This window comes from Pelmatolapia mariae, linkage group LG5 (genome assembly GCF_036321145.2).
Source record: "Pelmatolapia mariae isolate MD_Pm_ZW linkage group LG5, Pm_UMD_F_2, whole genome shotgun sequence".
NCBI classification, from domain to species: domain Eukaryota; kingdom Metazoa; phylum Chordata; class Actinopteri; order Cichliformes; family Cichlidae; genus Pelmatolapia; species Pelmatolapia mariae.
The window spans coordinates 19378381-19520000 of record NC_086231.1 but is presented as its reverse complement, the minus strand read 5'-3'; the positions used below and the strand labels follow the sequence as shown (position 1 = coordinate 19520000).

The following is a 141620-nucleotide window of genomic DNA, read 5'->3' as shown; positions in this document are numbered from 1 at the left end:
ATTATTCAGATTCTTAAGCTGAAAAATAAAAGCTGAATATGTTTTACCCGCATCTAAATATTAAATAAATAAAATAAGAATCGCAATTCATCAGATTCCCCTATCTCCTAATCATAGAGCTGTTATACTAAGAAGTCTGTCCACTTACACAGTCAGCATTTTTGCCAGTTTTCTGTCCCGACTTTAAATAGACTAGACTTTTTTAATATAGTCTTTTACAGTCTTACTGACCAAAGCACTTAAAGTGCTCACACATTTATACAGAGCTTTTAATACCTTTATTCTAACGCACTGATATTCTTCAACCTCATTGGTGTCAGGCTGTATTATGTGTTTAATTGCTTCATATTGTTGTAATGTTGCAGTTTTACTTTTCTTCTAAAATGTTTGCCAACACCACCCCATTGGCTTCACAGTGCAGCGCTCGACAGGAGAGTCAAGACCGCTGAGGAGGAACACACAAACCACATCATCAAGACGAAGGCTAATAAGTCAGGAGTCAGGAACATAAGACTGGAATAAAAATATATCAAAAATAAATCAGGAATCACCACAAAGATGATGACATAAACCAGGGTTAAACTTTTTTCTTGCATTAAACTTTAAACCTCTAGATGTGTTGAAAATGGTCACAATTAGACTGAAAATATGTGCAGGTTCCTCTGACATAACATGTGCAGTGCACATTTAATTTCCTGTTTGCTCTGTTTTCATAAGTGCCTGATTGTCTCTACTGTATATGTACCTGTAGGAATATCTGAGTATGAGACAGCAAGCCCACAGATGGAAATCAGAGTATAAATATGCATGTTTGAGTCCATGTTTGAGTGTATGTCATATGTAGAACAATATAGGGTATACACACTCCGTCCAAATACAGACTCCACAGTTACCAGCTACGGGACAGTTTGAGAGCAGATATCTCTCGAATCTTAAAGAAACATTACAGTGTCATTACGGATCTGATTGTGCACTAACTGAGTAGACATACACTCTCACTCTCCCGCTATCGCCCTCCCCCACGCCCTCTACATCTCTCTTTCCTTCCCCTGTCTGTATAGATCAGTCAGTGCCATCCAGCCAAGCCAGGGGGGGTGAGGGCAGCCAATATTTAGTGCTTTTTCACCGCCTACTCCTGCAGGTTTTCACAGTAAATATCTGTGCTTGAGTGTGCAGTCTATATTGGGATGGCTGTTCAAGTGTTTATCAGGTACATCTTTTAATAAGACAGTAATCAGATTACCGGTTGGTCATATGTTTAGTAAACTGGAATATTTGTAATATGGTAATTATATACTTTTCTCAGATATTGTAGCGTTTACAGTAATTCTGAACTACTGATTACAAATGCAAGAATAACAAAAGCAGGGATGCAACAAATTGAAATCTGGCAACTACTCTAAGAAATACCATAATGCACTGCGCATCTGCCCTGTGCTCTCTTTTGTATCTGTTCATGTGTTTGTATGTACAGCACATAAATGTGTCTTTTTGTGTAGCTTATGTGTGCGTATCTGAAGTACTGTGGGGGCGGGCAGGAGTTGCGTGTGAGATGTGGATGTCACTCAGCCAAGGAAAACACTACTGTACAGGTCATCTTACCCACACTGCTAAAATGAATGTCTCAACAAAGAAAAAAAGGAAACATAATAATTAATATCTATATCTCTCTCTCTATCTATCTATCTATATATATATATTTTTTTTTTTTTTGCATAAGAGATAAGTGATAGCTTTTCCCTAAAGCTACACAGTCGACACACAGCTGAGCAGCGATGTAGCTGCTGAATAAAACTGTTGTCATTTCCTCATTTGAAAATGCTGCTGCTGTCAGAGATCAGGTAGTTTGTCTCGCCACAGTTACAGCTCAGTGGAGGGAGAAAAACAGGATTGAGTTTTTACACTACAGCGGTTATCTACAATACCACATGACCTGTACAGAGCAACAATGCTTCTGACAGGAAACAACACAAAACAACCTAGGAAAACATGGAGGATGCAAACATGGAGGATGTGCATATACAGTATATACACTGCCAGAACTATAGCACTGAATGAGACCCAGGTCAAAGTACAACAACAGGTGGACACAATCAGGGGAGGTCAGAGAGGAAGCAAAACACATTAGAGGAAGGAAAACTATCTTTCAAAATAAAACAGAAAAAATGCCAAAAGACATGGCATATAAACTACTGACACATAGCAAGTGAACACAGAGAAACCAAGACATGAACAAGGAAATAAGACAAAGGATAATGCAAATGGAAACCAGAACTAAGACTTACATTATACTATAGACAAGGCCCCAAAACAGGAATCCAACATTCACAAAAATCATCACCAAAATCTAAACTTCATATATGAGAACAACCAAACATAAAGAGTCCAAAACTGACAAACATACATGTAAAATTTTACGACAAAATCCAGGGACGACAACATATTTTATATGAAAATGTTGTGCATTTTTTAACTGAAATAAAACCACAAACACTCATTTTCAACAGAGAGGTCATGAAGGTTTTCTTGGATCTCATGAATCTTATGAAGGGTTGGTATAAAGTTTGGCAGTGTAACATGCAAATAGAAATTTAAATACATCACATTATATTTCTAATCATCATCTATCATCAACAGCAAATCAACAAACGCTTAGGACAGCAAACAAAAAATGGCAACTTCTCTTTTTCCTCGTGCAACGTTAATGAAAATATTTTTATAAGAAATGATTCTGCGTCTGTAGAAAAAAAAAGAATTTCATCCTAAAACAGTTTTCCCCTTTAAGAAGGCCTGTTTGATGCACAGCCTTTGCACATGCTCAGCTGTTGTACATTATCATGGCTGCACAATCACACAGCATTTGCACAAAGCTAGCATAGCTCTGCTTCTCTCCATCTCTACCTCAATTACACACACACGCACACAAAAACACACACAAACACACTCTCGCACTTAGGCACATGTGCAAAACTACACATTCAAGATAACAAGCAGGGACAGAGCTAGTGTGAGCCACAAATGAGCAGCTACGTTAAGTGACTAAACACATACTTCTACCATCATCTCTATGGGAGTCCACGGTCCAGGCGTTACTGCTTGTGCCAGCCATTACACACAAATACGCACACAAAGAGAGAGAGCCAACTGCTTCATTTACATTTACACTCTTCTATAACACAACATGCCACTAAAACACTGACATGTGAACCTTGGCAGCACTTCTTATGCAATACTTGTCATCTGCTCCCTCAGCTCCCTCCAAAAGCTTAGGGATAGTGGGACCTTTTACACCTCCAAGCCCACGTTGGCACTTTTTGTGTTAAATTATAATTGTGAACAGCATATGGTCTATAAAGACACATGGTGACCATAACTTTTTTAAATTGGCCACTTCATTCTTTTGCTGAAACATAGCATAAAGTCCACTGCGTATATAAAGCGGAAATAGGGTATATTATTCATATTTAGTTGTTTTTATTATCATGCTTGATGATAATATGATTTTAGTTACCTTGGTTTGTCCATCATTGGCTGTCTTTAAGAGTGCCTTTTTGCTGATAATAACAAAGGCAAGCTGTACACATCGAAAACAACCAGTACTATTGGAGTGGAGTGGAGTTTGAACCTAAGTGCAATGATTATGTTCAACACACTAATGAAAATGTTGGTGTAAAATATTCAAAACATTATCTCTAAAATCTCCAGCCATGTAAAAAGATTTTTTAAAATGAGACTGACAATAATCCAGACATGTTCAAATTATAATTAGTTTTCAAAACTTTGCTGTACTGTGCCTCAGATTTGACAGGAACCACTGAATGCCTCTCAGTGGCTCGTTGTCACTCTGAAAAACTTGATGATTGTGATCAGTCAGCAGGCATTTGGCTTTGGGTCACAAGTTTGGCGCCTTGATAGTTGTTGGTACGTATTTACATCAGAACTGATGATGACGCTGATAGTTGCTCATTTTCTAGTACACAGTAGGCACATTTCATGCCTAGGACAGAGTCCCATGCATGTTAACTTCACATGTAATAGCCTCTCTTCTTTTATTTCCTGGAAACATGTTGCTCATTGTGTGAGATATCCATGAGATTTTAGTAGAGTTGGCATTGCATTGTGCTGTAACTGACTGAATGTAAGCTTAGGGGGATACATGGTGGTGGATTTGCGTGATTAGTTATTCTGTAGTATATTTGAAGCCATATGTGGCATCAGTTTATACCATTACCATTATACCATATCAAACTTATACCATTATTTGTATTTTAAAAATTGTGGCACAGTAAATTGTAACAGCATCCAAAGGGAAACTGGTCAGAATTGATCATTCTCTGCTGGCATCCAAATGACCTCGTTGTTGGTTGAAGACTGACTCTTTACATGTTTGTGTCCTTTTGTCCCCAGTAAAATAAATAGCTCTGCAGCTCCAGAGTTACGCAATTACAGGGATATGGGCACAGACACTACCTGATACCAGACGCAATTCACTGCATGTTGCCTGACAAAGGATAAGATGTATGAATCATATTCACCGTGAAAAGGTCATTGTTTTGCTCAGCTACCTTCAGCAGGAGCTGCCTGTGGTGTTGAGACTCAGATAGATAAGTCAGAAATGACCTTAAAGCAAAGGCAGGAGGGTCACAGACTATTTGTCTGTCCCTTGGACAAGGTGGGTGTGGAGGAGACGCAGTCACGTGCAGGGTGGGTTACGTGTGCATTTCTTATTACTGAAGTGAAATGACTAAACAAAGAAGAGCAGTCAGAGAGCAAACTAAGCAAGAGATTAATGAAAATATGACTATAAGGTCCTGACAAGGGTTTGTGGTCTCATGGTGCATGTGTGTATTTGTGTGCTGGCTACATCCTGTTACTCACTTGTGCCTCCTGGTGGTAGCTAGACCCCAATCTTTTGCCCTCTGTTCCGCCTGAGGAGGAAATTGCTTTCTATTTATAATGAGCTGCTGCATTTAACCAAGCCTTACTAACAAGATGGGCAGACTCAGGCTATAAAGGCCTCTGTGACTTTGCAGCAATGTAATGTTCCAAGTCAAGCAGCTCTGCAGCACCTACATACTGTGCACACAGTGTAAAATGCACAGAATGAGTATTTTATCTTGTGATTTCAACAGAACATGCAGGAACTGTCCTGAATATAGTTTACACATCCACACATCTACACAGCAGCTTATTGCATGCTGGTTTTAGTGTCTCTGTGCTTTGTAAGTGAATTAAAACCTGCATGCTATCGCAGCTTTCGGATATCATTTGTTCCGTGCTTTACACATCAGCCTCTGAGCACAGCTACTCAGGTTTCATATCAGTCCACCTGTGAGGCTGCAGAGCAGAGTAGTGTGAAATGGCAATCTTCACTCCAGCCTTACCTGCTGGCTGCTACAACAAAACCAGCTCAGCGTTTTTCTCTCTAGTGCTCCTCCTGTGACTACAGCATGAGTTCTGTAGAACAACCAAGGCCAAGCTGGCAGACCTGCCCTATAAAGATTTCTATTGTTCGAGCGATGCTGAAAAGGAAAAGATTGCATTATTTGCCCTCTAGTATTTGATTATATGCTGCCTCTGCAGAATTAAACCAAAAGCCTGTGCAAGCAAGAGGAAGCTGTGTGTAGCACTGGGCAATAATTTAGTGTAACCGCTGTAAGCAAAAAAAAAAACCTATATAGTGTACTAAAAAAGCCTCTGTATAAATTCAATACAGAGTAGGTTAGAGTTATACGTCTAAAAAGCTAAAGCCCTAACTGTAAAAACTACTGAAAGCACACCAATACATGATAAATCTATTCATATCTACTCATCAGCCCATCGTCTCATCTCTGCTTAATGGCCTTGTTCATGAAGCATGAGAGCCACATAAATGTACTATTCAGTCCTGGATCCTGACAGGCACTGAGGTTTTTCGTTAATTCTTAATGGGTGCATTCATAAATCCAATTTGACACTCCTATCTAAACCACTAGAAGACGGTGACGAATATTACACAGCAGTGTATCGCAGGTTCAGACAACAAACATAAAGAAGTAAGACGCATACAGTACCTGCTATGTGGCAAGTAGTATCCCTCCTAATAAGTGAAGGTATTTGGTAACCAACATTTAAAACGTTCCCAGACTTTGCTGCCAAACTAATTCATATCTGAACACACATTTATGGAAATTCAGACACTTTCAACTGATTAAAATGCCACCATGATGCTCACAGTGCATTAAGGTGCATTTGTAAAAAGATCTAAGCTACAGAGACTATACAAAGTTACTGGTACGAAATAAGCAAGCAGCCACACAGTCCATTAACAGTTTGAAGCTAGACACATATTAGTAAGTGGCATCTGTCCCTGAAAGCTGTTTGGCTCAACAGACATCTAATGCACAATGAAGCTCTCATTCATTTGCATGTAGTTTATCTAAATGCTCAAATAAAACTCAAATGTATGGTCTGTCATTAAAGCATTTTCCTATTACAGATATTCTATGATATAAAGGCAGACAAACACACACAAATTAACTCACAAAAAGCCTTTTTGTATCATTATTCACGATGCAAAAAAATGACAATAGTTTTCAAATAAAATATATTTTAGATTCAAAGAAGAGGAGCTAAATGCTACTTATTTCTAGACTCTTTTTCTGTATTTTCTTTTACAGCAGTTTCTTCTAGTTGTCACCATTACGATTCTAATAGACCACTTTTGGATTTCACTCCAAGCTGAACTTGACAGCATATGGTAGATAATACTGTATCAGGCACTGTAACGTCCCAGATGGCCCACTTTTCTCTGATGTAGCAGTGCTGTGTAAACAAACACCCCGAGGTCACTCTCCAGGAGGTCAAACTGGGACGCAGCACACCTTTCTAAAGTAGACCAACTCACTTTTAACCAGAGCTGTAGCTTATCTTTCACAGCATGTTCAGCAACATAACAGTCAGAGGAACACTCTAGCCAGTCATTTAGCGCAAGCCAATAACCTTTCCCTCACATGTTTCTGCTCATAAATAGAGCTTTCAAATCCTTTCATGTCTTCATACTCACTCGACACGCTACTCAAAACACACTAAACACTATCAAATTCTGTTCATGCGAGCATCGCAGATTCTATGCATCTGTTTGGCCTTTGAAGAATCCACTTATCCTCAGCTGTGGAACAATGCTTACAACAACTACGCCCCCCATAATTCATCATACAGACATAAATGCACAAGGTGCAAAGAGTGGTGCAATGACGATAAAATCCTAAAAATAGAACGCTGAATAAAACCTGAAAACGATGACATGATAAAGCACCGTGAGAATGGGTGTCTAAGTGTTTCTCTCCTAAGCGCGGCAGATGCTAAATAATAAAGCTACTGTATACACAGAAAACACTGTCTGTATGCAGTGTCCTGCTATTACTGCAAAACCTCTGGTATCTTCATCTCAGAAGAGTGATATTATCAATCTATATACTTAAAGAGGATTATAAAGCAACAACACGTTTGATAATGTGTCGTGAAACAGCTTAATGATAATATAATCTGATGAAAGCTAACCAGACAAGAAGAGTACAACATACACTGCACTCGACAATCTTCCTTCAGTTTCATCACAAATACAGCAAAAATCGTATTTTTTATATTCCTTACTAATTATCCAATCATTAAGAAGACAGTAAGAAGTTGACATTATTAGTTGATATTGTTACTATGCGGAGCAATGTGTATGTAGCAGACACCAACAGACACCAAATACAAATACATAAACTGGTTACACAAACTACTCACCAGGTCATGGTTAGTGGAGTTCGAATCGTCTTCAGGGAAAGGGATATAAACAGCTAAGGCCATACAGTTGGCAAAAATAGCAATTAATATAAAGATATCAAATGGCCTGAGAGAGGAAGTTAAGGAAAATGATGACAGATAGATGAAGCAATAAATTATATGGATAAAAACTGCACATTTGAACTTCTGTATTTTTTTTAAAATTGTGTATCTAACAAAATACTTAATGAAATACTTCACTTATACAGTAGAATACAGAGCTTTGTTTCATGAATCTTAGCTGTCATTTATTTTTATTTGTTTTTATGTATTTGTCATTTAATGTTTTTATTTGGTTTTTATAATAATGCAAATTTTGCCCCCTTTTTCAAGTTTATATAATTTGCACTGATTAGGCCACACATGTGTACACATGCATGTAATGTGACTGAAAAAGGCAAAAAAGTTGAAAAAAACTGGTAAAAATAACTATGATGGAAAATAATGTAAAAGAAAGAAAAACTCTTGCATCTAAAAAACAACTGCCATCCCAACAGAGGGTTTATGACAAGCTAAACTGATTTAATGAAATGCTGAACTGTGGCAGATTTTTATGACTAAAATTTTTAAAACAGTGGGAAAAGCATTCACCTCCATTATGTCCTCCATTACAGTAAGCACTGACATATTTTACTCTAGCTTTCCATTTTCATTTTCAAATCCTGAAAGGTTAAATTTAAGCTTCTTGTCATTCAAAAATGTAATAAAAAAGAAAAAAACCCAGCCCTATTCCAACGACATTTGAGAAAGAAATGCCACTTGTGCCGTCCTGTTGCACGTAGTCCATGCAGAGCAATTTGGGACACCTGATATGGCTACAGCTGCATTTCCTAAAGTGTACTGGTAGTCAATCCCCAGAGACTTTTTTTTCAACAAACATGAAAAGAGGGCTTATGAATATATCTCTGTGATTCATGTTGAGCAATCTACTTTATAACATCTGACGGCTTTTGTGATAGAAGCATCTGTTCTAGCAAAAACACCACCACAGCTGTGCTGTGCCAGGGTTCAGTTGCTTCGTCTATAAAGCTCACCCGTAATGACATGGTAATGTTCACTCTGTCTTTATTGGAGAGACATGCTTCAAATAGCACATTAGCTACATTGTGCCTACCTAAAGTATATACATATATATTTATCAGCATTTAAGATAATATAAAAACTTCTTTTCCTGTGACTTTAAGTGTATTCACTTTCCATCAGAATCAATAAACTAGAAAAACTGAATTCAAAGCTTTACTAAACACAAAAATGCTCCAAAATAAGCAGACAATATGTAAACCATGAGAAATTTAATCTGTTTACCATTTAGTTAACCTAAGTCTACATTTAGTGGCAGTCATCAATAATCATTACTTAATTATCGGAGCTAAGATCCAAGAGTTGTAGACACCAAAAATGATCATTGTTTTCATTGATCAGGAAAAAGATCAGCAGGAATTTGTTTCCCTATCAAGGGTCATAAAAAATTTAAAGCTGCCTGTCACAGTTTCTCACACATACACACATATTTTCAAACATTTTTGTGTTTTTGTGTTACACTGACCCAAAATCCTGCACTATCCAGTTCACATGAATAGAAACAAAGACTTTGCTACTTTGCAGCCATACTGCTTCTGTCTGAGATGTTATTTTAAAATTTCAGTGATGGGGCGATCGTGGCTCAAGAGTTGGGAGTTCACCTTGTAATCGGAAGGTTGCCGGTTCGAGCCCCGGCTTGGACAGTCTCGGTTGTTGTGTCCTTGGGCAAGACACTTCACCCGTTGCCTACTGGTGGTGGTCAGAGGGACTGGTGGCGCCAGTGTCCGGCAGCTTCGCCTCTGTCAGTGCGCCCCAGGGTGGCTGTGGCTACAACGTAGCTTGCCATCACCAGTGTGTGAATGTGTGTGAGAATGGGTGGATGACTGGATATGTAAAGCGATTTGGGGTCCTTAGGGACTAGTAAAAGCGCTATATAAATACAGACCATTTACCATTTTACCATCAAATTACTTAGAGTTCTGAATGATACAGTCAATTATTAATGGCTATTAGATAACTCGATGTAATACATAATTACATGTGTCACGTAAAGCTCTAAACACCAAAATTTCACAGTTTCCTCCTTTGCCCATATCTACTCTTTTATCAGCCTTGATCTTTTGTCCAATCTAAACACAAACATGCACCATTTTAAAGGATACTTCCACTCCACCAGGCTGATGCAGGCCCTGCGTATAGGGTTGTTGAGGTTGAGACAGAACAGAGCCCTCGGTGGCCTACTGTTGGCATTACTGCCCTGTTTCTTGCTTTTGGCATACTGCTGCCGCTTCTTCTGTGCCAACGCACCTACCGGGATGGTAGAGGATGTTGGGGCAGGTGGAGCGGGGGGAGCAGGTGGTGCCGTGGGAGCCGGCGCTGGGGCTGAGGCCGGGGCCGGACCCGGAGCAGGGGCGGTCGTTGAGGTGGGAGGGGCTTCTGGGGCAGTAGGGGCTGGGTCTGGGGCAGGCCCGTTGGCGCTCATGGTGCGGGCGTGGCTCTGTGAGGAGCATCCAGCAGCATGGATCTGCCAGGGTAGACCGGGAGACTATAGGAGGGCAGAGTAGTCTGACCAATGAGGTGGCAAGTCACCAGGGCGTCCGACTCTGATGCTGCTGGCATAATTTGCCTCTGAAAAAAAGGTGAGAAAGACAGTTTGTTTTTTGTAACAACACAAAGCTCATTACACTGAACCTACCTCAATTGCTGCAAAGGCATCCAGTATGAACAAGTAAAGATTTTAAGGTTCTTTTTCTGGATACAAAACTGTGAATGGCTTTACTTCCTCATATCCATGTTACCCTGGGACCTGGAGTCCTGACAGTCTGTTCAACATACATTCAAAGCTCCTTTAGATTGGACCCTAGATGCTTGAATACACCCCGAACAAAGTGAATGATTTATTTCTGAATGTTGTGAATTTTTTTTTTTGTTGCTATTGTTTTAAAACATTATTGATCGATAGCATTTCCATTAATTCTACTATTTTTATGTTGTTCTCGTCTTCATTTCTCTAATTTTCCCTGCTGTGTAAATAAAGCTGGCTTTGCCATGCCTTAACTTTATTTATATTCAGTACTGACAGTTAGGAATAACCTCTAATTTTTCCGACTAATAATAGTACTAAATCAGCATATGGTTTTTTTTCCCTGTCATCTGCTGTGTACTAAACATATATACAACACAGGAGGTGCTCCCAATGGAATTGCAGACAATTGGAGTTTAATGATGTAAAAACAAAAGAGCATTAACTATATCGATACATGCCTATAATTAATGTTTGCAACATTATAAGGTCTTATAATTTATGATAGGAATGGTAATTAATCTAACACTACTATGAGATACCAAAGCACATTCTCAGTGAAACTAACCCATTTTTTATTTTCCTCTCTGATAAGCAATCCTGGTTCCACAGTCCTGTGAGTAACTCAAACAGAGAAATTACCTGATCACCTTCAACAAATATAGCAGGCTTTGATTGGCTTTGATGTAACGATCAAAGTCTGGGATTAGTAAATTACCCCAAATTGTCTAAAAATAACCATATTTCACAAGGGGGAAAAAATAAAAGCAACATGCCACAATTCAGAGCTGCCACTCTCAGGCATCACTTGGTCACATCAGCTGTGTAAGTCCTTGAACTGCGAGCAGGCCCGCAGAGGAAGAAACACAAAAAGGTCACACTGCAGTGATGCTCCAAGAAGAACTAATCTTCTTATTGCACACAAACACACAAAATGTGATATGTGTATTATTGTAATGCATGGCTCTACACCTCGCTGCAGCGAGACTGGCTGCTTTACATGTCTTTTTGCACTACGCTCCTGCCTTCATGTAGCGAAGGCTAGTGCAAGCTCAAAATGAGAACAATGCGTATTAAACGCATAATTTTTCTAGATATTAATTTCACTGCTGCATCGACGTCGTCGACCGTGCACCCGTGATGGAAACAGATACTGACATTTCCATGAGCAATTCGTGACAAAATAACCATCATCGAGCGTCCTCGTGTTTCTCCTTGGACACCACCAAGGTAAGACATGGTCACCCCCCCCCCAAAAAAAAAAACCACAGCGATGTGAAATGACAGGCTGGACTCCGGGCGCTCATAGTGAAAATTGAGCAGCGCACAGCCGTCAGATGGTCCCCGCTGCCCATCAGAAACAGCTGGCAACGTTATTACAACAAACCTCAATCAGCGGTGCTCTTACACTCGGGGCTAATACAGTGGACGGTCCACATGACCAGAAAAGGTATCAGCCTGGTATCAGTCCTGGAGAGCTCTATTCATGTCAATTTACCAGTGGCGGCTATTGTTTATGACAAGGCGACAGATCTGTGAATCTACAGAACAGGACAGCAACGAGAGGAAAGTGGCCTTTAATATCTGCTGTCCTCTGACAATAATAAAATATACATAAAAAAAAAAAAACCATCATTGCCTGCATGCAAGAAAACGCGGCTATGCTAAGAGGCTAACTTCAGTTTGTGGAGCAGAACCCGCACCACGCTGTGAGCTACCTTTTCTGAAGACTTTATAATTCAGTCGCGGTCCTCTCCGATGGATAGCCGAGTCCGGAGCTTCGGAGGGCGAAAAACGCAGGTCCCGTCTCTAACGGCGCTCTAAAAATCATCAGCTCCGGGAGTGGGAGAGACACGGAGAGGCTGTGCATTAATTAGGCTCTTCCATGGTGATTGTGGAGAGCTGGAGACAGGAAAGTGCGCACCAGACAACAGAGCATCCTCGTCTGCTGCCTGCTTATCGTCACGGAGCCAGTCAACAGTGAAACCAGTGTCCAACTGAGAGCGAGCTCTCCTCCTCCTGCCTCCGACTCATGGTTCTGCACACTTCAGATCGTTGCTGGGTCAAGCGGGCTATCCAGTGATAGCGCCTCTTCAATAAAAATAAATAAATAACAAAAGCGACACCTTTCAGTTTTCCTTCCGGATATTGTTGCAGCACATAAACTTATCTTTAAACGAATTACAACCTGTTAACTCCCTCGGCTGTCTGATGAGAATGTACCACCAAATATATCTGAAATCCATTTGAAACCCCGAAAATTAAAATAAATAAATAAATAGCAGGACATCAGTCATAAACTGGGTCAGTCATATAATTTACTCGATTAGAACTTGCTGGTGCTCAATAAACTCCCACCCCATGTATGTATACTCCCCTTTCAAGAGTTGAGACCCAATTGAAAAATGACTTGACTTCCGAATATTTAAGCGCTACGCTCATTTAAAAAAAGCAAATAAAACCTGAAACTTTAAAATGCTGTCCTTAAAATATATTATAATCAAAGTCAGCTTTGTATAGACAAGATTCTGCAGTGAAAAGCAGTGCATGGGCTCAGGAAATTTGAAAACCACTGCCAAAAACATAGCTTACTGTTCCATCAACAATGGAAGTTTAAACTCTACCATGCTAAAAATAAATAAATAAATAAATAAATAAAAAGTGGCAAATGTAAACAATATCCATAAATTCTACCACCTTTACATTTAAGATGGACTGAGGCGAGGCGGGAAAACTTTCCTCTGAGCTGACAAACCAAAAATGTGAAATTCCTTTTTGAAAACAAGTCTCACTGGAGTTTCTATAAGCCAGAATTTAAGCAGATACATGGCTGTGTTAGTGTACATGGCAGAGAAAACTTGCACGTCCTTAATGACTCTATCAATGCTGAACTACTTATACAAGTTTATGCTGCCATTTTTAGCAGGAAAGGTCTTGCCTATATCAGCAAAGCAATGCCGAACCAGATTCTGCACATACAGTGGCTTGCAAAAGTATTTGGCCCCCTTGAACTTTTCCACATTTTGTCACATTACAGCCACAAACATGAATCAATTTTATTGGAATTCCACGTGAAAGACCAATACAAAGTGGTGTACACGTGAGAAGTGGAACGAAAATCATACATGATTCGAAACATTTTTTACAAATAAATAACTGCAAAGTGGGGTGTGCGTAATTATTCAGCCCCCTGAGTCAATACTTTGTAGAACCACCTTTTGCTGCAATTACAGCTGCCAGTCTTTTAGGGTATGTCTCTACCAGCTTTGCACATCTACAGACTGAAATCCTTGCCCATTCTTCTTTGCAAAACAGCTCCAGCTCAGTCAGATTAGATGGACAGCGTTTGTGAACAGCAGTTTTCAGATCTTGCCACAGATTCGAGATTGGATTTAGATCTGGACTTTGACTGGTCCATTCTAACACATGGATATGTTTTGTTTTAAACCATTCCATTGTTGCCCTGGCTTTATGTTTAGGGTCGTTGTCCTGCTGGAAGGTGAACCTCCGCCCCAGTCTCAAGTCTTTTGCAGACTCCAAGAGGTTTTCTTCCAAGATTGCCCTGTATTTGGCTCCATCCATCTTCCCATCAATTCTGACCAGCTTCCCTGTCCCTGCTGAAGAGAAGCAGCCCCAGAGCATGATGCTGCCACCACCATATTTGACAGTGGGGATGGTGTGTTCAGAGTGATGTGCAGTGTTAGTTTTCCGCCACACATAACGTTTTGCATTTTGGCCAAAAAGTTCCATTTTGGTCTCATCTGACCAGAGCACCTTCTTCCACATGCTTGCTGTGTCCCCCACATGGCTTGTGGCAAACTGCAAACGGGACTTCTTATGGTTTTCTGTTAACAATGGCTTTCTTCTTGCCACTCTTCCATAAAGGCCAACTTTGTGCAGTGCACGACTAATAGTTGTCCTATGGACAGATTCCCCCACCTGAGCTGTAGATCTCTGCAGCTCGTCCAGAGTCACCATGGGCCTCTTGGCTGCATTTCTGATCAGCGCTCTCCTTGTTCGGCCTGTGAGTTTAGGTGGACGGCCTTGTCTTGGTAGGTTTACAGTTGTGCCATACTCCTTCCATTTCTGAATGATCGCTTGAACAGTGCTCCGTGGGATGTTCAAGGCTTGGGAAATCTTTTTGTAGCCTAAGCCTGCTTTAAATTTCTCAATAACTTTATCCCTGACCTGTCTGGTGTGTTCTTTGGACTTCATGGTGTTGTTGCTCCCAATATTCTCTTAGACAACCTCTGAGGCTGTCACAGAGCAGCTGTATTTGTACTGACATTAGATTACACACAGGTGCACTCTATTTAGTCATTAGCACTCATCAGGCAATGTCTATGTGCAACTGACTGCACTCAGACCAAAGGGGGCTGAATAATTACACACACCCCACTTTGCAGTTATTTATTTGTAAAAAATGTTTGGAATCATGCATGATTTTCGTTCCACTTCTCACGTGTACACCACTTTGTATTGGTCTTTCACGTGGAATTCCAATAAAATTAATTCATGTTTGTGGCTGTAATGTGACAAAATGTGGAAAAGTTCAAGGGGGCCAAATACTTTTGCAAGCCACTGTATTAGAACAGTGTGATTCCATACATAGGTTGAGAGTGAAATCTCTAGTCCATCGGTTCATTAAGATATGACAAAGGGGGGTCTGAAATGATAAGAAGCAAAAATCCTATATTAATCAAGAACAGCAAAACATTTTGCTTTTAAAACTAAAGCAGTTGTTCCAACAGCTCACAGTGTGAAAGAACAGCTAATGCAACACAACATCCCCTCTTTTTTGGGAAACAAGTTGCTGGCATCAGATTTTGGTTGTTTTAATTATGTGTGTTTGTTTCAGAATAAAAAAAATTAAACATATATATAAAAAATAACAGTTACTGGTGACTGAAGGTGATGCTTATAGCATCTTATTAAAAGAAGAAGTGAAGTAAAACAGTGGAATACAACTTTTTTGTATAATGTTGCAATAATTCATTTTTTCCATCATCACTTAAATTATAATAACTATTCATTATCATAAACATTCAGGTCTTTAACCATCCTCTGTGCTTTGTTTCCATAGTTATTTAAGCACAGAACTAATTAACCTGCTTGCTTTGTAACCATAAAGCACCCTATTGTGGTTTCTAACACAATCCAGCACTAAAAGCATAGCAGTGGGACATAAAGGTGGCCAGTTCTTGCTCAGAAGTGGGTGTTAAGCAGGATCTCAATGATTTACATTCTTTGATAAAATCTGTGATCCCTTCATCTCCCAACACCAAAAGGTTTGCATTTATCACTTCACAGATGTGATGAATGTGATATAGCTCACACGGAATAGCCTTATAACAAATGTACCTTAGTTGCATATATAAATACATACTGCACTGTTAACGTGCTGCTATATAATATCTCAAAGGGAATGTTTACTCTGGCAACCATAGGGGCTTTGTTATGGAGGGTGCCAATCAAATTTAATGAACTGCATCTACTTATATAAGGTAATCATTCAAAGTGATGCTCACTATTTGAGATTTAAAAATATAAATATAAATATAAATTATTGCTGTTATTTGTTTTCACAGACCTCCTGCCGAAGTCAGCGAGTGTGATTCCTTTTCACTGACAGTATGTTGCATGTTTTCATAATGAGAAAGTAAGTCAACACCACCTAGCCTGATCTAGTTGTAACACCTACCTCTCTCCCATTACAGCTGTTGAGCAAATAACCGAACGTTCCAGATGTATGCAAACATACAAAACACTTTCCTTTCAGCCATGCATGCTATGTAACAAGGGGATGAGTCATACCTTATTTTGCTTTGCTACAGATTTTTTCTCTGAGTGAGATTAAAAATTGTTATCAGAAACATTTGAGCAAATGCTTTACTTAAAAATATTGTTACTGACATTAGCAAGATTCTTACCATTATGCATTATGAGTCCAATTCACTACCTTCTGTTGTTTTGTAAAAGATATATACCTCCTATATAGGTGTCGTATCATCCTGTAAAATCATTAAGTAAAGACTCCATCTGGCATATACAACAGTATCACAAAACACTTGTATCCGTTATACATAGAAGACCATTTAACAACTTTTGTCTTAATTTTAATTTCAGAGACTATATACAGGTTCCTTTGCAGTAGCTATGAACAAGTAAAATGAGACATTGTAGTGGTAATGTAATATAAAAGTGTAGGTATCTCAGTTCAGCCACATTCACTGTTCACCAAATTTCCTTCAGTAATATCCCACAGACAACATGAAAATGGAGTCTGAAATAATTCCTACACATGGTATTACAAAGTCCTACCTGCTAACAGCTGAGGGAGGCCTCCGTTTCACCTACATGTTCCAGTGGACAACAAAGAACAGAAAAAGCCCCTCTTCGTCCCCGCTGGAGTAGTCAGTGAGTTAACTGCAGCAGCAGTTGGTGAGGGGGAAAATACACCTGGGTGAGGAGGCAGGGACGGGGTACTGTATCAGCTTACCTGCCTGCTAAGGATAATGGTTTCTTCTAGAATCATCTTGAATTATTTACATATAGAAGAGTAGTGTGTGTGTGTGTGTGTGTGTGTGTGTGTGTGTGTGTGTGTGTGTGTTCGTAATTAAATCCAAAACTGTTCTGAAGGACAAATGTTTGTTTAAAAGTCACTTTATTCATCATACATTGCTGATAATGTAATCATAGTATGGACAAATATGTGACACATTAAAGGAAAAAAGTTCCATAGAAAGGACAAAGGGGATGATACAGCTGGTATATTCCAATTTATAGACAAAAAGATCATTAACTTGTATTTAGGCATGTGAAAATTTGGAAAATATAATAATACTATCCGTTTTTTTTCTTCTTGCTATGAGTTAGATAATAATATTTATACCTTTCTCTTATCTATACTTTAAAAAAGAAGTTGGAAAGAACAGCTTACCTTAGCATAAAAAACAGAGACTGGTAGGGGAATTGCTTGGATAGAAGCCAACCTCTATTTGAAATGCTGACTAATCAACATTATATCTTGTTTGTTTATTACATACATGTATCACTGTGAAGTATAGTGAAAAGACTTCAAGGAATCGTTGCATCCAGCCAAGAAATAGCAATCTGTAAAACAATGTGTCATGTTTATATTCTGCTTTTTTGTACTGACTAAAAAAGTGGGGTTGTATTTGTTTCTCACAAGTTAAGCTTTTAATTTGTGAGAAATTAGTCTGTGTGCAAAGCTCACACAGACTAACTGCTTCCCATGTTTTAACAAAAATAACAATCAGTGGTTTACAATATTGTATGTTAACAGCTAGCAGTGGGGGCTTTATTTGACTTTACTTGTGCCTAATGATTTAGTACTAACCAAACTCTACCCATACAAAGCATTCTTCTTCTTTTTCGCCTCATGTCCAGAACCTGGCTTTGCTGTACTGATGAAATCCCTGCAGAGACGACCGTATGGTAGTGAAGATGGTGGAAATAATAGTTAAATGTTGTAGGGTTCACTCACCTGGAAAAGCACTGAGCATATAACAGCACGTCCATGTTTTTAGTGAGACTGTGTTCAAATTTGTCTCCTTCAAAATCACTGAAAATGGAATAAAAACACAAACGGAGGGTGTAGTGGCCCCCACGGACCACGGTTGCTATTTGGCTCAATCTGCCCCCCACCTTTAATTTCATCTGCTCCTCTGCAAAACCAAACTTTCTCAACCAATTTTTTCAAAATTGACCCTTTTAATACTTTCCATGCGTCACGAGAGAAAATTAGTTTAACTTCAACCATTTTTTTTTATTACACTGCCAGATAAAGGGACAGTGACGTTTTAATCTCCCTGTCAATATTTTTAGCCTTTTTAAAGGTCCCTGTTGAGATGTTTCATGCATGTACAGGAAAAGCAGCAAAATAAAATTACCTGCAGAACATGCCTCATGTTCTCATTGTTGCTGTACTGAATATGTAGTGTATGGGCGATCTCTGAAGGTAGTTTTTCAATTGCAATTCATGGTGTAAATTAAATTTTAATGCACTTAGCTTTTACTCTATGTCTTTTATGTCTCGCATTCAATTAGTTAAATTAGTTATACCATATATACCTTAAGGGGGCCTTTGCTAGTGCTCATAAGCTGCCTTACTTGTATTTCTTTCTATTCCAGTTTAATCTTGGCCGCAGTAAAAATTCCCAGTAAAAGAAAATTTGGGAATTTTGAAAGTATTTTAAATTTCACCACATACGTCTGAAAACCTGGCGATTGCTGCAGCACGTTCATGTGCACTGATGCAACAATCAGTGCTTTTGGATGTTTATGAGCGCTGTGTGTACATTTGTGTGTAAGAGAGGGAGTGTGTTGGTGGAGCTGCTTGAAGGAGAGCAGTAGTGATGGAGCCTGAAAGCCCTGCAGCGCAGCTGTTCTCCCAGTGCATCGTCAAATTCGCTGCTGAGCCCACAACACACGCTCAGCCTTAACCCCTGCTCACACACTCTCCTCTACGAATCTTCGTCCCTCTTTGTTGTTTTTCTTCATCCACTTTGTCTGCTTAGCTAAAGCTCTTCACTCAAACCTTTATATTGCTTTAAATTGCTCACTGAATACTATTTGCTTCAGCTATCTCAATAAACTATAGCACCCATGTGATATGGATATACTTTGACATCTCTTTGATTTCCACTTTTTTTTTTAGCTTATATCATCTCAACCCAGCTCAGACCTGCACTCACAGGGTGGTCACCAAATCCTAATTCAATCACAAATGCCATGCTTTTGTATCATGCACTGTCAATGGGTGGGACCTTTGAGTGACAGGCAGCATTCTGATAGAAGGGCAAGCACCATGTCATCATGGTGACTGCAGAACGTTTTAAGGAAACGGAGTGATAAGAGCAGAGTGGAAAAGGCTCAAGCCTGAAGGAACGACTGGTATTAAAGAGAAGCACCAACATTTTTGTGTGTGCAATATATGTACATATATATATGAATGTGAGAATAATTTGTGTGCAAGTGTACTCATGTGCATATGTCAGCATGCCTGAGTACATATGCGCATTACGTATGTCGGGCTGTATACGTGTGTACATCTGTATCTTCTATCTATGCCATTAAGCATTCAAAGCCAGCGATGATGAAACTCTTTTTTTTGCTTTGTGCTCGTGCAACCACACACATGTTGTGTGTTATTTAAAGGCATTGTTTCAAAAGTGGTGGCTTTGCTCCTCTTTTTCTGCCAGAGAGATTAAAAATAGAAACATTTATGATCTCTGAATGTACTTTCCCTCCAGGAAGTGTGCAACTGTGGGTGTCAGACATTGGCTGAACATCACCACGTGGTGTTGTCTTCCCATGCCACCATTGGCTGGCACCTGTGGGGCCCTGTGAAGCAAAGCTTTTCTGACAGGACCCAGGAGCCCAGAGGAGTTGCTGGAAACTGAGAGAAGGACAACGTCGGTGGAACCAGGATAGCAGTAGGAGGCTCAACTGATGGCAACAGCTTGGCTGTGAATGCACAGGTGCTGGGACCTGACTCCAAAGCTACAGAAGAGCGAAGGAATCCATAGAGATCATCTGATGGCTGTAAAGATTAAGTGAAAAATGAAACAGGGACAGTCGAGGGGCTGATCAATCGTAGTAGTTACACTCTCAGCTCACACTTCAGTTTGTTTGGATCCTGTTGTAGTTACTAAATACTTGTTTGGTTTCACTCTCTGTGAAGTGAACAAATAATTCATCTTTGAATAAATATGTTATTCTTCTAATGATTCCCCCACTACAACACCCCTGGCTGTTATAGTATAACAATAGTATAGAGGAACATTTTTTTTGGTTACATTCATACAACATTTATGGGGAGACAGTGTCCTCTGGTGTCTAATGTTTAGAATACTCTTGGCTGTGACGAAAGGATTTTCAAAATGGAGTACTGGAAAATAATGACTGTTCATATAGCATTTGCCACATTATGCCTTGCTGATGCCTAGACACACACACACACACACACACACACACACACACACACACACACACACACACACACACACACATTTTTTGGCATGTGTCAGCATTATTTTCATCTTTTCAACTAAAATAATATTGCTCAAGATACTGTGTTAATTATAAACTTACTTTCTGACATCTGCATATTGCATACTGTACACACGAAAACATTCAGAAATAACGATGGACAGTCTTTCCATATTTCTATCCTTTTTGTAATACTGCATGATCTAATATACAAACAGGGGTTCAAAGTGAAACTCAGTTAATGAGTAATGAAGTCTGATTGGCAGTTTAATACAAAATCCTGTCGAGTGATTTCAGCTTTTATGAGCTGCTGTCCGGTGGTTCTTTCAGCTGATGCCGCAGACACCGTTAAATGACCACATGATCCCGCCTGCATGCGTCATTTTCCCGTTTCACCCCTGTGATGCGTTCACGGTTCAACCGTGACGTTAGCTAGCGCTGCAGAGATGGGGTGAGCGTAATATGAGTAACTTTAGAAATTACTGTGTTGGCAGTTGCACTGTTTCTCTTTCGAAGTTACTCAGATGCTTTGGGAGTCATCATTTCAAAATCTGAGCTGTTTTTACAGATCAGCATATGACAAACTGTTTCTGTGTAGTATGACCCGCACTTCCTGTGATAGCTTAGGGTACAGTGATTGCATTTCCAAGGAATTTTTAAGGTAAAGACTGCTTAGTAAGTGTCATTTGATCAAAACAGAAATTGAAAGCTTACAAGGGCTGTTCGTTTTGCATTTGTTTATTATATCTGTATGTGTAATGTGTTGCTGAAGTTTTCTGCTTGATACATATTCTAAAACATTTTATGAAAGCAAATTTAATGATAATGATAAATGATAATACTGGGAGAGACATAACAGAGAGACGTGTCTTTCAATTCTGAAATGACATTTATGAGAGAACTTTAGATAGAAAGATGGTGAAAGTGTATCTACCAGGAGAGATGCTTTTTAATCTTAATTCTGTGCAAAGCGAGCAAACTTTGACTGAATATCCTGTACATTTTATGTCCGTTTGACGTTTGAAATGAAAGTTAATTTAGAAAACGCTTCAAATTAATTATACTTAATTATAAGTGCTGACATATGTTTTGATATGGCTGCTAAGTAAAATGATTTTCTTCTAGAAGGAGTCATCCTTTTGAATTTAAGCTTATCGTGTTCTTTAGTAATACCTAATAATAATAGTTGTACTAAGTTCCAGTGTTAATAGCAAATGTAACATGGGCTTATATGTTGTAAAATGTAGTTGGTCCCCTGCCCCCCTACACCTGAACTTCAGGTTCCCCCACCAAAATGTCGCAGACAAAAGAGTGCACCGAGTATTGATTTGTCTCCAAGACGCTATCGGTTCATACATCAGATACAGCACGTACCCATGTAGAAATAGACCAGTGTGATATCAAAGATTTTCCTCTAGATGGCAGGCCAACCCTCCCCATAATCATAGGTCTGTCAGATGCTGTTCGCAAAGACTGCTGGACACCAATATGACCAAAGATTTTAAAATATTTTCTGTCTTAGGAAATGGTTTTAATGTGAAATGCTATTGTCGAAAACTTTAATGTTAAATTTGGATCCTTTGTACAATTCTCATTCCAATTTTCAGTTAGATTTTCCCATTTCATTTAATATATTGTAATTCACATGAAATGAAAAATTTCACCAACTGGTCACTTTATTAGGTACACTTGTGAAACGTGTTAAACTGCTCAGGATAAATATCTAATCAGCCAATCAGAACAACTCAATGCATTTAGGCACATAGACGTGGGCAAGTTGACCTGCTTAAGTTCAAACCACGCATCAGAATGGGGAAAAGCTAATGATGACTGGGAAAGTACAGTTGTGGAAAACTTCCAAGTAAGTTTTACATCCTGTGGACAGGAGAACAAGGACTTGGTGGTGGAATGAGGAAGTACAGGAAAGTGTTCAAAGAAAGAGGCATAAGACCTGTTGAACAAGTCTAAGAAAGAGGACAGTGGACTTTTTGACCAGGTTTAACACAGTTTTGGGGAGTGAGAGGATTCCTGAGGAATAGAGAACAAGTATAGTGATTTTCAAGAACGAGGGTGATGTCCACAACTGTAGCAACTACAGGAGGATAGAGCTGATTAGGCATACCATAAAGTTGTGGGAAAGAGCTGTTGAAGCTAAGTTAAGAAGAGAGGTGACAATCAGCGAGCAGCAGAGTGGCTTTAAGAGCATTACATAGGTGATGTTTGCTTTGAGTGTTGATGGAGAAGTACAGAGAAGGTCTTTGTGGATCTAGAGAAAGTATTTGATAGAAGACCAAGAGAGGCACTGTGGTACTACCACCCTATCCCTAGCCTCCTCTTTTGTCACACCAACTCTATAACCCTTCTTCACCACATCCATGAATCTTCTCTTTGGTATTCCACTTTTCCCAAAATTAGCTTTTTGAACAACACGATAAGAGGGGTTGTTATAGTAATACAAATGATTTATGATTGGTTTAATGCTTCAAGAGTTTTGATCTTGTTTTTGTTTTGTTTTTTTTATCACCACATGCAGCTTTTATAAGTATCAAAACCTCCAGCAAATCCTCCAGCAGGATCTTCCTCTTCAAGAAGAAAAAGGGCTTTTTAGTTTTCACAATGGGTCACCACACCATGTAGCTCCACGAGAGTTTTTACACTGGATTCCCTTCTCACAACTCCAAATGAATTTGTGCCTCCTCCCAGGAACAAACTGTAAGAGAAATGTATAAATCACTACACTGTGGAGCTAAAGGGATCTTCCTCTTTTACCACAGTAAAATAAAAATGATGAAGTGGATGAGCTGGTAGATCTGTAAACAGAGGTGAGGAACCTTGACCTGAAGGTAGCTGAGAGTCCTCCATTGTATCATCAGAGTCTGGCAGAGGTGGAGAGGAATAACGGTAAGGTTAAAAACTGCTTTTGGGTGGATAGAGTTTGAGAATGAAGCTGTAGGGCTGGAGGGAGGTGTCAGAATTTGCAGATGAAAATTTGGCTGGCTCCCCGCAGATCCTCCAGAGGTCTATCAGAGTCTTCCTGCAGATGCTACAGTTAATCCCCATCATTCTTTTCAGCATCGTTAATGTCTGGATGGCTAGCTGGAAAGTGAAAAGGTGTAAGCTTCTGTCTTGATGCGGCCACCTTCAAAGATTTTTCCGTATTAATGCTTTAGCAGGTGTTGAAGATGTATGGTGGCAGATTCTGTAGGAAAAAATTGTTTTGTCACCATTACTGTCTCATTTGAATTGTGACAGCTTTAGAAGAGTGAAGTGATATTTCCACCAACTTCATCCACCTTCCCCACTCAAGCATCCACCAGCATGATTAACATGGTCTTGAACACCTTGCAGTCTGATGAAACACTCCAGAGCAAAGTACTCTGAGGCAGTCTCTTCGACAGACTCACATCTTTGACTTGGATGGAAGCCATCGGCCTGGGGAAGTGTTTTTGAATATAAAATAGGAAACATTTTTAGCACTATCAATGTAATGTATACTTTATTAATCCGCGTAGGGAAATTACTTCTCTGCATTTAACCAATTCACTCAGTGAAGCAGTGGGCAGCCACCAATCCAGCGCCCGGGGAGCAGTGCGTAGGGACGGTACCTTGCTCAGGGGTACCTCAGGGTAGCCGTTCAGTGGATTCTTCTGATCACTCTACCTACTGAGCTATCCCTGCCATCTTCTTTCCAAAGAGCTCTAAGTTGCTAGGGAAGGTGCACAATCTCGGATGTTAACAGACACAGGTATGTCCTCTTTTTCTTTATCCACAAATCGCTTAACCACTCCAAATGAGGTAAGTTTTAACCCAGAGTCTCACCCACCAGGTACAAACAGAATCCCCCTTGGACATGTTTCCCCATCTTCCACTCATTGGACAAGACTCTGAGCACCACTCATCTAGAAGAGACTCAGTTGGTAGCAACTAGATATGGCAGAGAAATATCACAGCCTTCCTGAGGTAAAGTTTCTCAGTACATCATCAGTCATGTCACAAACCAAGGATGACGAAGGCATCATTTTGATTTTTAGGCGCTCCTCTTCCTTGTTAATGTATTTATTCACACTCTAAGACGAGTTTTTTGTTTTGTTTTTCTTAACCTTATCACACTCATAGACTGCATGCACTCACCCATAACTAAATAGGCAGGACATGTGGTTAAACACAGTTCTATGATTTGTAGGAGGGATAGAATTGAACTGATGATGTAACACAGACACATTTTTTTAAAATTACCCTTTGTGACCTTTCACAACCTTTTGTGACCTTAGCTGTCAAAACATAGTCTGGTAAAAGGTATATAGTTTAGGTGTATGCCGTTATATTTTAGCAGTAACGCCCAGTGCACGTCACCAGGTTCCTCCTCCTTTGTGTCTGTCAGCATGTGTGTGTATGTGTGTGTGTCACTGTGCATCCATGTGTGTACATGCCTGGTAGGTTAAATCCAGTTTCTCCTCGTTTCTATCTCTCTTTCTGCCTGCCTCTATAACTCACACACTCACACTAGCTTTGCTCTTTGGCAACACACACAAACACACACACACACGCACACACACATATTAAAACCACACAAATTCAACAGAGGATTGTAGTTGGTCCATTTTTCTGGTGCTTTAAAACTCAATATATCGCCTTCATGGAGGATTACCACAAACCTGACCAGCAGACAGTGCAAGCACTGAGGAACATCGCCAACCGCCTCCGAATCAACTCGATCAAGGCAACAACTGGAGCGGGCAGCGGGTAAGTTGCATTCACTGATTCTTGCACACAAGCTTTGCTGTAAGATTGTAAATGCACTGCACATATAAACATAAGAAATGTGTGCATAAAATAATGCAAAACCTAGTTTTCCTTTGCATCGTGCACTGATCAACAGAAATAGTCACACCCAATGAACTATGCATGAACAGATCAGGATGTAAGGAACAATGTGTCCTGCTTTTGTTCTTCTCCTTTGACAAATTTAGATTTGGCTGAAATCATTTTAGCATTTTATTTCAGAAAATGTAAATATCTACATTGTGTTATTTCCGTGTAATTATACTTTATTCATAGCATATTAGATATACACAATTGTTTAAAAAAATGTTCAAAATCTTTTAAATTGATGTGCAAGCAGAAATGAGTGTTAAACATGAACAGATCAGGGTGACATCAACAGAATTTAGGTTATTTGATTTTTTTTTACATTTACTTTGGTTACAAGATAATAATTGTCTATAATCGTCTATTTTACTAGATATACCCCTATGAACAATTCGACAGAGCAGACTACCCTGTATAGTATAATGGTGGGTGAACTGTACGTAGCAATAGACTCGAGTACTGTGTGGCTGCTGCAATCAATGGAAATGGAAATTTCAATGAAAAGCTGCCTGTAATCTTTAATATAATTTCTCCTTAGAGCTCTTATTGATTATGAATGTCTAATTTTGAATAGCAAGCAAATTATTTTGTCGGAGCCTAACTCCACATTGCACAATTCTGCAGTGTTAAGCCTACAGTGATATGAAAAGAAAAACACTGAGCACCAAGAAATATTGCTTGACTTAAAATTTTCCAAGACTTATTAGAATTAATGACTTATTGATCTTGAATGCTTGGAAACATGGAAAGGATAGCAACGAGCTGAACACGCCAAAATACTTGCCTTCAGACTCCATGGAGCTGGAATTTGTGATTTCTTTGTGACAGAAGTTGGCGGTTTAATAAAATGCATTAATGCCAATTATTTATAGATGCAACATATTTTAATGCTACAATTAATTATGGGCAGCATATACTAACAGTTTATGGGTCTCTGTGTGATTGTCTTTGCAAAAGCAATTTGAAGTTGTGTTTTTGACTTTTTTGTCAGCATATGTTGCACTCTTTTGAATAGAATCTTCATTTGGCATCTCAAGCTGAAATGTTAGCTAATTAAGTCTGCTTTGTGATAGCTTTACCTACAGTGATACTGCAGCCTTTTGGGACAGTACCATAAATGTATAGCTATAGTGGATTTTATGCAAATACAGTAGGCTACTAATAATAAACATATTAAAGTTTAACCTGTATTTTTCTGTTTTTTTGAGTTTGCTGTTTATTTGGATCCATTTTAACAGCACCCTCTCATACACTGTACAGATATCCCACGTCATGCTGCAGTGTGGCAGAAATCATGTCTGTGCTTTTCTTCCACACTATGAAGTACCGCCCTGAAGACCCAAGAAACTTCAACAACGACCGCTTTATCCTGTCTAAGGTGAGAGTCAGTAAGCTCCGCTGGTCTGGATATGAGAGCGTCTGTTCCTTTTGTAATTGTAATGCCTTGCTTCTTTTCACATCTATCTCAGGGTCATGCTGCTCCTGCGTTGTACTCCATATGGGTTGAAACAGGTTTTCTCAAGGAGAGCGAATTGCTCAGTTTATGCCAGGTTGACTCTACCCTGGAGGGGCACCCAACCCCTGTAAGCTGCCACATACTGTACCTATAACACACCTCCGGACTCAAAGAGCACAAACTCAGAGTTTATTGATTTATTTGATTTGTGTGCATTTCAGAAACAACAATTTGTGGATGTCGCCACTGGATCGCTGGGGCAGGGTCTTGGTGTGGCCTGTGGAATGGCTTACACTGGGAAATATTTTGACAAATCCAGGTAATTCCTTGTCCACACACAATACACAAAAAAGCTATGGGGAAAAAAAGTTGTTTTTGCAGCTTTACATGAAAATATCAACTCAGTTGTTTAAATTATGGACACAGTGTTGCATTGTATTTTTTTTTTAGTGCTTTGAATTAGGATTTTCCACATTCTGTGGGTGTGTACTGCAGCTACATGATCTGCTCTAACAATTCTTCTGCTCTAATAATCACAGGCGCAGCAGTCACGCCTGAGATATTTTTACCACCCAAGCAGATTTCATTTTGGAATAAAATCCAGATATTATGCCTTAGACTGTTTATTTGTTTTAAGTTGCCACAAAAGTGGAATGCTGTCATATTTTAATATTCCTTTGTATAAGCAGCTACTTTGATGACATTTGATTCATCTGCTAATATTTCAGACCATGTGTGATTAATAGGTGAATAACAGTACAAGAAATGGTCTTAGTTAAACACTATTTGGCTCTTATGGCAAAGTAAGTTACAAAGGTAGGTGTGAAATTAAGCAGTCACATCTCAGCCCTCACGAAGCTTTAACATGTCACAGCTGATTACCCATCCAAGTGTCAGATAATGGTGATAAAACAAGCCTGGCTGGAAAGGCGTTTTCCTCAGATATGACTGTTTTTTTCTCACATCCACAACGCATCACCCTCATCTACACAAACATAAAGCACAAATACAGTATGCACAGCATAATCATGTAATCTTGGCTTGTTCTCCAGTTACCGTGTCTTCTGTCTGCTCGGGGATGGTGAGATGTCAGAGGGTGCTGTCTGGGAGGCCATGTCATTTGCCTCCTACTACCAGCTTGACAACCTGGTGGCCATTATGGACATCAACCGTCTTGGCCAGAGTGACCCTGCACCCTTGCAGCATCATGTAGAAAAATATCAGAAGCGTTGTGAAGCCTTTGGGTAAAATTGCATATGAGAAATCCATACTGATTTAGAGGCTGGTTAGCATCAGCTTATGGTATGGCTCTGATGGAAGACTGTATTTTCCTGTATTTTCTGTATTTCACATATTTACGTATTTCTTATTTCCTATATTTCACATAAATATGTGTGAAACATACCAAAAGCCTTTTAATGTGTGTGTGTAAATAGCTGGCATGCTATCATTGTCGATGGACACAGCGTAGAGGAGCTTTGCAAAGCTCTGAGCCAGCCATGCCACCAACCCACTGCCATCATAGCCAAAACCATTAAGGGCAAAGGCATTCCAGGTAAATATTGTCTTTCATCTGCGCACCCTTTGCCCTCATTTTAAAATAAATGATATTCAAAAGTACACTGCAGTTTTGCAGTCTGAATGGCACCTGCTGAGTAATGTGCATATGAATTAAATGAACATAAGAGCATTTTTTATGTTTTTTCAGCTGCAGAGGATAAGCTGGGTTGGCACGCCAAAACTCTGCCCAAAGACATGGCTGAGATGGTCATGAAGGATCTGCAGAGCCGTATCATGAGTAGCAGCAAGCACCTGTACCCACCTGCTCCTATTGAGGACTCCCCACCTGTCAGCCTAAGAAACATCAGGATGCCAAGCGCACCCAGCTACAAGGCTGGAGAAAAGGTCTGTGAAGTGTACATGAATGCAGTACTTTATTCTCCAGGTAGCAATGAATGAATCCCGAACAACTGTGTCTACAAAAAAGTTGGAATGTTGTATGAAATGTAAATAAGTTTGGATCAGACATTTGCAAATCATACAAACTCTGTGTTTAACTGAAAATATTACAAAGAAATGCACAGAAACTGTGAAGTTTGAGCCAAGTATGGGGTGGCTGTAGCTCGGGAAGTAGAGCAGGCCATCTACTCATCGGAAGATTGGTGGTTTGATCCCTGCCTGCTCCAGTCTGCATGCCAAATATCCTTGGGCAAGATACTAACCGATGCATCCATCAGAGTAGGAATGTTAGAAAGAAAGCACTTAAGCATAGAAAAAGGTGCTTGTATGATAAATAAATATTTGTAAGATGTGTATGATCAAGACAAGAATTCAAAAGCAATCATACTTGAACTTGTGCATCTATGAAGTAACAATTAAAACCAATTGGTATATAAATATATCATGTTTGATTGTAGTAAATGTTTTGAATTTGCATTTACTCGAAGCAAACACAATAGATTTTTCACAAAAGCAAAAGCCTGATTCATTAAAAATGAAAACATAGACAACGCTAACCAAACCAACTTTTGTTCATATAAGAACAGTAAAATGTGGTTTATGTTGATCATTGAGAGTCCTGGTTTTAAACCGTATTGCCTAAAGTCCAAATTATTCACACCCCCTTAAAAAGCTTGTGGTTTCAACTGCCGCCCAATACACAAAGCACTGGTTTTCTGCAACCACTTCTGCAGGTGGTTGGCCCACAGGAGGGTGGACCCATGTGGCTGATCCAGGCCCCATGGGCTAAGGCCTGGGAACCAGGTGCTCAGCAAGCCTGGCTTTTGGGGAACGGGGCTCATCTGTGTCTAGATTTTTCTACACAGAGGTGCTCTTGATCTGGTCCATCACCCAGAACTAAACTGCCTCGGAAGACCCAACCAGAGCAAAATGCCTCGAAAACATAGCTCCTGGGATCACTTAGGCATGCAAACCACTCCACAGAAGTAAAGAGCCAATTTGTGGAAGGATATATATTAAAATTAAAAAAAAAAAAAATGAATAAAACAGATTGTCACAAATTAACTTTCACAATTTGCACAGTTAATACATTAACATGAATTCAGTTATTAAAAATTGTTGATCGTAATATTTTTAATTTAATTCAGTACAGGGACAACAAAAGGGGAGGTTAGGCCTGATCACCACAGGCGTTTAAAGGATTTGTAAATCATTGTGTTCTGTTTTTCCTTTTGCAGCATCCAACCTTTTCAGGTTGTAAAAAGATTGATGATTGATGAATTTGGCCTCTGTTTCTCTGCAGATTGCCACGCGGAAGGCATACGGAATGGCACTGGCCAAGCTGGGACGCTACAATGAACGTGTTGTGGCCCTTGATGGAGATACCAATAACCTCACCTACTCAGAGATCTTTAAGAATGAGCATCCCAACCGTTTTGTTGAGTGCTACATTGCTCAGCAAAACATGGTATGATCTTTGGTGAAATTTATGCCTTTTTCTTGATAAAAAAAATATTTCTTCAAAAACAGATGTGAATCCTATCATTCTGTCATTTTTAGTTTAACGCTATCATTTCATTTTAAATTTAACAGAGTTGCTTTTTAATACCGATTCTTCTCAGTAAACTGCTCTTCGTTTGCTGTCTGCACAACCTAGCTTGCCACAGCTGCGAAACTGAGCTTATGTTATTAAATTATAGATGGCTTGTCTGTACCTGCCCTGTAATGTAAGGGTAGTCACATAAAAAACTCAAGTTCCTCCTTTTACATCAATGTGGCAGCTGCTGACACCAGTGGTTAGAAAACCCCTTTCTTTTGCTGCGGTCATCATTTTATCAGATCCTAATTTGAAGAGAGACAATCGAATGCTAATTTCTTGTCTTTTCATGTCCCCAGCAGCAGCCTGCTTCAATGTAGGTCAGGCATTTCCATGATGATAAGCAGTCATGACAAGTGTATTCAGAAGTAAAATATTAATCACTACAGAGGGTGGGACCATCTGGCTGAATGCATGAGAAAAGTCAAAAGTTCAAGGTTGCAATAAACTGTCGCTTATCGAGATGAAATTAAAAAATTATGCAAGACTCACCTACACTGAAAAAAAGGAAATTGGTTGGTTGTTGCATTTACAAAAGTCTAACTTGTAATTTGAACAAAATAATTTCATGTTTCTATGGTGAATGTAATTAAAACATGTAGGATCTGTTTGAAATTCAACAACTTAATTTGTTCTTGTTGAGATGACATGTCAAGGACAAACAGAAAATTCTGTTTCAAGCCTTGTAATCATAGTTTTCCTACTTTTGTTAATCCTGGAAGGACAGCTTTGTGGTGTGGTGGTTAGCACTGTTACCTCACAGCAAGAAGGACCTGGGTTCAAATCTACAATCCGGCTAGTTTGCAGTGGGTTTTCTTTTGGAACTCTGGTTTCCTCCACAGTTAAAGTCATGCAGGTATTGTAGTTAGGTTAGTTAGTGATTCTAAATTACCCGTGAATGTGAGCGCAAATGATTGTTCATCTCTATGTGAAAGACTGGCGACCTGTCCAGGGTGTACCCTGACTCTGGATTATTCCCCTAGCCCTCCTGCAACCCGAATAAAGATAGAGTGGAAGTTGTTGTAAATCCATTAACTTCTTATGTTTACCAGACTCTAGACTTTGTTGAACATTATGTAATATGAAGACAACATGTAATATTTAAGTGACCAAGTATTATTGGGGTAAAAGTTATTGAATAGATTTGGAATAAAGTGACAAAAATTGTGAAAGATTAAAATACTGAATTGTGTTAAGTTGTGTTGATTTAACTCAGTTGTTTAATTTTCTGCCAAAGCAAAACAGTTGTGTGCAACCAATGTCCACAATTGAATTAAGTAAATCCAACATGTTCCGTTTTTCAGTGTACAAAAACTTAATTAGTTATAAACAAAAACAAATGGAGTTTTGTTGAATTCATTTATGTAACGTCAGATGTTACTTTTGACAAAGAAGAGAAGATGTGGGACTGTGGAGAGGTTTGGAGACAGGGCAAAGGAAATTATTTGTAAGAGGAGGTATGCCACTGATCCTATCCATATGGTAAAATAAGCTTCAGAGATTTTTGCAAAACTTTCTGCTTACTGTGGTCTTTAGTTCAAAGAGGCCTTCAAATATGGTTTGCACTACAGATATTTTACCCTCTGGGTGATCTTTTTGTGGTGACGTTCTTGCAACCTGTGTCTCTTTAGTTTGGCACATGAAGGTTTCCTCGCTCGCAAAGGTACTAAGAAATAATGATTTCATTTCCCAGGTCAGCGTTGCGATGGGATGTGCTGCCCGAGAGAGGAATGTGGTATTTGCCAGCACTCTTGCTTCCTTTTTCACTCGCGCCTATGACCAGCTTCGTATGGCAGCGATCTCAGAAAGCAACATCAATCTGTGCGGCTCTCACTGCGGTCTGTCCACCGGTCAGTAGACTGCTGCCAATGAGCAATTCACATAAAAACCCTTCTCATACATGTCACCAAACTCACACCTTCACAAATTCACCCTCATTCCCTCTTACACTGAATCCAACCACTTCAGAGCACCCAGTTCCTCAGAATATATCCACAGCCTCCTTAATAAATGCATAAGTGTATACAAAGAAGTCTGTGTCAGTTTGTGAGTTGTTTCAATCCTTTCTATTTTTCCCCTCTAATGCTGTGTTTTCCTTGCCATTTACCCTCCTTGACCTTACAGCTATTACTCAAACTTCCCCCTTTTCTCCTTTCGTGTCTGCCCTGGAAGCTGTCAACAGGGAACCAAGTGTCCCTCTGTTAGTGCAGGTACACTGCATGCAGCCGAACTTTATGCTTGTGCACCTGCATGCTTCAGCTCACCTAACAAGTGGATAACTTTTGAAGATTTCCTCAGTGTTGAATGCATAAAATCAACTATAAATGTGTATGTTGCAGGAGAGGAGGGCCCTGCCCTGATGGGTCTGGAGGATGTAGCTATGTTCAGGGCCCTTCCCACAGCAACCATTTTCTATCCCTGTGATGGTGTGTCTACAGAGAAGGCTGTGGAACTGGCTGCAACCACAAAGGTACTTAAACAAAAATGGCAGCGTTACAGCTCCCCTACATGATCATCTATTGCGGTAATGATCCTTTCATTTTCCTTTTCATTTAGGGTGTTTGCTACATCCGAACCAGCCGCCAAGACTGTGCTATCATCTACAACAGCAATGAGGACTTCCATGTTGGACAGGCAAAGGTGAGACGCTATTTGTGCTTCTCTTAAGACAGTGAGAGATAAACACATGAGGCAGAAATGGCAGATTATTGTTCCAAAATAATCACTCGAAACACTATAGCTTATAGAGGGTACATTTCCTTCTCTTTGACAGGTGGTGTACCAAAGCAAGGACGACCAGGTCACTGTGGTGGCAGCTGGAGTGACTTTGCACGAGGCCCTTGCTGCAGCTGAACATCTAAAGAAAGGTCCGCAAGATATGTGCTGACACATCCAGAACAATTACAAGAAAAAACATTGTAATCCGCTGCTAGCTGGTCAGATTTGACCATTTATATCTCTATTTTTTTATTTAGAATGTATCTGTTAGACCATTGCTGTTCCTTAGAATAGGTTTTGAATGGTTCTGTGTTCAGTTTGTCATGTAAATGTTAGCCTGATCTTAGTTTTTGTGTTTCTTGCACAAACTATGCTTTCTTTATCAGGTTGGCAGAACTGCTATATTCTCCTATATTCAATCGCTGAGGTTCGGTTGACTGTATGATGTATCTTTATGTATTGTATTTTTCTACTAAAATTCATCTTCCAGAGAGGATCTCTGTCCGAGTGATTGACCCCTTCACAATCAAACCTTTGGATGTCAAAACGATCATCGACCACACACGTGCTACCAGGGGAAGGATCCTCACTGTCGAGGACCACTACTACGAAGGTAGGTTTATATAAAAGTTGCTCGGATTTTGCATATTGCATGCCTATTGCCAACCAAGCAGCAACAAGCTCAGTAGCATAATGCGGCTGCGCCTCGTCATTGGTGCATATCCTTGGAAGTGTTGTGGTGGCATGTTTCCATTGGTTCACTGATGTAGACGGGTTGTGCTGGCAATTGCTTATTGGCTGAGGGCTGAGACCGCCTGTCGTGTGCCTTCATTGCAGGCAAGGTATTGGTACTGTGGTGCATTTTGTAAGTGCGACAGCCATGGAGGCAGAGTGCTGTCAGATTTCCTTAGCTAAGCGGGTGCCCATGGGGCTGACTGTGACCTAGATAGCACAGACAGCTATGGCCTGTGCCTACTAAGAGAAAGGGGATGGGTGATGGCATGGACAAGGCTGGACAAAGGAAATTTAACAACTGTAATTTGTCTGATGTTGTGCATCTCATTCATTGTACATCTGGAACAGTTGTGGTGCAGCGTTCAAGGGGATCATTTTTACACTTAGCTGTAATGATTTTTTGTTATCCCTTTATGTAATGTGTGCACAGAGGCTCAGTGTTTTTGGATACTGTAATGGGAACCAAATATGCTTGAACTTCCCGCTCCATCTTTTTATTCTTAGACACAATTGGGCAGTACTTCAAAATTACAAATATAGTACTTGCTACATTATTACATCTACAGGAAATAATGTAAAACAATATCATTCAAGGGCATAATTTTTCTATATAGCTACCTTTATTTCATTTCATTTATTTACTTCTGAATTCAGGACTTTACACACACAGCCTGAGATGACCATGTTAGAAATGTCCCATCCTTATGACATCACATTGACCAGACAGTTAAAAATGCCTTTAAGTGGATTTGTCTTTCACATTTGTCTTTTATATATTCCTTTGTTGTTTTTTCACAGGTGGTCTTGGCGAAGCAGTGTCTTCAGCAATGGTCAATGAGTCTGGCTTCAGTCTGCACCGTCTCGCTGTGTCCCACATTCCTCGCAGTGGAAAACCCCACGAGCTGCTGAAGATCTACGGTATCGACCGTGATGCCATTTCCCAGGCCATTCGCAAGATGGTCAGCAGCTCTACCAATGCCAAGTAACTTTCTCCCTGCAACCACCTACCTATCCAGTTACACCCCTGAAGATAAGGCTAAGTAGTCAAGTATGTTTTCGATTCACATGGCACCCAACTCTTTGATTTTGTTCACAGTGAATACCCCTAAGTGTGTAGGCTACTAAAGTAATGTGATTTTGTGCTGTACACATTAAAGTAGAGTTCCATGTTTGCCTTCCTTTTTGTGTATTTATCACCAAAACTGAGACACACAAATCCATGCAACATGCATATCCTCACTGATAATACCAGCGTTGTTATAGACCCATTTCAATGATAGAAATGTGGACATAACTGACATTTTCATTGGTGGATGCTCACTATTAAAAAAAAAAAAGTGCGGTATTACATGTCTGCTGTGTGATGCTCTAATGTGTTCTTAATGCTCTTGGATTCATTCAACTGACAGTGGTTTTATATTGTTTTGCTATAGCTTGTAATACTGAATGGGGCATAGTTTTCAAGTCGGTGTTTATTATAGAGTGTGTGTGTCAGACAGAAACTAAGTGAGTTGTTGTTGTGAAAGACGGTAGGAAACAAAGTGAAAGAAATGTGTACACGTCATAAAGAGCAGTCATGCAGAGCCAGAATTTAAACATTCAGATGATTTCACTTTCATTTTTGTAGTTTTAAAATGTATTTCTATTCAGCATTGTCTTTCGTTATTGAAATTTCAGTTACCGTAAACCAACACACCTCAGTGTTCATTTGTGCTCTAGCACTGCTTTTGGACCTCAACAGCAGTGTAATCTTTACACAACATGGAGCAAAGACGAGCCACCCAGTGCTGATAGAGGATATAGTGGGCTGTGATGTTGAATAGCTAGTTACGTCCAGCGTGTCAGCCTAAGAACACTTTCTTTGTTACTTGAAATTTTGTATGTACCATACTTTCATGTAATAAAGCCCTCTGCATTTGACTTTGACCATTTACAATAGTTTCTGTTCGCCTTTGTGTTGACGTGTGTTATTTAAGCACTGCTCATAAACAGCACTCTGCAACTATAATGGGAAAGTATCTATGAAATTTATGAACAGCCATCAGTGTTAGCATGCATTGGTATGAGACAGGCCCATCTTATGAAAGTCAGATGAACTTCAGTGTATTGGTATAACATACATTCACAAGATTGCAGAGACATTTATAGTGGAAAAAAAGAGGAAACTACAGTGTTTGTTTCTACAGTGACATAAAACGTCACCATCTCATCATCTTAAATACCACTTAAATAGCTTCCTGTAAATCCCCCCACTGTAATTTTTAAATCACTACCACCAGGCTCTCGTTCTCTCTCTCAGCTCCCTGTTCAAAACAAACAAATGCATTTTTTTGGGTCATACAAATCCCAACTTTCAAAAACATTTAAAAACATTGAATGAATTCTGCAGAAGTGCTCCTAAAACTTGTACTAGCATGCCCCCTTCAGGAGCGAATAAAAAAAAAAAAAAAGACATCTACCACCACACAATTCATATCAGTCATAATCGATTAAAAAAATGAGTTTAAAGTTTAGTTAAATGAAGATCAGTGCCATAATATAAGAAAACCCGTGTTTGTTTGTAGATCAAGCATTCTGACTGAACATATTTCCTCTCCATATTTCCCACTGGCCTTCTACACTCTTCACCCTAAACTTTGATGAGCACTGCTCTTTACACAGACTGTGTTCTACAGGAGGAATGTGCAAAAATAGTTTTTAAAGAGGACAAACCTCAGAGAGCTGTATTTCCGTTTTGCTCCTCTAAGAGCAAATGTTATGATTCCACATCCATACGATAGTGTGTAAACTGAAAAACACAATATTTAACCACAGTTAAAACAGTATATCCCCTGAGTATCTGAATATTCCATGTATTCTATGAAGTCTTATATGTAAAGTATTGTGGTCTTACCATGATATGAGTGGAGGTGCAAGATAGCAACAAATAGTGCAACAGCAAATCCCCAGTAGGTATCTAAGGAGAGTTTGATGGTAATGTTTAGCTTTTATACAAAACCAATCTAAATATGGACTCTGATGTAAAATTAGGATTCTGTCTTTGATATAGCAGCAGGAAGCACCTTTGTTGTCGTAGGGAGCACCTTTACATCTTTTAGTATGGGCAGGCAGGTCTGAGCAGGGTAGAAAAGTCAACACACACATTGTGACAAGCAAAACCTGCAGTGCATTATGTAAAATTACATTTTTCTTTTTGGAAAAACATTTTGCTTTAAATTTTCGTGTGAGTTTTATAAAAACTTCTACTTACCAGTAAAAATGCCCAGAATCTCAAACGCTATGGTGCAAAATATACCAAGACATACTGGAACGCCGAGTGCTGAAAGTGAAAGCAAAAATAATAAATGGGTCGTTAATCAGTCTTGGCTCAGCCAGGGGTTAATTACTTTGAACAGTGGCTTAAAAAGTGTAACTTACTTCGAAATGGCCTATAGAAAGCCATTCCACATCCCAGTCCAAAGCAGATTGAATAGAAATGGTAATATTTATCTGAAATGTTCAGAATAATAGGTTTCAAATGAATATTCTACACAAAGGAACATTTCTGCCAAATCTGTTGATAATAAATAAACATAATAAATATACATACAGTGTTGATAAAAGTCAAAAATTAACTTCCTTTTGTACTCCTGAAAAAGAAATGATCAATAGCTTGATGGATAAAAAATACAACATGCCGCTGCTTGATAGGAAATAAGAAAAAAAGCATTTGAGAGAAAGTGAAAGCAGCAATATACACACTGTTTAGACAATTTGTTATAAATATAACAATGTGTCTACACAGAGCAAAAGCTACAATCGTAGATAGAAAACCTCAGCGAAAGGCAGAAACGCAGGTGTACACACCATTTCAGCTCAGCTGCTCCTGAAGTGCCCAGGCAGGTGTAGCAATACAAAACAATCAGCATTCAGTAGACAACTTCCTCAAACTGCTGCCAAGGACTGTCACTACCAAGAACGGAAGTCCCGCTGACACAGTTTTTCTTTCACATTCACGTGTATCAAAGGTTAAAAACAATAAGATAGTGCTCTGTTACCTTGTGAAGAACTAGATTTGAATCATGTCCTCAGTTGTTTGGCATTCAAATAAATTTTAAAAAAGCTTCTTTTTTTTAAATTTTTACTGTAATTTTTACACAGAAAAGCTGACACTCTTGCACTCTTTGATCATATTACCACAACCTGGTGTCAGTCCACATAGTTCCTTTTTAGTTACAGATGCAGATTTGTCAGCTGCACATCCATGACCCAAATCTCCCATTGTATCACATCCCAAGGGTGCTCTATTGGATTGATATCTTATGACTGTGGAGGTCATGTGAGTACAGTGAACATGTACAAGAAACCAGTTTGAGATCGTTTGAAGACGGTTATCCAGCTGGAAACAGTCAATAGAAGATAGCCACAGTGTGATCATAAACAGATGGGCATGGCAAACACCAGAATTCAGGTAGACTGTGGCATTTAAATGATGCTCAGTTAGTACTAAGAACCCCAAAGTCTTCCAAAGAAAATATCTCTCACACCATTGCGCCATCAGCATTAGCATGAGCAGCTGATACAAGGCAAGATGGATCCATGCTTTCATCTTATACCAAATTCTGTCCCTACCATCAGAATGTTTCAGCAGAAATTAAGACTTATCAGATCATGCAATGTTTTTTCCAATTGTCTATTGTCCAGTTTTCTGTTCCTAGCTGCCACTTGTGTGGAACCCGGTGTGGTCTTCTGCTACTGTAGCTCATCTTCTTCAACGTTGCACGAGTTGTGCATTTAGAGATGCTCTTCTGCACACCTTAGTTGTGGTGAATTGCCATTTGAGTTACCGTTGCCTTCCTATGAGCTTGAAGCAGACATCAACCATGCTCACTGGATATTTTTCTGTAAATTCTAAATATGGTTGTGTGCGATAATCTCAGTAGAGCAGCAGCCATCAATCATGAAACTTAAATGAAATTCACCTAACTCACCTTTCTTCCACATTCTGATGCTCAGTTTGAACTTCAGCAGATAATATTGGCCACGTCTACATGCCTGGATGTATTAAGTTGCTGCCATGTGATTGGCTGATTTGATATTTGCGTTTACGAACAGTTGAATAGGTGTACCTAATAAATAAAGTGACTGAAAACCATATTTCTATAATTAACTAATCTACTGTTCATTCGACAAGTGAGTATAACAAAAATACCAATAAACTCTAATAAAGATCCTAATAAATATGCAATGTAATTATAGTTGCAGTTTCACAGTTGATTCTCTAGATGGCGTTTCAGTAAACTGTGGGGTCCTGTCTCGGCAGACGCAATGCATTCTGGTACTTGAAGTCAATGCGGCTTCATAAGCAAGGAGTCCTTGAGGTAGCGCGCCTCACTTAAAACTACATTTCCCTTCATAGTCATGCTGATTTGAATGCCGTGTAGGGGGAGCTTTTTTCTAATCGATGATCTCAACTGAAGTTTCCTCTGTCAGCTTCAAGAAGGGACAGAAAAATATCGAGAATGAGCAAACTGTTGTCCAGTTTGAGCTCTGTCGAGGTCCGCAGTGAAAGAAAGCCCGGGAAACTAAACACAGTTTAAGCCCAACAATGCGCCCCAAACAAAGAAGGCAGTGATTTGCGGTCTTGGTGGTTTGCTCCGCTAGTCAGGGCTGGGTCCCGTTACAGTTGGGAGTCGGCGGCTCGCCAAGATGTCTATGGAAGAGCAGGAATATCCTGAGGCGGTACTGGTGACAGAAGCCGGGCCGCAGTGGCTCCAAGCCGAAGTGGAGCGTCTGACCCGGGAGCTTCGCGAAACGACCCAGGAGAAGATCCAGGCGGCTGAGTATGGGCTGGCGGTGCTGGAGGAGAAACAGCAGCTCAAGCAGCGATTTGATGAGTTGGAGACGGACTACGAGACGGTCCGACAGGAACTGGATCAGCTGAAGGAGGTAACCCGAGGTCACCGCCACGCAGCCAGATATAAGTCCTGGCATCAGTCAGTATGTGAAGGCGAGGAGAGCAACTTAGTGCATGTTATAATAGTAGCGCGGTGGGAATTTAGAGTGACATCGGGGATCAAACTAGAAGCAGTCGGTAGTGGGGTTTGCTTCCTCTGAGCCCCAGCCATGTCTATTTATATCCCTCCTGCCTCCTCAAATATTATATGAAGTTTGAAATATGCATAACCACCTCCAAGCAGAAATATTGCAGTGTTACCTAATGTTGCCTCGCCTTAAAGGATGAAAACTGTCATTAGTTTTGTTTACTTGCCTTTACTTGCTCCAAAGGCTGAGGCCTTGAAATCAGACTGTAGCTGCAGTGGCTTATGTCACATTTAAGCCTGTTTGGCCAATTTGCTGTTAACCTGTTTAAAAATAACATAGAAGTTTTTCCAGTGGTGAAATCATAAAAAAATTAAGTTAATAACACTGAATATCTGTGTTTCTTTTAATCTCCTAATAGCTTGTCTGTTGAGACATTTTTAACCCACAGTGTCAGCTAACCCCTAGGCCCTTCAGTTTCACAGTAGAGGAATAACCTCTACAGCTAAATATGACAGGTGACGGCATCTATCAATCTAGTAAACATTAAGCTAAACAAAGATAACTTGGCAACACTTTTTCACAGCAACTCATAAGATGCACCGCCAGCCACTGAGATCCTAACATGTGGGAAAATCTGTCTGTATTTCATTAGAGAATAAAGAAGTGTGTGTGTTGGGGGTGGTTGGGAACTTCCCTTCAGTTCAGTCTTAAGACTGTTGTCACATCCAGTCTATCAGTCAGTAGAGGAAGTGCATCCTAAAGCACTTCCACATTGCTGTCTGTCAGCTGTATGTCTAAATGTCCAATTTCTATTATTAGTGTCCTTCAGTGTTTGTGTTCACATGAAATGGCGATAGGATAGGTCATTGTGTGTAGGCTGGGCTTAAATGGGTCGCAGTCTTGTTAATACCTGTATACAGGAAATCTAGTCTAATATCATGAAATGTAAATTAAAAAGGAGGATGTGAGATTTTTGCCACTACCGTTAATTCTCTGGTTTATAGATTATAGTTGCATCACGAAGTGACTAATTGTTGTGGTCATTTACTTAGTATCTCATGATTGTGACAGTTTCCCGCTTACTACAGTACATCGCTGAGAGTGATGTAGGTAAAGGAATCGTCCATCCTCGTCCTTTATCAGCCTCCTATCTATTCACATCATCATGACTGACCATGACTGTGATCCTAGTTACACAGATCTGTTTGTCTGACTGAGAATTGGCCGGAAAAAGACATCTAGCTCTGCAGTGAGGTCCATTTGCTCTTACATCCCTACTTAGTAACTGTTGACTTAATGTGTGTTTGGCTGTTTAGTACGTAACTGTGCAGATATGGCATCAAATTATTCATCAATTTACTGCTATTCTGAAAATTAGTTCACATTGCACCTGCTTAGTAAAACTATTCAACTGACATTTCAAAGACTGTTCCTAGTAGCTGGTTAAAGATTGAAAGTAAAACACATGCTGCAGCTTTGGGAGTATTGCTAGCCATTTATCCAATCTGTTTTAAAGTAGATAAATATTTATTTTATAATATCAAAGCAATATCTATACAGATTTGTCTTTGATGATTATTTGAACAGTGTTTTTTAATTGCAGAAAAACACAGACCTGTCAAAATGTCAATAAAATTAAAATTTCTGACACATTTTGAAATTTACATTTGAGTACTTCTGTAATCCTCAAGTGACTGAACTGTTTTACCAAGTGGTGGTCATGTATGAAGCCAGAGTATTTTATTTTATACTGGATACTTTTTTTTAAGATTCTATATTTTAACATAATATTCTATCATTTATTTATGACAGATATGCTGCAGTGCTCTATTTTTATTAGTCATGGTTTCATGTATTACTGGGCTTCAAGCATTTACAAATACACTTGAAAGCAGTTAGTTTTTTGTTTATGGCCTATGTGCTTTAATTATCAAAAACCGTGAAAAGTCATCACATCCACTTTTTTTAGTCTATCTTTGTGATTATGCAGATTGTACTGTTCTGTATCCTATAGTAGAGCATGACTGCTGTAAGGCTGTCACTTCACTATTGTAGTTTCTCACAGACCATCTCTTATTCTGTTACAGTATAATTGTTGTCTCTGCTAGTTTCAGTATTTATCGGTATTTCATGTTTGATGTTTTTTGTGCTAATGAATGTCTACATCCATAAAGGCTCTGTCATCATCATCATTAAATCGAGAAACAAATTCATGTTAGGAAACATTTTATCATTAAAAAAAATCAGTTTGGCCAAAATTGTTGTATAAGTTTCAAATGTAATCCGTGTTTGCAGCAAAACTCTTCATAAAAACCAAAGAAATAAACGCAGTGAATGTAGCATGTAACCATGCATCACCAATTTAACTACAATTTTATTTAGAGTGATGAGTAAGAACTGATACTTATCGTGTTTATTTCCTTATCTGTGGTTTCATTTCCTCTCTTGAGATGGAGAATTTTACTTAGGTCATTGTTATTAGAAAGAGCTGTCCAGTACCCCATACACACACATTTGTGATATTTTCTGAAATGGTAGATCTTTATTTAACTGAAGTCTCTAACTAGTTATTTTGGCCATGCTCGTGGTTGTGTGCATGTGTCTTAAAGCAGGTTTGTAACAAATCCTTAATCAAACATGTTTGTTCTATTGCTTTTTCTGTCTGTCTTTAGGCCTTTGGACATGCTTACTCAACCCACAGAAAGGTGGCAGCAGATGGGGAGAGCAGAGAAGAGTCATTGATACTGGAGTCTGCCAGTAAGGAGGCTCTCTACCAGCAGAAGGTCCTGGAGTTACAGAATGAGCTTCGACAGTCCAAAGCTTCCCTTGCCAGTGCACAAGCTGAAAATGACCGCCTGTCATCCATTGCTCTGGAAATGAGAGAGGTAGGTATTGAGACTGCTGCAATATGAATTTCTTATCACGATTTACACTCAAATGCTCACTTTAACTCATGTTCAGCATTTTCTTATCATAGTATATGGTCAGCCAAAGTTTGAATCGGCATCTTTTATGTGTCATCATCGGAGATCTGCTATTTGCAGCACATTTGGGAAATCAGTGAAAGCTTGTAATGCTAACTGAAGTTGACTTGTAGACTACGAAAGGTTGCCAGTGTTGGTTGTGAGAGAGCTGCTTCTTATCATGGGGGAGGGCCAGTTTGCACTGAGCCCAGCAGGAAAGATGATGTAATGGTCCGCAGTGAGTGACACAAAGGATGTCCTCCACCGGGGCTCTCTGTAGAATGCATTGGTAAGTGGACCATGTCCTCCTTCCGCCATTGCACATGGCTGCCAAAGACTTGTGGCATGTGAAGCACTCTTGCCCTTATTTTAACTCATTTGCTGAACTATTGCAAGCGTGTAGTTTGTGGTTTACACTGCATTTGCTAATGGTGAACATAGGTTTAAATTAAAGGTCATCCAGTTGTCCCCGTTCTTGTGTGCAGAATTCAGAGCTGGCAGAGCTGCAGCGCAGTCAGCTGCGAGATGACATCAGAGAGTACAAGGTTCGGGAGGCTCGACTGCTGCAGGACTACAGCGAGTTGGAGGAGGAGAACATCTCACTTCAGAAACAAGTGTCTGTGTTGAAACAGAACCAGGTGAGACTGGCCATAAAACTCAAGTTTTGTAGTGGGTGGAAATCATTCAGAAATAGCTGTGTTGTTCATGTTTTTATGAGTCAGACTAACCATATTATCATTTTGGTTCTAATATCGCTACACAGTCATTATGTCATTTCCTTACAATTTAAAAATATGAGCACACACCAAATTTTACATTCAAAAAATGGGTCTGCGTATAATATTTTGGCCAACCACGATGCACTCATGCCTGTTTCACAAATTATAACAGATGCTGCTTACTTGTGTAAAAGTATTAGCTGCGTTATTTATATTTTTGGCTGTCTCTACAGGTGGAATTTGAAGGTCTAAAGCATGAGATCCGCCGCCTGGAGGAAGACACCCAGTGTCTGCACAGCCAGCTGGAGGAAGCAATGCGTCTGAGAGAAATTGCCGAGCGGCAGCTGACGGAAGCTTTAGAGACCATCAAGACAGAGCGTGAGCAGAAGGCCTCGCTGCGCAAAGAGCTTTCCCACTATATGACCATCGGCGGCTCCGTGTACAGTAGCTCTTTCAATATTTCCATCGATAACCCCAAACTCCACGAAGACCCTTCAGCCATCAATGAACCGGACAATGATGATCTAATAAGAGGCTTTGAGAACGGCTTGGTTAAATTGAGCGAAAGTGATGAAGACAATAGAACTGCAGTGAACAAGAGAGGAGAGGGCTTCAAACCAGTCCCTAGCTTGGTGGACGACCTGCTGAGTGAGCTCAACATATCAGAGATACAGAAGCTGAAACAACAGCTGGTGCAGGTATGAGATCCATCAGATGCACTTGGATCAAGAGCCATCATTATCTGACTGCAGCATACCTGATGCCATGATTTCTCATTCAGTAAAAAGCCGAAGTTCTACTGTAGATGTCTTAGAAAGGCTGCCATGCTATTTTCACTAGATGATTATCGTGGCCAAAAGAATTTAAGATCTTATCACAGGAGTTTTGAGAGAACAGGAAATGCTCTCAGTCTAATGCATCCCTAACTTTATTTGTCGCTGTGTATTCTGTGGATCTAGAGCGTAAAAAGGGCAACTGGGCTAAACCAGCATGGACAAATGTCACCCATGTGCGCAGTAACTCAGTTTGTATACAAAATATCATTTATACAAAATAAAACAGCGTGCCAAACTACAGTTACTAGATAAGAACACCACAAACTGTGTGGGGTTTATACAAATCTACTAGAAAAGTAGATAACAAACTAAGTAGCTGAACTAAATCTGTAATGTAGTGATACTAAATTACTAGTAATCATCAGGATTGGCAGGTCACACTGAGATAGGTATTATTGGGTACACCTTTAACTGAGTCACTCAAAAGTTCCTGAAAGGTTGTTAAGAAACTTTAATTGCACTCTGTCACCTGGCCAAAAAGGCTGTTCCTGTTTTGTTCCTTCTCTCTTTTTTTCTATAAAGTTCCCTAGCTGACTAATGAACTCTTTATCTGTATTTCTGTAGGTTGAGAGGGAGAAAGTTGCCCTGATCAACTCTCTGCAGGAGAGCCAGAAGCAGCTGGAACAGGCCTATGGGACTGTGTCCGAGCAAAAGGAAACGGTCAACAGGTTGACTGAAAATCTAAGTGCAATGAGAAAACTTCAGGCCAGTAAGGAGCGGCAGTCTGCCCTCGACAGTGAGAAAGACAGGGACAGTCATGACGACGGAGACTACTATGAACTGGACATTAACGGACCTGAGATTCTGCAGTGTAAATACACCGTTGCAGTGTCTGAAGCTGGAGAACTGAGGCAAGAGCTGAAAACACTAAGGGCGCAATATCAGGAGTGTCGAACCCAATATGAAGATGAGCGAGCGCGGCTGGAGAGCGACGTCCAGGACTTGAGGTCAAAGCTGTCGTCCTTGGAGAAAATTAGCCAAGCAGATAAAGCGGCGATGTCACGTCTGGAGAGGGAGCTCCGTCTGGCCAGCGAAGCTGCAGGAGAATCACTTGGCAGCCTTAATGTGGCGCAGGATGAGCTCGTAGCCTTCAGTGAGGAGCTGGCCAATCTCTACAACCACGTGTGCATGTGCAACAATGAAACCCCTAACCGCGTCATGCTCGACTATTACAAGGAAGGCAAGGCCATCGTAAGAAAGGGGCAAGAAGCAAAGGATCACCAGTCAGTACTTCTCACTAACGGGTTAATCAGTGAGACTGAATCTGGAAAGTCCGACTCCAGCAGCGCAGCAGTTACTGCAGCTCCAGCACATGAGCACCGGCCAGAACCCATGAACATCTATAACCTTGTCGCTATTATCAGGGACCAGATCCGCCACCTGCAGCAAGCGGTGGACCGCACCACAGAGCTGTCACGTCAGAGACTTGCCAACCTGGAGCTGAGCACAGTGGCTGACAAAGACAAAGAAGCGTGCATGGAGGAGATTCTCAAACTGAAATCCCTGCTTAGTACCAAAAGGGAGCAGATTGCCACTCTCAGAGCTGTTCTCAAGGCCAACAAACAGGTGGGAGGATGGTTTGTGTATGTGTCAGTGGAACGATGTTTATTAATGCACACATAGAATAGCGATGCAAAAACCACAGAATTTAAAAATTGCAGAACTTTGCATTAATCTTTTTATGTTGTTCCCCTCAGACAGCTGAGGTTGCTCTTGCCAACCTCAAGAGTAAGTATGACAGTGAGAAGACCATGGTGACTGAGACTATGATGAAGCTCCGTAATGAGCTCAAGGCTTTGAAAGAGGACGCAGCTACGTTCTCATCTCTCCGGGCCATGTTTGCTACAAGGTACGACACATACTTTGAATGTAAATCAGCCATTATGTACATAAATTGGGGAAATATAATTTAAAAATAAATACCGTAATTCCCGGACTACAGAGCGCACCTGATTAAAAGCCGCATGCTCTAATTTGAGAAAGAAAATCAATTTTGTACTTGTACAGGCCGCACCGGATTTTAAGCCGTATGCGTTTCACTCGTAATATGAGATATTTACACAGAAATATTACACGTGAGGATTTTTAACATTTAATTTAATCCGTAAAGTAACATAAACATGGTAACATAAACGTTAAGGTAACATACAAAAATACATACTGCAAATGCTTTTTTCCCTCGAACAGCGCCTGTAACACGGCTACCTTTAAGTATACTCACATATCAGTAACACACAAATTACCTTGCTTATGGTTTTTTTACGGAACAGTGCACAAACAACATTACAACGTCTCTTAACAACCGGTAAAAATATATACCGTATATATACTACTTATCAATTTTATTGGTCTACTGTTACCAGGCAAAATGTTTTTGGCCGCATGGAAAAAAAAAATGCATTAGCTGCACGTCAGTATAAGCCGCAGTGTTCACAGTGTGGGGGAAAAAAGTAGCGGCTTATTACCCAAAAACTACAGTAAATAAATAAATCAGGTGGCTCAGACCAAACAAATCCTTCTCTGTTACAGGAGACATTAAAAAGAACATTGATATAGATTTGTCATATTTCTGCTTCTTAACTCAAGAGAAAATATTTTGCATTTCTGTGTATTTCTCTGAGAAAGATGCAAAGCATTGTGGGAGCAGTCTGATGTAATACTTGTGCAGTCAGTTAGCGTGGTAATCATCCTCCCATCTGGAAAATGCAGTCTGGGGAATCATGACAGCCGCAGTAGTTTGAGGCAAATTGCTCCACCTGCTGGCAGTAAAGTTTACCCCCTCTTCTCTTTTCTTCTCTTCTCTTCTCTTTTCTTCTCTTCTCTTCTCTTCTCTTCTCTTCTCTTGCGTCTTTTTTCCTCTCAGGTGTGATGAGTATGTTACACAGCTGGATGACATGCAGAGGCAGCTGGCTGCTGCCGAGGATGAAAAGAAGACGCTGAACTCTTTGTTACGTATGGCCATTCAGCAAAAACTCGCATTAACTCAGCGTCTAGAGGATTTGGAGTTTGACCATGAACAAGCGCGCCGCAACAGCGCCACAACAGTGGGAGGCAAGGCCAAAACGAAGGGCAAGGGAGCCTCTTCCAGCCGCAGTGTAAGTCATGAGCTGTAATGCAGAACGACCTCTAAGGCACAAAATTTCAGCGAAGGCCAGCTCTTCTAGATGCTTTCAAAAAGTTAAAAAATAAATAAATAAATAATTAAAAAAAATATATATATATATAAAATTTGGGTCAGAATAACTCTTTCTTTTACTGGTAGGCTCGATATGCAGCATTGAGTTATTTGTTTAGGTTTTGTTTTTTGTTTTTTTGGCTTGATGAGCACATGACGTGCTAAGTATAAGCAGGTGTAATGTGGAAAGAGGAAGAACTTGTCCCCTGTGGTAGCCTAATAGGCTATTGTTGATTCATGATTGAACCCTGCATGCAAAGCACACTCAACACCCGTGTTGTGTATCTCACTTAATGCAGGAGAAATTGAAATTAATTTCATTTTTTTCTCTTTTGTCTTTGCAGTAAACTCATGAAGTCAAGTGTCCTTAACGAGGTCCGTCAGGTTATGCATGTCGGTGGCCAGTTGTCTGCTCTCCTGGTTTCTCCACTCTCAATCACGGTCCATATCATCATGTCACTACTAAGATGAGAATATATCAAACAGTATTAGCCAAGAGCCTTGTTTTAGAGTGCCAAAACAGCTATTTAAAATGGCATCAAATTCTATGAAAACTGCAGAAAATAACACACCAGCTACCCGGTGCAGTCCATCAGTCTTCCAAAATATGAACCACTATGATTACTCGACCGGTGGAATAGTCACAATGGGTGTTTTGTGGGTTACTGAATGCCTGTGTTACCCTGACTTAGCACTTTTTTATTTTACATATTTGCTCCAAGCTTATTCCACTTTCTAAAATGATGCTAACTGTTTCAAGTATTGTATAATGTTTGTACTCTGTGTGCATGCTTGTCTTCCAACATACCTTTAACCTTATTTATTTCATAGCAACAAAGTCACAGATTGCTTTAAAGGCAAAAGCAAGTCTCTGATTTTGATGTCCGTTGGCCTTAGATTTAGTATTTGACAAATACTGACAGCCAGAATTCTTGATAACCGTGTCTTCTGTCGTGCTGTATTGTCATAACTCTATGATCCTGCAAATATGAAGCTTCAAATATGGGATCTTAACTACATTGTGTATCACTATGTTCCTAACAGATAAGGCAGAGCGGTTACAAATTAAAAGTATGCTCGTTATGTCTGGAAAAAGAATAAAAATGCAAATCTTATTTAAGGATTTATAAGTTAAGGTCAGATGTATAGTATTCATAAACTCTATTCATGATAAAGAATTTTTAAAGTTACTGTTTTAATACAATTTTTTGTAAAGCTTTTCAAATAAGTCTGCAGTGCCATTGTGTGTTGTTTCTTTATACAAGTGCCACGTTCAGACATGACAACAAAAAAGAACCCTAAGTGTTTGTGCTATATAATAATATTTTACATCTTGTTGCTCACATTATTGGTCCTAATTGATTGCAGTTTTTACTATAACTGTAATTGTATTTATTTGTCTCAGTTCATTCAGACTACAGGATTTGAAATCCTTTTTATTTTGTAAGGGAGTGTGCATTTAGCTGGCAGGTTGAGACTTAAAAAAGTACTGAAATGGAGAAAAAAAAAAAAACACAAGCAAAAATCCTAATTGTAAGATCCTGTCACTGCTTCCTGTTACAGTATGTCTGGTGAAGAAATAAATCTAACTTTTACAATTCTGATGGTTTTTGTTTTTTTGTTTTTTTGTTTTTTTTACTCACCCCTCATGTCTTTATTTTTCTAGGAAACATCTGCAAACATACATGTAAATATAAGTATATAAGGCAAAATGAGCTCTCATGCAATTGAGGCTTGAGTGAACAGCAGAAGAATAAACTGAAGGGCCAGGTGCAGCTCTCAGGTCCTGTGTCAGGTCTCTGCTGGATTTTTCCCATTTCCTAAGGACATGACTTCAAGATACTGTTCATCTGCTGTAAATAGTTTTTTCTCACTTTGTCCAGCTTCCTCAGATTTATTCAGCTAATAGCTCTGTGGGAATCACATGTTGGTGCAAAATGGTATTTTGTGGTTGTCAAACTATGTTATCTTCTGCATTTTTCTTATATTTACCAAAAGAAATGGAAAAGAAATGTGTTTTTTCCAGCTACTAGCAAAGTGACTAAAAATACTATTTAAAATTGGTTATCTGGCATGTTACGTGTAAACACAATGCTGCTTCATCCCTTGAGTTCGGATACCCATTTTATGCTTGAATGACTCATTGGTCAGTGATGGACTATATCACATCTAACATTAGCAACATTATGCACGCTATTAACATTAAGTGAAACTAGGTGGTTTTACATAGAGCTCTCATTTTGCACTTATGTGTATAGACATATAAAGTATACATCAGTTATGATCCAAATAGATCCAAATAAAATTGTTACAGTTCTAATTAGTTACAGCAGTAGCTACATTGTATAAAGTTGGTTGTTAGGGGGTCTTTGCGCTGAAAAGGGTTCTTTTTCCTTAATGGGAGACGTTGACGTAAGGCCATCCCTGCCGGCGGCATGACGTCAGCGGGCGTGTCCAAAAACAGAGGGCACAGGGGACTCTGCAATGGGAGGTTTGTGTATTTCTTTACCTAAAATAACAAATAACGCTTATTCTACATTATCTAGCCCTCAGTTTTGCTATAATATGACCCGATTAGCTCGGAGTGACCAATATTACGACAGCAGTGGCAAGCTGAAGTTTGCGCTTTGCCAAAGATAATGTGACGTCTCATTCCAAGTCATGTTCGGGACTTTGAAAAGTTTCTTAACTTACACGTTTGACAAAAACGTGTGTACGGCCACATTCCATTTTCGCCACGCCTCATACTCCACTCTTGCTAAAGTTTCGAGAGAGAAAAAAAAAACTGGCTTTAAAGTTTCTTTTCTATGAGTAAACCACTGCCTACTTACGTACCCTTCCAATGAAAAATGCTAGCCTGTTGACAAACAACTGCAGATATACCGAATGGGTTTAACGCCTCCGTTTACACCGACAGACAGTTTTTGTGAGCAGCTCACAGAGGACAGCACCTCCCTCAAACATGACCCGAGACTGGACACAGAAGTCGTGGATAAACTCATCCTGCAGCTCAACAGAATCTACCCGCAGATCCTCACTGACAAGGAGGCAACCAAAGTGAGTCATCCTCAGCAGCCATTTACTGTCTCTGTGGCATACTGACAGTGGTGCGACGGAATAACATTCAAGTAAAACAATGTTAAAAAAAAAACATCGAAGTTGTACTGCTTTAGAAATACACTGTGGTGTTTATTAGTGAATTTACAAGTGCATAATAAAACCAGTCAAACAGCAACAGAATGGCCATGAGCTCACATGCTGTATAAACTATGCTGTTATTACTAGTTTGATCACTTGCATGCAGCATTTGGTTTCGCTATAACTGTTTATGGTAGCTGCTATGGTTTATACAGTGGTTGCTAGGGGTGTAACAATATAGAAACCCAGACCAAAACCACTATTCAAACATCTGCATACCTGTATCACAGTTTCATCTTTCCTTACTGTGATATATACCTGGAGGTGTTAATGTCTGGTTAAAGCTGTTGTGTTCAAAGATCATTAAAGTGTGCACTGATTGGAACTACATCACAATAACGGATGTTTTTTGTTCATGCTCAGTTATAAGAAAGTTGTCAGGTCTGTGGTTTAAAAAGAAGAAGAAGAAGGAAAGAAAGCGGTTTTGGAGAGTTGTTATAATTGTAGTGATTGCAGATTTTCAGAACCTCATTCTGAAAATGGAACCATAGTCAACAGGATAGCAGGAGTAAAAGAAAGAAAAGTGTGAAGCTGCATAAAATTAAAATGCTCAAGCATCGTCAGGTGCCTTTAATAAAATTGTATTTCAGCAGGCACACTTACATAGACTAGTTTAAATTCCAGTAATAAATGTATTTATTTATGTCCCATCGCTTCAAGTGAAAATATTTCTACACAGACACCTGGAAAGCATTCATGGTTCAGGAAATCTCGAGGTTAAAACACCACAGTGAATGATTTCAGTGTAAGATTAACAAATAATATCTGTTGTTAACTGTTGTCCAGTTCCGAAACTTGGATGTACCCACAAGTGTTCGACTGGGTGAGCTCTTGACACACCTACAAGGGAAAGGAGAGGAAGCATGCAGGGAATTTTACAGGGCTCTTCACTTGCATGTTGAGGAGGTCTACTACAGTTTGCCTACAAGGCTTCACCTCAGAGGTTCGTCTCTGAAATGGCTTATACTCATATCATACCACTTTCATACATATCAGTTTTTTTGGAGGTTATGGGAGTAATTGTGGTCATATATGTAGGCATATTTTACATTTTATTCCATCCTGCTTCCAGATTCCTTGGATCCACTCAAACTTCCACGGGTCATCAAACAGAGACATGCTTTGAATGACAGAGGTAAGATTTGGAGGGAGGGTAAAGAATTAGTGCCAGCATGTGTGCCATGTAATATACAGTGTAATTTATTTATGTATATAATTAAGAAACAAAACTATAAAACATAAACAGTGATGCTGCTTTTAAGCTATGAGGGCTTTCCAAATATTTAAAAAATAACTTTCAAAACTGTGACAAAACTATTCAAGGCAAAACTTGTATCTAATTATTTAGCACTGATATGATACCGAATTTTTTTATGTGCTTCCTGTTTTGCAGGTCCCCTCTTCTTTATGGGCTGTTTCACTTTTGTAGTGGGAATGGCTTTCTTCTATTACTACAGTGGTAAATTTGTTTCTCCCAAATTTTTTCACATGACTTCACCTTACTGTTGCAGTAATCAGATATTGTCAGGATTATATAAATGCTCATTTTAATAGTGTGAAACCAATTTTCAGCTTTTCCAGAGGTAAATTTTATTTCTTTCTTATTGTGTAGAAGCTAAACTGACTGGAGGAAGCCGGGCACTCGGGATGGCTGCTCTTGGACTGAAAAGAAAAGCTCAAGAAGTTCTTATATGGTACACTGAGGAAAGCCTCATAAAGTAAAGGGAATCTTCAGTTGTTCTGCTCTTGCTGCTTTTACCAAAGCACAACACACTATATATTTTCAAGGGTTTTAAGGTAATTATGTACACAGTGTAAATGATATATACGTTTATTTTGCTTGTTGGAAGTATCCCATTTAAATGGTTTTGAGGGATTAATACAGTTGAGGTTAAAACTAGTGTAGGAAAATGAAATGGAGGATTTGTGCTGTGGAATGCTTCCACAAAACCAGTTTAAAACTTTTTTTTCCCTAACAACCCAACTTACTTTATTACTTTTATCAAACTGAGAAATTTGAAAACTAAATAATGGGGTGGTTCTTGACTTTAATCTATGATTTGTTAAGAACAAAATGTAATGTTTTTTTTGGGTTTTTTTTAAAGAACTAGTTTTAAGCTCTTCAGTTAGGTCAAGAGCAGCCCGTGGCTGCCATCTTGTGGTTTAAAGAGGAGCTACATCACTAAATTTACGTTTGTTTCATAAGAACTTCTCCAAATTCCGCTTCTCACAATACAAATAAAAGATATTAAACGTGTGAACAATCCAGTGCCACATGGGACAAGCCAAATCCATAAAAATAATGCTTTAAATGACTTTATAGCGAATGTTACAATCACGTGACTGCATCTACCAATGCGAGCACGGCTTCCTACCGCAGTGCACTGTGGGTAGAGTTGCAACCAATTGAAAACATAAATATCGAATGTAACTGAAAACAGGGAAAACATAAATCGTGAACCACTGGTTTGAAGAAAACCAGGAATATTCGACCTATTTAATTAGACTAAAGTTTGGAAGTGACACCGTGAGTGAAACCAAGCTGTGTCCTCGCGGGTATATATGACGACGTCCTGCTTTTGGGAGGGTGTGTTGTATGAAAGGAGAGAAGGTTAGCACTCCCCTTGACAAGGATGGAATTGGCCCTAGTGGCCTGCAACACACATACGGTTAAGGCATTGCCACCTACTTCGTGGCATCTCTAACCATGTTTTTTTTTTAATTGTTTTTAAACCGCTCCTTGAACTTCCCCGTTACTATTTAGCTGGCTCTGTGTCACTTACCGCGCCCTGCTTTTTCACCGTGCAGCTGAAGAACGGAAATCTATCATACTCTTTGCTTCCGCTGTTTCAGGCAGGACGTTAATGTTTCATTGTCCTCGTTTGGCTTACCACTGAATGCACTGAAAACCCGGCGTCAAACTTCTCACTGAAGTAGTTACATTTAGTTTGCTACAGTTCTAAATAAATATTGTATCATATAGTATGGATATTTTTGTCTTGTTGTTCATACTGTGCCTCTCCTGCCTATTTTAAATACTGTCTAGCAATAAATTAACTTGCACCAAATGTTGAAACAAATACAACTTCATAGTATTTTCTGTAAAAACGCACACAAGATATACTAGTAATGTTGCTTAAACCTTCATGGTTTGAAGGTTAATTCTCAGGATGTCAGATGCTAATATTGTGGCAAATTGTAGTTTAAATTAATTTTGTGTTTGTGCCTTGTAATCAACAACCTCTAAACATAAAAATTTGACTTGTGGTGAAAATTAGTTAACATAAAGCCAGTTTGTCATGATTTGTGTGTCCTGTGCCTTACATGTGGGAATGCCATCATTTTGTAAAACTGACTTTTGTCTTCGCACAATAAACCAGTAACAACAAAAAAACACTCAACTTGATGGTTATGTAGTTTTATTTTGTATAACAAATTGTTTAAAAATAGGCAGTGTGTAACATGAGATTATTAAAGGATAAAGACAATGATCCTTAAAAATGCATTTAAAAAAAAAGTCTAAAAGTAACCATATAATTCACAATAAACAAACTAATATAGGCAAGGAAATAAGTTTAACCTGTTAACATCCACCAGGTCACCGGTAATCCATCATGAGTTAGGGTTTGGTTTTATTTCAACCACCGTTGATGAGGTGTAATGCATTTCTTTTTGGTTCATTTGGGGTTTCCCATCCAGGGGAAAATTCTTTAAGAAACGTGGTGGACATTAACCAAACCAAAAACTCTTAACTGTAGGTGGGTCAACAATGAGCTGGTGTATGCTAGGAGGTTGAAATTTTCTTTAGACAGATTTTGCATAGCTCTTTAAAAAATAAAGCAGTTAAGGCCCACTGTAAACATTATTAGAATGGTAAAGCTGTTACATATATAATACCTCTTACAGCAGCAACACAGAATGAATCATGATGCACTCACCATTGTTAATTGTCTTTGGATTCTGTGGTAGTAACTGTGATTTTTGTTTGTTTGTTTTTTTTCCAAAAACATAAAGGCATACTAACCTGTTTAAGAACTTAAAAGCAGGTGGTCTTCTTTAACTGTTGTTTGGGAAACCTTCACAGTGATTGTGACTGACTATTGCTCCTGATGTTTGTTTTCTGCATACAGACAATTATTTGTTTGCATCAGTAACCTGAGCATTATAAGAGGTAACAGACTAGTTAACAGCCACATGAAATAAGAACTGATCAACACAAGTTGTGCATGACTGGCCGTGGTCTGAGGAACTCCTTTTACTCTCTCACACACACACACACACACACACAGCAGACAATATACTGTAACTTGATTCTCTGAGTTCACTGGTTCTCCTGAGACCTGATAGGTTGAATTACAGAAAAGCAAATACACCTGCATGCCAGCCAGTTTGGTGAATAAATATCTTGTCTCTCCGTGTCTGGATATCCTGCCTTTACTAAATTGATCAGTAGGGATTGAAAACTATTTAAAACACAATCAACCGCTCGAGCTGGGCTGCTGGACACCGAAGGCCGTAATGAAGACGTTGATAACCACTATGATAAAGACGAAAGCTGTGGTCACATTCTCCAAGATGTCCAATCTGTAGTGATTTCTTTCATCATTTAGATTCCACTTAACTAAACAGAAGAAGAAAAACATAAACGTGAGTATGGAGGAATGGAAACATCAGTCATCATTACTGTTTGTGCACAGTCACTATAAATTACCTCATCTCCCCACATGGGGACAGTACACAGTTTTCTGTCACATTAATACTGAAAGATAAGACATGAATTAGCTGACAGCTGCTGCCCTCAGGTGTATAATTAGTTCTTTCCTTCATTAAGACACTACATAACAAGGGAATGTTTATGGGTCTGTTTATAATCATGTGATACATGCTATCTAAATGCACCAAATCTTCACGTCAACCTTGGCTGAATGAAACCACCCGTGCTCTCAGACACGACGTGCAGAGAGAAAATGGAAAAAGCATAAACTCCAGGTGTCTTTGGGCATCCTGCATGACTGCTTAACAAAATATCAGAAAACTGTTAAAGCTGCAAAATCTGCTTTCCTATCCAGTGTAATTTCTACCAACAGTCACAAGCCCAGAGTTCTTTTTAATATTTTTAATTATGTGGTTAACCCCTGTGCCACTGTTCCTAGTGAGGCTTCCTTTGCACTGTGAAAACTTTTTGAAACATTTCACTGAAAAAATCTCAGCTTTAAGGTCCCTGCACTCACAGGCAGTGTTAGACCTAGATCCACTTTCTAAATGCTCAGCTGTATTTCAGCAGTTTGAGCCTGTGAATTTTTCTGCCTTAAAGGAAGTAATTGATCACTTTAGACCGTCTAATTCCTCTCACAATATTCTTCCCTCTCACGTTTTCAAGGAAGCTCTTCACGTTGTTGGGCCTAGTATTTTATTTTTATTAAATGCTTCCTTGTCATCAGGTTGTGTACCAGCTGCTTTCAAACATGCTGTTGTCCAACCCATTATTAAGAAGAAAAATCTTGATCCTAAAGTTCTTTCTAACTAGGCCAACTTCAAAATTCTCTTTTATGTCCAAAAGTTTGGAAAAAGTTGTTTTCAAGCAACTTCAAACCTTTTTAGACACTCATGGCATTTGTGAAGCGTTCCAGTCTGGTTTTAAAGCACATCACAGTACTGAGACTGCGCTTTTAAGAGTTTTTAATGATCTTCTTGTAACAGTCGACTCAGGTTGTTCTGTTGTTTTTGTCCTTTTAGATTTGACTGCCGCCTTTGACACAGTTGATCATAAAATTCTTTTATCAATACTTGAACACGTTATTGGTCTTAAAGGCACAGTTTTATCATGGTTTAAATCATATTTATCAGAGGTCTTTTTCTGTTACTATTGGGCAATACTCCTCTTCCTCTGTGTTGTGTTGTGGTGTGCCACAGGGGTCTGTTTTGGGTCCAACTCTGTTCTCCCTATACATGCCGCCTTTGGGGTCTATTTTTAGGAAATACAACATCCCCTTTCATTGTTATGCTGATGACATCCAAATTTAGCTCCCCTTGAATCTGGATGCCTCTGTCCCCCTGCAGGCTTTGCTAAACTGTCTACATGATGTTAAAGTCTGGTTAACTCAGAATTTTCTCACACTAAATGAAAATAAGACTGAAGTTATGGTTTTTGGAAGTCATGTCCCTTTGGATAAGCTAACTGACTAAGCTAACTACCCTTCGTCCTCTTGCTTCTCATCTTTCTCACACTGTAAGGAATCTCGGAGTGTTTTTAGGTAGCTCTTTTAAATTAGAGAAGCAAGTGTCCGCAACTGTGAAAACCAGTTTTCATCAGTTGCGTGAAATTGCCAAAGCAAAGCCTTATCTTCCTCCAAGAGACCTAGAAACACTTATTCATGCCTTCATCACCTCTAGACTGGACTACTGCAATTCTCTCTGTTTGGGTCTTCAACACTCATCTCTCCATCGCTTGCAGTTAGTCCAAAATGCTGCTGCCCGTCTTTTAACAGGTGTTAAAATGTATGAACACATCACTCCAGTTTTAGCAAATTTACGCTGGCTTCCTGTCAAATATCATTATTAATTTTAAAATTCTTTTACTTACTTTTAAAGTTTTAAATAGTATGGTGCCCAGTTATTTAAGCTAACTCCTCAACATGTATGACCCCAAAAAAGCACTGAGATCGTCTAACCAGATGCTCTTAGTACAACTGAGGTCTCGATTGAAGCATAGAGGAGATCGGGCCTTTGCAGTAGCAGCACCCAGGCTCTGGAATAATTTGCCAGAGGATATCTGTACTTCAGAGTCTATTCAGTCTTTTAAATCGTGTCTTAAAACTCACTTTTTTACTTTGGCTTTTAATTCAAGTGCCTGTTATGTTTTTAATGTTAATAGATTGTCTTCTCATTTATCTGTATTTGTTTCTCTATTGTTTTCTCTTGTTCTTAACTGATTGTGAAGCACTTTGGTCAACTCTGTTGCTTTTAAATTTGCTATAGAAATAAATTTTGAATTGAATTAAATATCTCAGAGTGTCAGTTCTCCTTTGAGAGTACGGAGAACTTTTTAAAACTGGAAACAGCCAAGGGCAGCGGCAGCTCAAGTGCAGCTCTTCCTGCTGTGGCTTTCTAAACTCAGCTCTCTATCACAACAGTATTCTCTGTTAGGCTAAGATAAGAGTTTGGCATTCAGGTCAGTGGGTGGGTCACTGACCTGAAGACTTTAATGACTTTATCCTGTAAGACTTTAATGAGGTGCCAGCTCAAAATATTATCATTTAAGATTTAAGAAAAAATGTAGGAAAAAAAGGTCACACATTTCTGATTTGCTGAGAATTCAGGTTGAAAGGCTTAATAATCTAAAAGGACATTTGTTCACAAATTCTGAATTATTCATGACCTTCACGTTATAGTAGAGCTGGGCGATATAAGATTTTTTCATATCACGATATGTTTTTTTCATTTCAGGCGATAACGATATATATCACGATATAAGCCAAATAACTATATTTGTAAGATTTAAATGTGCCGTTGCTCACAAGTAAAATGTGAAATAATCAGCAGCTTGTCTTGATTTTAATATTTATTTCCCATAATAAGTTCAACAGGGTAGATGTACTTAAGGAACATGAGACTTTTTCAGATAAATAAAGGCAAATATTGCAAACTACACAAAAGGCAGCCGCTAAAGCGTTTAAGTTTCAAAATAGAACAAACAAAACAGACTACTAAATTGTCAATTCCACTTAGAAACAAAATATTAATTCTAAAAATAAATCTTAGTTTGTTTTACAGAAGAACAGACAAAATTGACTAACTTTTGTCAATATCAAATAAACTGAGAACTAAAAGGAAATTTTCAATCTCTCCTTGTTGTATAGCTTTCTGAACTTTCTGAATCCTTTATCATCCGCAACTGAAAATAGTTGTGGATGATTACTATACCTTTCTAATGTGACGTTGTTGTCCCTGGCTCTCTTTCTCTCTCTCTCCCTCCCGCTCTGTTCCTGTGCTACTGCGAGTGTAACTACCGCCCCTCCCCCCTCTTCCCAGCGCAAAGCACAAGGCTCGCAAGCAGAGTGAAGCAGAAAAAAAGTGCCAGAGAGAGGGTGAGAGAAGGAAAGAAAAAAACCCCATGGCTCGTGATAAGGAGCCGGCCCGCGTCGTTCACGTCAAAAATCCGGCTCTAAGAGCCATTTCGTTCACTACCGACACATCACTACGAAATACCTTCGCACTACGGAACGTCTATGGCCCTTCCGTTCGACAGTCTCTCCGGAATTGGAACCATCATCTCTTTTCTCTTCGGTAACCTGGTCACCAACGCTCTCGGTTGATTTTTCTCTAGTCGGCACACTCATTTCCTCCATTACCTGGGCAGAGTTGTTCACAAACAACTACACATGTGCGGCTTGGCACTTGTGCTGTACATAACAAGTCACGTGACGTGACGCTGCGGCTGTGATTGGTTCAGCTCTGCGCTACTTAATTTGGATTGGCTGTTCTTTTCTTTTTTTTAAGAGAGCAAGGTCTATCGCAATAGTTTATTTTTTCTATCAAGAAAAAGTTATTTCGCAATACATATCGTTATCGTTCTATTGCCCAGCTCTACGTTATAGTACATGCTTTCAAACTTAGACTTCACATAGCTGACAATGAATATATATATATATGTGTCAGATCAGACAGAGATTAGAAAAACCAACTTTTAAATTGCATTTATGAACACCGCGAATAATACCTATTTATCACTTTATAAATTAAAGTAGTAAAGATAATAAAATTATGGTTTACATTGAATTTAAAAAAAAATTCTATAGGCTCATATTTTGATTTTTTTAAAGGTTTCAAGCCAAAAATACCAAGAAAACTGTAACAAAGTTAAGCAAATGGAAATCCGGCAACAACCTCCAGACTTACCTATGAAAATGAGCAGAACTCCGACTAGGATTTGCAGAGTGAGAGAGATGCTAATGAGAATAATGAGGGGCACATAAAAGGTGAAGCTTGGTCCTTGCTGCATCACTGCCTTCAGCTGGGAGGCATTAGCCATGAGCAGAGCTACATCCAACATGCTTTCTGCTGCACTCTTCTTATTGGCATAGTGGTTCATATTCAGGGATCTCTGTAGCCGCCTCTCATGGCCCCGCCGCGGGGCCTGAACACAAACACAAACCCCAACATAAGTATAACAAAGACAGTGAATATTACACACAATCACATTTAACAGCTCTACTCTCGATAAAGCTCAAAACATTAATACATGCAGGTAAGTTACTGGTTTAGTAATTATTAAATTAAATCAAAATAAACACACTTGAATGTAGTACTTGTTTTGCACAATTTAACTAAAAAGCACAGCGATCTTGTCCTGTTGCATAAACTGGGGTATTTACAAGGTTACTTTAATATACAGAAGAGAGAGAAGTCCTCTGCTGCTGCCATCACAATGGAATTTATTTCAAAATGTAACTGGCTGACTTTACAGTTTTGGTTTCCCTAGAACAACATGTCATGATTAAGAATGAATTTCTTTTGTATTCTGCTTTCGTCGGCTCTGAACTATAAATGACAAAAATAATTCAGCAGAAACAGGATATTTTTTGTCAAAGCTTCACATAAGACAAACAGCCCAGAGTTTGTTTATCGCCTGCTTTAGTCAACACATGACTTCTCAAATCTCACTGAATGTCTTTAGCAATATGGTGCATTGTCCATGCCTGGGTGTTGTTTCAAAAAGGCAACATGTCACATGCTGAACCTGAGAAGTGATGTGGAAGATATTAATGGAAGTGAAAGTATTTTTTCACTTCCATTAATATCTTCCTATATCAGGAACACTCATTAAGTAGAAGGAGAAGGAGTTGGATTTGGGCCAAAGGTCATAAATAACACACATCCTCTTATTTCTTTTTTTTCCCAAAGTGACCAGGTCACAAAAACACCAAAATGACCTCTATCCAAACACGGGGAAAGTGAGTGAAGACGCTTATTAATATCTCATGAAAAAGTATTTGTTAGAGCATACATTTGACATCATACAGGGTGAAATTACCACACTTATCCCACTATCAGGGTTACATGTTTGATTACTGCGAGATACTCAGGATTATTTATTCAATACTAAACAGAAAGCACTAAAAAAGACAGAAAAAAGTAGTAGTTATCGTCAGTTTCTCTTCCAAGTTAACTTGGAACTAACTAAAAAAAAAACCAAACTTTTCGTCACAGGAAACTATGGTCACTGCTGAAACCCCAGTTTCTCCTGATGAGATTCTCATACAAATTGCTCAAAGTTTCAGCTGGGTGGAGGTTTAACTGCCCAACAACACCAACCTTGTGCACCGTTGGCAACATTATACGCTGAGGTCTGACTCTGACTGCAGCCATGAAAGCCTGCCAGGCCACAGAGGGAGAAAAAGATACTTATGAGGTAGAATTGAGAGTCACCAGCTTTCACCCACTATATACTTAAACTCCTAACTGGTGCTCTCTCTCTCTCTCTGAGTTACTTTTTCTTTGTTTAGTCTTTGCTATTTTTAGCTGAAGTTTTCTAGATAGTTCACCACATGTGATAATCATCTTCCTTCAAGGGATACAAGTAGGCTGGCAACTAATTACAGTCCTATTTCCAAAACGGTTAGAACACCTATCGTAAATTTAAAACTGCAAAGAATTTTTTGGGATTCCATCCATTAAATATCATTAATGGATGAAACCACGGTTACGGGCGACCGTGGTTCAGGGGGTTGGGAAGCTCATCTTGTACCGGTTTGATCCCTTGCTCTGTCTGTCTTGGTCGTTGTGTCCTTGGGCAAGACACTTCACCTACTGGTGTTGGCCAGATGGTGTGATATGGCAGCCTCACTTCTGTCAGTCTGCCCCAAGGCAGCTGTGGCTACAGCTGTAGCTTACCTCCACCAGTGTGTGAATGAATAGTGGAATTGTAAAGCGCTTTGAGGGTCTCGAAAAGCGCTATACAAATGCAATCCATTATTGTTATTAATATCATCAAAGCATCTGCATATTTTAGTCTCTGTTTGACACTTGCAGTACTACCTGACAAACCAGTTGAATGGCCCTGATCTTCAGATGAAACTGCACTAGCAGCATTCTTGCTAATTTCAAACACATTCCAACAGCGTGGGTTTATAGTAAAGGAATAATGTCCTGACCCCACATTACTGAAAAAAACAAAAAGAGTCAAACAACAAACTCCTAACTGTTGGGTAAAAAGGGCAATGGGAACATACTTTGCTTTCTAGTGCAACAACGGATTTCCTCGATTCAAACATTGTCAGAGAGTAAGGGCAAACCAATTTACAATTTTTAAGATCAATACCGATATTTAGTGATGTAAAAATCCAATATATGCTCGCTGGCTGGTGAGTGATGACTTCTGATTAACAACTCATTAGCCAATGAGCAACCTTTTTAACTCATTCTGACCCAACGCGAGGGACTGACCTCACAAACTCAGCAGGGAAGTGTTTACAGAGGTCAAGAGAGAGAGCTGTTTCTATAGAGCAGGAAGTGTTTTTGCAACCACAGCTTTAACCATCTTCAGATAGAATGCAGATTTTTTGAGGTACTTCTGAATTGGCTTTTGGTTTTCTATCATCATCTATCAACAACTGTGTTGCAACAAGAGCTACTACAACACAGTTGTAAACAGAATGAGCAAAAAAATTCCTGTTTCAATTTTTCGGACTCAAGGCTGCATTATTTATGTGATCATATCATCTATCAGCAGTATTATTTTATTTTACATATCAAAAGCAAGCCTATTACTAGTAAAGATTAGAAATTATAACACTAACATTAATGGGGCAATCTGGATGATCAGCTTGTAATATTGTGTTTAGTCTTTGACTGTTGCTCATGTGTGATGTGGTTTTCATTGTGTAGCTAACCAAAGGCCACCATAACCCAAACTACTATGGGAATGAGTGACCTTTGGCTGCCATTCCTGTTTTATATAATGTCTGTGGTTAATATTAAATCAAGCTGTTAATATTAAATGAAGCTGTATGTACTACGCAGTCTAAGGAGCACAGGAACTCTTAGGTGAGAACTCTGTCGGTGTATGTCTCTCACTCAGACTTGATCATTATTACTTTTAATTATTACTGACATATCGGGAATGCAACTAATGTGACTCAAATTATGACTAATCAAATTTATAACTAGTAGCTATTTAATAGTGGTGGTAACAAACTGATTATAGGATTCAATTAATCAAGTAACCTAATAATTTTGGTACAACTCAAAAGAGCCTGTCAATCATTAATGACTGGGTTTCTCTGCCTTGGGTTTGGATTACCCATTGCATACTTCAGAGTCTTTCCTGTGGACTGCTATGGCAGAATAAGCAGTGTACCCCACAGCACTTTATTGTAGCTTTCCACTGCACTCATCTGCTAAGGTCAGCATGCAGTGTTTTCCCATGCAAGTGACACCTTGGATGTTTTGATAAAACACAAAATGTCATTGTTACTTTAACGTCATAGATAACTCTAAACATCTCATTTAAATAAAGCTCCTACTGATCTCAGACTACGGACACAAAGGCATGTTAAAGGTGTATTATTTGAACAAACCACTTAGTTACATGTTATCACTGATTTTGGGTGAGCTGATCCACCTGATCCTCCACAGAACAATGCTTAAAACCCCGTCCTCATGTATCATCTAAAGTAAACTGAGCAGATGAACTCTCTCTCACACCACAAAACCAAGTGGAAAATGTCAGAAAATGTTCAAATTAGCCTTGGAATTAGAGGGAAATTAAAGCAAACCCCAGCTAACTGGCTACAGTTAGCTCAACTACATTTCTAATACTTTGAATGACACAAGTTCAGTCGCTCTGGTCTACATCAAGCGACATTATGAGGAGTGGAGTGAACAGATGAGAGAAATGGATGGGAAAAACCCCGTGTAAGCCGGGAATATCCCACACTGCCACAAACTGGGAGTTATTTCTGTGGGAATGTGCGCTTGGCTGAGCCTGAGCAGGATATTAGTCGGGGCTTAATATTGCTAAACAAGAATTTGTTGGCAGTCCTTACCTCTGCCTCGCCGTTTTTGTCCGCATCGCCGGTCAGTTCGAAGTTTTCAGTAGCCATTATTGTCAATGTCTGTCGAAGAGGATGTTCATGTAGCTCCACCGTGGGTCTCTGGAAAGCCGCAGCTGTAGTCGGTGCTTAGAGGCTTGGACAATGAATATGTGAGGAAGAAGGACGAATAGCTTCAGACTACCGCCCCTAAAACATAAGGGCGGCTGTCCTCAGAAAAGCGGGGGACTGATAGCAGAACTGCGAGGAGGGCTGGGTATCACTATACTATATATATAGGGTTAGTACGACACACTTAAAGTAACAAATACACATGTAATGTAATGCAGACGGATAAATGGGAATTTTATTTGGATAATTGTCACACTTATTCGCTGACAGACGGTTGAAGCATGACTTTACTGCCATCTAGTGTGGTAACACTGTATTGCCCTTAAAACAAAAACCAGAATTGGACTTGGAATAAATGAACTGACTCTTTTTTTGCACTTACATTGTATTTGTATCCAAGGCTGTCCACTGAGAGCAGCTCACTCTCTTTTGAACCAAAACAAAAGTAAAAAAAAAAAGTGTAAATGGTGTGCAAACTGCCAATAAAATGTAAGGATAAATAACGTAAACTGGTAGATCTGGTAGAATAGTTTGAGGTGTTGGAGAACGATTGTATACTTGGGCTCTCAGTCTGTGGGGCACAGAACCTGTGAGCGACCAGTCGTAAATGTGGAGCATAACAAGTTGGATTCATATGATTATGTAAGGAAACGAGACAAAGAATTTATTAAAAATTAGCGTTTGACATGTGAACTATTTTTATTTTTTGGTTTTTGAAAGTGCTACACTGTCTTAGATATAACTTTACCTGTAGTGGACCAAAGTAAAAAAGAAATATGTAAAACTCCAGGAATAAATAGTTCCTAAACCACCCACTACATGATGTCATAGCATCATATATTTGTCACCAGTGGATGATGATTACATTTTACAAGATTGCTTTCTACCGCAAGTCAAATATCAAATTAAGTAAGAAAAAGCAAGTCAGATCTTTCAGCTGAAATGTCTAACATACTTTGAGTGATGTGTGAGTGTTACATAAGACACAGTGAGGATGACAGGACTGTTTAATAATTGTATTTATGGGCCTTTACAGCGCCTGTTACCACCCACCAACTGATTCCTATTGTTCCCTGCGTTACCCTGGTGATCTTTGTCTCATAAAGTCGACTCTATATAAAAAAAGAAAAGGTTAAACTCAACTTTCCTGTTGACAGGTGTGGAGAACTTAAAAATACTTTCACAGTATAGTCTTAAAAAAGAAAGAAAGAAAGAAACCCTGATACTACACTGTGTGCTAGATTTTTGGGAGTTGGACTCTAAATGACGGGAATTGCAGTTTCCACATTTTATGGCCAAAAGGGAGGGTAAGTGATAATATTGCAAATACTTTGATTCTGTTGCTTAAAATCAAATTGTTTTCTTCAGTTTGAGAATCCTAGCTTTAGGATTTAAGAGATGTATGCCAATTTTACCTCTTTACTTTTTCTTTTTTTTTTTACCTCTTTATTTTTATTCAGTGTCCTTTGTAGGGACCTCACATTTTGTGTTCAAATTTCAGGAAGCAGAGGGCAGACTGAGGCAGAAAGGATTTTCCCCACAATCCTGGACAAGGAGTCAGACCTAGAGCTGTCAGGAGATGAGAAGCACAGGCATCAGTTTAAAGTTTGGTAGTATTAGTATTTATAGTATTTATTCTAAAAGTGCATTAAACCGTACCTTTCCTGTCTTTATCAATTCTATTTAGATGATACAGAAATTGGGTGAAAAAAGGACAATGCAGCCCACATACACCAAGACAGTTGGTCCTCTGATTACATCACACAGAAAATAGGAAACCAGATTTTAGAATAGAAAAAATGTCACAAGCCAAACGGAGGTGCTTCATCTCTGAATATGGCCTTAAAACTGCAAACATTCTTCAGCATATCTGTGTTCACAGCATGACTCGGATAACATAAGATCCATATTTAGTGGTTCCTAGTTATTGCCAAACCAATAAATCAGGACAGATTCTTCAAGATTAGTCCATCACAGAAACAAATGAGGGGGAAAAGATAGCAGTTGAGAAACCAAACCTCAGAGCTCCACGTCTTCAGAGCCCTGCCTTACACAATACTTGGTATTCATAATTGATATTGGGGCCATCATTTTGCCCCAGATCAGGTGTCTCAAAAATCTGGTTATGTCCTCCTCTGAGCTTCCACCTTATTGTTTTACTTTGGTCAATTATTTCTTTGTTGTAACAATGCTTCTTGGAAATAAATCTCATAGTGTTGGAAAGCCTGTTTATTTCCCCTTAAATGGTGCCACACTTGTAAGGAAAATGCATTTGTGGATTGAGCAGCAGAGTTGAGTGTGTGGGCTGGGCCCTTATAAACTTGTCAAATCTTCCCTGCCAATGCCAAACAGCTTATTCAATACTGACTTCTGTTTTGAGCTTCTGGTACCCCAGGTGCTGACAACATTTTTTTTTTTTACTAATTTTGCTTATACTAAATGCCCTAATTAAAATTATAAATATATTATTATATTATTTTTAAAATAAAGATAATAACACATTTTCATCTTTCAGATATCACCATAAAAAGTGTTTAAATACTTTAAAGATATGTGATGTAGACTGTTATCAGATCTTAGTAGTTTATTAATATAATGAAAATAATACTTATGTCACAGAGATAATATGAAAATGTGTTAAATATGTATTAATATATGCTACCTTTCTGACTTAATTCCAACTTAATTTTTATAATTTGTTTATTTTTGTTTCACGATATGGATACAAAGACCCCGTTTAACCCTGTTTAATAAATCCTGTAAGCACAAATAAAATGTCTAAGGGGACTGAAACCTATGATAGCTCTTCGAGAAATACACCAGATGTTCTCATGTGTCGGTCTCTCTGCACGTCATCCATCCGGATGAGTCTGCTGTTAAGACAGGGTCCGGTGCGTGTTATCCGGTAACTCACAGCGTGCCTGTTGGTTGGTGGGCTTTCAGTCATCTTCCCATTGGAGGCTTAGCGCGTCACGATGAGGGCGGACAGCGGTGTGGACCACACAGCCTGTGTCCGGGGAGGGTGAAGGTGCCGCCTAAAAGCGTGCCGAGTTATTGGATACGTGTTGTTGCTAGGGGCGTGGGTTGTGCCGTGAAATGTTCTAGTTTCCCCAAACCTGAAAGAGATGAAATTGAAGAAGAAAACAGTATTATCAGCTGGAACGACAGATGCGCTGAGAGCTGTGTGCTCCGACGACGTGGGGCAAGCTGTGCCGCAGTGAGCATAATCTGATAAGCGCTTGTGTCCATCCTGCACTCGGCTTCAGGACGACGCAGGAGAGGAAAAAGTATGTGCGGAGTGTGAGGATAGATGAAATTATGCTGAGATCACACTTCTCGGAGCTGATTCACATTTTCACCCGGAACACCTGCTGTATATTTGCATCCACCGGAGTCCGTCTCGATGACTGCCGCGCACTTGCTTGTCCCGTGATGTGTCTTTGGAGGAGCCGGTGCGTGCCACGGTCTAAACATCCCCGCCTGTCCACTGTAGGCCTATAGAACAGCTATTTGTCTGCGGAACAAATCACAGTTTTATAGTAGGCGCTGGATCTTATGCAATGTGGTCGAAACGGATTTCGTGAGCTCATAGGTTAAACTGACAGCGACATCAGGCTTAGGTCGCCTTGCTCTGTGCTGTACTGCAGCAAGGTGGACCACCGGGGCGTGAGGTGAGGTGGCAAGGAGCAATGCACGCATCCTCCCCGCTGGCCATTTTTTGGGGGATGTTTTGTGTCCCGAACAAACAAAAAACCTAAGGCCATACACCCTGAACTGGCGAACTGCGTCACCGTGTTGGAGTGTTGCAGGTAAGCAGCGAACTCTTCCACCGCTACGAGAGAGCGGCTCATCATCCTCCAGAAACAATGTCGCCGGTGAGTGTTTAACAGCGTAACCGGGATGGATTCGGTGGATTCAAGCAAAGATCCGCCACTGGGATCCACGTTTTCCTCAGCACCTAATCTGGACTCGGACATTAATGCAAATGCTTGCAGGCCTGTGTATGAGAATGGTACAGACCACAATGTCAACATACAAAACACAGCCCTGCGTGGAGCAAGTGACCCCAGCTCATACCCTTCCACAGACTACCAGGTGCCGGTCCGCCACAGGTTTATTCGGCGGAGTCAGTGGTTGTCAGACTCCGAAGAGCCGCCGGTGGACACACCGGAGTTCGTCAACAGCAGCCCGGCACTCAACATCGACCTGCGAACCATCGTTGACAGAAGTCGGGCGCGGGTTCTGCACGCGACCCGCCTCCAGGAGACCTCGAGCACGGAGAGCCAGGTGGGCCTGAAAGACATGGCCACAGAGAGCGTGAACGCGGACGAGGAGAAGGGAGGCAGGAGCGAAAGCGAGCCCAAGGCAGAGGTCGTGCCCTCCGATGTCACAGGTAAAGCAGGAAGTGACGAAAACGAAGAGGAGCCCGGAATGAAGGCTGTGGCCACCTCGCCTGGAGGGCGCTTCCTCAAGTTTGACATCGAGCTGGGGAGAGGGTCTTTCAAAACTGTCTATAAAGGTCTCGACACCGACACCTGGGTCGAAGTGGCCTGGTGTGAGCTTCAGGTGGGTTCACTAGTCACTGAGGTCCAACATCAATCAGCCAACACAAATTAGCTGACTATAAGAGCTCTACAGCATCTCTGATTGTTTTTCATTCACTCATTTGAAGGTTAAAAATAAAAAGCAAGACAATAATAAAGATCTTTATATTACACATAAATACCCATATACATGCCAGTCATGTACCAAACTCTCAGGCAGGATCAGTGGATGCTGTGTTACATTGTTGCCTTTGGTTCTTTCCCTCATTAGCTCAGCCAGGTCACAGCCATGGTTCTGTATATAGCTGGGACTGATTAAACAAGCTGAAGTTACAAGCATTTACAATACATATGACAGGATTTATGTGTGAACACACACACGTATATGTATTACAAGAAACTTCACTTTTTTCACTTTTTTAAAATTCAGCAATCAGTGTACAAGCTTTTATTTTTATAATTCTTAGCCTAGAGGTTGCTATTTCCAAACCAAGTTGAAGTAACAGCACATTTCCGATTCAGTAGATTACAAAGATGTCATTTAAAGGAAATCTGTATCCTCCTTGTCCCCTGTGCACATTATTGACTTTTAAGTGAATTGAATTTCATCTGTACCTACTCAGCCATGTCAGCAGATGAACTGAAGTGGCACTTTAATTAGTCAGATTTGTTATAGGATATATTTTAGCAAGGGGTAAATGCAGTGTTTCATATGAGTGACAGCTTGCTGTATCACTAATCTGTGTATGTGGTAATCTAATGATTAGTTTAGATGCTGCCCATGTGATATACAGATTAGTCTGCAGACAGACCTGTAGACAGTGGCTGCCCTTTAAGGGCTCAAATTGTGCTAAGCTTTTTCAGTCTGCAGATTTATGAGCAGGCATAAGAATACAATTTAAAAAATTAAGTATTAAGACATTCTGCAACAAAACACAAGCAGAAGTGTCTTTGTTTTTCCCAGCAGATCTTTTTCATTAAACTTAAATAGCTACTACTTCTTGGTGTATGCTTAGTCACTGAATTGGCTTTCACGTTACACGCGGACTTAGACATTTCGTTGGGGTCAGTGCACGAAATGATGAGTCACCATCTCATCGTAATCTTAGAAACCTTTCGTGTGCTTTAAATGATCGTAATTACAATTATTTCATATAAGATGAAAAACATTTCACCTCATACTCTTGCAGAAAGTGCAGGAAGGCATCTCAGCAAGTCTGGCCCAACAATTCACTGAATTTCTCCCTAATGAAAAAATCACAGCCTAGCTCTGTAAGGTTCATAGAATTAAGTGGTAGTTACGTTGTGCTTCTATTTGCATTCAGTAGATGAAAATGAAGTTCTGATGTAGCCCATTTATTCAGCGTGTCTTCATCTCATTTGAAGGATGAGAACGGCGATTGTCCAAGGCCGTACCACAATGCGTCACTACTGTTTAAGATTAACTTTATTGCTCGTACTGGAGGAAACGCATTTGGCTTTCTGATCCTCATCAGTACACCTATCCATATCTTCAGTGCTCATTCTTGTCTGTTAGAAGAGAATCCAACCACTGGGCATATTTTTAAGCACTTAAACACATAATTAACTGGATTTCACAGCAGAGTGTGCTTTTTGAATGTGTGTCACGTTTGATGAGCTCTACAGTAAGTGTATTTGTGCATTATGCGTGTGTTTGCATCTGCGTGGTGTCTGAGCAGGTTCTTAGGGGAGATCTAGTGATGATTCAACCATTCTGTCCCTCGAGATGAGGCCTTGCCCTTCGGAGTGTCTCTGTCTGTGTAGCTCACTCACAAAAAAAGCTGCTGTAACTCAAATGCCCTGTGTGGTTTGTACACTGTGTGCGTACGGAGGTAGAACTAAGAATGAGACAGCAGAAAACATAGATGCTCATAGAAATCAGAAATGAATTGTATTTGAAGTGGAGCTTTTTTCCTGGTGTTGAGCAAACCAGGCTGCCAGTTTTGCTACTTACTTGTCTGCAAAAATACAATCAAACATTTTCTGTCCGAGTTGTTTACCCGAAATTAGCAAATCGCCTAACACAATTTAGTAAAATGCCAAAGCACTTTACCACACTGAGAAGTGTGTCTCACAGTTGTACATTTTGTCTGATGGCTTAGTAATGAATATCAAACAGCGATTTATACCCTTGTGCTGTTACCACACAGATGTGTCTGGAGAGTGAGTCTTGCTGATGCAGCCTTCTGCACCATGAGAGTAGAAACGGGAAAGGCTGGGTTCATCTAAGGACAGCTTATAGTATACGAAGTATTTGATACACAGTAAACCAAGAGTTCTGTATGTTTATATTATTTCCAGATTTGTGTCCACAACATTATATTTTATTTCTAATATTATTTATTATTTAGTTTTTCATTGTGCACAATTATGTCTCAGTAAAGACAATCCTGGTGCCACACCCTGCTGAGATCTTATCCCTCAAAGCATCTTGTAATAATTTGTATGAACATTGCTTTTAAAAAAGGACAATGAAGATATGGGGATGAGGCAAACTGTAATATATTTGTACACGATAAGAATCAGAGTTATGAAAGAAAGTCGGATCTGTATCCTTCACAGTGCTGCATGTAATATAAGACACCTCAGACTGAGCACTGTATAGATCACTATGAGCTTTGCAGGAAATCTGATTCTCAGGTATTTGTCAATAATCAATAGCATAAAATGTACATGAGGTTATTGTTCCTCCTGGCCTTTGAAACATCAAATGCACCCGAATGGTTTCTGCTGAAAAGTGTCTATGGAGACGGCTCTAAAGAAACCCTGGAGGTCATGCAGTTTTTGGCGTTGTCATAGTCTTTGAGTTGGATGTGCTGTGCTGACAAGAGAGAAACTGAAATGTGGAGGGTGTTTGCTGTCAGCTGTTTTACTATTTATACAACAGTTCAGGGAAGAAAGGGGCCAAAATATTGATCCATTATACACAAACCCACTCAGGCTTGTATAAGTAAAGACGTAAAATTCAAAATTTGTACAATTTAATTCCTAAATCAAGGATTTTCATTATGCTTTGTGGCTTTGTGATTGAAAGGAAAATAAAAAGAAATCCTAGCTTGCTGTTATAAAGTCTTAATGGAATTTTTTTGTGTTCCATTATTTACCAGAGGCTTGTTTGACATTTATGATTAAAAATGTGATTAAAGCTCACGTTTATCTGCCATGACAGATGTGTCTGTCTCTGTATCACAGCAACAGATTAAACAAGACTTCTACTCATCTGTCTTTTGAAAATGTGATTTCACTAATGCTGTAGTGCTTTGTGTTTTCTACACAGTGGTAATAAAGAGAGTAATTGGTTCAGACCCCCATGTATACCCACTCAAAATGCCAAAGCTGCTTTCACTATAAACATGAGCCACAGGCAGCAGAGTCCCATCATAAAGCAATGGGAATATTCAAAGGAATCACATTTGTTCCATTACCATCTCTAACTGAGAAGAATGCATATCTGTCCTAAATGAGAAACGGGTGCAGCGACTTATTGAAACATTTGCAAACAGAAGTGGAAATATGTTATAGAAGGCAAAAACAGAGGCTGTACAAAACTAATGACCTTGAAAGTTAGTGTTTGGTATGTTCACCTTTATTCTGTAGCACTGTCCGAACTATATTAGGCAAGCGTTCTTGTATTTTCTTTAAGCAGTCTTCAGGTATAGTTCTCCAGGCTTCTTGAAGGACATTAAAAGCTCTTCTTTGGATGTTTCTGCCTTTTGTTCTGTTCTCTGTCAACATGATCCCACACTGCTTCAATATATGCATTTCTATATATGTGTTTGCTTTCAAAGAAATAGTTGTCATGTTGAAAATAAAGCTGTTTCTAATCAGATGCATTCCAGGTGATATTGCATGGTGGAGAAAATCTGATGGTACAGAAATTCCACAGTTTTGACAGGATCTCCAACCCCATTGGCTGAAACGCAGCCCCAAACCATGACAGAGCCTCCACTGTGTTTCACAGATGGCTGTAGTCGCTCACTGTTGTACCTCTCCTTCCTCATCATCATTCATCAGTTCTTGTGTAATTTGGCATACCTCAGCCTTTTCTCCCTGTTTCCCTTCCATTTCCTGGCCTTCCACTGAGGCCATTTTTGCTCAGGAATTTGTGAACAGTACATGGATCAAATGAAGAGCCAGATGCATCTCTCAGGGCCTGTGTCAGGTCTTTGCTGCCTTTTTTCCCATTTCTTAAAGACAGGACTTTCAGACATTGTTCATCTGTTGTAGATCAGTGTAGGTCAGTGTTACATGGCTTAACAAACAAACAAGCAAACATTCCTCTGAAAAAAGGACTGGGCTGAAAATCCCTCAGAAAATGTGCAGAACTATTATTTGAGACAACTTTGAAAAGTTAGAAGTCTGGCTTGTTGGAAGCAAAATATAAAGAAATGAGGTGGGGAGAGAAAGAGAGAGAGAGAGAGAGAGACTACTACTGTTTCTTTATACTGTATAGAAATTGATGCATAAATAATAGTAAAAAAACAAAAGCGTTTTTCTTTCTTCATTTTTCCAGGAACGGAAACTGTCCAAAGCAGAGAGACAGAGATTCAAAGAGGAAGCAGAAATGCTAAAGGCTCTCCAGCATCCCAACATTGTGCGATTTTATGACTTCTGGGAATCACCCGTCAAAGGGAAAAAGTGTATTGTTCTGGTGACAGAGCTGATGACCTCAGGAACACTAAAAACGTGAGCGGCAAAAGAAAAATATTTCCTGTCATAACCTTTGTTTGTCTTTTTTGCTATATTTTAATTTGCTCTCCAAAGCTGTTGAATGGCATAATTTTTGTCATTCTATTCAACCGCGGAAATCCAACCAAAAGCTGAAAGATATATTTATTTGAATAAGGGGGTGGATTTTCTTCGTAAAGTGTAATTAGCAAAATAAATGAATACCAAATAGAGGGTAGGACACAATAGAAAAAGATTTTCAGGCAGTCACAATTAGGAAATTGGTTTGAGAAAGAACAATAATTAGAGAAGGCAATAACAATTAGCAAGAGAGAAACAGCTAACTGGATATATTTTATAAATGCAGAGGTTACTTGGGGATAGATCTCTAAATGTGATTTTGGCAACTATCATTCAGCATGTTTGAAAAGCCAGTTTTTACTTGTTGTCAACTGGAAATTCTCTATCACCACGATAATATATATATTTTTTATCTTCCAACAGGTATCTGAAGCGCTTTAAGGTCATGAAGCCTAAAGTTCTTAGAAGCTGGTGCAGACAAATTCTCAAAGGCCTCCACTTCCTCCACACTAGAACTCCTCCGATCATCCACAGAGACCTTAAGTGTGACAACATCTTCATCACTGGTCCTACGGGCTCTGTCAAAATCGGAGACCTGGGCCTGGCAACTCTAAAGAGAGCCTCTTTTGCTAAAAGTGTTATTGGTTAGTTACCATGCAGTTGGAAAAAATGCTGTTTTAATGATTTGGGAATTTTCACAGTGCAGAAAGAAACTGTAAACACAGTGCAGACACTGTTAGACACCGTTAGGGGTCGAGATTATTTTACTTGATGCATCAAAGTCAAACATTCGCTCTAGTTTTGCTTTTAATTCTTGGCTCTGTTTTTATCTTTAGCAAAATATTTCACTGCACTCACCAATCCCACACTAAAATGTGTCAGCGGGTTATTTGTTGCTGCAGGTAGTATTCAGTACCAAAAATGACACTGACGATCACGGTGGGAGTAAACGAAAACAGTAAATCTGTGTACTGCATAACCAAAATAAGGGAACTTGTTCCTTCTAAGTGTGGGATTCTGTGCCTGTTGTGTTTTTTATGTAACAAAACAAAAATTTCTGTGAAGTATAGAATTACATTAAAAGCTCAATATCTATGTGTCACTGGATCCGACCAGCTGTGACACAATGAGTGTTTTGAATCATTGGCCATTTTTAAAAAACATTAACCCTACTTGGTGGAGAGTTACAGAGATTGTTTGGGCTTATTATTAGCTTTTTGACTACCTTAAAGTTGCTATATTTTACTGTCATGTTTAGAAAATTCTTCACAATTTATCAGGCCTGATCAATTTCTGCTGTTGATGCCACTGGAGTTCAATTAAACCATCAGTAAGTTTGTAATTTATCATCTTCTCTTGCATTAATTTTCCAGGCACTCCAGAGTTCATGGCTCCAGAGATGTATGAGGAGCACTATGACGAGGCCGTGGATGTCTATGCCTTTGGGATGTGTATGCTGGAGATGGCAACATCTGAATATCCCTACTCTGAATGTCAAAATGCTGCTCAGATCTACCGCAAAGTGACCAGCGTGAGTTCACGTTCAAATCCTGCCACTGCTATAATAACTTTCAATCTATGATTACAACAATAGCAAAGCTATATCTCAATTTTTTGGTTCTTATTTAGAATGAAGGGTTCGTTATAAGCCTGCCACAATATCCGATTTGTTCTGCACATTTGCAGTGATCAAAAGACAGTCAAATTTACATGTAGGTTTGCTTATTTTGTTGGAGTTTTTTTGCCTGCACGGATGCACTGTTGTTATTTTGTGGTGTTCCAGGTCAAACTTGGAAGAAAAAAATAAAGACTCTAGCTGGTTCTGCAGCGCTTGGAACACAGGACCCTGAGAGCATGGGCAAACCTCGGACTAATTTAGTTAAATTACTGTTATAATAGACAACACTATCTACCTAATGTAGCTAATGCTGACGCTTTTAATTTGGCAGATGAGAACTGTCCTATTTCTTTTGAAAACCTTTATTCCCAGGGCTCATATGTCTGGAAGACAATGTGTTTAACAGACTCTGTATTTAATGATTTTATACAATGCAGACAGAAGTTTCTTCTGTTATTTCTCCAAGTACTTCTGTTTAAAACCTGTCATTTGGTAAGCTAAGACGTGGATTAAATTTTTTTTAGGGGGTGAAACCTGCCAGCTACAGCAAAGTCCGCGACCCAGAAATTAAGGAAATAATCGGGGAGTGCATCTGTCACAGATGGGAAGAAAGGTAATTGGACCAGAACCTCTATCTCTGGCTTATGACGCATTGTTGTGTGGGTAGAGATTGACTCTTATGTTAGCGTCAATACCACTATTTGACTCTGACATAGTTTGTGCTCCTCTGTGTTTTACTGTGCCAGTGACATGTAGTGCAGGTCTGTAGTGTTTGTGTATTTCTTGCAGGTACTCCATCAAGGACCTCCTGAATCACGCCTTCTTTGCAGAGGACACGGGTGTGAGGGTGGAGCTCAATGAAGAAGATGATGGGAAAAAAGCATCCATTGCTCTAAAGCTGTGGGTCGAAGATCCTAAAAAACTGAAGGGGAAATACAAAGACACTGGTGCCATTGAGTTTACCTTTGATTTGGCGCATGAGGTCCCAGAAGTTGTTGCCCAAGAAATGGTAAGGAAATTCTTTTTCAAAAAGCACTGTTTCTCAGTGCTTTGCCATACACGTTTCTTATTGGTGTCTGTTAAAATGTTGTCTCGCAACAAAGAAAGACCTGGGTTTGAATCCATCATCTGGCCGGAGCCTTTCTGTCTAGAGTTTGAATGTTCTCCCTGTTTCTGGGTACTCTGGCTTCTTCCTACAGCCAGTCAGTGAGATTAGGTTTATGGATTGATAGAGGGGAAATGAATTTAAACTCTAACCATAACAAAAGTAGTTTTGTTTGTTTGTTTTTTTTGTGGTTTGCTATTTCAATTCAGTTTCTGTTATTTCCTGTGATGAGGTAGTTGGGCTATCAGCATAATGATATACAAAGTGTCTAATAATGTTATGGAAGTCATTACATTGGAACACATCTTCTGATGTAGGTCTGATGTAAGGAGTGTGTTACTGGTTTGCAGTACTGCGAAGTGCTTCAGATACCACAGGACTATGTCTACATAGAAACTAGAGCAGGGGTGTCAAATATAAGGCATGGGGGAAAGAATCAGCTCGGCAAAGACTCCAGTCGGGCCCACTAGAGAGCTTTGGGAAAAGGAGGGCATAAATTTTCGATTTTCAATTGTATTTTAATCAATTTTAGAGTTTTTCCTGTTGGTAAAGAGCTCCATCTGGCCATTTATATTACATAACAGTAATTATTAATTGTTTAGTTAAAAGTCTTTACATGCCCTCGGTGTAAAAAGTGAGTTTGACACTCCTGAACTAGGGCAACTGATCAGTTGACCTTTCGCTCTTCATGCAAACTTCTGTTAATGCAGGATGGGTAGTTCTGAGCTGCAGTGAGTATCTTGCTTGTGCCTCCATAGGTGGATTCAGGTTTCTTTCTGGATTGTGATGTGAAGATCGTTGGAAAGTCTATCAGAGATCGTGTAGCTCTAATCAAATGGAGGAGGGAGCGGACTGTCTCACCAAATGGAAACAGCGAGACACCCGTGAAGAAAACTCAGCAGAACCTCCTGCAGGTTCCCAGTACAGGGATGCCACAGGGAGCTGCATTAGCTACTACAGATTATGAAGACCAAGAGTCAGAGCAGCAGACTCTGATCTGCACCGTCCCCGCTGCCACATCTACCACATGTAAGAAACTGAAATTAGAATATTATGTGAATGTGTGCATTAACACAAAACCTGAAGTTAAAACCAGTGTTGATTTTAAGAGCCAATTTTGACCAGTTTTAGTTTCAGTTTTATTCAGAATTTAAATGTCTAAGCTCTTTTAGTTTTAGTTGATTCAATATTACAAGAGCATCACAAGCTAAATCTGAAGTTATTCAGTTCACTAAAATATAAAGTGTAAATGTTTGTCATGTTTTTACTAGTGAGAGTTGCTCCACATGGTTTACAAAGCATTTTATTTTCCATGGCATCAAATACGCAATGCTGCTGCTTTTCCTACTAAGAGATGTTTTGTTGTGTTATCGTGAGAAAGCATAGCTGACCCTGCCCTCCCTGCGTGTTTTTCCGATTAAATGTGCGTATCTAACCTTACTGCACAAGGAGATTACTTCTGATTGGATCCTACCTATCTACACAACGTAATTAGCTCTGATTGGATCTTGTATTTCCAGAACGTCTTCATCTCGCTCATATGAAATGTGCTGACAAAAGTACCAGCACATGTCATGATAGTTTTTCTCCTCGCGCATTTGTTATCATCTTGTTTTTGTCACTGACTAAAACTACAAGAAAAATTATTGGTCAACAAGATCAAACACTGGTTAAAACACACGACGAAGACTGTTGCTAAAAATAGTTTCAGTGAACCTAAGCGAGAATCAGACATATGGCTGCTGCAGTGTCTGAGTGATGCCAAATTACGTGACATCATTTAGCATTTGAATTTTATTAAGATTCTACTCCACTGTCTCCCACACCCCATCTCTCTTTTTGACTGTCTGTCCTTCCTGCATAAAGCATCATGGTGAATCATAATCTTTTACATGCTCTCTTATTACAGCTGACAGTGGAGTGAGCTCCACCATGCAATTAGATGAGCTAAACAATCAGCAGAATGGCCCCTACCCAACGCTTCAAGAGCCTGTTACCACAACTCAGATTATCTACAGTCCTCCTGCACAGACTGACCCTCAGCTGCGCCAGGGGCCCTACCAGCAGTCCACTGCACAGTCTGCGCAGTTACACCAAGGAGCGTACCAGCAAACCACAGGCCAGCTGCACCCTGGGACCTTTCAACAACCTGCAGCACAACTGCACCAGGGGCCTTATCAGTGTCAAACAGTGAGTAAAAGCATTTCATGTTATTTCCATTTTCTCTTTCTGATATCCTTAATGATATTTTTCTGAAATAACGAAAATGTTATTTTCTTTTTCGGAATGATACCTCATCAGCGTCACTACAGTGATCCCTTTGTATGCCATGAGAACCTGCTCATCACTGAAAGTACTATGTGTCTTAGGCGTGGCAGCGCCTCCATGGTTGAGATGGTACAGTGTAGGATGCAATCGCTAACTAAGACGACTCCACTCCGCTGCTTGTGTCCCTTACAGGAAGTGTCTTCGGCAAATAGGACAGAGAGTCGAGTGCACGATACAAACTGCCTGTATGCTAACTCTGCCGAGAAACCATCATTGTTATCGCCTTTCTTGCTCCCCCATCAACACTCTCATCATGACTCAGCAAGTCATTTCGATTCACCTCACCTTCCCCTTAATTTACAACCTCCTGCAGAGCTGCCTCCAAGTGTCCCACGCAGCCCAGGGCCTCACCATCACTGCCAAGCTTGCATGTCTCTCCTCTGCAAGGACAGGACAAAAGGAGGTGGATCACTGGGACACATACACAAACGCACTGTCACCACATCCACCCAGTTTGCTCCAGTCTCCAAGCCAAGCTCGCCCACATCTCTTCATCAGCCAAGGTCTCCTTCTTCTCTGCCCACTACCACATCATCAAATTCTCAGCCCGTTGTGGCAGCTTCTTCTTCACATCTTTCTCCACCTTCACAAACTGTGTTCCCACGGAGTTTGTATGAAGGTGGAGATCTCACGCTCCTCAACTACTGTCTCCATCACATTGTCAGTCGCAGGACCAGCTCCCCCACCCTCTCTGATAGAGGTGTTAACCATCCACTACACAACCATGGGGAGGCTGGGGTTTGTTGTTCTTCAGTACGTGAGCATAAAGACAAGAGCCAGAGCCTGGATGCTCCATTCTACTGTTCTCCAAATGTGGTTAGGAACCTGCAGTTATCATCACATCACAGCAAAGACAGAGCCGATTCTCTGGTGGGTTAGAGAAGAAGACTTTGCATAGCCTGAAATGCCATAGCAGCACCCTGCTGTATCTTTCCTGATCCTGCAAGTTGCCTCTCTCCCCTGGCCAGTATGTTAGCAGCCAGTTTTTGCTCCTGCTTAATCAACATTAAGTGCTGAATTACTCGCTCAAAGTGCTTCTCTTAACATGTTGGATGGGCAATGATAAATAAATGCCGCCGCTTCCCGTTTCCATTTTAACTGCCCTTGATGAACAATTCCAGCTGCTAAAAAACACCCCTCTCTATTTTCTTGCTAGTGACCACAAATGCTTTGACAAACTAAACTGTGAGCCCCATTTGTTGTATTAAATACAAACACATATTATACATTCTAATATCCCTAAAGAAGGTCTCCCATTATGTGTTTCTGACAGACAGTTCCTGCTCCAGCTACGCCAGCCACTGCTGCTAACCAGAGCAGACAGTGCTTTCCAGCTGCAGGCCCAACTCTACAGACACAGAACACAGCCCATCCCAACCAGGAGCAGGTACTGCATACATCTGACTCTAAAATACCCTGGCAACGTCTGTAGTGAGACCCAAAAATCTGAATTATGAAGCGACAGTTTGAAAGTCGCTCATTGGAGCCCACCCAGCTGCCTGTCCTAGCATGCTTGACTCGCAGGGCCTCGTCATTTGACATGCAATATAAAAAATACAATTTCAACTTTTAAATCATAAACTGAAACATGCAATATAATGGAAGTTAATCTGCCATTTGATTTAGTGGTGCTGGCCATTTTAAGTCAAGTAGGTCTAGTGCTGTGTGTGAGGTGGGTGAAAAGTGTATCTGATTTTCCCTTTAAGAGCCAATGTCCACTGTACTGTATATCTGTGTATATGTGTGTGATGTGAATAGCTGTTCATGTGGTTTGTGTCTCCTTCACATTTATCTCTCCTCACTGTAGTACCATCTCCAACCAGCTGCTATCCTGCCAAAGGTAGAGCAGCATGCAGAATAACTGAATCACAAGTCTGCCTGCCCTGCAGCTCACTTGTAACAAAGTGAAGCTGTTAAACTGTTTAATTATTAGTTTGAATTCTCAGTTTCAGATTCATACTGTAAAAAAAGTAAATAAGTAAAAAAACCAAAAAAGAAAAACAAAACCCCAAACATGTCATTTCCTTCCTTAGCTGTTATCTGCAGAGCAGCCTGCTTCCCACCTGAGTCATCCTGCTACCAGTTTTCCACAGTTAGTCTCCAGTGCTCCTTCCCCACTTCTACCCCTGCAGATCAGCATGCAGGTGTGTTGTGTTAGCATAGAGAAGACAACAACAAATCTTCCTATAAAATGTTATAATAGGTGGCAGGGTAGAGTAATAAATAAGGGGCCTGTGTGAATGTTGTTTCTATTGGTTATCTTTGTTCATTTTATATCATTTTCCCTTTTTCTTTCCCAGTTTTCCTCACCATATGCAGTTATTCAAACAGGGGGCCACAAGCCTTCCCCCGTCTCCCCAGCTCCTCTGCCATCTGTCTACAGCAGCAGTGAATCCACTATGTCTAGCACCTATTACTCACATTCACCCCACCGTCCCTCTCTGCCTCTGATTCCTCATTCTGCCATGCCATCTATGTCTACTCTTGGCACTCCTCAGACTCCTCTGTCCACACCTCAGCATGTACCCAGTGTGGCATTCCCCCTCCCATTTTTTGCCATGTCCGTGTCCTCAGCAGTGCCACAGCAGCAGGGCAGCCCCTCCACATCTCAACCAAACCTAAGTTTCCATTCCACCCATCCCTTACCTCTCTCTCAGGTACAACCCACCCCATACCCTGCCCCCAATCCTGAGCACGGTCTGGCTGAGCAGCCTGTCCAGGTGAATATTTCACTCAGTTCTCACTGTAATGGTTGGTTGGATCATAGGAAATCTGTAATACTAAGGTGGAATGGGTGTGATGCTTGCTGGGCATGGGTTTAGAGACTCAAAGACACACAGTACTTGAACTAACTGTTGAACAATTCTTTAAATGTGCTTGTTTTCTTTCAGATACAGTCACTCACTCCACATGGCACTCTGGGAGACTTTCAGCATTTGGGTGCGGTTCACTCAGTTTTGCCTACTGTTCAGACTTCTCTCTGGGGAAGGGGAACAGATTCAGAAACTAGTGGAGCTGGCCTTGACTTAGCAGGAGCTTCTACAATTTCAGCCCCAGTCCCAGCCCCAGCGTCAATCCCAATCCCAGCTAAAGTTGATACTCAACCTCCAGCACAAAGTCTGGCTGTGGTGGGAGCACAAAACCAACTTCAAGTCCCAGTATCAGCTCAGGCCGCAGCTATGCCTCAAACCACAACCCTTCTTAAATCCCCCACTTCAATCCCAATACAAGTTCCAACAGCAATTCAAGCTGCAGTCTCAGCCCCAGCTCAACCACTAGTATCAGCATCAGGTCCCATTTTGGAGCAAACAGAAGTCTCCTCTGTGAGCTCAGGCATACTTTCATCCAAACCCGAAATGTCAGTCCCAGGCTTGGTTTCAGGCCCAAACACTGTCACCCTGCCAGCACCAGTTCAGTCTGCAGCTCCTGTTCCCGCTCCAGCTTCTGTCACAACTTCAGTCCCAGCTCCAGTTCTGCAGCCTCCTGGCACCCAGACAACAGTCTCAATACCCGAGTGTTCCAGCCTGCCTGCAACTCAGCAAACTGCAGACATGGCATCTGCATCCAGCACCCCTCAACAAGAGCCCTGTGCAGAGGTAGTGATGAAAGTCTGTGAATATTTGAGAGTAATACCAGTTTTTACACTTATGTAAATTCTATAAGATTTACATGTGCTTGATTAAAATTGTCTCTGCAAATGACAAATAAAGTCATGTGCAAAAGAAAGTTCTTCACAGAACTCTTTGCAGATCTATGAAAAACTAAGTACACCAGCCAGGTGCTTCTAAAGAAAACTTGATTAACTGATCATCAGCACATGTGATCCCCTCTGTAAAAGCAGTTTAGGCAGTTAGGTGTGGGGGTAACTCAACGCCACAGTCTTCCGAGTTTTTAACGTCTCTGAAAATTCAGCCCAAGATCAGACCGTACAATGCTCCAAGAAACTGTGAAAAAAAAGCTTCTCAGACTCCAGAGGCCTTATTAACCATGTTAGGTGTTAAAGTTCATGAAAGTACATGGTCTGAAAGAACATGGCTCCACAGCTTAGGTTCGCTTAGATTACAATACGCCAGCATATCAGTGCAATTCATAGCAGCTGTGTCAAGCATGGTGGAGGAGGGTGATTATTTGTGCTTGTTTTGCAGCTACAAAACCAGAGCATTCATTGAGTTGACCACGGACTCCACTGTATATTAAAGTAATCTAGAGTCACATTTGAGGCCATATGCCTGACAGCTCAAGATTGGCTGAAATTGATCCCAAATGCAGCAGCAATTCTACAACAGAATGGCTGAAAGAGACAAGGTGTGTTAGTGGTCCAAAGTGCAGACCTCAACCTGACTGAAATGCTGTGGCAGAACCTGAAGAGAGCCGTGCATAAATGAATGCCAGCAAACCTCAGCAAGGGATACAGAAACCAATTACTTCACATTATTACTACTTCCACAAATGATGGCTCATTGAATATACTATAGCTCTGTAAAAACTTTCTTTTTCACATGACTGTATTAAAGTATCCGCTGGTCAGAAAGAACGTTCAAACTGCAGGATTCATTTCAAATTACATTAACATAAATTTTATACATCAGTCCCATCATGACACCAGCTTCTGAATCTTAGTTTAACATGCTGAGAAGTAACAACACACATTAACCATATTACATTATATATTAACCACAGTAAGGCTTAGTCCCTCAGTGATCCATTATAGGTCCTTCATCAAGGTCCTCTAACACTCCCATTTTTCTATTTTCAGGAGGCGCTTCGGGAAAAACCAATATCTTTACCCAGTTATGAATTTGACAGGTGTGTATCTGCTGTTTTCTTTTTTTTAAATCTATTTTCTCTGTCTTTTCAGATTCTGTAGTTTTTACAATTTTGTGTGAGGAAAATGTGCCACTTGGCCGTGAATTGCTAAACTGTCTTAAAATGTTCTTTTTTGTTTTAGTCTCAAGTCTGATATACCATCTGGCAAGGAAACAAGTGATGGCTATGAAAGCTTTGCTAGTGTGGGAAAGGGAGATGGGAAACCGAGGAAACATCACCGCAAGTCTGCCCGCACACGTTCCAGGCAGGAAAAGACCAGCAAACCAAAGCTGAGCATGCTCAATGTGAGTCTTGGTGACATTTGTGGTGTCAGAATGTACAGTTTCTTGAAATCTTTTATTTTTCTGATTGTAAAGTGTAAGCACTGCTCCCACAGGTTTGCAACACTGGTGATAAAATGGTCGAATGCCAGCTGGAGACTCACAACCACAAAATGGTGACATTTAAATTTGATCTGGATGGAGATGCTCCCGAGGAAATCGCAACTTACATGGTTAATCCAGACTTGTACAATCTAGACTTTGTGCTTAATCATTTCTTAATATTTGCATTATTGTTTAACATCTTAATAACTGCATATCTACAGGTAGAGAATGGCTTCATCTTGATGTTAGAGAAGGAAATCTTTATTGACCAGCTGAAGGATATTGTGGATAAAGCTGAAGACATGCTGAATGAAGACATGGAGGGTGAAAGGGACACAGCTTTGAGTTGCAGTCCTTTACAAGTCCAGCCATTTGAAGCGTTAGTAGGAGAGGTAAGAAACAAATACACTGCATGCTTGAAAATACTGTAGGTTTAGATATTAGCAGTGACATACTCATAAACACGGATTCAGACAAATAAATAGAATGGCAAAGCAATTAGCATACTGACTTAGCTTTCATCTGTACATTTCTTTGTAGAGTCAGCAGCCTGGAGGATCTCAACCAGTCTATCAGCAAAATGGTATAACACTTTTTCTTAGAAAAACGTTTACCCGTATGCATGTCTGGTAAATCCTTTTTCCTCGTCACTATAACTTTTTAAAAAAATCCATCCCAGTTCTTCATACAGGAAAGAGATGGTTCATAATCTGCCCTGTAGAGGAGATACCCACATCCAGTCAGGAGACCCCCTCTGACGGGACAACTACGCAGTCACCTGGGAGCTCAGCCGCTACGCACCCTGCTGACAGCACCACTGCAAAGCCCTCCAGAGGTGACTGCCAATTTTCCCATAATATCCAGCAGCTTCAAGGAGCAAGAACACCACCTTGTGGCAGTACAATGACAGGCATCCTTCAGCTCAGATGGGCAAAAACTGATTTCACAATAAATAAAGTAGACCTTTTTTTAAAAAAAAATCATAATTCTGTGTAATTTTGATTCTACCTTTTTAAAAACCTTTTGCAGAAGAGGGTTCATCTTCCACAATGTCTGGGGGAAGTGGAGGCTTCTCTTATGACGTGTACGGATTCTGCAGTCCTCCAATAATGTCCAACACAGACCCGCTCCTCTTGGCCACCCTGTCACCTCCTGTGTCTGCACCCCCGACTCTCCAGTCAGTGCCATCAGTGGAGCCAGCAGGCAGTTCAATGCAACACAGCATGCAAGCCCAGACAGCCAGAACACAAACATCATCCCCGCATGCTGCTTTCCCTGTGGACGATTCACAGGGATCCCCTCTCGGCTCCATCTCACCAATCCATGCATCTCAGAAGTTGCCTGATATGACATGCCCGGTTTCTATTGCTGACGACGTGCCCTGCTGCCCTCTGGTCATGCCCCTCTCTCTCGATGTGAGCACTTCACAGGTTGGATCTCCGCTTACTCTTCCGCTCCAGGAGCCAGGATCAGTCAAAGAGGCACCGGCTGTCTCCTACGCCCCTGCAGCACGGAGCGAGCGACCGCAGCAGCCTGTGGTGCTGCATCAGCCTTTTGCCACTGTTGGAGGGACCAAAGTGTCCTCACTACCACAGAGTCCAGCACCATCCCAGCATGGTGCAGGCCCCAGTGAGTCAGATGGTGAAGGAAGACTGGGTCGTAGCGGCTTTGTGGACAGCACCATTAAAACCCTGGATGAGAAACTACGGAATTTGCTCTACCAGGAGTATGCTCCCATGTATCCATCAGGCAGCGCTGCAGAGACACCAGGGTCTGGCACAGAGTACATCCAGTCTCCTCCTGGTCCAGACAGCGCCACAGGAGGCTCAGGAAACAGCACCCCAGGGCCAATAGGGGAGGGACGCTACAGAGGAGGAGAACAGCTGGTAAGTATGTTTTGTACTGTGTTGTACTGTATCCAAATAATATTAATTTAACTGTTTAATATATTTTAGGGTTTTAATGGAGTTCAAGAAAACGAGCACAGCTAAACTGATCTAAGAGAGAATGACAAATATTATTTAGCTGTTCCTCATCAAGTATTTTAAAGGACAACGAGTAATAGTTTGTATCCTCTGCCCTCTATAAGCCTCAAATTCCAGAGAGAATGGACAGTTTGAGCGCACTGAGTGATTCAGCTGTGTGTGGTACGTCAAGCATCGCAACATAATCGGCATCATTATCTCCTAAGTAAAATGAGATGCGAGTTAATTCCTGCAGTGCTACAGTTTTAGTATTGTGGATATTTTCCTTCCAGCGTCCCTGTCGAGAAGACACGTTCCTCACTCTGCTTCATGCTCTGGAGCAAGAGGTCGATTTAAGGTATGAATGAGAGCATGTTCACACATTTAAAGTGAAGGACCATTTTCTTCTTTCACACCATTCGTGATTTCATACGAATTCTTCTTCTGTGCTTTTGGCAGATCACTCCTGTTCCCCCTGAAGTGGCCAACAGACGAGATGTGAAGCAAAGGAGCTGGAGCAGCGCTGCCTCACCGGCGCACCCTGTGGGATACATTAGGGACCATGGTCAGCTTGATGCCATGGCTACCTCCACCACAATTGGCCGTTTCTCTGTGGTGAGCACTGAAGATGACATTACACAGAGGACACGTTGTAGCCGTTACTCTGCCCCGCCTGATTTCTATCTGGACACGCCTCCTTCTAATGCCAAGCGGGGCTCTTTGCCTCGTGCAATGACATCCGTCCCTGTGGATGTCACGGTCCACGCTCGCTTCCTCTCCTCAGATTCAGGGGCAGAGAGCAGCCCTGCAAAGCTGACTCCTGCCACCCCGTCGCAACACTCCCGCACCGAGCGCAGAGGAAGTGACCTCATGAAAAGGGCAGTGGCCTTTCTCCGTCGTTCTGGTCGCAGCAGCAGCGTGCAGAGCTCTGACTCACCGAGCAGGCATGGAGGGGTGCACGGCTCTGCCTATGGCAGCAGCGATAATGACTCCGAGATGGAGGATTCAGACATAAAGAGAGAACTACAGAGACTCAGGGAGAAGTAAGCATTGCTTGTGGTTTGCTTTCTGTCATGCAGCATGTTTGTATATGAAGATATTTTGTCATTTAGCTTGTAAGTCATTATTATTTTTGTCTTCTGGGTTTCCTCAGACATCTGAAGGAAATCTCTGAGCTGCAGGCCAATCAGCGAGGGGAAGTGGAGCTCCTGTATCGAAGACTTGGTAAAGTTCCTCCTCCTGGCCTGGGAGTTGCTGCACCACATGCCAGCCGTAGAAAGAGGTCCAGCAAGCACAGGCTGAAGCCAGGCAAACTTCTCAGCCCTCTGGTTCAACAGTTTAGAAATGTCACAACCAAAACTGGTGACTCTAGCAGATCCAGTGAGTGGCTTTGCAGAAATCCCAGTACTAAAAGTTAAGAATATGTACTGAAAGACTATTTATTGATGTTATCCTCTTGCATTTGTTGCATTTGTGTGTCTTTAGGTGCTGCTGCAGGTACGGGTGACAACACAGTTAGTTTAAATGGGTCTCCAGCTAAAGGGTCTTTCCCCACTCACAGCAGGGCCCGGTCATGCACCAGCCACCTTCCCAGCTCAACCTCGGAGCCCGTGCAGACTCAGCAGCCCTGCTCCCTTAAAGGCTCTTTATCTTCTGATAATATTTATGCTGGACTACACGGAGATGGAACTGGCACACAAGTGGCACCGGGGCAAGGTACCACACACCCTGATTCAACAGTATTAATAATAAAACCATTATTTGTGTTGTTGCTTTGTTTAATAATGTTGGCAATGGAGTGTTTATTCTTCTTACCCTGTTGTCTTTTTCCCTTGATTATGCTTTTCTACAGGCTGGTCTAATTACCCTCAACCATCTGAGAGAGTGACCTATAAATCGAGTAGCAAGCCACGAGCTAGATTTCTCAGTGGGCCTGTGTCTTTATCTATCTGTTTGTATCTCTTCTCTTCCCGCATAGCTTCATATTTTTTGGTTTCCATATTTTCAGTAAAACTCCTTTTAGTTCACAGGGTTTTTTATGTGCCCTTTTTTTCTCTGCCTCATTGTTATTAGTTGGTATTTTATTGTATTATCTTATTTCAGAGATGATTTTATTTCATTCAGCAGTTTACACAAATTTCCTGAAAGAGAAGCTGAGAATTTTACCCAATAGCTATCAGTCATGTTTAAAAACTGTTTTTATTTATTTATTATTCAACTTATTTTTATAAGTATTGAGTTTTACCTCACGTTTCACGTCTCACTAATTTTTCTGCTCTTTGTCTGTGTGCAATAAACACTTATCAACTTTGCATACCTAGGAAACAGACTCTTGCATGTCTCATGCATCCCAAACTACAATAGATTTTCTCGTAATGCTTCTTTCTAACCCTGTATTACCTGTTTGTTATCTGTGTCACTCTGATATCCTGCACTTTGTAATGCCTTAAACATGGGTCATCTGCATGATTTGCTAACTATACGGATTGTCTCATTTAAGGGAAATGATTGCCTTGTTTATCCATTTGTTAGTGTGATTTTATTCCCTTGTTTTGCAGTGCTCGGTAGCTTTGTTTTGCACCGCTCCCCGTTATTGACCATTATAACCTGCTGATGAAAGCTGCGATTTGCATTAATCTTTTTTTGTTCTGTAGGGGCGACGCTGAAGCGACTTTGTCTTGGTAAAGAGCGTGGTAACAGTAAGTAAAATTACAGTCTCATTAAGAATTTGTTTTTCTATAAGTCAAGTTGTTTGTTTCATGTTGTAATCAGGGTATTAAACCAGGTGTTTGTATGTGTGTGTGTCTTTTTTAGGGTCTGGAGCTTCAGCAGGGGCTTCCAATCAGTCACAGCAGCTGCCTGGGGGTGTCACACCTCCTCCACATCAGCCGGTGATAGGATTGGCCCAAGCTCAAGCCAATAACAGCAACAACAAAACAGGCACATACAGTAGCACATCTACGAGTGCCTATGATAGCAACCTGCCTGAAGACTTACAACGACTAATGGATGACTGGGCCCAGGAGGTTCTGATTGTCACCCACCGGCCTCGCACTAACTCTTTGAGTATCACTCGACCCCAGCTTTGGGATCAGGATCCACTTCAAACAAGTGAACAGCTTGCTAGGGCTTCAGATGTGAGTGCTATGGTTATTATCTATTCTATAAAAGAGATATTGCAAATATACAGTGTTTAGATCATGAGGCCTGAAGTGTATAAAACTACTCTAATGGCTATAACTTCAAAATGCCTTTATGTTGTAGGGACTCATTAATTAGAAGAGTTCATTACAGAATATAGTAATACGCTTTCATTTTATCATGACTTGCACTCTGACTTGATTATTGTATTTCATTTCCTAATGCATACTGGGGCATTCCTTAAGATTACTAGAGGTTATTGCCATGCTAGTATTACAGTACTGTATCCTGCATGTCTATAAACAATGTTAGTGTAGCTAATATTGTTTTAATATGCAAAAGTGCTATGTTTACTATTTACTTTTAACTATGTAACCCTTTTAGTTATTGCCATGGACAGCTCCAGGACCAGAGGCCTGTAGTCTGCCACTGTCATGGCCTGACGGCCCTGGGTCAACAATGATCGCCACCCCGCCGGCAGGGGCACATCCCTCTTATCAGCATCACTCTCCTGCTCCATTCAGGGCCTTGCCCTCACCTCTCTCTATTAGCCAGTGGCCTGGGTTTTTCTTTCCCCTTCCTTCAGGAGTCTTTGCCTTTCCTGCTGTGGCCTCAGCTCAGGACACCCACAGCTCCATTCCAGCACCATCATATCAGCCAACTGATCCCAAGGCGAGGACTCTCTAATCTCTGTAGCATTGTGTCTTCCAACTCCGTTACCAAAAATATATCTCATTATAGTTCTAGTCAATCTGTGCATAATAGTGTAAATATATATAACCAGCACGTATGTAATCATATGTACATACTCATCCTTAGTCTTTTTGTTATTTGTTTCATTTTGCGTCAACATACCTCATGTCCGTATTACAATGCATAATCCTTGATTGCAGTCAACTTGTAATTAGCTGAATCGTGCATTAAAGTGCAGATTTCTTTTCATTTTTTCTGTATGTGCATTGAATGTACATACTGTATTTCTCATTCATATTGTGTTTTCAGTTAAGCAGCTGATGTTTGTGTTACTCATCTCACTCATATATATATATATATATATAAGCTGCCGAGTGTATATATGAATTATCGTCAGTCTGTAAATAGCTCCTGTGTTTGTATAGTTACCATTAGATAATCTGTAGGTTGGTGCTGCAGTTATGTGTCTTAATGCAACACCTTATTTGCCACCATCATGCCATCACTGTGAAGACTTGACATCCTGGTCACTAGGACCAGTCGCTTTACTCTGCTCTCTCAGTCCAAGGATAGGTTTCATTCTTCATCGATGAAATGCTTCCAGCACAAGCGCTTGAAATATCCTTAAGAGATTTGAATGAACTTGAACTTTATCTTCAGGTGGAAAAAAAAACACCTGTGAGAGTGCCTTGAAATGCAGTTTCCGTTTTTTGAAGAAAAGCATTTAGATTCAAAGCATACTCTAGATATTCTATATATGCTTTCACCTTCACAGGTAAATTATGTGATCTGAATAATGAATGTGGAGTAAAACATGTTTAATTTAGCAACAAAACACAGCTAAACACTACAATCCGGTGTTGCAGTACATTAAATATCAGAGATTGTAAAAAAATAAATTAATATCCAAAGCTGAATTAGGTTAGCATATACTTGTGTAAGTTTCCTTGTTCACTGAAGTCATGTTCTTGTGGGATTGCTTTAGCACCTGCACAGCAGCCTGCATGACCACACGGATGTTCTCTGAATCCCCACTGAGTGGTGTTCTGTGTTTAGAGTGGATGTTGTTCAGAGAAAGCGATTGAAATCATACATAAGGAGGGCTGAAGGACTCAACACACGAGTCAAAATCATAATCATCCCATACCTCTACTAATGCAATCTGTAGCTTTACATATTGTTGCCTTGTGGTTTTTAAGAGATTACTGCGTGGATGGTTGTTGTTTGATAAATGCTGTTAATGTGATAATATTAGGGGGGCACATGACGAATGTGAATTACCGAAAAGCCACAACTGTTTGATGTTTGAGTAATAGGCATAGGTTTTCAAAATTGTATTTATTAGATTCTGGCCTCACAATGTCTTTTAGCTCATGCTTATACGTATTAAGGCTAACATGATTCAAGGATTTCCAAAAAATATAGTGCTTTCACTATTTTAGTCAAAAACAATACTTTAATACATCTCTTGCATAAATCATTTACTCCCTTACAAGAGTTCTGGGGTTGCATATGTCATTTTGTGTATTTTTGAGTGCAAATGGCACAGTCATCTTAAGAAAGCACTTGCTTTTATAAATGTGGTCCCTTGTTTCCCCGTGTAAAACCACTCAGTCAGTATGGCAAGCCAAGCAGTTCTGTAAAGGCACGATAAACACTTTTGGGGAACCAAAACAGAAATCTTCTATATTTGCAGAATTACAGGACGCTAAATTTCCCATAATACAACACACTAGCATCTTTACATCATCAGGGTTGTTATCTTTCAACCTTTAAAAATATTATTTTCAAATTCACAAAACACATTACGCAGACTGAGTATAACGCATCATAAACTGAACCTTAAATGTAAAATCATTGGCATGACCCTTTAAAATAGTTTCACTTTTGCACATTAAGAGAGTAATTTAAAATGGATTATTTGTCTGTAAGGCAGATCTTTAATAATGACCGAGATATTTTTTTTAATCTCCTATGCAGCAGTTTTCTTTGTGCTTTCCACTGTAACTTCTGTCTTTAAATCTAATGCTTGCAATGACAGCTAGATGTATGATTGCTTTTGCCTGCTGTATCACCTGTTTTCCCAGCACTTTCCTGACCTTGTCAGATTGATACCTTCTCAAAAAAAGCTGTACATACTTGAAGACATAAATAAATTCATTTTTGCTTGACACCACACAATATTAGTCACATACTGCTTTCATCAGTAGTCACAAGCCAAATTGTCTCTGGGTCTTTTACTCTTCACTCTAATTTGCCAAAACAGTATTGCTTATTACAAATGAAAAGACAGTTGTGCAAATGCAGTTCTGGGAAAGTTATCACTCTATATTTCACCATACAGAGGCTAAAATCTATGTTAAAATCCATATTTCACCACTGGTATTTATATTTCACTGATAATAGGAGATATCTGAGGTGTGTACTTGTAGTTTTTGTGTATCAGCATCTTTCCGTCAGGCATAATACACTTGACACTGCAGTTTGAAGATCATCCTGACTCTGTGACTTTAGGGTTATTTCATGTCATTCACATGTATGTGTGATTGAATTAAACATGTTGTGGATGCACAAATCTATTTGGACATTCACACCTGCAGCAATAGATTAATTTAGAAATATAAGAATCTGAAGATCAAAGTAAACTTCCATCTGCAAGAAACTGATGTAAGATATTGTAACATCCTTCAAAGTGTGTTGTTATATATTTACTTTACTCTTTCTCAAGATCAGAGTCACGGGGAAATGTGAGCTCCTTTTAATGGTTAAGGTTTATTATTTATTTTGGTGTTGTTTAGTGCTAGGTTAACATAAAATTGATGCTGTCCCATTAAGTAAATTATTCTTGTAACTTCACTTGTAATACTGTAATGTTTCAGACTTTCAGCTTTAATTCAGTCAGCTGAACAAAAAGATGGTGGAACTAAAGCATTTTTTAAAAACACAATCCCTTCATTTTGCCCTTTTGGCTCAAAAGTAATTGGACAAATTAAAGAACTTAAAATAAAATGTTCATTTCTAATACTTGGTTAAAAACCCTTTGCTGGCAATGACAGCCTGAAGTCCTCAACTCATGGACATCACCAGATGCTGGGTTTCCTCCTTTTTAATGCTCTGCCAGGCCTTCTTTCAGTTGCTGTTTGTTTGAGGGTCTTTCTCTCTAATGTATAGTCTTCAACAAGTGAAATGCATGCTCAGTTGGGTTAAGATCAGGTGACTGACTCGGCCATTCAAGAAAATTCCTCTTCTTTGCTTTAATAAACTCCTGGGTTGCTTCGGCTATATGTTTTGAGTCATTGTCCATCAGTATTATGACACGCTGCCATATCAATTTGACTGCATGTAGCTGGATTTGAGCAGACAGTATGTTTCTGAACACCTCAGAATTCATTCACTGGTTCTTTCCTGTGTCGCATCATTAATAAACACTAGTGTATTAGTACCAGTAGCAGCCCTGCACGCCCAAACCATCACACTGCCTCCACCGTGTTTTAGAGATGATGTAGTATGCTTTGGATCATGAGCTCTTCCACGTTTTCTCCTTGGTCGTCTGTTGTGAGGGGGTTTCACCATGGAAATGATTCCGCGATCATCTACCACTGTTGTCTTATGTAGATGTCCAGGTTTTTTTGCTTTGCTGAGTTCACCAGCGCTTTCTCTCTTTCTCAGGATGTAGCAAACTGTAGATTTTGCCACTTGTAAAATTGTAGCAATTTCTCTGATGTTTTTTTTCTGCTTTCACAGCTTAAAGATTCTTTCACCTGCACAGAGAGGTCCTTTGACTGCATGTTGTCTACTCACAGCAAAATTTTCCAAATGCAAGCACTGCACCTCAAATCAAATCCAGGCCTTTTATCCTCATAGCTAATAATGAAATAATGAAGGAATTGCCCACACCCGCCCATGAAATAGCCTTTGAGTCAATTATCCAGTTACAATAACCCTTCATCCAGTTTGAATGTGGATACCCTCAAATGAAAACTGAGAGTCTACACATTATGTCCATGTCCATTATATGACTATAATTGGAGTATTTTTCAGTGAAAAGGTAGAAAAAACAAAACAAAACAAAGCTTGTACACCTGGCCTTTGGTTAGCCGGTAAGCTCAGTTAAACTTTTATTTATTTATTTATTTTTTCAAATGTGCCTCATGTGTTTTCGCTGGGACATATCATGGAGTTGATATGAAAGCTGGGACATCTACAGCTTTCATATTAACTCCACAGTGAACAGTCATTACACTGTCATCACAACAGTTGACTAACAGACAATGTGTGACAGCTGTGGAGAGCAGAGCAGGGTATGAAGGGGATGTCAACAGGGCCTTTAGACTGGGAGACGTCCTCCTCTAATAGAATTACATACAAAATAAAATACATGGGCAAAAGATTTACTTGATTATTCAAGTTAAATTTATACATTTCTCTTTTCTTAAAATTAAATTTGACAGAGGAAAACTCATTAGAAAGAACTGAACATAATTAATTGATATACAGGATTCAATTAAGCTATTTGGTGATTAGCCTGTGATGACTCAGCACAGCAGAATGGAATCCCAGCGGTGATAGGGATTAGGACAGGACCCCCCAGAGGTGGTGGAGATGGAAACAGAAGCTTGGATGGATCCTGAGTTAGATGGGAGAGGAAGCGATGGGGAGGAGGTGGGTTGCATGATAGCTGTATGGGAGAATGACAGATGAGTAGTGAGATTTAAAGTACATGGAGTGGAGGCTGATTGGCCTGAAGAAGGTGAACAGAAAGACGACTGGACTAAACGAGTAATGTCACAAAGTTGCAAAGCCTTTCTGTTAAAACTATTTTTTGAGGGGTTAGTTACTGAGTTTGATAACATTAGTTCCTCTGGTGAAGTCTTACCCACCTGTAGGACTATGAAGTTTACATACATTCATCCCTGGGAATGAATATCACTCTTATATTGTGCTTCTAATAATTTCTCTAAAAAAAAGACTTAGGCAGCCCTCAATGATCACTCAAAATAAATAAATAAATAAATGCATTTGTAAAATGCATTTACAAATGCATTTTACAAATCACATGCATTTGCAACCCTTTTGAGCCAAATTTTGCTCCATACAGCAGAAGCCTTTATTTTTAGTTTCTTTTTATTGTTTTCTCTCAGCTTTTCAGCTCTACCTTTTCGCCATTTCTTCCACACTAACTGCTGTCAGTCCTTGTATGGCCGGTGCACCATGGGCCTTCAGGCCTGTCCATCAGTCCAAAAGTGCATCGGCCCACTGGGAAAATGCCCGGTATGACAGATTACCAGTCCAGCTCTGTGTGTGACCATGATTGACCACAACTGGTAGTTCTTCTTTGCCAGCATAAAAAAAAGACTCAAAGTAATGTCCAAGGACATCTAAAAAGTAGAACTGCAGAGTTACACAAATTGTTAAGGTGTCTTGGAGGCATTTCTAAATAACTGGAGATTCCAAGATTGTTAGTTTAAACAGTTGTGTATATATACTCTGTACCCGCAGTCAAGCATGGTGGTGGTAGTGTCGTGGTCTGGAGCTGTTTTGTTGCTAGTGGTACTGCAACATTGCACAAAGTGGATGAAATAATGAAGCAGAAGCAGGAGGACTCCACATATGTTGACTTGGAGGTAATTTGGACACAGCTGGGTGTTCCAGCAGAATACTAATCTGAAGCACACGCCAAATACAGTTTTGGATAAAGAAAGCAAACATCTGCAATGGCCAAAGTAGCCTTAATCCTATGTGGACAACACTTAAAAGCTGGCTCTATGCAAAGAAACTAATTTAAATGAACTCAGTTATGCCAATTATGCCAAGAAGAGTGGTTAAATATCCAGCCAAATTATGCCAGAAGCTTGTTAATCGCTACCAAAAGCATTTGGCTTGGGTTCAATTTGCGAAACAACTTTAAACCAAATATCAATGATGGTGTATGTATAGATTTGACACTGTATAGATTAGACAAAATTTAAAATAAATTTAAAAAAGAATCCAATTCATGCTTTTTAAAGTCGTTAAAGATGAATGCTGAATTCAACCTTGGAAAAAGAACTTTTCAAATAAATCATTAAAAGCCCGAAATAACCATGATATTCATGCCAGTGATGAGTGCCTTATAATGTCTAATGCTTGCAATGAAACCTTCAAGGCTGTTTTTCCCAGCACCTTTCAGATGGTTTCAGAATGACACAGTCTCAACTACATACTTTAAGTCATAAATATTTTTTTGCCCTAAACAAAACATTATTAGTTACAGTCACTAGTAATGGAAAGACAAATTATTGCCAAGACAGTAAACAGAATTTCCTGTCACTAATGAAAAGACAGCTGTGGGACCAAAGTCCTGGTAAAGTGCACAGGTTTGACCCTCAATGTAAACATGAACTCCCACAGAAACTGCTGGACTTCTGGTAAATTACTGATTTAGTTATGTGAGTGGGTGTTTTTTTTTGTCACAGACAGTTGTTGAAACTGGAGATAGGGAAAACAGAGTTTGAACTTTAAAAAAAATAGGTACACAATACCGCTGTCCTTGTTTGAGTTCAAAAGAGTGTTTTGGCTGTTTTGCTGGCATTTTGGTTGGAGACATCATGGGGAGAACTGTGGTGCAAATCACCTTCATCGGACTCCTGCTGGCTTTGGCTTCCACACTGCCAAACAAGGTAAGTTCAGTACACATAAAGGTCAGCAACAGCATTTCAATGTAGCAAAATCCTTAAAAAGTGCTATTTATACTTCACAGATAACAAGAGATTTATGAGGTCCATTGATTTTTATCTCTCTTGGCATCTTTCAGTCAGGTGAAATACACTGAACTTTGCAGGGTGAAGGTCCTTTTGACTTCTTCCTCCAGGGTTACTTCATGTTGGTCCTATTACATGATAATAGTTTAACATAAGGACTGGAATAAGCTTAAGCCTTTAAGTAACAGATAGAAGATAATGTAATGACACCTGAAGTGAAGAAATCCTGAATGTGTGCATGTTTACTTTATCCTTTGTCTAGGGTCAGAGTATAAAGTAGTCTATTAGCTCATTTTAATGTTTAAAGCTAGACATTTAATAACAGTGATGGTTAGTGTTAGGTTAAGCGATTTATGTCCCATTAATTGATTTATTCTTATATATGTGTTTTCATGATTTTGAAAGACCTTGAGAATCAACTATCAAGTATTCAGGGAATAAATGTAAAGTGAATTAGCTTTTGGTATATCCCATAAACACTAAATGAAAAAAATTAAAATTTCTGTATTTAGACCAATGAGATTCCACATCATCCACAAAAAACAAAACAAAACAAAAATCAACACATAGCACAGTGTAAAACTCTGTTTCCATGTATTTACTGCATCCTGGTGAATTGTTGGCATTTATCAGGTTGCAATAAATATTTGATAATTTATTGCACCCAGCAGCTGCAGTGTGTCAGCTGGTGATTCTATTAATTAATTTATTTCCATGTGTTGATGTTTTTCAGCACATAACCAGTCACATTTATGGTGTGGATGTGTATCTATTTCCCTTATGGTGATGATATCATCCAAAAACAAATTATTTTTCTGCTAAATTTGACCTTTGGTCAGCTGCTAAGCTCAGTTAAGCATTATTTTTTCGGTGAAATGTGCCTCCTGTGTTTGCTCAGGATGACTGGGACATCTACAGCTTTCACATCAACTCCACAGTGACCAGTCGTTATGCCACCACTGTCATCACAAGCCGTGTGGCCAATCGTATGGACGAGTCAAAGGAGATTGAATTTCACGTTCAGATTCCCAAGAATGCCTTCATCAGTAAATTTCAAATGTGTGTGAAATTAAAATAATGTGTAACCATCCAGAGATATTTGCAAATAAAGAATTCTACACTAAAGAATAAATGACAAGATACTCAGTAGTGTGTGCATTTACACAAGGGCTTTTCTTGGTCCTCTTCAGGTTTATCGATGGCCAAGTTTATGATGGTGTTGTGAAAGCTAAGGAGCAAGCTCAGCAGCAGTACACTGAAGCTGTGTCCCGCGGTGAAAGTGCTGGACTTGTCAGGTATTAACTAAATGATTAAATTATAGGTATTGTACAAATACACTGAGTGTTCCTTTGGATAAAGAAGAAGAAAAAGAAAACATTTTTGTCATTCAAAATTAGTTTGGTCTGCTCTTGTGTTTTCTCTTCTTTCTTCATTTCTCTAAAATAATGTTAATGAGAATGCGAATAGGAAAATATATTTAGAGTTAACCTTATTCCCTGCTCAAGTTCAAACTACAGCCATAATTACAATTTAGTAGGATAATTTTTTTTCTGCTTTAGTTCTGTAGGGAGGACACTGGAGGAATTTAAGACCTCTGTAACTGTGGCTGCTCACAAAAAGGTCACTTTTGAACTCACATATGAGGAACTGATGAAACGCACACATGGCAAGTACGAGCTGCAAATTCATGCTCGACCCATGCAGCCTGTCAGAGACTTCAAGGTGATTGTCTTGTTGGTATCTATTAGTGGAAAAATGCTGAGATAACATCACACATAATAAGATCTTTTATTTTATTGTATTGTATTTATTACCAGGTGGATGTGCACATTCACGAGGAAGCTGGCATCAGTTTCATCGATGTGAAAGGAGGCCTGAGCACCAACGCCCTCGCTAATGCCATCACCAAAACACATGCAGATAAACAGGTACTGAAATCTTTTTTGTTGCAGAACAGTAAAAAAACACAAGCTTTCTAACAAGAGACAGTTTGAGGTACTAACAGGTTGTTATTCATTTGCAGTAAGAGGGAGCTTGATCTCAGTGTAAAATGTATGAATATAAAATGAGTAAAATGCACAAATAACCATTGCGGTAACGATGATATTTCTTCCAACATTATAGCTCATTTCTCATCCTTGTACACAACACAAATGCTAGCAAAGTTCCGATGTCTGGCATAATGTAGATGGCAGCACATCGTGCTTCCAAATCGTAAACAGCAGTTTATTAACTAGAGATCACTTAGAAGAACTGAACATGATTTACAGAATTTACATGAGATACAGAATTGGATTAATAGATTCTGATGAACCATCATAGTAGAATGAGGTCCCAGCAATGATAGGCATAAGAGCAGGATCTCCATGGATTCTAGATGCCAGTGGAGGTGAAGGTGAAGATGGAGACATGGATGCGCCTCTGAATGATCAGTCGGAGGTGGACATGGTGATGAGACAGGCTGGATGAATGAACGGCAGAAGATAACTGAGATTTAAAACACACCAAACAAAGTCTGATTGGCTCGTAAAAGATTTGGAAGAAAATGATTGGACAAGAAAAATGCTGTCAGCACCAGTGTTTGGGTCATTACTCAAGAAAAAGCAACTATTACACAATACTTAACAAAAAAAGTAATTTAGAACATTACTTTCTTACTTGCAGGAGAAAGTAATTTGTTACATTACTTGATAAATTACTTTATCATCACTCCATAAAATGACCTGAAACAGTTACATAATTACCAGAAAACAACAGAAACCTGAGGCTACAGTCACACACACCAACACAGATCCCTATCATATTGCGGATGAAGACAGTCTTGCTTTTAGTGTTTAAAGATGAACACAAGGCAGAGAAAAAACAGCCCAAAGAGACTAGAAAAGAGGCTGGTTTCTAAATCTTCTTTGCAGCAGCGAAGTGTTTTTGGTTTTCTGAAGTGTTCATGATGCAGTGGTTCAAATACATATAAAGTTTTCTTTATATAAAAACATAATTTCAGTGGTTTACTAATCATTTAATTCTGTTTGCATTTACATTTTCAGCAGACCATGTATACAGAAAATAAAATCACTGACATCGCTCTCTTTCAAGTTTCCAAACTCTGTGATTCACTCTGTTTCCAGGCGTGGGTGTATTTCTATCCAACAGTCGACCAACAGAAAATGTGTGACAGCTGTGGAGATCAGGGTATGAATGGAGATCTGGTTATTGTTTACGATGTTAACAGGGATAATGGACTGGGACACATCAAGGTAAATCCTGGTCTTTTAGCAACACAAACTGTATGATTTGTCCTAAAAAACCTCTTGAATAATCCTATAACCAATCAAAGGAGTTTGCAAAGAAAAGCGTCTGGACTTCTTTAAGTAGCTTGAAGACGTTTTAACCTCTCATCCGAGAAGCTTCTTCAGTTCTAAGGTCAAATGGCCGAGAGTCCCAGATTTAAACCCAGTGGGAGTATCCCCCCAAAGAGGGACAAAGGACCCCCTGATGATCCTCTAATCACATGAGCCAAGGTGTGAAAGCGGGTGTGGGAGTATCCCCCCAAAGAGGGTCCTTTGTCCTTTGTCCCTCTTTGGGGGGATACTCCCACTGGGTTTAAATCTGGGACTCTCGGCCATTTGACCTTAGAACTGAAGAAGCTTCTCGGATGAGAGGTGAAACGTCTTCAAGCAACTTAAAGAAGTCCAGACGCTTTTCTTTGCAAACTCCTTTGACTACGATGACCTGGATGACTGAGAACCTTCACAGACCTATAACCAAGTTTTTTTTTTTTTTTTTTTTTTTAAACAACTCCTCCTTAGAAATCTGACGGGTACTTTGTTCATCATTTTGCACCATCTGATCTTCCTCGGATACCAAAAAATGTCGTCTTTGTTATTGATCAAAGTGGCTCAATGCATGGCAGAAAAATTGAGCAGGTAAATTATTTGAAGGGTCAGTTTCTGATATTATTTTATATTTTTTTCTTTTTTTACATTTTTAATGAAAAGAAAAACAATATGTAGCAATAAATTATGTTTTCTTACCCAGACTAGGATCGCATTAATCCACATTCTGAATGATCTGGCAGAAGATGACTACTTTGGTCTGATCACTTTTGATGGCAACATTTTTCATTGGAAGCGAGAACTCGTTCAGGCCAACAGCAAAAATCTGGAAAGTGCCAAAAACTTTGCACAAAATATACAAGACAGAGGATGTGAGAAGTTGTAGTAAATACACATTTTGGAATATCAACAGTTGGGAGGGGAATAGCAGTACTGAAAATGTGTTTGTTGTTGTTGCATTTCAGCCACAGACATAAATGAAGCAGTGCTGCAAGGAGCAAGTATGCTGAATGCACATAACAGAGAAGGTTCAGCATCTATCCTTATACTTCTCACAGATGGAGACCCAACCTCAGGTTGTAATAAAGCACATCTGTAAACAAATGTACACAAATATTTCATGAAACTGAGATCTTTATGAGCTTATTGTGGTTAACAGTCCTGATTTATTATGAATTATGAGACTACATTGTTTATGAGCTGAACTGGGTATGTCTTGTCTCTTTTCAGGGGTGACAAATCTGGAGAAAATTCAGTCAAATGTAAGAGAGGCTATTGCAGGCAAATTCCCACTGTACTGTCTTGGTTTTGGTTTTGATGTTGATTTTAAGTTCCTTGAGAAAATGTCGCTGCAAAATAACGGTGTGGCACGACGGATTTATGAGGACTCTGATGCTGATTTACAGCTGAAGGTATTTAAATTATATATACTCTTCTTTTATGTGATTTGAAACCCCTGAGAATTGAAAGAAAAGAAAGAGCATGATTTGTATCACTTCCACACTGTATGTCAACAGGGTTTCTATGAAGAGGTGGCCACACCTCTACTGACAGATGTGACAATGATCTATGTGGGTGGGACCAATCTAACCCAGACTAACTTCAGTCAGTATTATAATGGTTCTGAGATTGTGGTGGCCGGTGAGATCACAGATAATAACATTGAAACCTTCACCCCTCAAGTTGTGGCCATTTCAGTAAGACTCAATCCACAGGACTCATCAGCAGAACTCTTCTCAAAACCTTTTTTGTGATAGACTGACATTACAATTAATTTATTACAGAGTAATAGAAGAATAATATTCTCTAACCCAAATGAAACCGTGGAATCCACTCAAACAGTGTCTGATGACCGTATCCAGAGGGTTTGGGCGTACCTCACAGTTAAACAGCTTCTGGACAAAGAGTGAGTATGACTTATAACATCTTTCCACTTTTTTTCTTTTCAATTAATGAGCTTATTCTAAAGGGTAGCAACACAAATCTTTTCCCTAAACTAAGTAGTTGTAGATTGGCACAGCAAAGCTGAGATTTCAGGTAAGGCTCATCATAATTTACCTAAGCCTGAAGAAGAAATGGCTTGTTCAGTCCAAGGCCCAAAAGATTCTGTTTTACACACCTTTATATATTTGTTAGGAAAATACTGCACAGATTCCAGTTTTAATGGTGACATGAGATGGTAACAATGTTACCACCACTTTTAATTCTATTTAATTTATTTGTGTACTTTTTAACCGGTTGGCTCTGGACTAAAGGCTGGTTTCCAAAGTAAATTTATTTCTTTAACTTTGGGGTGTCACAGCTGTTGCGATACAGCTGCAAATCCTTCTTGAAGGAAGTAGTATATTATTTTATCCATGTTCATAATTCAAACAGTCTTTCAGGTTTGTAACCCTATATCAATATTTTCAAAACACTGGATTATCTTTGGACATGGAAACATTTTTTTTTAATTACTTAATTACATTTGATTTCTGTGTCAGATCCCTTATTCTTTTAATCCTTTGTGACACAGGCTTCAGTTATCTGAAACTGAGAAAGAGAAAGTGAAGAAGGAGGCTTTGGAGCTGTCACTGAAGTACAGTTTTGTGACCCCTCTCACATCCATGGTGGTTACAAAGCCTCCCGGAGAGAACACAGATGTGCTTCATAAGCCCAGGGAAGGTGAAACACCACAGAGAAGTCAGTTCACTGGAGGTCGAGCCAAATCTGTTACTGGTAATGGCTTTAGTGATTGTTTTGTTGGTGATCAACACAATCAGACAATGTAAAATCAGTAGTGCTCAGCATCACCTTTCATACAGCAGGTAAAGATTAAGTAGAAAGATTATTAAAATTCAAGTATTTAATTTGGATCAATTCACTTAATTATTTGTTGTTTCTCTGTCACATAAAAGAGAACCATTGAGTATTTAGAATTTAACAACCAGAAAATGTAGAAAAATAGAAAACTAAACAGTTATATAGAACGATTACAAGCTAATAATAGAAATTATTACAAGTAAAGTTTCTATTTAGTGTTTTGTTGGTGATTAAATATGAGAATAGTGATGCCTTGCCTGAAATCATACAATATTTGCCAGAACTTTGCAATATTCTTGTCTGAATTTTTTGTAGTTCCTGTTCCTAGTAACCGCTTAAACAAGATCCAATATGGTCCTGTTCATGGTATAAAGCTTATTTTTACATTGTATTGCATGGATGGTATATTGAAAATACAAGAAGTTTCTTTTTTTGTTTGTTTGTTTTTTTACACGATTTGGTTTTTATTATTTTTTTTTTTTCTTTTGAGCTTTTAGTGATGTATTGTCTGAAGCCATACAGTATTCACCAGACTTTTGTGATATTCTTGTATGTAACTAATGTTGTCTGAATTTTTTTTTGTAGATCCTGGAACGGTCAACCTCCTTCATGCTCGTGTTAACCCCCCCAGGTTTCATGATGCCCCTGTTCGTGTTTTAAGGAAAAAAGCTCGTGGTATAGTATTGCATGGATGACATACTGAAAATACAAGAAGTGTCTTTCATATGAATAGGTTTTATATGACTTTTTTTCCTTTTTATGTGTTAGAGGTCCAAACTATATGTCTGGCTCCTTCAATTAAAATTCACTCCTTACTTCTTTCATTTCTCTATTTTGTGTGTGCACATCTTAATTTTCAGGTATATAGAGCAGTTACAAGATGTTATCAAATAATAGAAATTATTAGAATCACATTAAGCGTGATTTTTGTTTGAGGTTGAATATGAAAACAGTGATGTCTGAAGTTATACATAATTCATCAGAGCTTTGCAAAATTCTTGTACGTAACTAATGTTGTCTGAATTTTTTTGTAGTTCCTAAATTCCGTCTCATGAGTGGGCTTCTAGACACTTCTAGTCATTTTCCACAGGCAACTCATGGTATAGTATTGCATGGATGGCATGCTTTCTTTTTTCTTTTGATAGAATTAAAGATTTTACAGGGGATTTTATACATGGCATCTCCAGGTTAAACTCATGATACTTCCCCAATGATGACTTAAACCAGGCTTGGCCAACTCCAGGCCTCGAGGGCTGGTGTCCTGCAGGTTTTAGATCTCACCCTGGGTCTACACACCTGAACTTCAAGACATGTTGAGGAGGTAATTTAGAAATTTAAATCAGCTGTGTCAGATCAAGGACACATCTAAAGCCTGCAGGACATCGGCCCTCGAGGCCTGGGTTTGGACACCACTGACCTAAACAAAGGAAATTATTTTTGTTAATGTAAATATTTGCCATAGAATCAAGTGTGTATTTATTGCTTGATGTTTAATATAAGAACATACATGTTTTGTCCAAAGTCATACAATGTCCATCAGAGCTTTGCAATATTACTGTGCGTAACTATTGTCTAAATTTATTTGTAGCTCCTGCTCCCCCTGTCCATGTGTCCACGGTCCTCCCTACAACTGTCAATGTCCCACAGGCAACTGATGGTATTGTATCTTATTGATAGTATAAAGATAGATGAAGATCCTCAGAGAGGATTTTGTAAATGGCATTTACAGGTTAAAATGTAAACAAAAACATATCATCATGATACTTCCTCACATAAACAAAGAAACATGAAAATGATTTGTATTAAGTCTATTTTCTAAAACTGTGTATCTGTGGCATGAGGTGTTGTTCTTTTATAGATTTATAAAATTAATTTCCATGTTTAAAAAACCTGAATTTGTTTTTTCAATGTTTACTACCCAAAAGAAGTAAAGTGACTAATATGTGAAAAGAGTAAAGTTGGTGTTGAATGTTAAGCTTTTTATTTTGAGGAACCGAGTTTCTATATACTGACTCAGTGTGTCTATGTGTATCTAGTTCCTCTTCTCCACAGGTTTTTAATAAATACTAAGAATCAGACTGTTCCATTGTGCTTTGATGTCAGTGGCTCACTACAACTTAAACTACTTCACCATCCCAGTGAGGGTCAGTAGTGTTAACCTTTCCTAATTTAATGAACCCTGATATATTTTTTCTTTTCATGCGTACTAAAATCTTACTATTCTTATTTCTCATTAGCATTTTAATATAATCCCCAGTTTGTGAAGTCTGTTAAGAGCTGCATTTCTCTTTTGTTTTAGAGCTGTTTGTGAATGGGGAGCTTGATTCAGTTGTGAATGGAGGCTTCAACAGTATTTTTATACACTTCCAAACTGACCATCATGTTGAGATTGACTCCAGGGGCGTGACTGTACGAGAAAGACAGACAGTGGCACATCACACTGGACAGGATACCATCACAGCTGGGAGGTAATCTTGCAATATAATGGTACAAACTTATGTTCTCAGTATTGTATACAGATATGTAACTTCACTTTTCCCAAGAAGTATAGGAGATGACGAATCCTAAATTAGCTTACATGTGTCAGACTGAACAAGAGAATAAACACGCAACAAATGGAGTTATCACTGATTTTTATTTGTACCGATTAAACATATGAAATGTTTTTTAGTGAGATCTAGTTTGGTAAGCAGACACTTCAACAAGGTTAGTAGTTTACAAATGCAGAGCAAATTGGCTGCACAACATTATTCTTATAATGCTTTTTAAAACTCATGCTTACATTAAAGGCTCTGTACACCCACAAAAGTGGAACAATTTTTTTTGTCAGTGACAAACTCTTCTCATCTTCAGAATTATAAGATTTGTCTTTGTTGGTGTTTGTGTTTGTACATCTTGCTCACTTTCTCCTTAGCTTTGTTTTGGGAAACAATTTTCATCTTTCATTTCATTATGATCCATAAAATTGTGGCCCTTTGTAATGCCTTTAATAGTTTTGGAAGTGTAATCTGAAGACAAGGCTGTCAGGAGCCCACTGCAGCATTTGGCAGGCATCACAGCGCTGCCTGCTAATTGCAGAAAAAAAGATTTAAAAAAGGTGGTAAACTTTTTTAAAAATATTATTCCTATTGCTACTTATCTAAGCAAATTACGATTTAGGACGTTATGATAAATATGAAACGATTGAGAGTAACTATTTTTTTCTTTGGCGATATAGCATCAAATTATGTCACCTGTTAATTTCTGAAATTTTGTTTTAAAGCCTGGAATTTAGTTGGAAAGACGAGATGTGATGAGGAGCGGTGGGCCTGACTGTGAAACCACACACTTACTGGCAAATGACTTTTAACTGATAACTCATTAGCCAATGATAAATGGACCAGTTTTTACACAGCGCTTTTCTACTCTAATGCAGCACACAAAACACTTGCCTCATTCAACAATATTCCTATAAGAATGGAGAGCAACTTCACATTACCCGCAAAAGAGCATTTGATGTTGGATGCTGTGCATCTTTGAACATGTTGCCTGTGGAAAAATAGGACTATAGTATGTCTTGACTGGTGTAACTAAAGGGATCTTGTGAGACTAGCAAACCTTTCAAGTTTCAAAATGAATTTGCTCTTAGGCATGATAGTCAGCCTGTGCACCCTCTCATATTACAGAAGTTTCATTATTATTGTACATGTGCAGGGCAAAAATCCGCCAAAATATGTGAAATGCTCAGAAACTTTACAGAGCTTTAAAAAGTTAAAATAAACTCCATATCCTTGCAGTGTTACAGTGGTTGTGCACAACAAGAAAGTACATGTTACAGCTGGAAAGATGCGCCTGGTGATCTTAGTTCATGAGAAGAATGGCAACAAATTCCTTTGGCCAGTTTTAAAAAAGCATCCCTCGGCCGACGACTCTGAAGGACTTTTAGGTGAGTGGAAGGTTTTTGTGCATGTGTAAATATTCACTGCATGAGCTGGAAAATTGTGTATATAGTTAAGAAAAACCCGTTTACAACCAGCAGTGGTGTTTTCTGTAAAAATATGTTGATCCTGGGTCTGTTAGTATCTGATTCTAAATGTCAGGTCCTATTTTATTGTTTTACTCCCTTTTTCCAGCTGTAAAGCCTGCAGTGTATGAGGTGGTGCAGCAAGTTTCTGTCACAAAACTAAAGATTAAAAACCAAGAGGTAGATGTTACAAGGTACGTTTTTTGTAATGTTTTCAATTTCTTCATTCAAAACAGAAAGCCGTTTCAGATTCCACCCATAATCTTTTTTTCTCCTTCTGTAGTGACAGCGCTACTGATTACAGTATCGACCCTCCTGTCACAAAGAACTGCTGGCTTATGTCTGCTGACTCTGCCCTGCAGAGACCACTGGCAGATTTTTCCGTGGCACAACTTTAAGTGTGAACTGTGCTGAATTACAAACATGAAGAAATAAAAAGTATCAGTTTAAGAAAAGAGCATTTTGAAACTTATTCAATGTTGGTCTCAGAATGTATGTCTATGTAATGGGAAAGGCTTTAGGACCCAGGTGATCAAAGGAAGGTAATAAAAGAGGAAGTAGAAGAAAGTGTCTTCTCTCCGTTGTTTAGATGTGTAGGCGTTGAAAATTGTGGTTTTGGGATGTTACAATGTTTTGAAGTCTATGTTGAGTAGATCGCGTTGTCATTCAAGCACTTTGTGATAATACTGCCCTTCAGTATGATTCAAGTAATGAGTGAAAGGACATTAATCATGTTGTGCAGCAAGCATAGTCAGTTGGAGGATGGGCTGCACATGTGATTGTGCCACTGTTTTTCTTCTCTCTAGTTTGTTTTAGAGTGAGGGCCGTATTTTAAAACTGATTCTTTTTTCCTTGGGTTTGTCTTTATGTCAACTGGGCCTGCTGCAATATTAATTGAGAAATGTGCAAACACCTCACAGCAATGTGCCACCAATTATTTCCTTAGGAAAGCAATTAGTGGATGTAATAAGTGTCCCCATGGGATTGCATTTATTTAGAGTGGATTTGGTTAAAGAAAAGCACCTATAATTTTTCTGCTGGCTAGATTGAGTTATCAGGTGATGCTACATTGCTGGCAGGTTGCACCATTAAAGGTACTCTGTGAATCGTTAGTGGCCTTTCACTGTGATAGTCACATTTTATTGCAAATCCTTTTTAGTCATAAAATTGTATAAAGGTTTGGTGATACTGACCTCTTATCCTGTTTATTCTGGACTCGTCCCTGCATGATATTCTGACTGGGAGTTTGTATGACAAGGTTTACAGAAGGTCTTTAATCCTCCACAGTCTACTTGCCATATCTTGTCTACACTGTTCCCTCAAATTGTTTTCGTTTAGCACTTTTGAGCCTTTGTTAAGGCCAGATCCCATCCAGGAATGTTCCAGATTTTTTTCAACCACAAACATTTGTGGCCACATGTATTCACATTGGGTAAGTCCAATGAATACATGTGGCCAAATAAAATGGTAAGGGCATGTGCAATGCTTACAAGGTTGTAAAGCACTTCCACACCTTTGATGATGACTCCAACACTGTCCAGGTTATCTATGGCTTCTTCATGTTCATGTTTCATGGTCAAGATGGCCAGGATTAAATTCATTAAAGGCTTGCCTAATTTGTTTGAAGATGAAAGTTTGTTTCCCTCGCACCAGAATCATTTTGGTTTTTTGGGCAATGTCATTTGTCAAACCTTAAATCAACCAAATGTGGTCTGTATTTTTACACATTACAGACACCATAAAAACATTAGTGTCATGATGCTCACTCGTTTTGTGTTTTTGCAAGGTAAACACAGCAAAACCATCAGGATGAACAGTACTTACGTGCTGCTATTCAAAACCTCCACGTTAAATTACAGATTAATACATTAGCTTGTTAAATATTTCCTGGACTCCAACATTTCTTCTTGGAGAGTTTTGAAGACACCACCAAAGAACCGCATGGCTATTTATTGATAGACCTCACACCAACCTGCCCAGAGTGGGGATATTGCCTGAAGAGCAGCTTTGTCTTTTTATTTTACGAGGAAAAATAACCAAAGAAACCAAGAAAATAACCATTACTTTTTCCAAAGACACTGATAGAAGAAGTTTGGACTCTGGATTAGAGCCTGGTACTGACAGTTTTTGATTATGTCTTTTTTTTATCTGTCTGCTGATCTCTGGTCTGGGCCTCTCCTTATATGCATCTCTCTCTCAGGCTCGTATTAATCTTGGGAGTGACAGTCAAAGTCAATACTGCCCAGTCAGAGGTTATCAAAGTGACTCTGGTTGTTAGCAGTTTAAAAACTTCACGACTTTTAGCCGGTAGAGGTTCAGTTCTGGGGCAGAATTTAAAGCCCATTGTTCTTCCAGAGTTTTTTCAGCTGTTTTATGGACTCTGCAAACATATATCCAAAGCTGCACTGGTACCATTGTAAATGCCCTGTTGTTTGTGTTGGGTGTCTGGCTGAGCAGCGAAAGGTTGCATGGCCTCATGGCCACAATGGTGAAAAATTCTCATTCTTCGTAGCTGATTTCTCAGTTAAATTTTGGTGTCAAAGTCATTTGTTATTTATTTGCACTATCTCTCCCCCTTGAAACTAGGTTTTGATGTTGACTATGTTTTTTATCGATCTGGTAAAAGCCTGCCTTGCTGCTCTTCTCATTGGCAGAGATTAAGGCCACCCTCTCTTTGAATTACTTTATTGGTGCTTCAGAGAGGAGCCCCAGCTCGCGGGTTTAACTCAGGAGGCTATTTCCAATACGTATATGTCAAGCACCGAAGAACCTCTGGTTTCTCACTTTCGGACCTATGGCTTCAGGTGACAGGGTGTCATAGCCCCCCAACAGCTGCTACTCAATGATCAGCTGCAGAATAAGTCATCAGTTTTCTCACTGGTTGAGTTTGAGGTGAGGGCCATCCTTACTCACTATTGATGCTTTAAGGAGGAGCTCCAGGTTGCGGCTTGAACCCTCAGGGCTTCTTATTAGCTGCTGAGTGACTGTGGTGTGAATATCCAGATGTCTCTCTGGACTGTCTCACTGGGACGTCCCACTCCCACAGAGTGTGGGAGGGTCTAAGTTCCACTTTGATTGTGATCTAATTTTGCATTAAAAAAACAAATAAAATTAATTATGCAGTTTAAATGGGGGTATAAATGATCTGGCTTTCACCATCTCTCTCTCTCTCTCTCTCTCACACACACACACACACACACACACACACACACACACACACACACACACACACTATTATATCTATTATTGTAGGATCTACTGTACAATATAAAGCGCCTTGAGGCAACTGTTGTTGTGATTTGGCGCTATATAAATAAAATTGAATTGAATTAAATGTGATGAAATTTATGATTGTCATAGATTTTATTACCTTCCATAGCAAATCACTTGATAGGTGCCGGTCATAAATGACCTTTCTGACAAAAATTTACATCACATCTCTCTTTTTTTTCATGCTTTCCCAGACGTCTCCAGTACATACATGCCAACCCTCCCGATTTTTCCGGGAGAATCCCGAATTTCAGTGCCCCTCCCGAAAATCTCCCGGAGCCACCATTCTCCCGAATTTCTCCCGATTTTCCACCTGGACAACAAAACTGAAAAACCATATCGCAGAATTCATAGCGCGGCCCAGCCAGTTCCAGTTTCCAACAATGGCGGCAGCTACTTAGTTTTAATATTACTCTTATTTCTCTTTCTGGGTCGCAAAATAAACTTTTATTATATTTTCAGGCAGGGCCATTTTTAGCCCAAAATGAATCAAAGCACCCCCAAAGATTTCTTACTTTTTTGACAACATTTGCTGTTTTTGTGACACAATACTAAAAATATAAAAACCATACAGTACTTGGTTGAGACTTAATAGTTTAACAACAAAAGTATAATTATTGTATCTTTTATTGTATCTCAACTTATAGCGTCATAATGATTACAGGACATCAGATTACTTGTTCTTATCACTTAATAATACAGTATTCATCATATAGAAATAAAAAAACTGAAGTTGTGCGCCAAGGGGGTAGATTTGGCATGGACGGAAGGGACATGTCCCCACCAATATCCAGCGATTATTGAATTGTCCCCACCAATAATTTGATCTCTGCGAGTAAAGAAAAACAAACCCGATAGAAAGAAAAAAAAAAACGATCTGTCAACTTCTCATTCACCCAGCGGTGCAGAAAGAGTTAAAGTACGTTCTCTACTGGAGTCCTATGTCATGTGACAAATATGGCCAATGTGATTGGCTGTGCTTTTCAGGGAGCTCTGTTTAGTTTTAGCAGCGGCAAGCCTGCGCTGCGAGGACCTGCAAGGAGGAGAGGAGGATGGCAGCACAAAGGAAGAACCTGGATATAAGAAAGTATTTTTCAAAGAAACCTGTAAGTCACTTAAAGCCAAGTTCACTCATAAAATGTGTCCGTCATAATAACGTTACAGGCTATGCTAGGCTTTGGCCCACATCAGTCTAAAATTGTACGTAACCATGAATAACGTGTTTTGGAAACTAACTGCACAACAGGCAGCATCATTAGTTCTCTCAGTCTCAGAGTAGCATTTCTAATTTTGATTGAAACTGTCAGAGAAAACGGCAGCCTCGAGCAAGCCAGGATATTAGTTTACAGAGGCTGTTAAAATTATATGTCTAACGTTAAAATGTTGGTGACACAATAATTTCATCCTAATGGCACTGACATATTCATAGGGTTAATTTTTGAGACAAAATATCATGAGGTAGTCATGATTTTGCAAATATTCCACCTTGTAGTGCAGTTTGCACAAATTGTTTTAAAAATGCACTCACCCTACAGACATTACTGATGAGTCAAGATCTGCACAAACTGACAGAAACACTGAAGCAGCTACACATTTTATTCTTATTGTCATGTATGTCCTATTTGTCAGGTGACAGAAGAACCAACACAAAGCTCAGAGAGTAATGGTGATGCAAGATCACAGGTGGAATTGGATGATGATTTGTTGGTTCATGACTGTATTTGAAGCACATGTGTGACTGCATGTATTTGGATTGTCTCACTGTTATTTATCAGGTGACAGAGGCAGCTCTGCCATGTTGTAGCTCAGACAGAGGTGAAGAGGCAAGGTCACAGGTGACTGACTGATGATTTGGTGCTATAGATTAACTAGTATTTATTATCATGACAATTGTTAGGCTGCTGATGTAAATTGATTCATTAGTGTATATTTGACAAAGAATCTGAATTGACAAGTCTCACTTTTTATATGGCACGAATTAATGTGTTATTTTATCAGGTGGCAATATGTCCTAGTGCAGTCAGAGGGGAGGAGCCAGGGCCAAAGGTGAGACACATCAAGCACATAATAATAATTTTAATCTGAGGATAAAACACAGGTACTGAGGCTGAAAGAAGCTTCAGTGCTCTCAGAAGACTAAAAAGATGGCTAAGGTTAACAATGACTCAAATGAGATTAAACAATGCTGCTGTATGCCATGTCCACCAGGAGAGACTGGACAGTATAGATGTAAAACCAATATGCCAGCAGTTTATCTCAGTTAATGAGGGGAGAAGGCATGTGGCATTGGCTGCTTCACATAGTGAGTTGTTGTGTGGGACACCAGTAGTCCATGTCTGTTGCTGTAATAGTAGTTCATGTTTAGAATAAAAAATCCCAGCTCACTGATTTGATCGGGGCAATAGTGTGCCTAAAATGTTGCATGATTTTGCTGAGAGATCTTTTACTTTGTGGTAATCTTAGATGAGTAGTTTTATGGACAAAAACCACCAGGTCATTCAGTGTTCCCTTAGTGCCAATGTATCAGAGATGTTGGTGTACTATAACTGAAGTAATGTTGTTAAGTCCTTAAAGTCATATTCATTTATTGTCATGACTGTATTTGAAGCTATTTTTATTTTAGTGTGATACCTGATTTATATGGAATATGGCTGAAGTAAACTAAAGCCTAAAATACTTAGTCATTTGTTTAATAGTATTTTAACATTATATAATTCACATATAAAACTATGAATTGTAATTTTAGATGGTTTAAAAGCATGTAGAATAGCATATGTAGGCAAGTGTATTTCTCCTGTTTTTATCAAGAAGCAAAGACAAAAAGGGGGGAAAAAAAAACAGGGCAGCGTTCGGCGGTTGAATCATCCGTCCCCACCAATGCCAAAACCAAATCTACGCCCTTGTTGTGCGCTATTTGAACACCTTGCCTGCCTGCAGCACTAAAGGACTCCGTGAGAGACGTCTGTCTCGCCCTAGCAGCACCTGTCCCTGTCCACTCCTCCTCTTCAGTTCGCCTCAACATACGCTCGTCATATTCTGTGATATGATTTACTCTGAGGTGTTTGACGAGGTTAGTGGTGTTGCCACAACACCTCACTTTCTTGCCACATGCATCGCAAACCGCGTCTCGGCTGTTTGTAGATGTAAAATACGTCCGCACATAACTCCATTTACGCTCAGCCATTGTTGTGAGTGCACACGCCAAGGGGCTGCAACACATTTATACAGCCGTACTTCGCACATGATTATGAAAGGCGGAAGAGGAATTAGTTCCTTCCAATGTAGACAATCCGAATGATATAGTTTCTTTCCACTGTGTTTCTGTTAATGATAAACTATAAATTTACCCTAAATTACTAAAATATCGATATTTTAATGTGAGAATCGATTCTAGAACATAAATGACTGGTATCGGAGGAATCGATATTTCAGTATCGATCCGCACATCACTACTGGATGCCCATTATAACTCCTGTTGTTCGTGTGTGTGTGTTTGTGTACAGAGAGACAGCCAGGTTCATAATGGATATAAGGAAGTTTTTTGAAAAAAAGGAGCCACAGTCAGGTAAAAGTGTAAGATCAAATGATCCGTCAATCAAAAATAATGTTGGATCAGTGTTTCAATATTTATATCTTTTATTAGATGTACATGTGGTTTGGCTATTTTCCTTTTGGTTGAAAGTACACTGAGAGAGGACTTTTTTATTAGTGATCTTAATAATATTTTTTTTTCATATTAATGTAATTTTTTCATCTAATTCAATACAGTCTATTTGTGTGTGATTGTCAGTTCAAAGAGGGAGAGAGGAAAGAGGGGAACGTGAGGAGAAAGTGCAAGGTCAGGAAGAACCAGGTAAGGAAACAGACAGGGATACCTGGCTGAGAAGGACCATGGGTCAAAGCAGACTCCAGCACCTGGCTGTGATGTCAGTTGAGAAAGAGATGCTTGAGAGAGTTGACACCAAAAAGTGATAGACAGATTTGCCAACCTCAAGGTGAGGCGACATAGGTTAAAATAAAAGAAAAAAACCTGCAGAGCCATAGTAGTATCTGCAGTAAAGATCTTTTCATACATTGTATACGTTGTACCATAGGCAAAGTTGCCTCCATGTTTATAATTTTTTTTATTAATATTTTGTACATTTGTACATTTCAAGGACTCTATTTTTGGAGTGTATTTTTAATGTATCTGTATTATATTATAAATACACATTAAAAGTGAATCTCTGTCCAAAAAATGCACTCACTTTACTTTTTATTCACTATGAGCATCATTTATTATTCTCCCCAGGTAATTAAGGTTAGGATATGTATTTATATATATATTTTTTTATTCCAATCTATTCTTCTTTTGTAGTAGTAGTCTTTTGCAGCATTTAAATAACCTTTATCAGATTTGATGGTTTTGTTTCAGACTTTTCAAAAAAGTGCTTTTCTTTCACAAATGTGGGGATTAACTTGTGTTAAAATGTACAAAACAGTGATGTCATGTTTTGTGACGAGGATCCAGGCACAGAGAAACTTGATGAATTTAAGAATCTTATGACTTAATAAAGAAATGTGGAGATTTACACAGAGATGCTAAAGTTATGATGACTGATAACGGAGACGAAGACCAGAGACGATGAGGACAGGGAGGAACAGGGGTTTAAATGCACCGAGGAGACAGAGAGAACTCGGGACAACTGGAGACATTTAAGGATGCAGGGACTGACAGAGACAGGGAAGAAGTCTCATCGTGACGAGTAAAGTTTATCTTGCCTGGCTGGGCAGCTCTCTGGGTGCTCAGCACCCCCAAAGCTCTGATCCTAGAATCGCCCCTGTTTTCAGGCGAGAATGTAGCTGTGTAAACTTCAAATATCTGAGCCGGTGAGGACAGCAAACTCAACTCCCGGCGCATCGTTGTCAAACCCCCACGGTCTTTCGCTACTCAGGTTAACATGATATGCAAGTCACTTTGATAACTTAAAAATGTTATTGTTTGGCTTTTTTCAGTGTTTTATTTGTTCATGAGTGAATCGGTTTGGCTGAGATGAAAGTTATTAGATTAGATTAGATTAGATTTAACTTTATTAATCCCTCTGGAGGGTTCCTCCGGGGTTTTCACACAGCTGAATAAACGTCAAACAGAAAAATGATTAAAAAGAAGTGTGAGATGGTCAAGAATTACGCCAGCGTCCAGTTATATTTTAGATAGCAAGGAGCAGACGGCAGAGTTTCACTCCACCGAGAGAGCTCGTGACGTAATTCTGAAGGCTAGACCGTCCAATTTCACAGTTGCTCACTTCCGGCCTACCCGGCTTTTGGAGGACCAGGCCCACTTAGACCGCGAAGGCCTCAGGAGGATGCAGCCTCTGAATTTGAATTTGGACACCCCCGCTGTTTCTGGCTAGCCAATAATAACGGTGACATTTAACTTATTTTATCCGATAAATAAACACTGTAAAATTCAAGTTTTTTGTATATATATATATATATATATATATATATGTACACACACCCCCTCAAAAATCTGCTCGGTTTATCAAGACATCAAATATTTACAAAAGCTAGGCTCACTACAACCAGGGGGAACACCGCACTCCCGGCACATCGTGCCTCGACCTCCCGGTCAGCTTCGAGCTGGTGGCCTCTGAAGGATGTGCCCAAAACATTTGTGAGATCTTGCAAAAGTTTTGCGAGCACTCGCAAAAGTTCATCTTAATTTTTTTCTCCCATGTCCCTTGCAGGGCTCCGTACTCCAGTCCTTGTCACATTTATACTGTTTCAAAAAAACTGTTCATACTTGCAAATAAACTATTTTTGTTTTGAGACAATAATATTAGTCATATTCACCAATAGTGAAAAGCTAGATTGTTGCCATATATCTTTCACTTTGATTTGTCAGAATGCTTATCAGGAACGAAAAAGACAGCTGTGGGGCCAAAGTTTGGCCACGTTTGGCTGCAGTGCACAGGTTTGACCCTCAATGTAAACATTAAAGGTCTAATAAAGTGCTGGGTAAGCAGTAAATTACTGTTTTCGGGGAATGTTTGTGTGAGGGGATGTTTGTGTAAGCGAGTGAGTTTGCCCTTTAAAAAAACTTTGTGCATAATGACAGTGTCCTTGTTTAAGCTCAAAAGAGCATTTCAGCTGCTTTGCTGGTATTTTGGTTAGAGGTATCATGGGGAGAACTGTGGTGCAAATCACACTCATAGGACTCCTTTTTGCTTTGGCTTCCACACTGCCAAACAAGGTAAGTTCAATAGACATAAAGGACCAACAGAGCACTTCAAGGGAACAGAATAGAAGATAATGTAACGTCTTCTGAAGTGAAGAAATACTGACTGTGTGCATATGTTTACTTTATCCTTTGTCTGAGATCAGGGTAAAAAGTGGTCTATTAATTTATTTTAATGTTTAGAGCTTGGCATTTAATAAAGGTGTTGGTCAGTGCTAGGTTAAGGATAAATTGGCCTTTCTGATTATCTGATTAAGTGATTTATTCATATATATGTGTTTTTTTTAATAACTTGTAATACTTTCATGTTATTTGGACATTGGAAAGACCTGGAGAGAGTTAGTTTTTTTTTTTTCTGTGAAATGTGCCTCCTGTGTTTGCTCAGGATGACTGGGACATCTACAGCTTTCACATCAACTCCACAGTGACCAGTCGTTATGCCACCACTGTCATCACAAGTCGTGTGGCCAATCGTATGGACGAGTCAAAGGAAATTGAATTCCATGTTCGGATTCCCAAGAATGCCTTCATCAGTAAATTTCGAATGTGTGTGAAGTTAAAAGGATCTGTAACCATCCAGAGACATTTGCAAATAAAGAATTCTACACTAAAGAACAAAGTTAAGGATACTCAGTAGTATGTATTCACACAAGATCTTTTCTTGGTCCTCTTCAGGTTTATTGATGGCCAGATTTATGATGGTGTTGTGAAAGCTAAGGAGCAAGCTCAGCAGCAGTACACTGAAGCTGTGTCCCGTGGTGAAAGTGCTGGGCTTGTCAGGTATTAACTAAATGATTAAATTATACGTATTGTACAAATACACTGAGTGCTCTTTTGGATAAAAAAGAAGCAAAATACCCCCAAAAGGTTGATTCTGTTCATCTGGACGTAGCGTTTTCAGTGGGAGAAATATTTCGTCACTCATCCGCAATCTTATAAACAGTACATTTGCACAATAAAACTAGCCCACTGAATGAACAATGGGCTGTGAGGTCAGTTCCTTGATCATTAATATGCAAATTGTCATGACCATTGATCCACAACCACTGATCAAGGCCCATGAGTACCATTCACAGAGAGTTGGGGAATGGCTGCAATCACAGCATTGTAAGATGGCGAAAGATGTACCCTTAGGCCCCCTCCTCGATTCAGAGATGGTCTTTCCCTTTTCACGTGAATGGCCTCCTTGACTCCATGCTCAAACCAGCTTTCCTCCCTGTCCAGAATTTTTACATCTTCGCCTTCTGCTTTGTGCCATTCGCTTCGCCAGAAGTTGTTTAGTTTCCCCGATGTATAAATCATGGCAATCCTCATGGCACTTAGCAGTGTACACTATAATCACTAAGTTTGACTCTCTAAGGTTACATCTTTTGCCATCTTACAATTTTGTAATTGCAGCCATTCCCCAACGCTCTGTGAATGGTACTCATGGCCATCGATCAGTGGTCCCTGATCAATGATCAGTGGTCTTTGATCCATGGACAATTTAATATTAATGATCAAGGAACTGTCATTCGAAATTAGCTTGTTCTGTTCTGGTTTCTCTTCTTTCTTTTTTTTCTAAAATAATGTTAATTGTGAATAGGAAAACATAAATTGAGTTAATCTTATTCAGTGTTCAAGTTCTAACTACAGCCATAATTATAACTTAGTAAAATGATTATTGTTTATGCTTTAGTTCTGTAGGAAGGACACTGGAGGAATTTAAGACCTCTGTAACTGTGGCTGCTCACAAAAAGGTCACTTTTGAACTCACGTATGAGGAACTGATGAAACGCACACATGGCAAGTACGAGCTGCAAATTCATGCTCGACCCATGCAGCCTGTCAGAGACTTCAAGGTGATTGTCTTGTTGGTATCAGTGGAAAATGCTGAGATAACAGCGCACATGATGAGATCTTTTATTTTATTTTATTGTATTTATTACCAGGTGGATGTGCACATTCACGAGGAAGCTGGCATCAGTTTCATCGATGTGAAAGGAGGCCTGAGCACCAACGCCCTCGCTAATGCCATCACCAAAATACATGCAGATAAACAGGTACTGAAATCTTTTTGTTGTAGAACAGTAAAAAAAAAAGAGCTTTCTAATAGACAGTGTGAGGTACTAACAGATCATTATTCATTTGCAGTAAGACACAGCTTGATCTCAGAGTGTAAAATGTATGAATATAAAATGATCAAAATGCACAAATAACCATTACGGTAATGATGATATTTCTTCCAACATTATAGCTCATTTCTCATCGTTGTAGAGAAGAATTGGGTTTAAAGCAGGTTCAACTAACATTTCCTTAAGCAAAGATCCGGATGATCATAATGTGAAATTATTTTGTTTGCGATCTAGACTGTCAAATCAAATGAAATCAATGCAATTGCAAAACCTTTTGACAAATAATTTGAAAAATAATTCTAAAATGATTATTTTGACCGCACCACGGTCGTGAGTTCTCAGAACCTGCTCTTTGACCACAAGAATGACAACACCACAGAACGTAAGTTTGGATAACATCACAGAAAGCTCACGGCTCTCCAACGGGAGATTGAGAGACCAGTGTTGGACTGTTAGAACAGCTTTGAAATTCTTATGAGTTGTTCGCACTAAAGTAAAAACCATCATCATTTCATGCGGAGACCCCTTCGGTGCCAGCTGCGGTCTCAAGGCTGGAGCTGAACAACAACACCCAGATAACGACTGTGTTGAGACTGTTCTTCCCATTCTATGCAAGGCCACCTGGGTTGGCTGGAAGACTGTTTACTTAGCCTGGCAGGGCGAAGGACACTGTCTCAGCTGAACTCTGGACACATACACACACACGCACACAGACATATACACATGCAGATATACACTCATCCCCCCTCCCCCTCCAAACGCCTTCGACGCTTATTCCCTTCCGATGCTGACGGTGGATCAAGGAGACCAGCGCATAGGCTGCAGGCCCGGATGTACTGTCTACATCGGCTGTCTCTCACCCTTTACCCACCCCTGTTGCTTGTCATGTGTTTCTTTGGTGTATTAAGAGTTTTTTTCATGTGCTATGTGCAGAGGTGTTTTTTTTCTGTCCTCAAACTGATCTCCCTGTTGGAGCTCAGTCTGGGGGGAGTTATTTTTTTCTCCTTATCTTTCCTCGTGTTGTGCTTTTTCATGTTATACCCCTCTGACCTGTCTTCCCCATGTGATGTTTGTGTAATGGTCAGATGGGTAAGACGGCGCTGGCACGGCTGGCAGCCTTAACCCAATTTCCCTCGGGATGAATAAAGTATAATCAATCAATCAATCAATCAATTATTGGTCACACGACATAGAACTGAACATTGCTTAAAATTCTCATACACCTGTGGAGATGCACACTGATGATTAGTTTGATTATGTTCACTTTGGACAAAACTGCCTTGCTTTTGTGTGTGGAGCCAAACATGGTCAAGATGAATAAGGCTACTTTCCTTAAACCTCAAAAAGTTGTCTCAGGAACCATTTGGATCCAGAAAGTGGAAGTGTCAGTTCTTACAAACTGCTCTTTCAGGCAGTTTATAATTGCCTAAAGCGCAGGTAAAACTGCATGTGTTGCTATTTTTATTGTTATTATCTTTCTTCTTTTCTTCTTATACTGTCTTTTCAACTTACTACATCTCAACTATTGGCACTGTAGAGACCAGTGTTTATCACCTGGAATCCACAGAGTTGACTGGCTGAGCAGTAATGGGATGGCTTAACTCACATCCAATGCATTTTCAAAACCTGGACCATGGTCCACCTGTTAATGACGTCTGCTTTAATGTTTTGATCCTTGAATACATATCTGTAGATTCCATTTTCTTCTAAAGGTTGGGCTTCTCCAACACTCTTTGTATGTAAAGTCATGTTGCGTTAATTTGAGACAAATTAGTAATTCTGACAATGTTTCATTTAGGATTTTTAACAATACAAATATCAGCCCAAAAAGGAAAACAGAAAATAAAATCACTGACATCGCTCTCTACCAAGTTCCTAAACTCTGTGATTCACTCTGTTTCCAGGCGTGGGTGTATTTCTATCCAACAGTCGACCAACAGAAAATGTGTGACAGCTGTGGAGATCAGGGTATGAATGGAGATCTGGTTATTGTTTACGATGTTAACAGGGATAATGGACTGGGACACATCAAGGTAAACCCTGGTCTTTTAGCAACACAAACTGTATGACTTGGGCTAAAAAAGCCTCTTGAATAATCCAATAAACAATCAAGTTGTTTTTTTTAACCAACTCCACCTTAGAAATCTGACGGGTACTTTGTTCATCATTTTGCACCATCTGATCTTCCTCGGATACCAAAAAATGTCGTCTTTGTTATTGATCAAAGTGGCTCAATGTACGGCCGAAAAATTGAGCAGGTAAAGTATTTGAAGGGTCTGTTTCTGATATTATTTTATTCATACTTTTTTTTTCTTTTTATAAATTTTAATTAACAAATATGTGTGTAAATTGTGTTTTTCCCCCAGACTAGGATCGCATTAATCCACATTCTGAATGATCTGGCAGAAGATGATCACTTTGGTCTGATCACTTTTGATGACAGGATTTCTTACTGGAAGCAGAAACTCGTTCAGGTCAACAAGAAAAACCTGAAAAGTGCCAAAAACTTTGCCCGCAATATTCAAGACAGAGGATGTGAGAAGTTGTAGTAAATACACATTTTGGAATATAAACATTTGCCCAATGAACAGGGTACTGAAAATGTGTTTGTTGATGTTGCATTTCAGCCACAGACATAAATAAAGCAGTGTTGCAAGGAGCACGTATGCTGAATGCACACAACAGAGAAGGTTCAGCATCTATCCTTATACTTCTCACAGATGGAGACCCAACCTCAGGTTATAATAAAACACATGTGTAAACAAATGTACACAAATATTTCATGAAATTGAGGTGTTAGTGAGCTTACTGTGATTAACAGTCCTGGTTTATTATGAGTCTTGTGTCTTTTCAGGGGTGACAAATCTGGAGAAAATTCAGTCAAATGTAAGAGAGGCTATTGCAGGCAAATTCCCACTGTACTGTCTGGGTTTCGGTTTTGATGTTAATTTTAATTTCCTTGAGAAAATGTCGCTGCAAAATAGCGGTGTGGCACGGCGGATTTATGAAGACTCTGATGCTGATTTACAGCTGAAGGTATTTAAATTATAGATACTCTTATGTGATTTGAAACCCCTGAGAATTGAAAGAAAAGAAAGAGCATGATTTGTATCACTTCCACACTGTATGTCAACAGGGTTTCTATGAAGAGGTGGCCACACCTCTACTGACAGATGTGACAATGATCTATGTGGGTGGGACCAATCTAACCCAGACTAACTTCAGTCAGTATTATAATGGTTCTGAGATTGTGGTGGCCGGACAGATCACAGATAATAACATTGAAACCTTCACCCCTCAAGTTGTGGCCATTTCCGTAAGAATCAATCCACAGGACTCATCAGGAGTACTCTTCTTAAACCGTTTTCCCTGTTGACTGACATTACATTGCATTTAATTTATTACAGAGTAATAGAAGAATAATATTCTCTAATCCAAATGAAACCGTGGAATCCACTCAAACAGTGTCTGATGACCGTATCCAGAGGGTTTGGGCGTACCTCACAGTTAAACAGCTTCTGGACAAAGAGTGAGTATGACTTATAACATCTTTCCTTGTATGACTCTGAAATGTGTTATCAGCTGTTATGTCTTTAAAGTTTCTACCTTTACATCAGTGTCTTCAAAACACTAAACATTTTTTTTATAAATAAAACTTTATTTATTTTATACTTTTCTTTGTTTATTTTTCTGATATTTTAAGCATATATAATCATGGAATGCTGTTTAGGATCACATTATATATACATTATAAGAAAAGTCTGAATATATAGAATTAAATGTAAACATAAAGATTGAAACTTGAATGTATAGAATGAAATTTGAATATACAAGGTGTCAAAAAGACAGGTGAACTGCAGTAAGAGTATGTCTCCAAAAGTTGAATCTGTTCATCTGGACGTAGCGTTTTGTGGGAGAAACGTTTTGTCACTCATCCAAGTGACTTCTTCAGTCTCAGCTGACTGCAGGTTTCCCCAAATCTTATAAACAGTACATTTGCATAATGACTGAAACCAGCCCACTGAAGGAACAATGGGCTGGGAGGTCAGTTCCTTAATCATAATTATGCAAATTCTCATGACCATTGATCAATAACCACTGACCAAAACCCACTGATCAAAGACCACTGATCAATGGCCATGAGTACCATCCACAGAGAGTTGGGGAATGGCTGCAATCACAGCCAGGTTTGAGCGCGGAGTCAAGGAGGCCATTTACGTGAAAAGGGAAAGACCATCTCTGAATCGAGGAGGGGGCCTAAGGGTACATCTTTCGCCATCTTACAATGCTGTGATTGCAGCCATTCCCCAAGATTTACTTTCCTGGATGATTGAGAATGCATCAAGAAGTAAGAGTATATGTTTTAAGTTTGTTAGATCAGGGCAGCAGGTTGAAATTAAGTCCCAAAATTCCAAGTAGAAGTCTGTTAAAGGGACATAAACTGTGTTCTCTTCAGTGTTGGGTCGTTTGACATCAACCTCTCCATTTCTTACCTTTCTATTAAACAGTCATGTGCATCTCCCATATAAAATTATATTAGTACAATTATGTTTGTTCATCATCACTCATCTCCTTACATTTCAAAAACAACTTTTTTCACATCTTTTTAAAGGCAGAGTTTTTACACTTAATCATAAAAGTACGTGTCTCAGGAGCTAAGGATTTGGACAACATAGACAGCCAGGCTGTCTATGCTCTGGTAATGGATCTCCATGATTTGGTTAGACTTTATTTTACCTGTAACAAACAATAGATTGTGTGTTTTTTGTGAACTTTGCTGAACTGACTTTCAGTGAAGAAAATCTCTTAGATACATATTTTAGGACATGGATTCAGCTTAACACCTGTAATGTGTGAAGTTACATACAAAACCATTTTACACTTTGTCACACAGGCTTCAATTATCTGGACCTGAGAAAGAGAAAGTGAAGAAGGAAGCTATGGAGCTGTCACTGAAGTACAGTTTTGTGACCCCTCTCACATCTATGGTGGTCACAAAGCCTCCAGGAGAAAACACAGATGTGCTTCATAAACCAAAGGAAGGTGAAACATCGCAGAGATGGCAGTCCCCAGGACGTCAACCCAATTTAGCACACCTTACTCCTGCTAGTGGTTATAGTGGGCGGTGGGTTGTTTCTGGTGAGCAAACCAATCAAACCAATACAACAACATTCTCCAGTTCAGCTGAGGAGACTATCGCTTATAGTTCAGAGATGTTCTGTGAATGAAAGAAATGGAGTATGAAATAGACTGAGTCAAATAGGTGAGTCAGACAGAGTCAGACAGAAGAAGGATGTAAGATGCACGCTGAGACAACTTAAACTGGGCGGAACAACCTAGTGGCTAGGTTAGTATACAGGAACACCTGCTGCATATGGATTAGAAATCCCCATGGGAGACACCACTAAAGGTGTGTGTGTGTGTGTGTGTGTGTGTGAGTGAGCTATTTAAAGATTTAGTTAAGAACTTTAGTGTCAGAGCATGGATGTTAGTAAAAGCATTAATTAAACTCAATTATAAATGAATTAGTTATCCTTATTTATTATGATATCCCCTGCATTGCCTCTTGCAATAAATACTTTATGTAATGTGTGTAAATGTTTTTTTACAGCTGCTGATTTAGATCCTATGATTAGCTCCTACGATGACATGTTATTTGAAGAAACTGCAGGTACTGTATTGCATACATGGAGTACTTTTTTTGTTCTAAGACAGTCAAAGATTTTTTTATTGTGTTGTCCAAAGTCATGCCATATTAATGGGAGATCTGAAATTTTCTGATATGCAACTAGTGCTGTTTAAATTAGTTGCAGATTTTATAGAGCCTATTGATGCCACGACTGAGGAAACTGCAGGTACTGTATTGCATTGATGAAATACTTTTTTTGTTCTAAGACAGTCAAAGATTTTTTTATTGTGTTGTCCAAAGTCATGCAATATCAACCGGAGATCTGAAATTTTCTGGTATGTAACTAGTGCTGTTTAAATTATTTGCAGGTTTTTTAGAGCCTATTGATGTCCCGCTTGAAGCAACTGCAGGTACTGTATTGCATAGATGGAATACTTTTTTGTTCTAAGAAAATCAAAGATTTTAAAGAGGGGACTTTGGAAAAAAAATCCTCCAAAAAAAGAAAAGGGGAAAAACAATTTTTGGATAAAATGGTCTTTAGTGCTATGCATGATAAAGTCTCTTGCACTTTCATTGTAAAAATTGTATTTATAGGTGAAAATTTAAAAAAAATCTATATCACCATGACACTTTCTTAACTTAAGGCAAGCTTTCTAACATTCTATGACTGCATGGGAAAATTATTATTTTTTTTTTTAATATAAAAATGGATTCATTTTCAGAATTGTGAAATAGACAAAGTATGTGTTTTATGTTTACTTTTCCAAAACTCTGAAAAAAAATTCAAAAATGCCCAATGCATGAAAAGAGTTGAGCAAGTGTTGATTGCACAGCTCTTTATTTTCAGATTCCAGAGTCTAACTTTGTGTCTCTATACCTCTAGCTCCTCTTCTCCACAGGTTTTTGCTCAACTCAACTGGGAATCAGACTGTTCCACTTTGCTTTGACTTCAGTGGAGCTATAATCCTTAAACTATTTCACCACCCCAGCAGAGGTCAGTAGTAGTCTTTCTCGTGAGTATTTTCATATTTCTCCCCTAGTGGTTAAAGAGCAGCATTTCTCTTTTGTTCTAGACCTGTCTGTTAATGGTGAGCTAGATTCAATTGCAACAGGAGGTTTCAGCAAAATTTTTATACACCTCAAAACTCACCAGCATGTTGAGGTTGACGCTGAACCACAGAGGGTCACTGTACGAGATGGACAGACAGTGACATATCAAGCTGCTGGACAGGATCCCTCGACAGTTGGCAGGTGATTTTGCAATATAATGGTCAAATTGCCATCCAAATGTTCTCACAGTATTGTTTACAGACGTGCGCCCTTATTCAGTTCTTTTCCCAGGATTTACATGAGGTGATCAGTATATACATCTCTGATGTCAGTTATATATATGACAAAACATTTGCTGGGAAATTAAACCTTAAAAGGGCAGTTTGGGCCATTTATTATTTTAATTGTCACTTTTTTATATGGAGTATTTTGTGAGATTTGGCCAAATCTCACTAATTTAAACATGTCTGCCATAAAATAAAAATAAAAGGTTCATTTCTATCACAACTACAAACACATCAGCAGCAGTGTATAAGCTTCGTAGCACAATATTTACTTAAATATTTTTGTAATTTGCTTTAACCATCCAACACACAAGCTCTCAAGCTCTCAAGCTGAGATACCCAGAGAAACCGAGAACATGGTGGTGAAAGGTCTCACTCTTTAGCAACAGGAAAGAAAAAGAATCCAACAAAATAATTTCTGGATGCAACAGCAACCCTTCAATATTGGAATATTGTAAGGCAAATATACCAGGATAAAAAAGGTTTTGGATGGGAAAAGCTAGGAACAACTTGCAGAAAGGCCAAAAAATTGATTCTGTTCATCCAATTCAATTCAATCTATACAGCAATAATAGATTCTTTTCATCATCAGCGTTTTCAGTGGCAGAAACGTTTTTCACTCATCCAAGTGACCTTTCCAGTCTCAGTTGACTGCAAGTTTCCCAAACCTTATAAACAGTACATTTGCACAATGACTGAAACTAGCACTGAATGAACAATGGGCTGTGAGGTCAGTTTCTTAGCCATTGATATGCAAATTGTCCTGACCATTGATCAACAGCCACTGATCGAAGCATCATCTTAAAATGGCCTGCGGAGACAAATGGGATCAGCTTCTTTAGCCATAAAACATATGATATCCTTCCATCACCTGTCCCATCCTGTCCCCACTGTTCAGTTCCAGTCAGTCTCAAGCACATACTAGCTGTGTCCCAATTCAGGGATCGCATCTTTCGAAAGATTCAGCCTTCGCTGTCTACATAAGCCGGGTCCTTCGAAGGCTGAGAAGGCCAGAGATCTGAGGCTGTTAAATGGGATTGTCTAGCCTTAGTCGCACTGCTCAGGTTGTCCAGCAACCATGCTTCTAGCCACTAGAAACGTTTTATAGAGCATTGTTTGACAGAAGCGAAGGCAAAAATTCATCTTTTTTTGTTTCATGAGGTTTTTTTTATTTGTTAAGTATCTCAGGCTGAGACCACAGGACTTTAAAAACATGATTGTTGGGCTTCATTTCTATACCGAACAATAATTTTAAGATTAGGTAATAAATAACAATTAGTAACAATTAGTAATAACAACTAATGTTGTTCATGAGACTAGTGTCATCTCATTTTGGTCATGTAAATATAATATGGTCAATATTAAATTTATTGTATTAAATTAAAAACGTAAAGCCCTGAACTTGAACTGTTTCAAATACTGAGCTTTAATAAAGATTTAAGTTGCATTTATTTATTCCTATCACTTTATATCTTCATCTCAAACACAGTACATCTTTTATAGTGTAAATATAGATGTATTGTACATAAGAGAGATAAATATTGTTTTGTAAATATGTTGGCATTATTCAATTTGCCTGAATGCTTACATATATGGGTAAAAAGAAAATTTATGAGCTGGGATAACTGCATGTTTGTGATAAAATGAAAAATGAAAATGTAGACCAATATATTAAATATTCCCTAATATAAACATGTTTTACTGCCTTCATAGTTTTTAACTTGAAGGCCCTGAGTACTTTTCCTGACACTAAAAACACTTGAATGATAAAATCATTTTAACATTACCTAATAAGACTGATAATTAGGACAGATAATTGGTTATTTTAAACATTTCTAGCAGTCCTTCACAAAGAGGGAACACTCTCTCTCAGCTGGTGCTGGCTCTTCCTCCTCCTCTTTGTGGTCCTTAGGGACTAAGTAAAGCACTATACAAATACAGGCCATTTACCATTTACCTCTTCCTCAGACTCTGCTTAGTTTGTCCTGGTGGATCATCAGGGTTGCAAAACCTCACAGATGATCTGCAGCTGTGGTTACTCAGTCTGTCCTGACTCTGGCGACTTGCAGTTCTCAAACATGGAAATCAAATGTGCAATAAGCTGTAGGATTCAAACACACTTGTAACTTATGAATATATGTTCATACTTTTATTTAACAATCAGAGAGAAAGAAAAAGAGAGAGAAGGGAAAAGTGAAGGACAGACAGAAAGGTGAAAGTCTCAGGTGGTAAACACTACTAAAAAACAGCAACAGAGAATGAGTATTTTCTGTTTGTTATATAAGGAGTACTAAATAAGATGAGTTCCCAGTTGGTACATTGGCCACATGTTTGGCTCCTATGACTAAAGCACCTTTTTTTTTTAGCTTAACAAGTGAACCGTTGGCACTAACATCACTAATGTCACATGACGTTGCCAACATGTGGCCAACAGTAATGTTTTAATGTTCTTCGTTATTAAAACATTTGCATCGCTGCATAAATAAGTGATATAAAACTCAATACTTAATTTTAAAAATTTACTCTTCAGCTGCCCCCCTTGAGCCGTTGGCCATTTTTTCGAAAAAAAACAAACAAACAAAAAAACAACAAAAACCAACTACCCACCGCTGTGCTATGAATCCTGGGATATGTTGGGTCTGACCACCTGACCCATCCTTCAAACAGGAGGATGCATTTGTTGGCCGCATTTGGAGCAGCCCTCGAATTGGGACAGCCTTCATCACCTGGCTGGGACGTCGGTCTTCAAATGCGGCCTCCGAAGGATGCAGCCCCTGTATTGGGACACAGCTACTGATTGCTTGTAATACCAGTCTAACACATAGCAGATACAACTTGACACACCACCAGGTATTGAGATGCCTGGGAGCTGCTCTAGAGCACATGGACATGCAGATTTCCCAGAGGTTTAGAGGACAGGCCTGTAGGACAATCATCAAAACACTGTCAGGGATGCATGCATGTATGCAGCTCTATACAGAAACACCCAAGTGAAGATACATAAGAGACGATTATCAGTCTTCCATCGAGTAGCAGGAAATCCAAAGGTGTGTGCTGATATTTTGGGATTGTAATATATATAAAGTTGTCATTAATTTCATGAATTTTTTTTTACAACCAATGCTTGAATCAAAGGCCCTGCACACTCACGGTGAACCACAAAAAGTGGCTTTACTTATTTTCAATGACACTAACTTTTGTCAAGCTTAGAAAAGTTTCTATTACCGTATCATTGTCTTGTTGTACCTTTCAGGTAGAAGCAAGTTTGTTGGATTACATGGAGTTGTGACATTGTGAAATGTCTATTACAGCCCTCAGTCGGACAGTAGTCAGCCAAGTCTAGTGAAATGATCTGTGAAGGTCTTTAAAATCTTCAAAGAGCTTTAAAATATTCATATAAAGTCCATATTTTTCCAGTGTGACAGTGATTGTGCACGACGCTGAAATTCACATTGCATCTGATGACATTCTCCTGGTCATCTCACAACATGAGAAAAATGGCCAAAGGCTCCTTTGGCCTGTTTTAAGACAGCAACCCTCAACCAACAACACCGAAGGACTTTTAGGTGAGTGAAACGACATGCATGCACATACGTTGTTCATTGCTTAAAAAATTAATGAGTTTGTCAGTGTCATGTTAAGAATATAAACAAAGTTTGCACCGAGCATAGGTGGTTTCTGTAAAAGTATCTTGTTGCTGTGTCTGTTTTAGTATCTGGTTTTCAGTGTCAGTTCTTGTTTCATTGTTTTACTCCCTTTTTCCAGCTGTAAAGCCAGCAGTGTATGAGGTGGTGCAGCAAGTTCCTGTCACAAAACTAAAGATTAAAAACCAAGAGATAGATGTTACAAGGTACATTTTTTGTAATGTTTTCAGTTTCTTCATTCAAAACATAAAACTGTTTAAGATTCCAATAAGACATGATCTTTTTTTTCTTTTGTAGTGACAACGCTACTGACTACAGCGTCGACCCTCCTGTCACAAAGAACTGCTGGCTTATGTCTGCTGACTCTGCCCTGCAGAGACCACTGGCAGATTTTTTCGTTTCACAACTTTAAGTGTGAGCTCTGCTGAATTACTAGAAAATATTTGGTTTAAAAGTAGAGAAAACATTTTCTTATTGTGGAAAATGTCCTTCCACCTGTTCAAATGAACAAATAAAGTATCCCAGATTGCAAAATGGCTCATGTCTACATAATTTTATTAAAGAAAGAAAGAAAATAAAGAAATAAGGATTTGGAGGTTGTGGTGCCAAAATAATACATCTAACCATGTGAATTCTACTGAAACGATTACACAGAAAAACACCACTGTGTTACTTCAGTGAAGCTTCTAATCTGACCCAAATCTAATAAATGACAATAGATAATAGTAATCTCTAACCTCTTACTCTAAGAGATTAATAGGCATTTATTCTACACTTTGTTGTTAAACAGAAAGTTAAAACTAATTAGATTCTTTTAGTTAAATGAAATATGCTTTGCTGGGTGATTTATCTGAAAGTGTCACGGGTTGCCGGGGCAAGCCGTGTGTGGATTATTTAGGACCCAAGATGCGGCAGCTCTGGTGCAAGTGAGTTTATTAACCAAATGTGGATACAACAGAGATGGCGGGGGTGAACATGAAACTAAGAAAACCTAAACTGGGAAAAACTAACAGAAACTAACCAGAAACAGAGATGCAGGGAGGCACAGGGAAATGCACAGAATGACGGACGGAGAGACGCAGACGAACCAGCCACGAGGACGAGGTAACACACACTATAAATACACACACCAAGAATCAAGGGATGGGAAACAGGAGGGGAACACACCTGGAAGACATCACAGCTGACGAGGCAGGGGAACGTAAACAGAACGCACTGACATCAGACAGGGACCTTCAAAGTAAAACAGGAACACATACATGCAAAGACACAGACTAAGAATCGCGAACTAAACACAGAGACCTTACTACACAAAAGGGGATACACCGGCGGGGATGACACCAAACAGAGGGAACACAACTAAACCCTGGGAAACTAAAACACAACAGTCATAATACATAAAACTATCAAAAGTAAAAGTACAACAACCAAAAACACTGGGTCACTGACCCAGGATCATGACAGAAAGAGAGTTATATTGTAGAAAAGGGTTGTGCAAACTCAGGGGCTACACTGACTTTTAAAATTTGACAGATGGGTTGGGCCAGCACCAGATGCATAAATATCAAGTATAAACATAAATAAGGCTGTGTTCTTGTTGTTGTGTACACGTGTCTGGCAGCTGAAAAGCTGCAGCTGAGGTTCGTAAAAACAGCAACTGGAAATAAAAGTGTATGACAATGTGGTCGGGTTCGCCATGCATTGTTTACAAAGGAATTTCAGTGTTAATACTTACATTTACTTTAAGTGGTAACAGTGTGGTTGATCAACCTTTTTTGCCAGTGCATCAAAGTCTGGTGTTAGTTTTGTTGTGGCAATTCTCAGAACAGATCTGAGGTGTTCATCACTCAACTGGGACCTGTGGGGTTCTTTTGTTGGTGTTCATCACACTAAAAGACTGTTCACAAACACACACAGGTAGAACCAAACAACATCAGCATCCTCTGTGTCAGCTTCTGGATTTTTGTAGATTTTGTTGGTCTTAATAAAGTATAAAACTCATCCAGTTTAAGAAAGTTGAACTTCTCCTAAGACAATGTCACACTGGAGATCAATCAGTTCCAATTGCAACTCTGCCTAATGCATCACCTGGTGGAATGTCAGTCAAAAGAATGCAGTCATAATTATGATATTATTTGATTTGGGAAATTCTGTAGCAATCTTTGGCAGGCCGGACTAAAAAGACCAAAGGGCCAGATGTGTCCTGCAGGCCGTAGTTTGCCCACGTCTGCTGTAGAACGTTTGCATATCAATCACAAATTCAAATCATTTTAAACCTTGGTTAAATATCATTAACAGAGAAATCATCTTACAGCACTTATTAGCTGCTGGCCTCATATCTTTTGCCTCATACTGCAAATACAAAATATTAAAGCATACTTGATTCAGGATGTCCAACAAGTATGACTGTTTTAGTCAAAACAGTACTTATATTTCTTGAGAAAACACCCTTAAATAAACTGATCAGTGCAGTTTGTGATGATCGCAGGCTGAACTTAAGCAAACAGTTGCATTGATATACTGTTTGTGTGTCCTCATTTCCCAATGTACCACCTTTACGTTTAACAAGATTTTTTGTCAGTTAACCAAAACTCTTTAGAACTTGTCCTTTATACACTTTAGGGATTTTTAAAAGGATTTCAGGGTGAAACACATAAAGACATATATTTCAAACTTCAGTTTATGATATATTTCTAAAATGTGAAAGAAATACAGATGCCTACATTTCATATAATGCAACGCATGATCGTTTTTGAGATTATCAGCGTTACTTTTTTCAAACGTTAAAAGCCATTTCTATAGCCACAGGATACATTACACAACATATTTGACAGAGTAAAATGACCTATCAATATGGTCAAACACTACTGTAAATCAGTGTTTTATTTACAGTGTATCGGTAAATAGTTAAAACAATGAGGTTTAAAATTGCAGAAAAATATTGTTGTTTGTTGGGTTTTATTAATTTTGTGCTAAAAGTACATGTAATGCATTTTTACTCTAATAAAATGATACATCACTCAAAGTCAATATAATGTTGTAAAACTATTAACTGGGCTTATAATTACAACTATCTCTTTGAAAGTTTTGACTATATCACCTGTAATATGGGTTTTTACTTTTTGATGTAAATTCACATTAAAGCTGGGAGTTCTTCATCAAAGGACCAGATCTACAAACTCCAACATGATGGAAAGCGAACTCCATCCAATGCTGTTTTTTGGTTTTCTTTACACAGCAAAAAAGCTTCAGTAAGCCTCCAGAAGTTGTATTAAAATATTCAGATGAACTGTTAACTTAGTCTGATACCAGACTGCTGAAGGGAACAGGGGTGAGTCTAAAGGAGGGCACTGGGTGTACCAGACCATATTAATTCAGATTTTGTGTTAATTAATGTCCTAAGACCCGAACTCTTTCATGGCATGCATTTTTAATTTCTCTTTGCTATTTGGGCTTTATTGTGTTCGACAGAATACTTGTCACGGCCCGGCAGACCAGCCTGAGGAATATTCAGCAGCAAATGGGCTTTGTTGTTGTTTTGCTTTCTCTTTTGTTCTCTCTCCTTCGTTCTCTCTCTCTCTCTCCCACTGTCGCCTGGGCAGAACTCATTATGGGTTTCTGCCTTTGGCCTACACACCTGTAGGATGGTGAACACCGGTGTGTCATTAGCCTGCTACTATTTAAAGGGAAGAAGCGAGGCTACTCACTGCTGAATCGTTGTTTGACTTGTGTCAGTGAAACCCCGGCTTTGAGACTGCTTGCATCGCTCTCTTGGATTGTGCATTTGTTCTAATTTGCCTTCTCGTTGTGTTTAGACACCCTGGACCTGTTCCTATTCCTTGTGGATACTTGAGTGTGAATGAGAGCAGAGTGGCTCGCAAAGCGTTGTGTGTGACAGAAGAGGAGTGAGAGTGTTTTCCCCATTCCTGTCCCTTGGATCCCCTGGAGACCCAACTCTTGCACTATTGTACATAGCACCTTATTCATTGTTGTACATATCATCTGGCATTTGTAAATGAATTCCTTGTTCTTTCTTCAAGCAACGGAGTCCCGGGCTTGAGTCCCCTAGTTTACCGTAACAAAGATATATAGTCACAACTGAGTAATGATGTGCAAAACTATTTTTTGGTGTCTGAACATAGCAGTATAAAAAGATAATGAGAAACAACAATTGTGCCCCTTTGAGCAATATGGCTCATTTGAAAGCCATTTGACGGAGCAAAATTTAGTATTGGGTCTGGACAACAAAAAATGTGATGTCGCCATATATGAACGCCAGGTCCGAGGAGGTTAAACTGCATTAATATTTTTAACATATATAAAAAGCTTTTTTTAACAAGCCAGTGAAAATGTCCATGGGCCATTAAACTCACTTAAGCAATTATTATTATTATTATTATTATGAATTATTATTAATATTAATTATTAACATCTACACCATCATAACATCTGTTTCCAGCAGCACAAAAACTTGCCTCCCATTAATTTCAGAAAGCCTATTATGTATTATGTATATATATGTATATTTGGTGGTATTATACATATTTATATATGTATAATATCAAATATTATTTGATTTGGTTTGAAATTGGACTGTAATTATTTTATTTAAGAAAATGTTTTCTTTACGAAAAAAAAAACCCAGTGCACATCACAAGGACTTTGTGGCAACAAAGTCCTTGTTATGTGCACTGGTTTGACCCTCAGTGTCAACAATAAAGTTTACCAAAACTGCTGGATTTCTGGTAAATTACTGCTTTGGGGGAGTATCTTGTGTGGGTGGGAGGTGAAAGAGGAGGGAGAGAAAGTGAAGTTTGCCCGTTAAAAAAAATTATGTACACAATAATCTTGTCCTTGTTTGACTTCAAAAGACAGTTTCAGCTGTGTTTGTGCTCTGCTAGGAGGCATCATGGGGAGAACTGTGGTGCAGCTCACCCTCATTGGGCTGCAGCTGGCTTTGGCTTCCACACTGCCAAACAAGGTAGGGTCAAAATACATAAATGGCCATAGCACCACTTTAAGGATCCATAATTAAAAATTAAATATAAATAGTTAAATAAATAGTTTAAAAGCCAAAAACAAAAGAAAACAAAACAAACTTTTTATGTACCTCTGCAATTCATATTTCACAAATAATGAGATATCTGAGGTGTGTGATTGAATATTTTGTTTCTCAGCATCTTTCTGTCAGTTCAACACCAGACTCTGTGGGTTGAAGGTTCTCATGACTATTCTCAGGATTATTTCATGTTGTTCATGTGTTGTGTTTGTGTTACAAGTCAGCTGACACATTAACACTGGCAGTTGTGCATTAGTTTGGAGATAAAAAGAAGGATTGGAGTAAGATGAAGTATTCTGCTAACCAATATGAAATAATGTAATGTCCCATGAAGTGAAGAATTTCTAACTGTATGTGTTTGTATGTCTTCCTTATCCTTTCTGTGCATCCACAATCACAGATCTCATTTTAATTGTTCAGGCTTGTTATTTGATGATGGTGTTGATTGGTTAAAGTAAATTTGGCTTGTTTGGTTGTTTGAACTATGGAAACATGTGTTGGATGTCTCTAACAACTCCCCTTATGATGCATAAAAAGTTGGTCTTCAGCAAATAAATGTAAGTGAGTGTCATGCTCTTTTGCGTGTGTGCCATGAAGACTAGATGAAAAATAATTTGAAGGTTTTTGCAGTGAGACCAATGAAATTCCACTAAAAACCAGTCAATGAGATTGGTTAAGCCTGTCGTTTTTTCTCAGGATGACTGGGACATCTACAGCTTTCACATAAACTCCACAGTGACCAGTTGTTATGCCACCACTGTCATCACAAGTCGTCCCCTTCATAAATTTGTAATCTGATGGCAATCTCTGCAATCCTGGTGTTAAAGTCCACAATATCGACTTCATCCATAAGTTCCTATACATTTAATGTGTATTAGTAAGTTTTGACACTATTTTGAGTTAAAGCATATGAAGGCAGGTAGATGCTTGTATTTTTTCAGCGATGCTTCATCTGTAATGTTAGTCTCCCAGTGTAATGGAACATATCTTCATTGTGTATTTTGTATTCCTTTTCTTTGTACAGTTTTACAAACTCTAGCTGCCTCTAGAGAAAAGAGGTTAAAGATATTTAACCAGCTTAAAAAACTACAGGCAGACGTTATTTTATTACAAGAGACTCAGACCTGTCACAGCTACAAATTAACTTAAAACAACTACATTTCCTAATGTGTTCTCAGCCTGCTAGAACTCTAGACATAGTAGATAATATTCAATACAGTTATAGATCCAGAGGGTAGATTTCTAATCATTAAATTATCAATACTTAACAAAGAAATTATGTATTGTAAGTATATATGGCCATAATGTTGATGACCCCTCATTCTTCCACTTTTCTTTACTGCACTCTCTGAACACCTAGATTGCTCACTTGTTCATGGGGGCGACCTCAACTTTGGACTTATTTCCTAGTCAGCGGCTCACTGTTGAGTAACATTTCAGACACTGAGATGCACCCTACAGCTGTCAGCTATCATGCTCCTGTATCTTTAATACTAATACATAAGAAGAACATTCCGCCAAGTTAAAACTGGAGATTTAATGCATCATTGCTCAAAGATGAAGAATTTATTAAATATTTTTTAAAAAAGGGGTAGACTTTACATTTAGACTATAATGACCTGCCTGGAACATAGGCATCTGTCCTCTGGTATCAGGGAAAGCTGTGATGATAGATAAAAAATTTATTTCTCATTCCATAACAAGAAAGGAGAACACAAAAATATTCGGGAATTTGAAAAAAATACAAAATCCTTAGAAGAAGCCTACGTGTCCCTCTAGGAACAGGAAATACCTAACAAAATACATAAAACAAAACTAGAATTAAATGAAATTATTCATTAAAAAAAACACAATTCTCAGTATAGAATTTTGAACATGGTAATGATTTCTACCTAACCAGTTAAAAATAAAGAAAGAACTCTATGTGATGTTAAATACTTATCTGGGCACACAGTATATTAGCCTGAAAGAATAAAAAATATTTTTAGGGATTTTTATAAAACTTTCTATTCACCTTCATATTCATAAACACATCTAAAAATGAAATTGATCCATTTCTTGACAATGTAACCCTTCCAAAGTTACCAGACAGTCAAGCAATAGCACTGGATTCACCGCTGACATCAAGTGATTTCAGGAAGCGCTGAAAAGTATGCCCAATAATAAGGCTCCAGGTTCAGATGGATTTCCAGCAGAATTATGTAAAGAATTCAGGACAATTCTGGCACCAGTATTCCACAGAATGTTGCAGAAAATCAAGGAAAATGACAGACTACCACCAAATATGAATTTTGCTGACATTAGTCTATATTTCCCTCGAGCTGTCGTCCAATATCCCTTATTAATGTAGACTTCAAAATAATCCGCAAAGTTCTCTCAAAGAGAAGACAAAAATAATACATCCTGAACTAACTGGTTTCATAAAAGGGAGGTACTCATTAACAAATATACGTAGATTATGTAATTTAATAGACTATTAATGTAGTAAAAACACTGAAACCACAATATTGTCTCTAGATGCAGAAAAAGCATTTGACAGAGTTAACTGGAAATTTTGTCACTTTCCACAAATTTGGTTTTGGAAATTCTTTCATAAACTGGTAAAAAATATTATTATAATTGCTGCTGCTGCTGCTGTTGCTGCTGTGGTTTCCCTACTGTGTAGTGTGTACTGTGTTCTCTTTTTGCTTTCCTTGAGCTTTGTTGAGAATAATAGATTGCTTGGTATACGTTGGAGTTAGAGAGACTGTAGTTTGTGATTGCTTGCAACATTATAATATGGCGGTTGATGGGTGTAAGAATACAAAATAGAAAATAGGCCTGGAATGGGAACAAAGAACTGGGGTGCAGGGCAGGAGGAATATCAACCTCCACCCCCAGGACAGTAGCAAGAGTTACTGAGGGTGAATGGCAGACCAATGGCCAGGGACACTACCTTAAAAGGAGATGGGGGGCAGGGTGTCAGCACCCCTGGCCACTGTACTCTTGTTTTTTTCCATTGTGGGGGTGTTTACTGTAGGGGGGAGGAGACCAGAGGTTATAACTGTGGCTACGTCCACACTAATGCATTTTTGTTTGAAAACGCATTGTTTTCTTTCCATTTTGGCCTCCCGTCCACACTGAGACGGCGTTTTCCCCAAGGAAAAATGCAGCATTTTGAAAACGCTTTCGAAAACGAATACATTTAAAGACTGTGCGTTTGCGTCACAGTGTGGAGAGTGTAAATGGAGACTTTCTAAAACAATGACGCATTTTAGTCATGTGATGCAGTCATGTGACCAATTAAACAAAGGTAGCAGAGGGCATTACACAGCAGCTGTTTTGTTTGCTCTCAATTTTGACAGCCCTATTAAAGATTAATATCAGTTTGTACATGCTCCAGATACCTTTTCTTCAAATTATTTAATTCTCACTGGCTTTTGCAACTTTGTACTTTTGTGTTACTCGCAGCAACAAGTGCACCTCATTGTTAGTCCATTTAAAAAACTCTGTGCTTTTCCTCGACCTTTTGCCACAACGTTTCAGAGATGTGGAAAGTAAATAAATGGCTGACAGAAATGAGGCAGGCCGAATCTTCTTGCGCTTCACGCATGCGCAGCTGGAACGTAAGCGTTTTCGGCCGTTTCAATGTGGACGCACAACTCTGTGAAAACGACTGAAAATGCTAGTGTGGACGCAGAGCGTTTACAGACGAAAACGCAGTTTTCAAATCTATAGCATAGGACTGCATAGGATGCAGTGTGCTGATCTCCAGGTACATCTGTAAGGAAAATGGGTAATAAAAGGATTTTGTAAAACTTGGAAACATCTCTGCGTGATCTCTAACAAGACAAAAAGAATTGGAGAGCGAGACCGGCGTTGTCTCTTTAACAGCTTCTTCCTAACCTCTCTTGTCTTTGTATTTCTCTTTCCTATCCCCCAGTCCTGCCTGTTCTGATTATAATAACTTAAATGTAAAAGAAAATAAATAAATAAATAAATAATAAAGATTAAGTTCAATTCAATTTTATTTATATAGTGCCAAATCACAATAACAGTCGCGTCAGGGCACTTTATATTGTAAGGTAGACCCTACAATAATACATACAGAGAAAAACCCAACAATCGTATGACCCCCTATAAGCAAGCACTTTGGCGACAGTGGGAAGGAAAAACTCCCTTTTAAGAGATGTAGGGTTGATTCTTGATTGTAGAAGACTCTTATTTCACAATAATTAAGATTTTCAATATAATGCAAATGAGCACAGCGGCTGAACAACAAGCACAAAAATGAGAAACAAACATCCTTCATTTGAACTTTGTCATATAGTTCAGGAAAATATAAAGAAAACAATTATTTTTATAACTGTGTTCTATAAATATTTTCTGTCAATGATTCTTGGAATACCTAAAATCACAGCCTCCACAGAGAGGACCCTCTGTGGAAGGTTGGCGAGCTGTTTGAACAATCGCCTCGTGTTTCTCTCACTTTAAATCTGGAAAAACAGTTTTGCCTGTCACACTGTATCAATTATGTATCAATGAAAAAACTGTAGTAATAGTCCTGGTAAAGTATACAGGTTTCACTCTCAGCATTACCAGTAAAGCTTTGTTTTGTGTCAGTGGAAGAGGAAAGAAGCAATTTGCCCTTGAAAAAACCCCCACACATACACAGTAATGCTGTCCTTGTTTCAAGCTCATAAGACAGTTCCAGCTGTGGTGTTTGCACTCTTGTGGGAGGCATCATGGAGAGAACTGTGGTGCAAATCGCTCTCTTTGGGCTGCTGCTGGCTTTGGCCTCTACACTGCCAAACAAGGTAAGGTTATAATACATAAAAGGGATACAGCACCACTTCAAGAGAACAGAATCTTTCTGTCTTTATCTTACTACTGCCACTGATGTTTCAGTTTAACAGATTTCTCAAAGATACCTGAGATGACTCTCATTTTGTCTCTGTTTGTTTCTTAACATCTTTTTGTTATTTGAACACCGAGCTCTTCAAGATTCTCTTGATTCTCTGTCGTCTGTGTTATTTAATGCTTTTAATATGCGTCACATGTGAGTGCATGTGTGTGGTCTTGTATTAGAAATGTTGTGAAGAGTTTACACATTAATACTAGCAGTCACACTTCAAATTAGAAATGAAACTAACATACAGATTGGGGTTATAATTGTTTTGTTTAGTGTTAGGTTAAGGCAAAATTGGCTCTGTCCCATTAAGTTAATTATTCTCTTCCATTTTTTTTTAACATGTAACTCTGTAATGTTAGTTGGACTTTGGAAAATTCTGTTTACACGGTCAGAGTCTAGGAGATCAACCCCCCTTCTCATGTGAAAAACTGTCATGCCCTGAGTGCGAGGAGTGTGAGGAAAAAGGCAAACATACAGAGGCTAACAAGGTGAATGGAACAAAAGGAAAACAATGGGGTCCAAAAACAGTTTTCATCTTTGCCCAGCCACGGGCCAAGACAGGGGGTCATGGCAGTTCCAGGGAGTTGCCTAGGCCGGGGGGCTAAACTAAAAGTGAGCTGTTTATTTAGGTTATTGCAAAAATACAAAAGTAAAGCATAAAGTGAAAAAGGAAACTGAAAAAATAAATAAATGCATATGTATGTATATATATATATATATATATATATATATATATATATATATATATATATATATATATATATATATATATATATATATATATATATATAACACCCATCTCGCCCCTGCGGGCGGTTTATCCTTCAAGCTCGGGTCCTCTACCAGAGGCCTGGGAGCTTGAGGGTCCTGCGCAGTATCTTAGCTGTTCCCAGGACTGCGCTCTTCTGGACAGAGATCTCCGATGTTGTTCCCGGGATCTGCTGGAGCCACTCGCCTAGCTTGGGAGTCACCGCACCTAGTGCTCCGATTACCACGGGGACCACCGTTACCTTCACCCTCCACATCCTCTCGAGCTCTTCTCTGAGCCCTTGGTATTTCTCCAGCTTCTCGTGTTCCTTCTTTCTGATGTTGCTGTCATTCGGAACCGCTACATCGATCACTACGGCGTCTTCTCCTGTTTGTCTACCACCACTATGTCCGGTTGGTTAGCCACCACCATTTTGTCCGTCTGTATCTGGAAGTCCCACAGGATCTTAGCTCGGTCATTCTCCATCACCCTTGGGGGCATCTCCCATTTTGACCTTGGGACTTCCAGGTTATACTCGGCACAGATGTTCCTGTACACTATGCCGGCCACTTGGTTATGGCGTTCCATGTATGCCTTGCCTGCTAGCATCTTGCACCCTGCTGTTATGTGCTGGATTGTCTCTGGGGCATCTTTAGATAGCCTGCACCTGGGGTCTTGCCTGGTGTGATAGACCCCAGCCTCTATGGATCTTGTACTCAGAGCTTGTTCTTGTGCTGCCATGATTAGTGCTTCTGTGCTGTCTTTCAGTCCAGCTTTGTCCAGCCACTGGTAGGATTTCTGGATATCAGCCACCTCCTCTATCTGCCGGTGGTACATACCGTGCAGGGGCCTGTCCTTCCATGATGGTTGCTCGCCTTCCTCCTCTTTCTTGGGTTTCTGCTGCCTGAGGTATTCATTGAGCACGCTGTCAGTTGGGGCCATCTTCGTGATGTATTCGTGGATGTTTCTTGTCTCATCCTGGACTGTGGTGCTGACACTCACCAGTCCCCGGCCCCCTTCCTTCCGCTTAGCGTACAGCCTCAGGGTGCTGGACTTGGGGTGAAACCCTCCATGCATGGTCAGGAGCTTTCTTGTCTTTATGTCAATGGCTTCTATCTCCTCCTTTGGCCAGCCTATTACCCCAGCAGGGTACCTGATCACGGGCAGGGCGTAGGTGTTGATAGCCCGGATCTTGTTCTTACCGTTCAGCTGACTCCTCAGGACTTGCCTGACCCTCTGCAGGTACTTGGTGGTTGCAGCTTTCCTAGCGGCCTCTTCATGGTTCCCATTTGCCTGCGGGATCCCCAGGTACTTGTAACTGTCCGCTATGTCTGCAATGTTGCCTTCTGGTAGTTCAATCCCCTCAGTTCTGACTACCTTCCCTCTCTTTGTTACCATCCGACTACACTTCTCCAGTCCGAATGACATCCCAATGTCATTGCTGTATAGCCTGGTGGTGTGGATCAGTGAATCGATGTCTCGTTCACTCTTGGCATACAGCTTGATGTCATCCATGTACAGGAGGTGGCTGACAACCGCTCCGTTTCGTAGTCGGTATCCGTAGCCAGTCTTGTTAATGATCTCACTGAGGGGGTTCAGGCCTATGCAGAACAGCAGTGGGGACAGAGCATCTCCTTGGTAGATCCCGCACTTGATGGTGACTTGTGCTATGGGCTTGGAGTTGGCCTCTAGTGTTGTACGCCACATCCCCATTGAGTTCCTGATGAAGGCTCTTAGGGTCCTGTTGATCTTGTACAATTCTAGGCATTCCAGTATCCAGCTGTGGGGCATTGAGTCATAGGCCTTCTTGTAATCAATCCAGGCTGTACACAGGTTGGTCAGTCTGGTCTTGCAGTCTCGGCTGACTGTTCTGTCTACCTGGTGTTTTGCGCCTCTGGTATTCTTGCCAATCCCTTTCTGTGCCCCGCTCATGTATTGACCCATGTGCCTGTTCATCTTAGCCGATATGATGCCTGACAGGAGCTTCCATGTAGTACTGAGGCAGGTTATTGGTCGGTAGTTGGATGGGACCGGTCCCTTCTTGGGGTCCTTGGGCATCAGGACCGTCCGACCTTCGGTTAGCCATTCCGGGTGTCTCTCGTTAACTAGCAGCTGGTTCATTTGTGCTGCCAGACGCTTGTGGAGTGCAGTCAGCTTCTTCAGCCAGTAGGCGTGAACCATGTCGGGCCCTGGTGCTGTCCAACTCTTCATACTGGAGACCCTTTCTTGGATGTCTGCCACTGTGATGGTTACTGGACCCTGTTCAGGGAGGTCGCTATGGTCCGCCCTCAGATCCACTAGCCACTGAGCATTGCCGTTATGGGTTGCGTCCTTCTCCCATATGCTCTTCCGGTATTGCTCCGTCTCCAGCCTTGGTGGTGCTGTTCTGTTATTGTTCCCTTGCCACTGAGAGTACA

At 39.5% G+C, this 141620-nt stretch overlaps 8 protein-coding genes, 1 long non-coding RNA gene and 1 other non-coding gene across 22 annotated transcripts in view; 8 read left to right on the top strand and 2 right to left on the bottom strand.

Moving 5' to 3' along the window:
• cacna1da (calcium channel, voltage-dependent, L type, alpha 1D subunit, a) overlaps positions 1 to 12762 on the bottom strand; it is a 66725-nt gene extending 53963 nt beyond the window's left edge. For 4 of the 10 annotated variants that reach the window (XM_063474048.1, XM_063474050.1, XM_063474049.1 and 1 more), the window contains exons 1-3: positions 12355 to 12761; positions 9996 to 10461; positions 7774 to 7879 (exon numbers count right to left, since the gene is read on the bottom strand). In XM_063474048.1, coding sequence (XP_063330118.1) covers positions 7774 to 7879; positions 9996 to 10315 — 426 coding nt within the window. In that variant the 5' untranslated portion in view covers positions 10316 to 10461; positions 12355 to 12761. Of the gene's footprint in view, positions 1 to 7773; positions 7880 to 9995; positions 10462 to 12354 lie in introns of all 10 variants that reach the window. The other 6 variants (XM_063474046.1, XM_063474047.1, XM_063474052.1 and 3 more) reach the window with 2 other exon arrangements.
• An 8311-nt stretch (positions 12763 to 21073) lies between these two features.
• On the top strand, positions 21074 to 24604 carry LOC134627100 (uncharacterized). 2 transcript variants are annotated; one of them, XR_010093869.1, is made up of 4 exons: positions 21074 to 21311; positions 23184 to 23551; positions 23903 to 24395; positions 24477 to 24604. It is a non-coding gene; the product is annotated as an uncharacterized LOC134627100 (long non-coding RNA). The 2 variants fall into 2 exon arrangements; XR_010093868.1 differs by having other exon boundaries at positions 23184 to 24395.
• A 482-nt stretch (positions 24605 to 25086) lies between these two features.
• On the top strand, positions 25087 to 35904 carry LOC134627707 (transketolase-like). The gene is made up of 14 exons (XM_063474045.1): positions 25087 to 25393; positions 26780 to 26897; positions 26989 to 27102; positions 27197 to 27294; positions 28028 to 28219; positions 28412 to 28530; positions 28684 to 28880; positions 30238 to 30402; positions 32225 to 32381; positions 32871 to 33001; positions 33088 to 33171; positions 33305 to 33398; positions 33740 to 33862; positions 34783 to 35904. The coding sequence occupies exons 1-14, from the start codon at positions 25287 to 25289 to the stop codon at positions 34968 to 34970; spliced, it is 1887 nt and encodes a 628-aa protein (XP_063330115.1). The 5' UTR covers positions 25087 to 25286; the 3' UTR covers positions 34971 to 35904.
• Positions 35905 to 39423: 3519 nt separating this feature from the next.
• Positions 39424 to 49293, top strand: LOC134627706 (protein bicaudal D homolog 2-like). Its single transcript, XM_063474044.1, has 8 exons — positions 39424 to 39912; positions 42681 to 42893; positions 43457 to 43609; positions 43924 to 44388; positions 45091 to 46092; positions 46224 to 46375; positions 47390 to 47621; positions 48046 to 49293. Exons 1-8 carry the CDS (start codon positions 39673 to 39675, stop codon positions 48046 to 48048), a joined length of 2460 nt encoding a protein of 819 aa, XP_063330114.1. The 5' UTR covers positions 39424 to 39672; the 3' UTR covers positions 48049 to 49293.
• Positions 49294 to 50152: 859 nt separating this feature from the next.
• card19 (caspase recruitment domain family, member 19) lies at positions 50153 to 53858 on the top strand. Its single transcript, XM_063474041.1, has 6 exons — positions 50153 to 50192; positions 50619 to 50758; positions 51686 to 51842; positions 51972 to 52034; positions 52293 to 52358; positions 52512 to 53858. Exons 1-6 carry the CDS (start codon positions 50186 to 50188, stop codon positions 52619 to 52621), a joined length of 543 nt encoding a protein of 180 aa, XP_063330111.1. The 5' UTR covers positions 50153 to 50185; the 3' UTR covers positions 52622 to 53858.
• LOC134628275 (U6atac minor spliceosomal RNA) lies at positions 53489 to 53616 on the top strand. Its single transcript, XR_010093971.1, has one exon. It is a non-coding gene; the product is annotated as a U6atac minor spliceosomal RNA (small nuclear RNA).
• Positions 53859 to 53979: 121 nt separating the features above from the next.
• On the bottom strand, positions 53980 to 65762 carry LOC134627705 (ninjurin-1-like). Its single transcript, XM_063474042.1, has 4 exons — positions 65505 to 65762; positions 63946 to 64087; positions 59798 to 60035; positions 53980 to 55520 (listed from the first exon to the last, which is right to left on the bottom strand). Exons 2-4 carry the CDS (start codon positions 64000 to 64002, stop codon positions 55378 to 55380), a joined length of 438 nt encoding a protein of 145 aa, XP_063330112.1. The 5' UTR covers positions 64003 to 64087; positions 65505 to 65762; the 3' UTR covers positions 53980 to 55377.
• A 1049-nt stretch (positions 65763 to 66811) lies between these two features.
• Positions 66812 to 92701, top strand: wnk2 (WNK lysine deficient protein kinase 2). 3 transcript variants are annotated; one of them, XM_063474039.1, is made up of 29 exons: positions 66812 to 68628; positions 73141 to 73313; positions 73800 to 74020; positions 74750 to 74907; positions 75519 to 75607; positions 75784 to 76003; positions 76858 to 77128; positions 78009 to 78289; positions 78401 to 79297; positions 79701 to 79814; positions 80235 to 80267; positions 80728 to 81147; positions 81319 to 82023; positions 83184 to 83233; positions 83376 to 83538; positions 83631 to 83747; positions 83841 to 84011; positions 84160 to 84202; positions 84299 to 84454; positions 84649 to 85505; positions 85709 to 85766; positions 85877 to 85941; positions 86043 to 86626; positions 86737 to 86963; positions 87069 to 87299; positions 87436 to 87510; positions 88238 to 88282; positions 88398 to 88720; positions 89109 to 92701. In XM_063474039.1, exons 1-29 carry the CDS (start codon positions 67963 to 67965, stop codon positions 89409 to 89411), a joined length of 7716 nt encoding a protein of 2571 aa, XP_063330109.1. In that variant the 5' UTR covers positions 66812 to 67962; the 3' UTR covers positions 89412 to 92701. The 3 variants fall into 3 exon arrangements, with proteins under 3 accessions (XP_063330109.1, XP_063330108.1, XP_063330110.1); XM_063474038.1 differs by having other exon boundaries at positions 87436 to 87534; XM_063474040.1 differs by lacking the exon at positions 87436 to 87510 and having other exon boundaries at positions 66813 to 68628.
• A 3303-nt stretch (positions 92702 to 96004) lies between these two features.
• LOC134628064 (inter-alpha-trypsin inhibitor heavy chain H3-like) lies at positions 96005 to 106692 on the top strand. Its single transcript, XM_063474681.1, has 18 exons — positions 96005 to 96076; positions 97056 to 97216; positions 97348 to 97452; positions 97717 to 97879; positions 97975 to 98085; positions 99283 to 99411; positions 99964 to 100080; positions 100193 to 100361; positions 100455 to 100565; positions 100720 to 100901; positions 101007 to 101186; positions 101274 to 101395; positions 102005 to 102207; positions 104328 to 104435; positions 104591 to 104759; positions 106068 to 106216; positions 106404 to 106488; positions 106578 to 106692. Exons 1-18 carry the CDS (start codon positions 96005 to 96007, stop codon positions 106690 to 106692), a joined length of 2451 nt encoding a protein of 816 aa, XP_063330751.1.
• Positions 106693 to 115727: 9035 nt separating this feature from the next.
• Positions 115728 to 128917, top strand: LOC134628058 (inter-alpha-trypsin inhibitor heavy chain H3-like). Its single transcript, XM_063474659.1, has 18 exons — positions 115728 to 115799; positions 116170 to 116330; positions 116460 to 116564; positions 117463 to 117625; positions 117716 to 117826; positions 119803 to 119931; positions 120040 to 120156; positions 120265 to 120433; positions 120526 to 120636; positions 120753 to 120934; positions 121035 to 121214; positions 121306 to 121427; positions 122793 to 123037; positions 124411 to 124521; positions 128115 to 128124; positions 128279 to 128427; positions 128627 to 128711; positions 128803 to 128917. Exons 1-18 carry the CDS (start codon positions 115728 to 115730, stop codon positions 128915 to 128917), a joined length of 2337 nt encoding a protein of 778 aa, XP_063330729.1.
• Positions 128918 to 141620: the final 12703 nt, after the last annotated feature.

Coding starts and splice junctions, on each gene's coding strand:
- LOC134627707 (XM_063474045.1), top strand. CDS start 25,287: ATGGAGGATTACCACAAACCTGACCAGCAGACAGTGCAAGCACTGAGG. Junction 27,295..28,027: donor AAATATTTTGACAAATCCAG/GTAATTCCTTGT, acceptor CTTGTTCTCCAG/TTACCGTGTCTTCTGTCTGC. Junction 28,881..30,237: donor GCTACAAGGCTGGAGAAAAG/GTCTGTGAAGTG, acceptor GTTTCTCTGCAG/ATTGCCACGCGGAAGGCATA.
- LOC134627706 (XM_063474044.1), top strand. CDS start 39,673: ATGTCTATGGAAGAGCAGGAATATCCTGAGGCGGTACTGGTGACAGAA. Junction 42,894..43,456: donor TTGCTCTGGAAATGAGAGAG/GTAGGTATTGAG, acceptor TCTTGTGTGCAG/AATTCAGAGCTGGCAGAGCT. Junction 43,610..43,923: donor CTGTGTTGAAACAGAACCAG/GTGAGACTGGCC, acceptor CTGTCTCTACAG/GTGGAATTTGAAGGTCTAAA.
- card19 (XM_063474041.1), top strand. Junction 51,843..51,971: donor TACAAGGCTTCACCTCAGAG/GTTCGTCTCTGA, acceptor TCCTGCTTCCAG/ATTCCTTGGATCCACTCAAA. Junction 52,035..52,292: donor ACATGCTTTGAATGACAGAG/GTAAGATTTGGA, acceptor CCTGTTTTGCAG/GTCCCCTCTTCTTTATGGGC.
- LOC134627705 (XM_063474042.1), bottom strand. CDS start 64,002: ATGGCTACTGAAAACTTCGAACTGACCGGCGATGCGGACAAAAACGGC. Junction 60,036..63,945: donor ACAAAAACGGCGAGGCAGAG/GTAAGGACTGCC, acceptor GTTTGTGTTCAG/GCCCCGCGGCGGGGCCATGA. Junction 55,521..59,797: donor AGTTCTGCTCATTTTCATAG/GTAAGTCTGGAG, acceptor TCTTCTGTTTAG/TTAAGTGGAATCTAAATGAT.
- wnk2 (XM_063474038.1), top strand. CDS start 67,963: ATGGATTCGGTGGATTCAAGCAAAGATCCGCCACTGGGATCCACGTTT. Junction 83,539..83,630: donor CAAAGCTGAGCATGCTCAAT/GTGAGTCTTGGT, acceptor CTGCTCCCACAG/GTTTGCAACACTGGTGATAA. Junction 85,767..85,876: donor GAGTGATTCAGCTGTGTGTG/GTACGTCAAGCA, acceptor TTTTCCTTCCAG/CGTCCCTGTCGAGAAGACAC.
- LOC134628064 (XM_063474681.1), top strand. CDS start 96,005: ATGGGGAGAACTGTGGTGCAAATCACCTTCATCGGACTCCTGCTGGCT. Junction 100,362..100,454: donor AAATATACAAGACAGAGGAT/GTGAGAAGTTGT, acceptor GTTGCATTTCAG/CCACAGACATAAATGAAGCA. Junction 100,566..100,719: donor AGATGGAGACCCAACCTCAG/GTTGTAATAAAG, acceptor GTCTCTTTTCAG/GGGTGACAAATCTGGAGAAA.
- LOC134628058 (XM_063474659.1), top strand. CDS start 115,728: ATGGGGAGAACTGTGGTGCAAATCACACTCATAGGACTCCTTTTTGCT. Junction 115,800..116,169: donor CTTCCACACTGCCAAACAAG/GTAAGTTCAATA, acceptor GTGTTTGCTCAG/GATGACTGGGACATCTACAG. Junction 116,565..117,462: donor GAAAGTGCTGGGCTTGTCAG/GTATTAACTAAA, acceptor TTTATGCTTTAG/TTCTGTAGGAAGGACACTGG.